Source organism: Vigna unguiculata, chromosome 5 (genome assembly GCF_037176805.1).
Source record: "Vigna unguiculata cultivar grain cowpea cultivar isolate G323 ecotype 2 chromosome 5, ASM3717680v1, whole genome shotgun sequence".
In the NCBI taxonomy this organism is placed as follows: Eukaryota; Viridiplantae; Streptophyta; class Magnoliopsida; order Fabales; family Fabaceae; genus Vigna; species Vigna unguiculata.
This window is the reverse complement of record NC_140796.1, coordinates 2,785,436-2,929,614: the sequence shown is the minus strand read 5'-3', so window position 1 is coordinate 2,929,614 and position 144,179 is coordinate 2,785,436. Positions and strand designations below refer to the sequence as shown.

General features: G+C 31.8%; 15 protein-coding genes, 1 long non-coding RNA gene and 2 pseudogenes across 22 annotated transcripts in view; 3 read left to right on the top strand and 15 right to left on the bottom strand.

Moving 5' to 3' along the window:
- Nucleotides 1-1,440, top strand: part of LOC114183467 (UDP-glycosyltransferase 83A1-like) — a 1,603-nt gene extending 163 nt beyond the window's left edge. The window contains exons 1-2 of the mRNA XM_028070492.2: nucleotides 1-420; nucleotides 519-1,440. The exon at nucleotides 1-420 is cut by the window's left edge and continues 163 nt beyond it. Of these exons, the coding sequence (XP_027926293.1) occupies nucleotides 1-420; nucleotides 519-1,366 (1,268 nt within the window). The 3' untranslated portion in view covers nucleotides 1,367-1,440. The remainder of the gene's footprint in view (nucleotides 421-518) is intronic.
- A 2,394-nt stretch (nucleotides 1,441-3,834) lies between these two features.
- Nucleotides 3,835-5,664, bottom strand: LOC146885985 (uncharacterized). The gene is made up of 3 exons (XR_014994933.1): nucleotides 5,569-5,664; nucleotides 5,397-5,467; nucleotides 3,835-4,038 (listed from the first exon to the last, which is right to left on the bottom strand). It is a non-coding gene; the product is annotated as an uncharacterized LOC146885985 (long non-coding RNA).
- Nucleotides 5,665-7,190: 1,526 nt separating this feature from the next.
- Nucleotides 7,191-8,836, bottom strand: LOC114183200 (UDP-glycosyltransferase 83A1-like). Its single transcript, XM_028070129.2, has 2 exons — nucleotides 8,276-8,836; nucleotides 7,191-8,175 (listed from the first exon to the last, which is right to left on the bottom strand). Exons 1-2 carry the CDS (start codon nucleotides 8,754-8,756, stop codon nucleotides 7,331-7,333), a joined length of 1,326 nt encoding a protein of 441 aa, XP_027925930.1. The 5' UTR covers nucleotides 8,757-8,836; the 3' UTR covers nucleotides 7,191-7,330.
- A 6,409-nt stretch (nucleotides 8,837-15,245) lies between these two features.
- LOC114186151 (transcription initiation factor IIB-2 pseudogene) lies at nucleotides 15,246-16,342 on the bottom strand (annotated as a pseudogene).
- An 871-nt stretch (nucleotides 16,343-17,213) lies between these two features.
- On the bottom strand, nucleotides 17,214-27,344 carry LOC114185003 (uncharacterized). The gene is made up of 16 exons (XM_028072471.2): nucleotides 27,205-27,344; nucleotides 26,898-26,957; nucleotides 26,664-26,783; nucleotides 26,518-26,578; nucleotides 24,004-25,510; nucleotides 23,861-23,892; nucleotides 23,107-23,239; nucleotides 22,028-22,125; nucleotides 21,193-21,237; nucleotides 20,169-20,274; nucleotides 19,617-19,743; nucleotides 19,292-19,407; nucleotides 18,674-18,750; nucleotides 18,223-18,357; nucleotides 17,904-17,972; nucleotides 17,214-17,692 (listed from the first exon to the last, which is right to left on the bottom strand). The coding sequence occupies exons 3-16, from the start codon at nucleotides 26,774-26,776 to the stop codon at nucleotides 17,420-17,422; spliced, it is 2,892 nt and encodes a 963-aa protein (XP_027928272.1). The 5' UTR covers nucleotides 26,777-26,783; nucleotides 26,898-26,957; nucleotides 27,205-27,344; the 3' UTR covers nucleotides 17,214-17,419.
- A 1,364-nt stretch (nucleotides 27,345-28,708) lies between these two features.
- On the bottom strand, nucleotides 28,709-29,386 carry LOC114183063 (histone H3.2). Its single transcript, XM_028069915.2, has one exon. The coding sequence runs from the start codon at nucleotides 29,288-29,290 to the stop codon at nucleotides 28,880-28,882; it is 411 nt and encodes a 136-aa protein (XP_027925716.1). The 5' UTR covers nucleotides 29,291-29,386; the 3' UTR covers nucleotides 28,709-28,879.
- A 6,644-nt stretch (nucleotides 29,387-36,030) lies between these two features.
- RIK (RS2-interacting KH protein) lies at nucleotides 36,031-45,685 on the top strand. Of its 5 annotated transcripts, XM_028072650.2 has the most exons (13): nucleotides 36,034-36,425; nucleotides 36,750-36,972; nucleotides 37,964-38,065; nucleotides 38,149-38,183; nucleotides 38,275-38,350; nucleotides 38,701-38,820; nucleotides 38,900-38,977; nucleotides 39,841-39,934; nucleotides 40,041-40,158; nucleotides 41,310-41,355; nucleotides 41,446-41,973; nucleotides 44,744-44,972; nucleotides 45,150-45,685. In XM_028072650.2, exons 1-13 carry the CDS (start codon nucleotides 36,346-36,348, stop codon nucleotides 45,272-45,274), a joined length of 1,854 nt encoding a protein of 617 aa, XP_027928451.1. In that variant the 5' UTR covers nucleotides 36,034-36,345; the 3' UTR covers nucleotides 45,275-45,685. The 5 variants fall into 5 exon arrangements, with proteins under 5 accessions (XP_027928453.2, XP_027928454.1, XP_027928451.1 ...); XM_085673966.1 differs by having other exon boundaries at nucleotides 36,754-36,972; nucleotides 38,019-38,065; nucleotides 41,310-41,973; XM_028072649.2 differs by having other exon boundaries at nucleotides 36,035-36,425; nucleotides 41,310-41,973.
- A 3,837-nt stretch (nucleotides 45,686-49,522) lies between these two features.
- LOC114185759 (uncharacterized) lies at nucleotides 49,523-52,188 on the bottom strand. The gene is made up of 4 exons (XM_028073663.2): nucleotides 51,252-52,188; nucleotides 50,199-51,174; nucleotides 49,919-50,110; nucleotides 49,523-49,798 (listed from the first exon to the last, which is right to left on the bottom strand). The coding sequence occupies exons 1-4, from the start codon at nucleotides 52,067-52,069 to the stop codon at nucleotides 49,634-49,636; spliced, it is 2,151 nt and encodes a 716-aa protein (XP_027929464.1). The 5' UTR covers nucleotides 52,070-52,188; the 3' UTR covers nucleotides 49,523-49,633.
- A 2,271-nt stretch (nucleotides 52,189-54,459) lies between these two features.
- Nucleotides 54,460-57,354, bottom strand: LOC114182964 (uncharacterized). Its single transcript, XM_028069775.2, has 5 exons — nucleotides 57,214-57,354; nucleotides 56,320-56,464; nucleotides 56,181-56,249; nucleotides 55,625-55,731; nucleotides 54,460-55,168 (listed from the first exon to the last, which is right to left on the bottom strand). The coding sequence occupies exons 2-5, from the start codon at nucleotides 56,453-56,455 to the stop codon at nucleotides 54,701-54,703; spliced, it is 780 nt and encodes a 259-aa protein (XP_027925576.1). The 5' UTR covers nucleotides 56,456-56,464; nucleotides 57,214-57,354; the 3' UTR covers nucleotides 54,460-54,700.
- Nucleotides 57,355-64,404: 7,050 nt separating this feature from the next.
- On the bottom strand, nucleotides 64,405-67,289 carry EXO70E1 (exocyst subunit exo70 family protein E1). 2 transcript variants are annotated; one of them, XM_028072323.2, is made up of 2 exons: nucleotides 66,990-67,289; nucleotides 64,405-66,850 (listed from the first exon to the last, which is right to left on the bottom strand). In XM_028072323.2, exon 2 carries the CDS (start codon nucleotides 66,645-66,647, stop codon nucleotides 64,596-64,598), a length of 2,052 nt encoding a protein of 683 aa, XP_027928124.2. In that variant the 5' UTR covers nucleotides 66,648-66,850; nucleotides 66,990-67,289; the 3' UTR covers nucleotides 64,405-64,595. The 2 variants fall into 2 exon arrangements, with proteins under 2 accessions (XP_027928124.2, XP_027928123.2); XM_028072322.2 differs by having other exon boundaries at nucleotides 64,405-66,827; nucleotides 66,990-67,288.
- Nucleotides 67,290-69,942: 2,653 nt separating this feature from the next.
- Nucleotides 69,943-75,482, bottom strand: SCPL25 (serine carboxypeptidase-like 25). The gene is made up of 8 exons (XM_028070302.2): nucleotides 75,121-75,482; nucleotides 73,303-73,506; nucleotides 72,501-72,676; nucleotides 72,134-72,418; nucleotides 71,642-71,772; nucleotides 71,449-71,544; nucleotides 71,065-71,170; nucleotides 69,943-70,283 (listed from the first exon to the last, which is right to left on the bottom strand). Exons 1-8 carry the CDS (start codon nucleotides 75,377-75,379, stop codon nucleotides 70,140-70,142), a joined length of 1,401 nt encoding a protein of 466 aa, XP_027926103.1. The 5' UTR covers nucleotides 75,380-75,482; the 3' UTR covers nucleotides 69,943-70,139.
- A 14,127-nt stretch (nucleotides 75,483-89,609) lies between these two features.
- LOC114186357 (glucan endo-1,3-beta-D-glucosidase-like) lies at nucleotides 89,610-91,865 on the bottom strand. Its single transcript, XM_028074425.2, has one exon. It carries the CDS (start codon nucleotides 91,775-91,777, stop codon nucleotides 89,804-89,806), a length of 1,974 nt encoding a protein of 657 aa, XP_027930226.1. The 5' UTR covers nucleotides 91,778-91,865; the 3' UTR covers nucleotides 89,610-89,803.
- Nucleotides 91,866-94,835: 2,970 nt separating this feature from the next.
- Nucleotides 94,836-97,039, bottom strand: LOC114186139 (glucan endo-1,3-beta-D-glucosidase-like). Its single transcript, XM_028074167.2, has one exon. It carries the CDS (start codon nucleotides 97,019-97,021, stop codon nucleotides 95,051-95,053), a length of 1,971 nt encoding a protein of 656 aa, XP_027929968.2. The 5' UTR covers nucleotides 97,022-97,039; the 3' UTR covers nucleotides 94,836-95,050.
- Nucleotides 97,040-111,475: 14,436 nt separating this feature from the next.
- Nucleotides 111,476-113,690, top strand: LOC114185129 (glucan endo-1,3-beta-D-glucosidase-like). Its single transcript, XM_028072662.2, has one exon. It carries the CDS (start codon nucleotides 111,546-111,548, stop codon nucleotides 113,514-113,516), a length of 1,971 nt encoding a protein of 656 aa, XP_027928463.1. The 5' UTR covers nucleotides 111,476-111,545; the 3' UTR covers nucleotides 113,517-113,690.
- A 2,596-nt stretch (nucleotides 113,691-116,286) lies between these two features.
- On the bottom strand, nucleotides 116,287-119,105 carry LOC114185130 (ninja-family protein AFP3). Its single transcript, XM_028072663.2, has 2 exons — nucleotides 118,153-119,105; nucleotides 116,287-116,871 (listed from the first exon to the last, which is right to left on the bottom strand). Exons 1-2 carry the CDS (start codon nucleotides 118,883-118,885, stop codon nucleotides 116,462-116,464), a joined length of 1,143 nt encoding a protein of 380 aa, XP_027928464.1. The 5' UTR covers nucleotides 118,886-119,105; the 3' UTR covers nucleotides 116,287-116,461.
- A 4,934-nt stretch (nucleotides 119,106-124,039) lies between these two features.
- On the bottom strand, nucleotides 124,040-130,650 carry LOC114183540 (nuclear transport factor 2-like). Of its 2 annotated transcripts, XM_028070594.2 has the most exons (9): nucleotides 130,491-130,650; nucleotides 128,862-129,047; nucleotides 128,171-128,465; nucleotides 127,848-128,086; nucleotides 127,597-127,774; nucleotides 127,289-127,410; nucleotides 127,128-127,193; nucleotides 124,739-124,802; nucleotides 124,040-124,621 (listed from the first exon to the last, which is right to left on the bottom strand). In XM_028070594.2, the coding sequence occupies exons 2-9, from the start codon at nucleotides 129,045-129,047 to the stop codon at nucleotides 124,377-124,379; spliced, it is 1,395 nt and encodes a 464-aa protein (XP_027926395.1). In that variant the 5' UTR covers nucleotides 130,491-130,650; the 3' UTR covers nucleotides 124,040-124,376. The 2 variants fall into 2 exon arrangements, with proteins under 2 accessions (XP_027926395.1, XP_085529173.1); XM_085673047.1 differs by having other exon boundaries at nucleotides 127,848-128,465.
- A 4,167-nt stretch (nucleotides 130,651-134,817) lies between these two features.
- LOC146885984 (isoflavone 7-O-methyltransferase pseudogene) lies at nucleotides 134,818-137,053 on the bottom strand (annotated as a pseudogene).
- Nucleotides 137,054-140,017: 2,964 nt separating this feature from the next.
- LOC114183378 (flavonoid 4'-O-methyltransferase-like) lies at nucleotides 140,018-141,483 on the bottom strand. The gene is made up of 2 exons (XM_028070387.2): nucleotides 140,651-141,483; nucleotides 140,018-140,537 (listed from the first exon to the last, which is right to left on the bottom strand). The coding sequence occupies exons 1-2, from the start codon at nucleotides 141,422-141,424 to the stop codon at nucleotides 140,235-140,237; spliced, it is 1,077 nt and encodes a 358-aa protein (XP_027926188.2). The 5' UTR covers nucleotides 141,425-141,483; the 3' UTR covers nucleotides 140,018-140,234.
- Nucleotides 141,484-144,179: the final 2,696 nt, after the last annotated feature.

Genomic DNA, 144,179 nt, shown 5'->3' with positions numbered 1-144,179 from the left:
TGCAGTTTTCTCTTCTTTTGGCCAAACATGGTTGCAAGGTCACTTTTGTGCACACAGAGTTCAGCCTCAAAAGAGCCAATACTGCTGGTGGTGACAACAAGGAGGAGGCTCTAGTAGAGATGGTGACTCTCCCTGATGGTTTGGAGCCTCAAGATGACAGAAGCGATGTGGCCAAACTTCTTTTTTCAATGAAAAACACCATGCCTGCTTTGCTTCCAAAGCTCATACAAGACATTGATGCCTCCGATGTTGGGAACAAGATAACATGTATAATTGTTACCATAAACATGGGTTGGGCTTTGGAAGTCGGCCTCAAATTGGGAATCAAAGGGGCTCTTCTCAGTCCACCGTCTGCAACTTCCTTGGCTTGTACTGCCTGCATCCCAAACCTTATTGAAGATGGCGTCATTGATTCTGAAGGTAAATAAATATCCCTTTCTTGGAAAATTTTTCATTTTTAGCTGTGTGTTGTAATTATTTCTCATAGTAGTGTATATGATTTCCTTTTGGAATTATAGGACTTCCCACCAAAAAACAACAAATTCAACTCTCTCCGGAAATGCCCATGATGGACACAGATTACCTTCCATGGCGTGGCTTTAAGAAGATGTTCTTTGATCATCTTGTGCAAGAGATGCAAACTCTGAAGTTAGGAGAGTGGTGGCTTTGCAACACTACTTATGATCTTGAGCCTGGAGCATTTTCCATATCACCAAAGTTCCTACCCATTGGGCCATTGATGGAAAACAGCAACAGAAGTTCATTCTGGGAAGAAGACAGAGCTTGTTTGGAGTGGTTAGATGAACAAGCACCTCAATCTGTTGTGTATGTTTCCTTTGGGAGTTTAGCAGTAATGGATCCAAAGCAGTTTAAAGAATTAGCTCTGGCACTCGATCTCCTTGACAGGCCTTTTATCTGGGTTGTGCGTCCGGGTAATGAGAAGAAGGAAAACGTGAATGAATACCCTAATGAATTCCATGGAAGCAAAGGTAAAATAGTTGGTTGGGCCCCTCAGAAGAAGATACTGAACCACCCTTCATTGGCTTGCTTCATTAGTCACTGTGGTTGGAATTCTACCCTCGAAGGCATATGTGCCGGTGTACCTTTCTTGTGTTGGCCATGTGCAACTGATCAATTTCTGAACAAGTCTTATATTTGTGATGTGTGGAAGATTGGAATTGGATTAGAAAAAGATGAAAGTGGAACAGTTTCAAGGGAAGAGATAAAGAAGAAGGTGGATGAAGTGGTTGCTGATGACGACATTAAAGCAAGGTCTTTGAAATTGAAGGATATGACTATAAATAACATACAAGAAGGAGGACAGTCATCAAAGAATCTCAGCTTCTTCATGGATTGGGCAAAGTAGTGATGCTTCGTTTGGATAACAATGTATTTTGGCCGTACTGAAAAATAACATGTATTTTTCTTTTGTTATCTTTATATTATTTTATTTTGAAAAGTATTCTTAGTTCTTTAAGTTAATTTTCATTTTATCATATTTTAATTATATATTTAATTTCTTTTGTGCAATTTTTTTAATAGTTTCTCAAATTATTTCTAAAACACATATTTGTTAGTTTTTAATATTTTTATTTATTGTTTATTTTTATAATGTAGAATAATATTTCGATATATTCTATTAATTATTTTTTATTTTATAACTCATTATTAATCATACTATAATTTTTTCACTTTAAATTATGTTTGAAGTAGTTAAAATTATATATATATATATATATATATATATATATATATATATAATGATATTTAGGAATAATATATGATAATTCACTACAAGAAAAACATAAAATAATGACTGATTTAGTCAATAACTCATATCAATCACTATTTTTCGTCATTGAATCGGTACTTCATTTTGTGACCAATTTAATTACTAATTTATTTGTAATTTAGTGACAAATTTTTTGGGCACTAATGATATTTCCATTTAATTTTAACCACTTCAAACATAATTTAATAATTTGTTCTCTAAGGTATTTTTCATCTTATCATACCTTAATTATACATTTGATTTCCTTTGTGTGATTTCTTTCGATAGTTTCTCAAATTATTTCTAAAACACACATTTGTTAGTTTTTTAATATTTTTATTTATTGTTTATTTTCATCATGTAGAATAATATTTTGATATATTCTATCTAATTTTTTTTATTTTATAACTCATTATTAATCATACTGTAATTTTTTCACTTTAAATTATGTTTGAAGTGGTTAAATTATATATATATATATATATATATATATATATATATATATATATATATATATAATGATATTTAGGAATAATATATGATAATTCACTACAAGAAAAACATGAAATAGTGACTGATTTAGTCATTAACCCATATCATTCACCATTTTTCGTCACTGGTGGTAGTAGTTGATTTATTGTCTGAATCAGTTATTAAATTAGTGACCGATTCAATGATTGAATCGGTACTTGATTTAGTGACCAATTTAATTACTAATTTATTTGTAATTTAGTGACAAATTTTTTGGGCACTAATGATATTTCTGTTTAATTTTATCCACTTCAAACATAATTTAATAATTTGTTCTCTAAGATATTTTTCATCTTATCATACCTTAATTGTACATTTGATTTCCTTTCTGCGATTTCTTTCGATAGTCTGTCAAGTTATTTCTAAAACACACATTTGTTAGTTTTTTAATATTTTTATTTATTATTTATTTTCATCATGTAGAATAATATTTTGATATATTCTATCTAATTTTTTTAATTTTATAACTCATTATTAAGCATACTGTAATTCTTTCACTTTAATTGTATGAACAACTTTTATTTACTACAATATAAAAATTTAATGTAATTGCTATGAATATTTTTTTGTCACTGTCCAACATATATTGAAGTTCAAAAGATGTATTATAACTTTTATTGAAGTTCAAAAGATGTATTTTTTTAATGTAATTCTTTGTGTCATTTTGATCAAATGATGTATTATAACTTTTATTATTTAAAAAAGAGATTCATTAGAATTTAAAAAATTGAACTAAACAAACATTTAAAATATATTTTAATTTGAATATTTATTTTCCTTTTATATTTTTTGAAATATTTTTTAATTTTATCAACTAAGTTTCATTAATGTTGTAGTTTGCAAATTTAGTAAATGTTTTGGTTTTCATGAAATTTTATTTGGTATTCAAATATAAAATGTAGACAATTATAATTTATTTCAAAGTATTTGATATGGAAAAAGCAATCATCCTCCTAATATTGAATATTTGATAATATTATGTTTTCTTTATCGTATTTTTTTTCTCTCATAAAAATTAATATTGAAGTTGTTAGAACACGGTACAAGATTATACCCGTTACCCGGTGGGGATGGGGATGGGACAAAAATTTGATACCCATTGAGTTTAGATATGAGAATGGGGATGAATTTTTTCTGTAAAAATAAGTATGGAATAGCGAAACCCGTCCCCGTCCCGCCCATTGCCATCCCTAGAAATAGGTGGCGTGTTGAAACACAAAACTATGCTCGGGAGAAATTTGATGTAGCTGTAATATGTCACGTACATTCAACAATACAAGATGTCCTCATCCAAAATTCAAACACCAAAAGTAAATTATTATTTGTAAACGTCAGCAATGTTGTAAAATAAAATATATTAAAACCACAAAAACTAAGTTGTAAGTTAATAGTTGACAATGTTGCTCTTAATTAACAAACTTTTAGTTTATAAATTTGTAATAAGCTAATTTGTTGTAACGTCCCATTTAATTATTAAACGAAATTAAAGGAAACGTCACGTGATAACAGCATGACAACGCAGTCCTGGGGTTCTCAACCTCACCCCTACAAAACTAGGCACACCACGATGCCAACAAAAGCAGGATAGCTGTTTAACTAAAAGTTTACAATCTAATAACCACGAATACAGGGGCCATAGCCCTAAAGAAACATGAAAGAAAGACGTTCGAGATCTAGCCCAGATGGCTAAGTAGCGGAGTCGTCATTCCCTGGTTGACCACGAGAGCCTCGCCCATCTGCTCCCATCAACCAAGTTGATGATCATCGCAAGAAAGAACAGCCACATACAATCACAACCATGCAACAAAACGGGTAAGCTAGAGCCAACAACATATTCAACATGCAATCAAATATATTTTCATCATCTCATCCACATAGCAACCAAACATGTTATGACTCTTCATTCAATACACTACGACTCGACTCGACTCATCCGGATACGTATAACTCGGTCGGATTCAGCGGATGCTTGCACTTGTTGTGGATACCTCTGCTCGACCCTGAGCTGCTCGATCCTGAGCTATGTTTTACCAGTGTTACGATGAATCAAAATCTCTCCCACCACAAGGTTAGCCCTTAATGAGTTTCAGGCCTCCTGCTACTCCCACCACAAGAGTCAGTCCGCTCTAAGTGAGACTAACTGGCTCCTCGGAGCGTCAGGATGCAACCTTACCTTGAATCCTTACCTAGTTATACAGATGGGGCACCACCATGAACACCCACTAGCAGGGGCCATGGAATTACGTCCCGACCACTGAAGCGCGACCCCGGAGGTCTCACCTAGGGACCCCAAGGAATTTACACGCTGACACGGACCAACATTCATAATTCAGCAATAAGAGAATATTAAAACCATATTTTACATTTCCATACCAACCCCTGAGATTAATTTCCTCATACGCGTCAGATTTCGAATCCATACCTCGGATCATCACCACCCCATGAATCTAGGGTCTCATCTCATATTAATCACGTATTTCTTTAGTTCCAATCCATTCATTCATTTCACATGTCAATATCATACCCAGCCCGTCATACGTCGTTCATAACTCATGCCAAACATGCAAAAGATTCTATTATATACATGTCCATCATCACACAATCATACCCAACCAAAATAGATCACTCAGGAAACATCAAACATCTAAATCACAACACTGTCTCGCCCAACATCTCGCTCAAGCTGAGGGGTCTCGCTCAGGCGAGACGTGCTCGCTCAGGCGAGCCTCCCCCTCGCCTAGGCGAGAGCACAAAGGCAGGAGCATGAGCAACGCGGGATCTCGCTTAAGCGAGATCCCTCTCGCCTGGGCGAGTTGCCTGCTCGCTCAAGAGTTGAGTGAGTCGCCTGGGCGACCTTTCGTGCAATAGCCCTAGGCGAGCTCCCTGTTTCATCTCGCCTAGGCGAGATTGACTCGCTTGGGCGAGATTAACAGGTCTCGCCACTGTTCTTCACTACAACAGTCATGTATATCGAACCAACCAAGCATACAAAGCATTTAATCACACCAAAACGAAGGATTTATCCATGCAATCAGTAACTCACTCCAGAACAGCCAAGACAACACCAAAAGACTGAAACCCTAACTTCCCGTACCTGGAAATGGGTTCGTACAGACCTCGGCACTAGACTCCGGAGCACAGCGGCTCGAGTGACGGACCTAAGAACTGGCGGAACAGCGGTGGACATGATTATTTTCGGACTTTAATCGGTGGAAAACGAATGTAAAGCTTTAGGAGGTAAGTACAATAGGTTTAGAGTTACTTACGTGGAGTAGAAACCCCTTAAGCTTACGTGACAGTCGAACGGAACCCTAGCGGAGGGGGGTGGCGGCTGCAGCTCAAGGCAAGGGCAAAGTTTTTTTTTTGAAAATGGTAGGGTACCTTAGGTTTAGGGCAGACCTAAGGACTTATACTGTGGGCCGGCCTTTAGGCCCAATACTGTAGGGCAGCCCACTAACTTTAGGACAGGAAAAAAATAAAGGGCCTTACATTTGTTATGTTAAAAGAAATTAGTAGAATTAACTAATAATCAGTTGCTAACTGTAAAATATCATAAAAAGATATAATTACATAGATTTTATTATATAAATATATATATATATATATATATTATAATTAAAGATTATATTTTTAAAAGCTTAATACTTCTATTTATTTTTTAAAAGTTCTATATTTTTTTATTTGAATAAGTCATTTGATCCAACCTAATTAATTATATTTAATTTTTATTTATTTTTAGGAATTAATTTTTTGTATTTACCAATTTAAACTACTATTATATTAAGTTTTTATTTTACATTTTTTATCATGTGTAATTTTCAAATATCATCAACACAATATTGGTGACTTCAATTTCTTGTGTTAAATATATTTTTTAATTTAAACTGCATAAATATTAAAAAGTAATCTAACAAATACTAAAAATAGTAAAATAATTAACTATCCTTATAAAATTGAAATACATCGTAATAATTAAAAGAAGTTAGTTATGATAAAAAAAATATTAAAATATAAAAGATGATCATGAAAAAAAAAAAGATACAAGTTATAAGTTAACTAAAATAGTTTATACTTTATAAGCTTAAAAACTCTTTAATATCTACTTTTAGTATTTTAAACTTTTTATGTTGATTGAACTAACTTCTAATCTAGTCAAATAACTAGAAATTTTGCTATTAAACTTATCAAATTCTTTTGAAATAAATTTTGCTTTGATGATATGCTTTAAAACAATTATGAATATGTTTTTGTTTTTATGTGTGAATGTATTTGAATCATTCATTAATATATGTTTTGTAAAGTTTATAATGATATATCCATTTCATTACTAAACCATCCCCTTTCTTATTAATACTCAGTTAAAATATTTTATAGATTATTACAATGATTGTTAAAATATAACTTTTGTGTTTGCTCATGAATTATTTACATATAACACTAAGAAAATATATAATTTTAGTTAGGTTTATTAGTTGATGTTATAATAATCTCTAGAAAGAAATAGAACAGTGAAGGTTTTGGAAATCTCCTTTTAAGTGTCAGCAGTTTTTATGAAAACCTAACAAAAAATTGGGTTTCACCTTAATTTTTTATTTTCCTATTTTTTTTTTTGTAATTTTTAAATTTTTTAGTTTGGTTATTTGATAAAGCTTTTTGTCGTGTAAAGATCTTAGTCAAAATCAATTTTTCTTAAGAATGAAATATAGGGCAACCTTAATATCATTATGTGGAAATGACAATATATAGATGCAAATGTTTGTAAACAAGTTGTGCTGGGAAAATTTGACTAACAAGAACACTAAAATCCTAAAACTACTATGCAATGCATGTTTTAAAGCTAGAAACTACAAAATCTAACTCAAAGTACTTATTCAATAAATGGAATGTGTTTGATAAAAATATTAATCTTTTAGAGAAATGAAAAATTTATTCTGCTATATCAACTACAATAACGATAACAAAAGAAAAATACATGTTCTTTTTTCAGTCCGGAGAAAAAGACATTGTTGTTATCCAAAGGAAGCATCACTACTTGGCCCAATCAATAAAGAAGCTTAGATTCTTTGATGACTGTCCACCTTCTTGTGTGTTGTTTATGGTCATCTCCTTCAATTTCAAAGACCTTGCTTTAATGTCTTCGTCAACAACCACTTCATCCACCTTCTTCTTTATCTCTTCCCTTGAAATTATTCCACTTTCATCTTTTTCTAATCCAACTCCAATCTTCCACACATCACAAATATAAGACTTGTCCAGAAATTGATCAGTTGTAAATGGCCAACACAAGAAAGGTACACCAGCACATATACCTTCGAGGGTAGAATTCCAACCACAGTGACTAATGAAGCAAGCAATTGAAGGGTGGTTCAGTATCTTCTTCTGAGGGGCCCAACCAACTATTTTACCTTTACTTCCATGAAAATCATTAGGGTATGCATTCACGTTTTCCTTCTCATTACTCGGACGCACAACCCAGATAAAAGGCCTGTCAAGGAGATCGAGTGCCAGAGCTAATTCTTTAAACTGCTTTGGATCCATTACTGCTAAACTCCCAAAGGAAACATACACAACAGATTGAGGTGCTTGTTCATCTAACCACTCCAAACAAGCTCTGTCTTCTTCCCAGAATGAACTTCTGTTGCTGTTTTCCATCAATGGCCCAATGGGTAGGAACTTTGGTGACATGGAAAATGCTCCTGGCTCAAGATCATAAGTAGTGTTACAAAGCCACCACTCTCCTAACTTCAGAGTTTGCATCTCTTGCACAAGATGATCAAAGAACATCTTCTTAAAGCCATGCCATGGAAGGTGATCTGTGTCCATCATGGGAATTTCCGGAGAGAGTTGAATTTGTTGGTTTTTGGTGGGAAGTCCTGTAATGCCAAAACCAAATCATATAAACTACTAGGAGACACAATTACAACAAACAGCTAAAAATGAAAATTTTTCCAAAAGAAAGGGATATTTATTTACCTTCAGAATCAATGATGCCATCTTCAATAAGGTTTGGGATGGAGGCAGCAGAAGCCAAGGAAGTTGCAGATGCTGGACAGAGAAGAGCCCCTTTGATTCCCAATTTGTGGCCGATTTCCAAAGCCCAACCCATGTTTATGGTAACAATTATACATGTTATCTTGTTCTCAACATCGGAGGCATCGATGTCTTGTATGAGCTTTGGAAGCAAAGCAGGCATGGTGTTTTTCATTGAAAAAAGAAATTTGGCCACATCGGTTCTGTCATCTTCAGGCTCCAAACCATCAGGGAGAGTCACCAACTTTACCAGTGCCTCCTCCTTGTTGTCTCCACCTGCAGTATTGGCTCTTTTGTAGCTGAACTCTGTGTGCACAAAAGTGACCTTGCAACCATGTTTGGCCAAAAGAAGAGAAAACTGCATGAGGGGGTTCACGTGTCCTTGAATAGGTAATGGTAAACAAAGAAAGTGAGGGATGCCCATTTTGGTGAACTCGTCGTTGAAGGGAAACAATAGAACAGTGTGGGAATGAAATGTTTGATGTTGTTGTTTGTATGTACGATGCTGTTTGTCTTATATAGTTATTGAAATGCATGCAAGCAACTGATGTACTTTGTACAAGTCAAAGTTGGTGGGTTTGAAGAGACATGGTCAACTTCTTTTCCAGGCAGACTAATCTTCGACAAAAGAAGAGAGAGAAAGAGAATAGAGAGTAAAATGCCTAATACAATTCAGGAAAATTGATTTAACATTTTCTTAATTTATAAGAAAAGGAACGTTAAAAAAATAAGAAGAAAGAATAACGAGGTTCAAATATAAATTATTTAAAATTTTCAATTGTTTTTCAAAATATTTTTAAATTAATAATTTTCATAACCTTGTTATTTTCAGATACACTGTAAGTTTTAAAATGAATTCATTGTGTATACTTTCTATGTATGTGCAGAAGAATACTAGTCTTGGACTCTCGTAATGCGTCACTTATGACGTTTGTCCATATAATTATTTTTTTTTTTTTAATTTTACCTGGTGTTATTTTTGATCGGTCAGTATCCACATAACATAATTTAGTAATTAATAAGGGACCCGACACTCCTCACATTCATCATGGCATAGGTAATAGATACGTGTTAAAACACAAAACTGGGTTGGGAGAAATTTCATGTAGCTGTAATATGTCATATTCAATCAACACTACAACAAAATGTCCACATCCAAAACTTAATCACCAAAGTAAATTATTATTTTTTAATAACCAAACGTCAGCAATTCGCAAAATATAATATATATATATATATATATATGACAATGTTAAATGGAATAAAATAAGTATAAAAATACTTCATACTATTTCTTAAAATATTATTTGTTTATTTCATTGGCACAGTATTACAGTATTATTTGTTAGTCGTTGAAATTTTAAGGTAACCACTGATGTTTAATTTACCAAAATTTAGTACAATATTCACCAGTTTTTTTTACTTGACTTTTATAAATTAATAACTAAAATAAGAGATAACTTAAAAATCATTTTTACATTGTATTATTTAAATACACACAAATATATATATAAATATATATATATATATATATATATATATTGTAATTTTAAAATTTAACTTTTACAGTTTAAAATTAAATAATTAAATATTTTAATATAATTTAGCATATAAAAAGTAACAAATATTCTAATTTATTCAATTAAATATATTAATTAATTAATTAAAAAATATTTATATAATTAAGTATATTTTTAATATATATATATATATATATATATTAAAAAAAATTAAAACAAAAACTTAAAAAGAAGAATAAGAAGATTAATGTATCATTCTATTTTAAGGACGACATATAATACTAATTTGTTGGTCATCTATATAACATCCTAATAAAAACTAATAAAATAGGATTGTTTCACTGTAGTAGTCAAAGCAGAAGATCTAATGTATAAAGTATATTAATACAATCCTAAAACAGATAAGACTATAAAAGTATAACGTTTATGCAAACCAATTAAAAGACCAATCCTAATTCTAAGCACAGACTACTCACTTACAACAACTCCCACTGAAACGTTATATCAACTTAAAAGATGACTCCTCAACCTCCTGAGGTTCCTCTGACATTGCAACTACATCTGCTTCCACCGAATAGGTGATCATCGCAAAAAAAGACAAATAACACAGAAACACAGAAGAATGATAAGCTAATGTAAACAAGGAAATATTCATATAAAAACTTAACTCAGTTTACCAACATAACACACATAGGCATACATATAATTAGAAATACAATTGACATTAAACTCAATTATCCAGATACATGCAAGTGACATCGGATCTCTTGGTGGCTTGCACTTGTGCATGGTTCCCAAACTTTGCAAAGTTTGGCTTCAATGGGTTATCACCCAACTACTCATAAGGTAAATCTCCTTCGCATCTAGGACTTGATCAAGTCCAGTGATTATGACCTCCTACTACTCCTCACAACATAACTCATTATGCTCTACGTGAGTCTTAATGATTATTAGAGCATCAGTATACCAACCAATACCAAGTCCTTGCATACACTAAAATACCATCATATAGAACTTCTCCTTGAAATTCCTTAAACATCATAACTTCGTATGCTCACACAAAATTTCATACCAATCATCATCTTATATACCCATGTTAGGTGAAAAACGGCAAGTGCACCAGTCGCACGTAGCAAATAATAAATATCGTTCTCTCCACAGGGACTTGTGCAACACATGACAACTCTCACAATTTATAACTCAAATAGACAACAAAGCTCACAAAAACACAAAGAAACTCTTTTTGGTATTTTATCAAACAGTTGGAGTGCAACATAAATTTAACATAGATTATATACAATTGTCAAGACTAGATTTCATTCACTTTATTCTCATGCATTCACAAACATCTCAATTCCAATTTCATGCCGAAATCAACACACAAAAATACTCAAATCCTATTCCTAGCGACTTTGAGTCTATGATAACTCATCAAATTTCAATTCCTTGAATCCTAAACAAGCGAAATCATGCATTAAGTTCAAGAGTCTTAAGATTACTAATGAATCATGTTCTATCCCTAGATACAAACTCCATTAGGCATTCAATTTCAGTTCTAGGTTCAAAAGACATTTTCCAACACCTCAAGAACCACAAATCATGCATGGGTGGCCAAACCAAAGCAAGCATTAAGCATGGAAATCAAATGCTAACATACAAATGGAAAAGCATATGGATTAACATCACAAAATACACAAGAATTTAGTTCATTACATCTAATCTCAACAAATAGGTTTAGCTCTCCATGGTGGAGAACCTAGGTTTTACAAATTAGAGAGATAGGGAAGAGATGGAAACCAAAGAGAAGATGCAAGCCCTCTCCCAAGGTTCTTAGCAACTGGTCCATGCTCCAATTGTGCCTCCCCTTCGCATCAACACCTTCAATTTGTAACCCATCTTCCTCTCCAACCCCAAAAGGGGGAAAAACCACCATGAATGGAGAAGACCCAAGGAGGAGTGGGAAAGTTTCCCAACACCCCTAGCAACCTCCAAGAGGCTCTCCAAGCACCCAAAAGTGTTTCTCTATTGTGCAAAATGAGGAATGGACCAAACCCTCGCGAGAAACAAGTTTAAAAACCCATTTTTTGACATGTCAGTGAGCCACCGCTCAGCCTTGTCTCAGCAGCACTCAACACCAGATTTTGCGAACTGAATGGCGCTCAGCCCCACTTTCCACCGCTCAGCCTTGTCCAGTTTGACAGCATTATGTATTTGAAGCACTAAGCGTGATTCTAGTGGCGCCTGACGTGGGTATTTGCTTCAAAATCAATATTTTCTTGTTCAATCATGCTCCCTTGAGTTCTTGCTTGTTTTCTTCCATCACAAATGCTTCCTATTAACTTATTTAACACACTTAAAAGAGAGATTAGAGGCAAAACAAACATAAAATAACTAAAACACAAAACAATACAAAACACACTAAACTTGAGGATATAACAAGATAAAAGGTAGGAAAGAGTTGATTTATTCTTGACAATAAACGCACAAAAAGATGTAAAAATGGACATTATCAACCCACAATAATAATTTTATCTCAATGCATAGTAATAGGGATTATAGAATCCAGTTTAAGTATACACAAAACATCCAAAGTAACCAAAACAACAAAAACATGCAATTGACACTATACATGAAATACATCCAAACAGTGAAAACCATTTCTCTAATCACATACTTTAAAACAAATATCCCACCGATCAAAATGAAGATTCACGTATCTATAATCAATTGTCAAAATTTCAGTTTAATCTGACGGTTAACGAAGTGAGAATCTTCATTTTATCAATAAGACGCAGTGTTGAAAACTAGGTAGCTCTGAGCACCAGAAAGTGACGCCTAACGTTGATCAATTCACAAAACCAACGCTCAGCGCCAATTGATTCGCAAAAACGAGCGTTCAGCGCTACCACGTGAGACTTAGCGTTGTATCAGATATCAGTAACATCAAATTAAGCTTTTTGAAAAATCTGGACCTGTTTCATTACTCTAATTGGTATTCCTACTATAGACAGTGGTCAAAAAGAGTGTTAAATTATAGTACGTCGCACCAATTAGGTTCATGATCCAACAACTCTATTTTTCTCAAATACCCTCAGTTCAAACAATACAATCAAATTCAATTCAATCGTTTAAAAGATCAACATACCACAATCACAAGCATTGGTAATTCATCATAACATATCAAATACTTCACAATCATACAAGATATGACTCATTAACTCTAAAAGCTATTAGCTTCTCTTACATGTTATCCTGCTTAGGTCGCTCTATAAACGTCAAACGCCTCTAACTCCACAGGATGCTCTATCTACATATAGAAACATCACAAGAACGATCAGAACATACCGTTATCATCACTGATCAACATAGACTGATACTTAGGGATGACAACGGGTCGGGTCGAGCACGGATAGTGCCTACCCGCAACTCGACCCGCCAAAAAAAATTCACCCACTACCCACCCGTTTACCCACCGGGTATCCGCTTAAAAAATACCCGCGAATATTTTTAAAACCCGCGAGTAACCGTAGATATCCGATACTCACAAATATTTAAAAAATATATATTTTATAAATTGTTTAATATAAAATTATAAAAATAAAATATAAATTTAATTAAATTTAACTTAATAAAATATAAATTAAATTTTAATTTTAATTTTTTTGCGGGTATCGAGTACCCGTGGGTACGAATAGTATGATACCACACCCGACCCATTTATAAACGGGTATTAAAACACCTGCTACCCGCGGATAATAAATACCCTTGGGTACTAACTATCCTCCGCAAATTTTATCTGCAAAAATCTGCAGACACGGATATTTTTGTCATCCCTACCTGTACTGATGATTAAAACGATGCTGCAAGCGGATATTTACAAGTACCAATTTTTTTATCATCGTTATTCATTCTATTAAAATTTTTAATTTGTTTACCAATCCGAACCGTTTTTTTCATAATAATAACAAAATTTATCTTCTCAATTCTATTATACACGATGTATAGTATATTTGTGCTCATGATTTTCTTTTTATTTATGACTAAAATGTGTTATCACCTTGAATTTTGATAAAAGAAAATTTAATGATTAAGGATATAAAAGATTGAAGTATTATTGCTATAAATGAGTGTGGGTCTTTAAAGGAGTGTGAGTCTTTTTCAGGTGACGTGGAGAGATTGAGAGTGAATTTGTGAATAGAATTGGAAAAAGATCCATCTCCCGAAGATTTCTCACGTGAGTAAGAGCAAAGAATATGAAAAAATAACTTTGATATGCTAAATGACTCTAACAATATGAAGTGTATTTTCAATTATATAACTATTTTACTTAATTCTAAAATATTTTTAGTATTTATTGATCAAAAGGAATAGTTATAGACATTTTAAATGGTTTAAAAATGCTTAAATAACATTTTTTTTATCTATCGTACAATAAAGTTTATTTTTTATTTTTAGTTTCTTTTTAAAAAATCAAATTTTATCCTTAATATTTTTAAACGTTTCATTTTTTAGGTTTTATTATTATTAATATGCTTACAAAGACATGAATGGTATTAAGTTATTAATTGATGGGTTTAGATGTTACTTCAATAAACTATTAAATATCACTTCATTTAGTCTGGCATCAAGATCACTTTATTTACTAACACGACACGAAAATCTTTAACATATGCTATTTTGGACATTTTACATTGATTTTAGAGTTGGCGTCCATGCAGCAGGACACGTAAATTTACGTCGAATCCTTAACATCCAACATTAATTTTTGCTGCTTAAAAACAAAAACTCAGAACAGCCATCACGAAACACTCGTGACAATCCTCAATGACCACAAAAACATCAATGCATCGAAGAAGATCTTATTAAAGCCACGCCATTGAAAGTATGCAGTGTCCATCATTGGCATATCCGGAGAGAATTGAATTTCTTGTTTTTTAGTGGGAAGTCCTGTAATGCCAAAACCAAATCTTAAAAACTCTGTTGGGTTTTACTTGCAATTATAATCAACAGAGTAAACGGCAAATATTAACTCTTAAAGTTTAATTCTGTGATTTGATTCTAAATCTTTGACATAGTAGCACAGTCTAGGTTTGTACTTAAAAATTACCCAAAGTTTTAAAATCCATTACTGATTATAGGGACACTTTGTCATGGTTAACAGCTTATAACGTGGTAAAACACAAAACTCACTGGGCACGAGAAATTTCGTTGAAGAAAATGTGATCATCCATTCAACATAAAAACAAATATGCCCTCATTCAAATACCAGAGTTATTATACATAATAGAATCTAACTCTTATTATAAGTACTATATTCTGGTTTATAATACAGCAAGAGAATTGGAGTATCGGTTTTTGTTGTTGTAGTGATCTCTAAAAGATGATGATGAGGTTCAAGGAGTGCGAAGTCGCTTTATGTCCTGAGCACTGGCGTACCAAATAGGAATCACATATGAAGCAAGGGGATGAAGATCTGCGTACGCCTTCTTCAATGTGCTAACACTCACTGTGCAAGCTTTAGCAACTTCTTCCACATCTAACCCTATCAAACAAATGCAAATTGGGTAATATTTTAGAATCCTTCAGTGTGATGAGTATCTAAATCTAAGAAAAGCCATATGATGATAAATTTACCTCGAAAGTTCAATTTATTATCTGAGAGCTGAGTAACCATATAAATAGTTGCTGCTAAAATGGAAGCAGGCTTTCTCCTCACATCAAACTGCTGCAATTTCTGAAGCACTTCCTTTACCGCATTCATAACGTGATTATCAAGGTTAAGATAGCAGCAGAAACGTTTAGCTACGTTATTGGCACGTGTAGCCGAATCATCATTACTTAAAATCTCGTAATGGTTCTTAAACATCTCTATAGTCCTGTGAATCTCCTTCACACTAACTCCACCTGCAACAGGATAAAATTCACGTAGGGTTCTTGCTGAACCCTCTTCTTGACATGCTAAATACAAACATGACACCACAGAGGCCTTTGGATCTCTCCCACACCCACTCCAAAATATCTTTCCACCTTTTGCCCTAATGTACAGTTCCTTAGCATGGTCTGTTATGGTGCAAACCAAGCCTAAGCTACTGGCCATATCTTCCATGGTTTTCAGACCAGCCACGATGTTGCACTCTCTTTTGTCCTTCGTCATTCTCCAATAGTTGTCACTAGCTTTCACTATATTTTTGTTCTCAACATTGGAGCTGGGGTGGCGTGCAATATAAGTACCAAGGCGTGCTCCACAAGCTAAAAGATCTTTCGCATGAAACCTGGTTCTGTAATGTTTATCATTATCATCAACATCAACATATTCATCATTATCCTCATCTTCAAGTTTACGGTGAAAGAATGTGGATGGTGGTGTTTGGTCCACCGATCGGGACTCAAGAACCAAGCCACATTCGGAGCAGATTGTGTCCCCAGCTCTGCGATCATACACTGATGGAGTGTAAGTTTTGCAGTCACTGCAATACTCGTCATCTGCCATATGTGTAGCTACCTATCTTTGCTTGATTTGCAGAAGCATATGAAAAAAATGGTTCTGTTGTGTGTGAATTTGGGAAGCTTGGTGTTATATATATATATATATATATATATATATATATATATATATATATAGAACTTGCGTTAGGGTGAGGATTTGGCAATCTTACTGAACATTTAATTCATTAATTTACCACCAACTTAAATGACACTGTTTGGTACATTTAATACTTATTTAGATTAATAGGTGCTTGTTTAATATTAAACGTATAAATAATATAAATAAATGAGCAGCATTAATTGATATAGATTATTTATAGAAAATAAACATATATATCTTTTCTTCTTTTTTTAGTTTTCTCTCAGATTTTTGTTTTCATTTACTCTTTTCATTTTTTTATAGTTTAAAGTTTTTATTTTTTTTACATAAACCGAGAAAATTATCTCTTTTTTATAGAGTGATGAGACAACATATTGTAAAGCAAAATTTAATATTTTATTTTAAAAAAAGGTATTTTGATCTTTTTAACAAACGTAGAGGGCATGTCGAAATTATGAAAGTATAAGAAACTTTTGGATTTGGCACACCATGTTAGATACAAAACTAAAAGTGTACTTGAGAGTTTTTTAAGGCTTTTCTATTGAAAAAATAACAGTACAATTGTAGTAAAAAAAAAAACTCTCAAAAATACTTATATTTCCTATACTTAGAATAAACCATGCTTCAACATCATTGTTTCTTTGCGAGCATTTATGCCTACAAAGTTGTAACTACATTCACTATGCATGGACACACAAATTTGCAGGACGCTTTGTAAGAACACTTGGTTGAATAGACACACACACGGCTATATGTAAAAAAATGCAACACAAAATGCAGATAAAAATTGTTGTTCTCATATGAAGGCATTTGACTCAAGCTGATATGAAGCAGACAAGAATTACCTTACCTGTTTTTTGGCTATATATTATTACATACAAAAAGATTCTTCTGTTTCTTCCATTGATGTGTGCTTTATTGAAGCTATTTCTAATTTCCATCACAGGAAAGAGAAATTTCTACAAACAGATTGGTATTAAACTATTGTCTCAACCACACTTGGTAATCTGGTCCTTTGTCAACAAACTTCTGCCAACTCCCTTCCAACTGGTTCTCCTTGGAGGGATTCCAATCAAACTGTCCCAGCTTCATTACTAGTGCATCACCAACCTGAGCAACATAACCTTCATTGTTTGCATGGTATATCTTGATCGAGCTCCGACAATGGATTCCGGCACGCCGCCGAGCTTCAATCAACTCCGTTATCACATCATGGATGCCAAAATCATAGAAATGGTCATAAAATATTACAGGCTGCACAAAAAAAACACAATAAGGGGCCTCAGATTTGTGTAAGCAAACACATTACCTGCATTCCTTAGTCCTTTCTAACAAGAAATTAAATTTAAGTGATCACAACTTCACAAGTACCATTCATTTTTTTTCAAGAAAACATTATTGAACTATCGTCAACAATGACAGGTATGTGATGAAAGTATTGGATGCTATTTTATTAAGGACTTACAGTTCCAGGATGAGTCAAAATATATGCATATCCTTGCATGAGTTTATCCCGTGGGAATGGCCAGTGGCCCTGAAAGTAAAAAGAAATGTTAAATCCATTTTTCTCATTATTTAGCATGGTTAGTTAGGTAGTAACTTGAGCTGAAAAGATATTAATATACATGCAACAATGTCGTAGTAGTAACTATTACAGAAAGGGAAAACCTTTGTAATTCAATAGTCACTGACAATACATTCTTTTCCAACGTTTCTGGGTTCCTTACAAAATTTTTATGTGTCATACTTCATCAGGGAGAGAGAGAGAAAGAGAGAGATAAAACCTGTGTGGACCCAGTATCATGATTCTCTAAGAATGTAACAGCACGAGAAGGCCACCATCCCATCACTCCTGTAGGTTTCCCTTGAGGATCAATCAGTCTCCAATATTCGTTATGCAGAGCAGAATGAAGTATGCCCTGAGAAAGGGTTACATACAGAAAGAATAACAATTTTGCAGCAAGATAATACAAAGTTATATCCTGAAACTTTTGCTTGTATCATTCACCTTCCTCCTCCAGTGACAAAAAGAAGTCAAAACTTGGTTAAGATATTTGCAAAACGAAAAAAGAAAACAAAAACCACAGCAGTCAAATCCAATCATGCTGCTAATTGCAATAACAAAGTTCGAGTTTGAAAACTCAATGTGAGATAAAAGTCTTTCTCTTCTAGACAACAAGATTTAAAAGGATGAGGTCACCAAGAAACCTCATTTACTTTTGTGGATAGGGATACCTTTGTCGTTATATCAAATGCAGATGAAGTACCACCAGTTGCATTGATCCAATTCACTATCCGTTGCCGATGAGGATCTAATCATTATAAGCACCATAAATAGCTTGTAAGACAATAATATAGAAATTGGGTATGTTGGAAATGTTTCACATATTCCAATAGGACCAACAGATGATAAATAAGCATACAAAAATATATATGGAAATATCCATATATAAAATATGATTTTATCAACACTACTAGATTATTTGGAAATATCCCAGAACTATCATATAATAGATTATATGCCAGGATTAGTTTCCCTATTTCCTTATTATCTCTTAATATTAGTTACTATATCTCCTTATCTAATCATGTTTGGTTTCACTAATTTGTTAAATTTACTACAAGTAGTATAAATAACAATTAGTACTTTAGGTTTTATGAACATATCAACTAGTCAATACATTGTAGCACATCTCCATTAACATCAATTCAGTGTTTCATTCTCTTTTATCTCTCTTCCTCCCCTGAATTGAAACCTAATAATTTCAACAAACACAATCTGAACTCAACTTTCTTTAATATACAATAAGGATAGACTAATATCAAATGAGTGTGAAAGCAGTGAACAATAACCTTGGTTGTAACACAAACTTCCGTGTTCATAGCCCAAGCTGTCCCAATATTCTCCAATGGCAAATACAGGATTTGACGCTTCAATATATTCTTTAACGTATGTGCCAGAGAAGCCTCTGCCGACAGAATGAAAAGTTATCAAATTTTACATGAGAATAAGCTGGTTAAGAAACAAAAAGAACCAGATCATCTTCTCAAGTTCCATGTGATAAAAGCTAAAGATCAATAATGTGGATAACACACATTTTCTCAGTAAAACCTACACACTTAATTAGTAAAGAATTTGTCATAAACCTTCAGTATGCTTCAGCAGACAAAAGAATACCTAACAAAGTCAAGACGCCATCCATCAAAACCTATATCATTGCGAAGCCAGTTCAACCAACCCTTGATATCTTTCCTTACAAAGTCCTGAGAATGGTCAATATTGGGTGCAGCATGGAAGATATCACCTACATAGAGCATTAAAAAGGTTTAGATAAGTAAAACCTCCTAATCATCAATATAGTCATTGGTAAAGCATTATGCCGTCTTATATAGTGGAAGTATCTGGTAAAGTTTTGTGCAGTCTTATTGAGGAAAACTTGCCATATTTTAGACTTTCATCTCAATAAGACACAAGTACAATGCACTGTTTTTAGGACCTTGTCAATCTTGATTTGAAAGTGGCAAACACTCAGATTAATTACAAAAAAATGATTTCATGAGATTCTTCTAGTTTTTTCCTCGTACTAATTTGATCAAGCTTTGTTTTATTTAGAATGAAAAGAAACAACTCCAAAAGGCTCGTGAAAATTGAGCTATTCTCATGAAAATTACATATCGAAAAGACAAAAATTGAACAACTGCATCATCTGCATAGGATGTACAAATATACCACTTGAAGGATTTCCACGCCCCTCAAAATTTGGATCATCACATACAATTGCTTCAGGTCCCCATGAAAGCTTGCCACCAAAAATGTTCCAAACACCATTTGGACTCTGAAAGAAATAAAAGTTGTTGATTTATATAATAGCCACTTGATGGTCTGCATTATGAACTGTGCCTTTAAAAAGATTGCCCCAAGTTTCATATGCTAGTGTTGGACATAATACTGAGTCAAAGATCAAAAACAATCATAGGCAACCTTGCATGTCCAGACTAAGACAACCCACAATTAATAAGTTTCTGCACATTTTAGATCAAAGTGGATTCAAAGACTAGTGCTTTCATAGAATTTTCTTGCCTTCGGTTTTAACATTGGTTTATTAGGTGTGAAATTGTGAATGAAAGTCAATGCATAGAGTTGGGTTAGATGGATAGATCCAGTAGCATCATATTCCAGAATCAAGAACCAGCTTTTCTAAAAGCTTAAGCTATTAGGTGGAATACTAGAATAGTTTTACATTTCTCTCACACCTTACATAAGAGTGACTTGAACTTAAAGCACGGACACTCGACTCACAGATCACTTTTCCTGAAATATAATTTTTCTACCAACAATTGAGGAGGCAGGGGAAGATCAGTTCATCATATTATATTGTGGGCTTACAGTATCAGAAAAATGACAAAATAAGCACTGACATAAAACCTCGTGCTTTAAAGCCAGGAAATATGAATCCCTTTCATGGCTCAAACTCACTCATCATGCAGTTTGGAGTGAAGACAAAAGGCATAAAATCACAACTATCTTATACTAAGACTAAACACTACTTTATTATACCAGAACCTTTCGTTGTAAACTTTTTTTTAAAGAAAAAAAAAAAAAAGGTAATTCTTTAGACCAGAAACTCTGTTTTTAAACACTTCAAACAACCAGAATATCTTCAAATTTTAAACTTCTAATCAGTGACCCAAACAGTGTACGATAACCTTTCTCAGCAAATATAAAAAGACCTCGGGCTCAACAATAAATTTACCTGTTTATGTGCACATCGATGGTTAAGTACAACATCTCCCAAGGCCTAATTACAAAGGAAAACCCTTTAAGAAATTATAAATATGAAATATAAGCATTACTACAATAGAAACACTTTAACTATATAAATTCATTTGAGCAACAGTGAAACACTCACAAGTTGAAATGAAACTCGATAAAAATCATCAAAATATTTCCTTACACATTCAGCAATAACTGATTTATGTTTGCATTTCTCTTGTTATCATCAAAAAGGCACTTAATTGTTTCCTTTCAGTCTCATAAAAAAAGGATGTCATTTAAAACAACCAAGTTTACTATCATTTTCACACAGTTTATCCTAAAAACTTAACTGTGATATCAATAAAATTACTTAACATTCTCCCTACCACTTAGAGTTAAGTGGTTGGATTCCGGTTGAGGATGGCTCTATAATCAGTTTGGACAATAAACTCAATTTTTTACATGTTTGGTTACCCTCAAAAGTATGTCCAAACACTCATATTTTGAATGAAAACTCAGTTCTATAAAAGCAAGACCAATGTTTATTTTGCAAAATTAATACTACAAAATTAAGTTTGACAACTTTAATCAGAATATGCATTTAAAAATTGGAAAAAAAAAACTAATTAATTCCAATAAAAGATTAGTTTCCTTTTTTTGTGATTTAAACTGAAAAATTTAGCCCCTAAAAGGTATGTAAATTTGGTTCAAATTTAAGGGGGGGACTTGAAGTTGTTACTTTCGGACACCTAGAACCATAAATATCTGAAGAGATTAGTTGCCTAGGATACATCTTCAGGTATTCGATGTTCAAAATTAGCAGCACAACTTACCAGCAGATCTTGAGAATGCATTTCCTCTATACAGTATTTAAGCTCTTCCACAGAACCATAGGATGAATTCAAGTTGTAAAGATCAGAAGGCATATAACCTGCATATAGTTTATTCGGTTTATGAATGCAATATCTATCACGGATTGATCATATTATTGCACAATAAGGATTAGAATAACATTAAAAATAAATAGAACGGGTTTTTGGGGAAAGAACTTACTTGTTTGTTTATGAAAAAAAGTTTAATATTTTTTATACCAATAAAGTTAAAAAGCTGTACTTGGTTCAGTTGAAAACAACAAGCAATGTGGAAGAAAATTTAGTCTTATACTTGATAGAGGTATATATTCGTTGTAAATACACTTAAGCTAAAGTAACAGCAGATGACTGTAACACCATCAGCAGTAACATAAATTAATCAGGACATAAACTAAATAAACAAACTAAATGCTTGTGATCATGAAATCATATTATGCAGATTGTTTGGCCCTGTATAATTAGATCTACAACCCAATAAAAAATGGAAAAAATGAAATATGGCCTTCTATTATGATCACAAGATGCCCCTTCCAAGTCTAGAGTCTTGGAATTTGGACTTAGAGTCTTGGTATTTGGACTTACAGTCAAACTCATCCTGACAAAACTGACTTATAAAATGAAGACTACCCACCCACAGCCTATTTTAGAAACCAAGCACTACTTAACTTTTATTTTAAGTTGAAGTGAGATGTCAACCTCCCAAGAGCCAGCGTTTAGGTGGCTTCAACTATGATTCTGCACTTAGCCTTTTCTGGTCAATCCCTCCACAGGTAGTTTTTCAAAGACAATGAAGCCTAGAGGTAACCACAACTAAGCTGGCTTCTAAGTTTCAACACACCATCTCACTCCCAAGACTATGGACCTGGAGCATGACAATGCAAGTTGCCCAATAATAGATCTAGCATAGACTTTGATTTCATCCTTTTTTTTCAGTTTCTTTATTAAAGAAGATAGACTTATCTAAAACATGAACTAAAATATGAATTTTCTATCCTAAATATCAATATTGATGAAATAATACAAAAGAAATCAAGTAGCACCTTGAGGAGAAACAGATTCTGTTGGAGGTGGCAGCCACACTGCTGTCACCCCACAATGAGATAAATCAGCTGATTTAGCTGCTAATTCCAGATACCAGCGCCTTCTCCAGCTCTCCCAGTTAAAACCTTGAAACTTGGTTAAAAAGAAAATTCATAGAAGTTAACTCTTTTACTTCTTCCCCTTTTATCTGTCACTATAATAGGTAAATACATACAACAGAAAATGCACACGAAGAATACATGAAATATCAAGAGTCGACGAACAACATCAGATAGAAACATACAAATAAAACAATGCATGCGATAAAACAAAATGAAAGGTACTTTGGTCAAATCATTGACCATCAGCACATAGTGCTCCAACATGTAAAGTACTGCATGATACTACACATTTTCAATTTACACAAGATAAAGTATCATGTAAAAGTAAGCTAGATGAAAGCTTACTTAAAATGGAATAACCGCAAGAGTTACATATTGTTAAAGATATGATTGGTTCTATTTAAATAGGGAAATACGAAATGATTGTATAGCTAGAAATTAGGGATCCCTTTTGCTTGTTGTATCTTTAATTATATCATTATTAAAATATAGACAATGCATTATTTGTGCGTGTAAACACAAAATTCAGCAAACTCTATAAAAACACATTTTATAATTATAATAACCAGTTGTTATTGGATCAAATTGCATTTGTGGCTAATACACATTTACGCAAAATCTGTGAAGTCATTAAGTAAGTAAATGTACTGACCACAATCTCACGTCCTGTTCCTGTTCCTGGCTCTGCATTGAAGTTATGTTAAAATTTAAATGCTATAAGTGGACCGCATAAACAAAATAAATCTTTGTGTAAGCAATTTTTATATTTAATTTCAAGAAATGTACTAAGACCACCTAGTTTTGTTTGGTCAGGAGCTCTTTGCCATTGTATAGTCTTCCGTTGAAGAGCACGCTCCAACGCCTTCCGCTTCTTCTCAATCGTTTCCCTTTCATAAACATGTTCAACTAGAACATCTCCTTCCTTTGGCTTTTCTCGAGCAATGGACCATACTTCATCTGCTGTAGGCAACTCCAAGGATCTGAATTTTGATGTGAATGCTTCAGCAACATCCAGTTTTTTTGGTGGAAATTTGGGAGAGACAGCGTTAATCCTCCTTGCCATCCATTGAGGTATCTCTCTACGTGGACCATCACTCAGTAGTTTCCATTTTTGAGAATCTACATCTGTCAAAAGATCTATCCGTCCCCCATTAACAACATAGATAGAATCGTCATCCCCTTCGTCTTGTAGCCTTCCCTTCAATAGCAATGATTCAGCCATTTCAGCTCTCTGCCTCCACGTTTTCAAGGCATCTTCCGATGCCTTTAATGATCTCTGCAGTGCTTCACATCTTCTTAGGTAGGCATAATCTTTACAATGAACAACTTCTTTGGCAGCTTCAACAGTAGCCTTGATGTTCTTCAAGTCAGCCTTAAAAGCCTTGGAAATAGCCTTCGTTCTTTCTGCCACATCTTTCTTCACTTTGTCCAACATTGACTTCATCTCTTCCTCCTGCTTGAGGCTATTTTTCCTGCTTGAATCCTGAAATTCAAGCAAAGCTTTCTCTGCATCATTAGCTTTTTTCTCAAATGCCTGTAACTGCTGTCTGGTATTCTCTAACTCCAAATTCAGTTTATCAGCCTCCTTTCTTGCAACCATCAACTGAGATTCTATATCACTTATTATTCCTTGTAACTTGATATTCTCTGCCTGGACATCGGCAACTTCAGTGAATGGAGATGTACCATCTATCAATGTCTCCACAGACCTCTTTGCAAGTTCACCTGCTTCCTCTGCCACAACTAAAGCCCTCTCTATAGCATGTCTTGATTTTTCCACAATGGATGATATTGTTCCCTCAGTTGCATCCTTAATCTGTTTTTCAATCAGATGTGCTGCTTCAGCAGCTGTAGTTTCAGCAGATGAAATTCTGAGTTGAGCATCTTCTAGTATATGAGAAGTTGCCTGCTGGAAAGCAACCTCCGCTAATTTTTCAACCTGCACAGCAAGATCAACAGCATCTTGTTTGGCAAGGACCAGTTTAGATTTCAAGGTGAACTTCTCTTCCACTGAGTCCTCCAGCTTTTTCTGGAAAAGAGATTTCGCAGCCTCAAGTTCTGCTATAGCTACTTCCTTGTCATGTAAAATGGTATTGATGTATTCCTGGTTTTTAGCCTCAGAACGAGCAAGTTCTTCAAGTAATTGATCTCTCTCTTTCTCGATAACCTCTTGTCTGTGTTGTGCCTCTGAGAGAGCTTTTCTGGCTATATCTAACTCATCTTCTATTCCTATAACATCACTTCTTACTGAAAGATCGTCTTGATCGACAACCACGTCTGTTAATGTGTCATCTGAATCATTCTGTCATGGAAATAAATAAATAAATATAGGTCAATCTCCCACTATCAAAACATGAGCCCTTGTCATTTGTGCCTACTAACTAGAGTATCATTAAAAGATATGTGAAACTTGGTCACCTTATTGAACCCTATTATTCAAAATGACCAACCTCCAAAACATACATTTCTGGTTTAAAAATTGCAATTTAGGAAAAACAAATTACAGATAAAGTTAACAGTTTACAAAGAGTAGTGTTAATCATTAAACACTCACTCAATGACTCAAGCAGCCAATTGTTCCTAAACTAAAACTACTTACACCAAGAATTAATTTTCTGCATTTTCCAGAGAAATGACACTGGTCATCTTTTTAAAATACCTTATTCTGTTACCCGTCTCTACTCTACCACCAACTCTTACTATTTGACACTAGGTATAATTCAACTGCGTAAGTGTAACAGAAAAATCACGTGCAATAAAAATGGCTCTTTTAAACCATGTGTAAGTGGTGTAGACAACTCTTAATAACGTGTGCGATATATGTAATTTACCAGGCAATATATCAACTTGGTAAAGCTAGTCAAGTTGTAGATTCAAGAAAAATGGTTTGAACTGTCAAAAGAGAAGTTGCAAAAAGGCATGTTGAAGAGAAAATAGACCAACTGATAAGTTCAAAAGCAACACGAAAGATGAAAAGGTGAATTCCAAGTGAAGAATTCCTATTCAAGATATTGGTTATTTTTATAACTTAGCAGCATTGCCTCTGACCGATTACTGCTACATCATGGTAAATATTTAATTCTGTTCTGGAATTCTACCAAATAATACTTCTTTGTTCAAAGAGTTTGCTAAAACTTGCAAGTATATAGCTGAAAAGCGAAACCCAATCTTTATGAGAAATGTCAGTGACTTTATTTAGCCAACTCCAAAAAAAGGCCATAACTTTACTAAACTTCCTATCTTATACTTTACTAAAACCTTGTTAGTTAATCTTCTCCCTTTTTAAACACCAACAACACAACTCCTTACCGAGTGTGAAAAAACAATGTGTGCTGATTTGGAGATCCTCTGGTCAGCAAAGAAATAATTTCTGCAAAAAGAAAGCAACAATAATAACATAAAGTGGAAAGTAACAGGAAAACATAACACAACACAGTTTAGTTATATAAGCCCACCTCCTTCTAATTGACCTAGCAGAAGTTATTCTACAGATCAAAGGGTGTCTGGGAACAATGGAACAGCGTGGAAATATTCCAAATGCTGCATCAGGCAACAGAGCAGCTCCCATTTTATTTCTGCATAATAGAATCATACAATCAATTCATGCACTGAACTTTCTATCATCGTTGAAGTTGAATACAGAAGGATGCATATCAGTAAATTAACTATAGCAGTACAACACAACATACCACTATTTCTTTTCTCCTTATCTCCTTAACCTCACATCTAGAGCCATCACGAACAATTATCTGAAAACAATATACACAAAAAGGAAAAAGAAAAATAACCCACGTGATATCAGTCGGTGACAGTAAAGATTACAGCTGAATCAAGAAGAAAGTTTGGAAATTGGAGAAATGCAATTTCAGTTTTTTAAAAAATGCTGATTTTTTTTTTTCATTTTTTCAGTGAAATGAAAAAAAAAAGTGAATTATTTATTTGTATGAGGAGATGAATGGTGAGTAGTGAATGTGACGTAGATAGCAGAGATGTGACCTGGGTAGTGTAGCAATGGCGCGGACAACGAGAGCTTTTCACGGCCACAAAGTTGAATAGAGAAAGTGAACGAAGTTCAGAATCACGTTGTCTCAGCCTCACAGAGTCAACCTTTAATTGTAAAGTTTAAAAACAAGTAAAAGCCTTAAAAGAAAGCCCTTATTTGTAGAAATCGTCATTATCTACTCTCTTTTTTCTAAAGCGATATATCACTTCAGGTATTTTACTTCTTCAAAAAAAAAATAATCATAGCAGACACTGTCAGAGAATCTAACATGTCAGTTAGATTAAGAAACTTGTCGTTTTTCTTAAATAATCTTCGAAAAAAATATAAGTAGTTCAGAAAAAATCAAATAGCTATTAGTTTACTTCCTATGTTTATATTTATTCACATTTAGAAACTAATTTAAAACATTTTTAAATATTCCAGGGAATGGTTATGATATTTTTTAATACTTGAAAAATTACTCGTACGATTTCTTTAGTTCAAAGATTTTGGAAATTATGGATTTGCTAGTCAATTTTAGCAATTAATAACGAAAGAATATCAGTTAAAAAATTACTCTTATTTTGTATGGAGATATCAAAATTTCTTGGTGATTTGTAATAAGCTAAATTGTTTTTTTATTCCTCTTTTTCATTTTATTTTTTGTGTTTTTAGCTTTTTTTTTTCAAGAAACTTTATTTCAATTTTTTTAGAAAAATCGTAAGTTTTAACCATGTGTTCAATTATACATATATTTCATTTTGTTTATCCAATTGAACCTTAAAAAAGATGCATGATGCGAGAACCATATGTTCAAAGATCCAACTCACGGATTATGACATGGGGTTACCTATAAAGCCAAAAACTTTATTAGATATCTAACTGCTCTTAAAGATAAATAGCATGCGCAACAGTAAAGTAACAAAAATATTTTTTTTTTTGAAGGTGAAAGAAGCAATCGTTTAATTTAACGTTCACCCTCGTTACTTTAGAAGGGTGTTCTTGTGTTCAGTGTTATTATGAACACAAACCCAATCAGTATCACTTCAGAAGTTTGAAGAATTGTGACCGCAGGCGACAAGTGGACTTAAAATCATCTCCACAATCAGTCAATCAAAAACTTTGACTGACTAATGAGAAAAACAAGAGATAGGGTTTTGAAATGACTCGATTATCAAAAAATTCCACGGAAATAAATCATTCTTTCATCTCAAATTTACTTTCAATTATCCCTTCCAATCTTCATCAATGCTCTGACAGAAAACACACATTTCTCTTACACAAACCACTGCAACTAGAGTTAAAACAGTAGACTGAGTAAGAAAACAGTGCTAGTCACAACAAATCCAGAAACATACCAGATTAACTTCAATCGCAATTGACCAATATTTCACTATCTTCGGACAATTCACACTCCAATGTCTAAACACATGTAAAATCTTAAATTACACATTTGATTTCAAAAACAGCATTTGGATTCAAGATCATGCCCAACTGAAAATAAAGAACACGAGCAGATATCAAGAAAGGGTAAACATTTTTATCATTCAAAAGAAATTAGATTCACATTTCATTCTCCACAGGAACAACAATTACACCATTCTTACAACCAAGACAAAGGTCAAACCCTAGCCATAACAATCAAAGACAGAACCCTAACTCTACTCACTAAGCATTTCAACAGCGTCTTTAAGCCCTCTCGCCTCTAATTCTACGAGCGAGTTGAATATCTTTGGGCATTATGGTAACCCTCTTGGCGTGAATGGCGCAGAGGTTGGTGTCCTCGAACAATCCCACAAGATAGGCTTCAGCGGCTTCTTGAAGCGCAGAAACAGCGCTACTCTGAAACCTCAAGTCAGTCTTGAAGTCCTGTGCAATTTCCCTCACAAGTCTCTGAAACGGAAGCTTTCGGATGAGAAGCTCTGTGCTCTTCTGGTACTTTCTAATTTCCCTCAGCGCCACCGTCCCTGGACGGAACCTGTGAGGCTTCTTCACACCGCCGGTCGCCGGAGCAGACTTACGGGCAGCCTTCGTAGCCAGCTGCTTACGTGGCGCCTTGCCACCAGTGGACTTGCGAGCGGTCTGCTTCGTACGTGCCATGTCGAAGAAACCCTAAACCAATAAAACGTAGAGAATTGGGAGTTTAAACCTCTTGATGAAAGAAATTGCAGTGGGTGAATGAATATGAGATTTGAGAGAATATATATACACAGGGAGAGGAAAAAGAGAATGGCGGGAAATTCTGAAAGCCTCTTCTGAAATTTGAGAAGGAGAAGGCAATCGCATAGCCGTTGATGAAGAGGGAAATCAACGGTTGCGAGTGTTTTAAAGTAAGGGCACTAGGATCGCGATCCGTGCCACAAAAAGTAACCAATGGGATTTTTGCTTCCCTTACATTTTAAGATTAGAGCAAAGTTTGCGGATTAGCTATGTTATGTATTAAAAAAATAAAAAAATTATGAAATAAATAATATTTTACATATTTTAATAAACAAACTTTAATTTCCGGATTAGTATTTGTTAAGTTATTAGATATGTTATGATATATTTTAAAACACTAATAAGCCTAAATTTATGACAGTTACACTGATTTCACTTTCCTTATTATAAAAACTAAAACACAATCATATTAAAAAATTAAAATAAAACTTTTGAAGTCGATGAACAATTAGTGACCTGTAATTTGACTTGATCAATTTGTCTCGAACAAAATTTAGAATTCATATAGAAAAAAAAAATGGAAAAAAAAAGTATCATTTATTTTGAAGCAAATAGCAAATATATTTTAATTAAAAAATTCCTCTAAATCTGCACTTATTCAGATTGGACAGTAAATATGTTAGCAACAAATCAAAACAGTTCTTGTGAAAATTCTAATTGATAGTTTAAAAAAATATAATAATATTAAAATATAGGTATAATTTTCAAATATCATTATATATGTTGTTTTTTAGAAGAAAAAATAAATAAGTAAAGATAGTATAACTCATTTTAAGAAAACAATTGAGCATTACATAAATGATTATGTCTCACATTATAATAAATTATACTTTTTGACGACTTGATTTTGTAAAATTTATTATATTCCTTTTTAATATCAATTATAATTTTATTTTGAAGTGGATATCTCTATTTTTCACATTAACTTTCTTATGAGAATTTTTCATTTCACCTCATCCAACACTATAAAATCAATAACTAATTATAATACAAATGTGTGCAAATTTGTTCTAGCTATTTTCTTTTATATTTGTTAATGGTTTCTATTTTGTAACATTTAGTCATTCACGTAGTGCATTTAGTAACATGTAGTGTTTTATTTTCGTGGAGAGCAGTTTGTATCTATTTGTATTTGAACTAGTTGAAAAACAAATCACAGTAGGCTTATGGTGCTGCATTACAAACATTTTCTGTTTTTTAACTTCGTATCCAAAGCACGTTTACTTTATGACAAGATTATAAATAATAACATAAACAAACTTTATAATTTTAATAAAAAAACATCCAAAAGGCAAGTTTAAATTAATTTATATTTATCTTTCACATAAATAACTATTTTATCAGACAGGAGAATATAGAGTTTTGAAATTGATAAAAACTTAAATATTTAAGAAAAATATTATAAGATGATGAAAAAAAAATATGAAATGGGAATAGTTAAGCATTGAGTATAAAAAAATGAGAAGAATGCAAAAGATATATAAAAGAACGATAAAATGTTATTTAGGATTAAGGTTAAAAAAAAAAAGACATACTTTTGGGGTGGGTTGAGGTGTTAAAATTACAATGAATGTGGTAAGGTGGCGGCCTTATATGGTAGTGAGGGGAAAGAGAAGCTCACGATCATTGTCTCAGTGATGGTGACTGAATTAAAAAATAGAGTGTCCGCAGTGTTTAAGATAAAAGGTCACTAAAGAAAAATAAGAAGATAAAATACATAATATTAGTGAGCAGTTAACCGATAGAAGTTCAATTTTTTAAAAATAAACGATAAACTTTTATTATTTTTTTGACTTTAATATTTATTTATTTTTATAAATAGTTTAGTTTTTTTTTTGTTACTTTAATATAATACAGATAATCATAGTTAAATTTAGTTAGATTAATTTTGTTCATTTATAACAATATATAAAAATGATACTCTCTTTTGTGTCCATATTTCATTATTCTAATTTTACCGTTAATTATATTTTAAAAACTAATAAATTTATAAATAGTTTACTTTTAACCATTAGTCTGAAAATCTTTTTTGTCTTCAACCGTTGTTTTAAAAATTTCTCTTATGTACATATTTTATTTTTCTAATTTTACATTTAACAACTATTTTAAAAATTCATTATATATTCTTGATTGAACTGAACTGAACTGAATCGGATCAAATTGATTTGAGTCGAACCAAACCAGGTCGAATCGAACCGAACCGGACCTAACCGAACTGCAATGAACCGAACCGAACCGCAATGAACTGAATCGAATCGTGTTAAACCGAACCAAACCGAACCGCACTGAACCAAACTAAAATGAACCGAACTGAGCCGCATTGAACCGAACCGGACCAGACCGAACCGAACCGAACCACACTAAACTGAACAGAACCAAACCACATTGAACCGAACTGAATCAAACCGAACCGAACTGAACCAAATTGAACCGAAATGAACCGAACCGAACCATTAAAACACCTTCAAACAAAAGAGGAGAAAATTTAAAGGCAGATTTTACACTTTCATAATTAATTAATATAGAGAGCAAAAGGGAGACGCTTTGTAATGTGCGTAAAAAATGTCACACCCAAAAGTTTTTACCATAATGATGAAGTCTCTCTTAAACAATTGAAAAATAATGTTTTCTTCAAATTAAATAGAGTAAGTGTATAAACAATAACATAAACAAACAATATACTTTCAATAGAAAAACATTAAAAGGACAAACTTATATTGGTTTGTTTTCATTTTTCACACAAATAACTATTTTGTCAAAGTAGAGAACATAGAGTTTCGAAATTGGTAAAAGCCTAAATATTTAAGAAAAATATTATAAGACGATGAAAAAAATTGTGAAATGGAAGTAGTTAAGCATTGAGTATAAAAAAATGGGAAGAATGCAAAAGACATATAAGAGAATGATAAAATGTTACTTAGATTTAAGGTTCAAAAAAAGACATGCCAGTTAGGTGGGTTTAGGTGTTAGAATTGCAATGAAGGTGGTAAGGTCGGACGACGAGAGCAAGGCAGCATGGCCTTATATAATAGTGAGGGGAAAGAGAAGCTCAAGATCATTGTCTCAATGAAGAAAAATGCGAAGATAAAATACATAATATTAGTGAGCAGTTAACCGACAGAAGTTCAGTTTTTTAAAAATAAACAATAAAACAATATTGTTTAATTTTTATTATTTTTTTCCTTTAATATTTAATTTTTATTATAAATAGTTTAGTTTTATTTTTGTTACTTTAATATAATACAAATAATCATAGTTAAATTTATTTAGATTAATTTTGTTTATTTATAACAATATATAAAGAGATACTCTCTTTTGTATTCATATTTCATTATTCCAATTTTACGGTTAACTACTATTTTAAAAACTCATAATTTTATAAATAGTTTTTTTTTAACCATTAGTCTGAAAACATTTCCTGTCTTCAATCGTTGTTTTAAAAACTTCTCTTATGTACATATTTTATTTTTCTAATTTTACATTTAACAACTATTTTAAAAACTCATTATATATTCTTTATTGAACTGAACTGAACTGAACCGAACCAGATCAAATTGATTTGAGTCGAACCGGACCAGACCCAACCAAACCGCACTGAACCGAACCGGACCAAACCTAAACAAACCACAATGAACCGAACCGAACTGTACTAAACCGAATCGAACCACACTAAACTGAACCAAACCGAACCGCTCTGAACTGAACCGAACCGAGCCACATTGAACAGAACCGGACCAGACCGAACCAAACCGAACCGAATCAAACCGAACCGAATCAAACCGAACTGAATCGGACCGAATCGAACCGAACCGAATCAAACTAAACTGAACCTAACCGAACTAAACTGAACCGAACTTAAATACTTTTTAGTTGTGCTGAATTTTAGAACACCTTAAAAAAAAGAGGAAAAAATTTAAAGGAAATTTTTACACTTTCATATTTAATTAATATAGAGCAAAAGGAGAGTTGCTTTGTAATATGCGTAAAAAATGTCACACCCAAAAGTTTTTTACCATAATGGTGAAGTTTCTCTTAAACAATTGAAACATAATGTTTTCCCGAAATTAAATATAGCAAGTGTATAAACAATAACATAAACAAACAATATACTTTCAATACAAACAAAACATTCAAAGGACAAGCTTAAATTGGTTTGTATTCACCTTTCACAGAAATAACTATTGTGTCAAAGTGGAGAACATAAAGTTTCAAAATTGGTAAAAACCTAAATATTTAAGAAAATTATTATAAGAAGATGAAAAAAATTGTGAAATGAAAGTAGTTAAGCATTGAGTATAAAAAAATGAGAAGAATGCAAAAGACATATAGGAGAATGACAAAATGTTACTTAGGGTTAATGTTCGAAAAAAGACATACCAGTTTGGTGGGTTTAGATGTTATAATTGCAATGAAGGTGGTAAGGTGGGACGACGAGAGCAAAACGACATGGCCTTATATAGTAGTGAGGGGGAAGAGAAGCTCATGATCATTGTCTCAATGATGGTGACTGAATTAAAAAAATAGAGTGTGTGTGGTGTTTAGGATAAAAGGCTATTGAAGAAAAATGAGAAGATAAAATACATAATATTAGTGAGCAGTTAACCAATAGAAGTTCAATTTTTTAAAAATAAATGATAAAACAATAATGTTTAATTTTTATTATTTTTTTACTTTAATATTTAATTTTTATTATAAATAGTTTAGTTTTTTTTTGTTACTTTAATATAATACACATAATCATAGTTAAATTTAGTTAGATTAATTTTGTTCATTTATAACAATATATAAAGAGAATACTCTCTTTTGTGTCCATATTTCATTATTTCAATTTTACCTTTAATTATTATTTTAAAAACTAATAATTTTATAAATAGTTTATTTTTAACCATTAGTCTAGAAACCTTTTTCGTCTTCAACCGTTGTTTTAAAAATTTCTCTTGTGTACATATTTTATTTTTCTAATTTTACATTTAACAACTATTTTAAAAATTCATTATATATTCTTTGTTGAACTGAAGTGAACTAAACCGAACCAGATCAAATTGAACTGAATCGAACCGGACCAGACCGAACAACACTGAACCGAACCGCACTAAACTGATCTGAATCGCGTTTAACTGAACCGAACCGAACTGAACCACACTAAATCGAACCGAATTGCACTGAACCAAATCAGATCGAATCGAACTAGACCAGACTGAACCGCACTGAACCAAACCGAACTGCAATGAACTGAACCGAAGCACACTAAACCAAATCGAACTGCACTAAACTGAAGCAAACCGAATCGCACTGAACCGAACCGAACCAAACTGAAACGAACCGCACTAAACCGAACCGAATCGCGTTGAACCGCACCGGACCGAATCGAACCGAACCGAACTGAACTGAACTGAACTGACCCAAACTGAACCGAACTGACCGAAACTAGATTACTCTTTAGTAGTGTTGAATTTTAAAACACCTTCAAAACAAAAGGAGAAAATTTAAAGGAAAATTTTACACTTTCATACTTAATTATTATAGAGCAAAAGGACAGGCGCTTTGTAATGTATGTAAAAAATGTCACACCCAAAAGTTTTTTCAGCAATAACACCATAATCGTGAAGTCCCTCTTAAACAAATGAAACATAATTTTTTTTTCCAAATTAAATATAACAAGTCCATAAACAATAACATAAACAAATTGTATACTTTCAATAAAAAAAACATTCAAAGGACAAGCTTAAATTGATATGTATTCACCTTTCACACAAATAACTATTTTGTCAAAGTGAAGAACATAGAGTTTTGAAATTGGTAAAAGCCTAAATATTTAAGAAAACTATTATAAGACGATGAAAAAAAAAGTGAAATGGGAGTAATGAAGCATTGAGTACAAAAAAATGAGAAGAATGCAAAAGACATATAAGAGAAGAATAAAATGTTAGTTGGGGTTAAGGTTCAAAAAATACATACTAGTTGGGTGGGGTGTGAGGTGTTAGAATCGCAATTAAGGTGGTAAGGTGGGACGACGAGAGCAAGACAACATGACTTTATATAGTAGTGATGTGGAAGAAAAACTTACAATCATTGTCTCAATGATGGTGACCGAATTAAGAAATAGAGTGTGCGCAGTGTTTAGGATAAAAGGTCATTGAAAAAAAATGAGAAAACAAAATACATAATATTAGTGAGCAGTTAACCGATAGAAATTCAGTTTTTTAAAAATAAATGATAAAACAATAATGTTTAATTTTTATTATTTTTTTACTTTAATATTTAATTTTTATTATAAATAGTTTAGTTTTTTTTTACTTTAATATAATAAAGATAATCATAGTTAAATTTAGTTAGATTAATTTTGTTCATTTATAACAATATATATAAAAAATATACTCTCTTTTGTGTCCATATTTCATTATTCTAAGTTTTCTGTTAATTATTATTTAAAAAACTAATAATTTTATAAATAGTTTATTTTTAACCATTAATTAAAAACCTTTTTTTATTTAATAATGAAGAATTGTTTTAAAAACTTCTCTTTCCTCTTATTGTTTTTGTTATTGAATAATATTTTCGATTGTTTATTTCTATCAAATTCCATCGCAAATAAATATTATATTACACACGACTCTACTAGTAGTACGTACGAAACAGGCGACGATCTCTGGTCTTGTGAAACCCCGTCATCCTTTAATACCTTTAGTTGTCGTTTAAGTTCTGCATCGTGTCGTTTAATCCTATTCCGCGTCACGGAACCGTACGACGTTAGGCGAGAGGCACAAAACCCCGTTTCGCCGACCAGTTGCGTTCGTTCCTACCCAATACCGCCTGAGTCTTCTTTCGTTTCCTGGTATCAGAAACAAAGAAGAAGCGAAAAGAGAAACAAACGCGACAAAATTGCACTTCTTCGTCGTCGTCTTCTTGTTTCGCAATCTCGAATTGGTTAAACAATGACAGAGGATAGCAGCGTTAGGGTTTCTTTTTCCAACGAAACCTCCGTGTCCAACGATGCTTCGCAAACGCGGCGGAGGTAAAACCTCTTTAACTCCAATGCCTTATTTTCCGTGTTTTGCGAATTATGTGAAATTCGTTTGGATTTCGTGCGCTGTTGATTCTATCGTTTTGTTAGTCTTTCTGCTTTGTTTTATTTGGTTATTACAATTGTGATTATTTAGCTTAGTGTTTGGAATTTTAGAATTAGAGTCTCATCGACACCCGAAAATGGTGTGATGTGATATCGGGTAGCCAATAGTGGGTTGTTGACGCATCGACATGTGATGGAAATGCTAAACAAATTTTATTTTGTTGCAAGTCTTTTGGGATTTCATTTTTGAGTGTTGCGGTTTTTGTTTAGAAAGAAAAGAAAGTGGGATCAACCAGCGGATTCGTTGATGCCAGTTGGTATGGCAGTCCCTGGAGCACTCCCTTTGAGCAATGCTATTTCACTTGGAGGGATTCCATTTCCTGGCATGGTTCCGGTGATCTCCGGTGCCCTTTTGACGAATCCTCTGGCAGCTTCTGCTCAGGTTCAGCAACAATCTGCTGCAGCTGCTGTTGCCGCCCAAAAAATGAATCAAGTGAGTGTAGATTTCTAATCTCTTATGATGTTTATCATATTTGCTGGTGCCCTTTCTTGATTAAGTTGCTGCCTCAACATTTAATTCTTTAGCTTTTGGAGAAGGGAGTTTTTAGTTGTTAAATAAAATGTCATCTTAGGATTTGTAATTTGGGAATGATCGGGAGGTCTTTGAAGCTGCGGTAAACATGATAAGGGGGATGAGTTGTGCTTCACCAGTTCTTCAATTTGAAAGACCAAATCCTTGGCTCAATAAGAAGTAATATTGCTGCATACATGTATATAATGAAAAGTTCAAGTATACAGAAACAAATATCCGTCCCTTGTTGAATTTTGCTGTTACACTCTATTTGGTTACACTTGGAGTGACCTTCTCTAGATTTAGTGTATTGGGAACTTCCTCCATCATAACATCTTGATATCGAAACTTTAGAAATTCTGGAAATTTGATTTTTCAGTTTGTCAGTGACATGATTTATAAATTTTGTTTCTCTATCTCTTTATACCTTTTTAGGCTGGTTCTATTTAAGATGAAGTATATTTTCACATTATATTTTTTTAGCCTTTAAACATTATATTGAAATTTGACTCAGAGTCAATAATAGGTTTTCATAATGTGTTTTGATTGAGATGGAGTGAAATAATGACTATACTTTTTGACTTTGATATAATCAATACTGTGTCTGTGTTTATATTAACTTTTATCATTTCATTTTGTGTAATGTGATGGTACGTGTTTTGAGACATCAGTGTTCTTTGTATACATTGTTTTCCTTATACATTCCTCAGAACAATTGCTCAAGTGTTTGATGAATGCTGTATAATCTGTCTAATTAATAACATATCTACATAGATATTTTGCAGCATGCTTCTGAAGCCTCTTTTCCCCACTTTTTTCATTTTTAATTTATTTATTATGAATTTCTTTTTTATATTTCAAATAGTATTCAAGTTTCTTATCTATCTTAACTGTGAGATGAATGTTCCTGTAGCAAAAGATCCAAGATGAATTAATAATTGCTCGGGAAATTGTCATAAATGATGCAGAGTCTTCTGTTCGCTACAAGTTGACAAAACGCCAGACACAAGAGGAGGTGACATATATAATCAATTTTACATTTTTAGCTCCAAACACCTCTTAATTAATCTTTAATGATTGATCTTCTTCTTCTTGCAGATCCAGAGGTGTACTGGTGCCATAGTAATAACTAGGTTTGTAGGTCATTTAAGGAATTTCTAAAATCCTGTTAGTGTTTTATATTATATGCTGTTAATGTAACATATATCTGGAATTTTCCCACAGGGGAAAGTATCGGCCTCCTACTGCACCACTTGATGGAGAGAAACCGCTGTATCTTCACATATCTGCAGGAGCTCATGTAAAAGCTGCTACTTGATTTCATATAGCATGATGATCGAGTTAGATTATCAGATTTTTTTTTTTTTATATTTCTTTGTTTTGACATGAAAGCAAACATTTATAACTTTATGGATTGGAAAGATTATAGAAGTGAAAAGAAAAATAATATATAATCACAGCAATGAATGAAATGTCATATGAAAGGAATTGATGTATTTGTAACTTAAAATGTTTTCTTATTCTTGAAAAAGGAACCACAGCCTTGTTTGTATCTGCACTTTGTTTGTTTTGATGTTCACTAATGGTAGGGTTACACAGTAGAGAATTACCTAAGATGGTTTGCTTTTGGTGACATCAAATGTATTGCAGATAAAAGAGACAGCGGAAAGGATTTTAGCCGTTGATCGTGCTGCTGCAATGATTGAAGAAATGCTCAAGCTAGGGCAAAATTCACAGTCAATTTCTTCTGCCTCACCTAATGGACCGAAGGTAGACATACATTTATTACTAGCATGTGCACATAGTTCTGACGTGATGTGTTAACAACCGAAATGTCTTACTGAATCAGGTGCTGACTACTTGTGTGTTTTTGGGTTTTGATGCTGATCCTTCATTGAACATTGTGGCTCGGATACGTGGACCAAATGTAAGCCCTTCCCTACTCAATTGACTTGTCTAGTCACTCTTCAAGGTCTGGGTTCATGCATGACCTTATCTGGATAATCCTTAAAGAAACTATATTAGATGCTTTCTAAAGCCTACAAGTTTATTTGGTCTCATTTGATATCTGATGTGACCACTTACTCATCTGATGTTTTTGTTTTCATACTATTCTAGCCTTTCACTCACTAGGAGTACCCGTGTCTTTGTTCTTAACATCTGATTTGATGGTGTGAAAATACTGGGTATTACTAGGAGTATTGTTTTTCCATGAGTTGATTAGGCAAGAAAAGGGTGGATGGACTGTTGTTGCCCTCTATGGTTACATATGCCACTGTAATACTTGTTAGTTGCTGAAAGTAATGTTCAAAAAGATGAAAAATGGTTTGTCTGATTACTATAGAAGCACCTTTTTCCAATGAATATTTAACTTGTCCGAGAGTCTGTCTGATATGTAAGTTTGTGTACACACTCAGAAGTCAGAAGAACAACGGATGCTTGCCAAATATCTACTAGTAAGAAAGTTAATTACCAGGATAAAATATATAGGCTGGACATTTTGTATTTACCAATCAATATGTATAATTATATTTACCAAAAACAGATCTGGAACTACGTCAACTAGTAACCTTGACCTATAGAAATAGTTAGCATGTCTATTTTTTTATCCAATGCCATTGCTTTATTTTTATTTCCATTTGCTGGATATAATTCTTTTAATGTTTTCTGAATTTTAAATCGTGTACAATGAAGTCGAGATAATCTAATGTTTCAAGCTTTCTCTGACATCTCCATACGATTGGGAGAAATTGTTTTGGTGTTGGTGGTGGTTTGGATTTGAACGTGCAGGACCAGTATATAAATCACATTATGAATGAAACAGGAGCAACAGTTATACTGAGAGGACATGGTTCAGGAAACAATGAATGCCTGAATGCAGAAGGTGCCTTCTCATTTCTGTGATCTCGACTTCTGAAGGGCATGGTATTTCAGCATAGTTGATTTATTCATTGTATATATTTTTAATTTAATTACTTTTCTGGTTGCAGATGGACAGCAGCCTCTGCATCTGTTGTTGTCCAGCAACAATGCAAAAAGCCTTGAAGATGCTAAGCTTTTGGCTGAAAATCTTTTGGATACCATCTGTACTGAATGTGGTGCTTCAAGGTATTTAGTTTTGTACTGTAATAGGGTATGGGATCTGTGGGCAAGATGTTTTCTCCTCCCAAGTGGAAATTTCTGAAATTTGTGTCCTCTTTAGATTTTAGTTCTTGCCATGAAGAAACATAATTTTTTCGAGACATTCCCAATTTCTTACATGGGATAGTTCATGTTAAAGGACACATACCTTTTGATAATTCAAATTTATGGATTTTCAACATGACAAGTTTAAAACTCATTTTTCACGTTGGATTATTTTTATTACTTGTTTATTTTCAGTGAACTTTTGGTATATTACTTTAGTACCATTGAGGAAAAGGGGATGCTGTACTATAAATAGTAAATTTCTCTCCATCCATCAATCCTGGAAAAACATGAATACCCTTTTTATTTAAGGGTGTTCTCATTTAAATCTATGCAATACAGATATCAATCAGAGGACTCAAGTGCCTGGCTATGCACCTGGTACTGATGTCTCACCTCCGTAAATGCCATGCTTTAAGGCACTATCTGTAAAACAACAAAGCCTTGTCCCACTAGGTGCTCTCAGTAATATAAAAAAAATGTGCCATTCATTAGGATGAGATGAGTGGAAAATGAACACTCCAGGTTTTTCTGTTAGTCCTTACTAAGAGGGCTACCCTAGAATTAAGTATCATGTTGATGACTAAGTGCTTCTGCCTTCTCCATTCACTTCAATGACAGCAGCTCATTGGTTTACACAGTATTTTCATGAATGTATGTTTCCCTTCCAGCGCTGTCTAGTCCACTAACATCATTATACGGTTGTCACAATTTATTATTTATTATTTGTTTACAATTGCTTACTTTCGGGTTTCAGGTGCAGTTATTTATTAAGGGCTAATTTGCCAATTATAACTTTGAATTGCTGGATGGTTCAAATATGAAATTTAGATTGGTTTGCATCAAAGTTAAATATGGTTTTAGTTTCTGTGGAACTGAGATTGAGTTTAGGGCAGTGTTCGGTGGGGTCTAGATCTGGTAAATCTTAGTAGAGAAAAATTCCTCTGCCTTGTACCATTTCAATGCTTTTAACTTGTGTTATTTGATTATATTTATTGTTGGTGCTATGATATGGTACTTCATGTTGTTTTTATATAAGTTATAGGGAATAACTTATGATTTAACTGTCATAGGGTTTCATCATGTAAGGTTTATAGTGCTGTTCCACCTCCACAGCAGGTATACACTGCTGTTCCACCTCCCCAGCAGGTATATAGTGCTGTTCCACCACCTCAGCAGGTTTATGATGGCCTTTCATTGTCAAAGCAGATTCCTACAGTCATTTCACCACCACAAGTTTACAGTGCTGTTCCACCCCCACAGAAGTTGACTGGAGTTCAGAGCCCTGCAGTTGAGCAAGAGGCAGTTACCAGCGTAACCAGTAGTTCTATGTCAGCAGCAGTGGTCTTGAAACCAGTTCCTCCAGCTTCCTCGGTTGGAGTGATTAGTGATACCGCTGCCCTCACTTTGGGAACTACATTACAACTTACTGGACATTTAAGCTCTGGGCATCAAGCAAACGTGATTGGTTATACTCCTCCCCCTTTAGTATCAGGTGGCACTAGCTATATTGGATATGGTGGAATATATCCTCAAGCTACCCCTTTGCAACAAGTTGCCCTTGCTTTGAGACACTCACCTCCTCTCGCTTCAACAGTTGATCCCACAATATTAGCATCAAATGGAGAGTCCAAGCCAACCTCATGCTTCGATCTTCAAAAGGAGAAGCGGCCACCCCAAAAAAGAAAGTTTCAAGAATTACCAGTTGGTTCTAAAGGCACAGCAAAACTCAATCAGGTCATTGGATTGTCATTAATAAAATCTTTAAATACATTCATTGCATGCATTGAGGGAATTCTTCAATTCCCTTAATTTAATTGTAGTTTATGGTAAGCTTGGAAAAGAATGAAGAGCTTTGTTTATGGAAATTTAGATTTATTTCTACCTTAAGCGTCAGATCTAGATTTACTTGCCATCACCAGAGTTGAAACTAGGAGCACCATGAAGCAAGGAAAAAAAGGTTTTGTCTTCTCAATGGGCAGAATAACTTTTAAGAATCTCAGTTCACTAAAGTTACATATTTTGTAAACAAGACAACACCAGCTTGGAATTCCATTTTCTTTCAAAGCCCCTTAGGTTACCAACTCCTGACATTTTTCTCGAAGGATTCACATAATCTCATACAAGAATGCTGGTTCTTTTGATAAAAGATTCTGTACACACATGCTATTGAAAAATCTTTACATTACTCATTGAATTTCTTAGATGTTGGTTGTCCTTATGGTATTTTTTTTTCCATAATGAGTGGAAGCCTGCTTAAGATTCTAATTCAATAACTGAAATGATATTGAATTTCAAATGCTTTGGAAAGGGAGGTCAGTCACTTACATGTAGACAGGTTTGTCGTGAGGTTAATGGCTTCAAATTGGCCGATATGATATAAAATAAGTCCCCAGTGCTGCAGGATAGAAGTAATATTTTCTAGATTTTCCCTTTAACTATTCCCATTCTGCCTGCAACATAGGGTTCTTATGCGTACATGATGCATACATTTTGCATGTTTACACATTTAGATGAACTTTTGCCATTTGGCAAAGAAAAAATAAAATAAATTAAAGGTTTAATGAATTAGTGGTCTTTGTAATAGTTTACAAAAATTTTACCTTTTAGTTCCAATACTTAAATAAATTCCACCTTGGCCTCTACATACTATTTTTAATCCCTTTTATTTACAGAAAGGATTAACATGATGTACAGGTAAGAACTATAAGAGATTAAAAGAAATTGTGTATTACTAAAATGAGATGTTTAATGTTCTGTTTGTTAGAGAGGAAAGAAATAGAGGTAGTGGAAGGGAAAAGAAAAGGAAGAGAAAGATTGAGAAATGAGTGGAAATAGGGATGATTTGGTAGGAAAGAAATAGGTGAGAAAGAGAACGAATATATATATATATATATATATATATATATTTTTTTTTTTTATTGAAAAACAACTGTAATCGATTATGTTGGCAGCAGAATTGATCATGTGCTCTTATTTTTTAGCACAGTCCCTCTACCTTTTACAGCATATTCGATTAAGTGTCTCTATATTTTCAAACACAATCCTTCTGTTATTGACAACATGGTTAATTGTATGGCCAAGATATAAGTATTGTGTTAAAAAATATAAGCATATAATCGGTTATGTTGACATCATAGTGTCTTTATTTTTAAACACAATCATTTTATAATCAGTAACACAATTGATTATGTTTTGTCTCTTAACTTTTTTTTCCACTTCTAATTCTTATGCAGAAAGTTTCCGTATTACTCAATTTGGATTTTTGCACTTTTACTTCACTCAATCAAACCACCATAGTTCGTTTTTCTTTCCTAGGTCCTCTAATCCCCTTCTTCATTCTCATCCAAACTTAGCATAAAAGACGTTTTGTGCAATTGTAGGAACTAAATAAGTAATTAAACCTAAATTAAGTCGCATGTGGATGCATATCAGGAACAAAGAGCCATGTTATGGTATTTATTTCTTGCTGTAGCAAAGAGATCATAAAAGTATCAGTGCAGGACTTTTTTCTCAAATACTGTTCATCTTTAGATCTGTTCCGATTTAAACATGTATTTTTGTGCTGACTGTAATGCTTAATATTCCAGGTATTTTCTCTGACCTTCTATGAAGCTAAAAGCCTGACTCTGGACCTGTCTGTTGGGCCATTGGTTTGTATGTTTGACAGGGTTTTCAATTTTGGAGGAGTAGGAGCGTGCTTGTGTCTTCACAGCATACGTCCTTCCTAATCCAAGATGTTATTGTGACTTTTTCCTTCATTGGTAAAATTGCTGCAAAAGATTTGGCGTGCTTTTTGGCGACCATGCCCTCCTCTAGTCCTGCATACATGGACTGTCAATTTCTTGAAGGGAAGGGTTTACCATACCGGTGCCAAATTGATGCAATCTTTTAAAGGGAAGAAGACAATTTGGGATAGTAGAAAATATAAAACTAGGGAATGAGATATAATAAGGAAAGAATATATCAGAGTAGATTAAAATTGTGGGCGAAGTAAATTAAAATAAAAAAGCTCTTTCCCTTAGTTATCGGCACACTTTTAGAATATCTTACACCACCGTTATTCGTTGTGCAAATAATTTTTATCTGAATATTTGACATCAATGCTACATTTGGTATAGGGACTCCAACCCTTTTATCGAGCTGCAGATTTACAGTTATAACATTTTTTTATTCAGAGAATGGCAATAAATTACTATATACCTGTCTTAATATTACTTAACCATTTACATAATCTGGCTAGCTCTTGTACTTTCTGGCTTCCTGCTATTGTTTGTCGCAGTAGATAAATTGTGGATGGTACGGTACACCAGTAACAAATCGTTACCTGTTTATCCTACCATGTAGTCTTTTACCTTGCTTTTTGTGTTTTGTTTTTGTTTTTCTCGTTTGCAGTTCAGTGTCTTAATTTGACTTTCAAGTCTGGCGTGTTGGAACGATTAGTAAAGTACCTGATTCCAAAGTTGTATTTGGGTTTTTGTTTTCTCCCACTCTATCTTGATTGCAGGGTTTGCAACCTCCCAAACCTAATGAACAACTTGATGGTCTTGTTGTGAGGAATATATCAACTATGCCTGCCCCTAAGAAGTTGGTCCGGCCATCATCCAACGGAATGCCAGCACCTCTACCAATAACTATGCCACCACCACCTCCACCTAAATTTTCTGGTCCATCTGAAGTTAAAGTACAAGACAAGAACAAGAATTTGTTTAAGACAAATTCTGATGCAGTTCCTGGTTAGAATCAAGCGTGCTTGTACTCTATTTGGGTCATTAGTGCTTTGAAGCTTCATTCTTATTTTTTTTATGGCATATCTGGTTTTTGTTGTCTGATCCTGAAATTTTAACTTTACAATGTCTTCGTTTTATTAGCCATCTTTAGACTGTTTTTTATGTATCGTTTACGTATTTCAGATACTTTGGTCAAGCTAATGGAATACGGAGAGGAGGATGACGATGATGTAGATGATTCTAAAGAGGAATCATTTCCTCATGGCAGCCGAGCAAATGGGGGTCAAAAGCCTTTCTGGGCTTTATGAGCTACAAAGTGTAAATTGGACATAAGATGTGTAAATATTAATTGTCTTGATTGGGACTACTTCTTCCGGGTGGAAATGAAGCCCCCAGCATGGTTTTTGGAGCGAAATAGTTGGCTGTTGAGAAGAATTTAAAAGGTTTTAATTTCTCATTCTCATGCTTCGTTAGAGCCAATCGTATGTTGTAATTTTTTGTCCCTGTTCGGGTATGCAAGTACACCGGTAGTCTCTTTACTAGTTTGGTGGGCCACTTAAGTAACTATGCAGTGATAAGGCACAGTTTTTACTCACCCTAAATTTTCTAGTTAGAATCCTTTAATTATTCATCCTGACTGATAATGAAACTGTGCTTACCAGGTTCATTGAACAAGCAATTGAAAAGGCCTTTTTTTTTCATGGCTTACCATTTTCATACATATCAGTGTGCTGATCTTGATGATGTGTTATATTAATACCCTAATTATTGAAATGTCACGTTTTATTTATTTATTTTGGGTCACCGATTTTAAATCCTAACTTCTTTTAGCTGTAGATATAAATTGCACAACATCCTGTGTACATCTAAGTAATCAAAACTAATTCATTTTCACACCAATTCAAACTATTTTGAAGTTAGTTTTAATGGATTAGATTCACCTTTAAATCCATTTTTGTAGGAGTGGTAATGCAGGTTAGTCTCATAAGTTTTGGTTTGCTAAAAGTGAGTGGAGCTGGCTAACTTTTAATAGCTACGTGTTAATAAGCGTGATATGTTACATAAATTAAAAGAAAATTAAAATAAATTTAGAAAATCTTTCACAATTTTTAATCTCAAAATTGAATCTCTTACTAAATCAAGGTTTTCTTTAAGTATGACAATTACCAAAAAAACAAAACTCTTCAAACTAATGATTTATTATTTACTATAACTAAGCATATCATAGAATAAAAAAATATTAAAATAAAATCTAGATTTGTATGATAAATATAAAAATGTTTAATCGCATTAAACAAACAAACTACACTGCACAACAGTAAAATACAAAAAATTTATCAATGAAGTGTTAACAAAAGATATGGGGGCTTCTCCCTGCACCTCCAAAGAAATCTCCTGTACCCCCAAAACCTACTTTATTTCCAACGTTGCTTCTGGTTAAAAAAAAATTTACTGTGTCTTTTCTAAATTTCACCGCATTGCACCCCCAAATACACCTGCACCCCTCACAGCCCTCAGTACACTGCACCCCCAAAACCCCTCCACCGCACCCCAATAAAAAGCAGATTCCCTCTCTCTGCACGCTGCACGCACTGCACCACCTTTTTGGAATCTTTGACCTAGCCTCCCACAAAGCATTCTTCTCCCCTTCTCCCCCACTGCAGCGCACTCATTCTTCTCCCCTTCTCCCCCACAGCAGCGCACTCATTCTTCTCCCCTTCTCCCCCACTACAGCGCACTCATTCTCCCTCTTCTCCCACAAACCATTCTTCCCACGCCATCCTTTTCTCCTTTTCTCCTCCACACACAATTCTTCTCCCCACCGTGGGCAACCATCTTTCATCCTTTCCCGCGGCTTCTCAATTTTTGCAGGTAAGTAATACTGCTTTTTTAATATTAGACATTGTATATTTTTATTTTAATGCATGTGTATATTTTTATTTTAATTGATTTTATATGTAGGTTTTTATATGTAGGTTTTTGTTAAACCTGGAAAGGTGGGTTGTATTGATGAGTGGTGTGCGTTAGAGAGGTGTTTTTATTTTTTTTAAGGAAACGGATTATGGAATCCGTTTCCCGTATAATTTTTTTTTTTAGGAAACGGAATGTGGAATCCGTTTCCTTTTTTTTTTTTCTGAAACAGATTGTGTAATCCGTTTCTGTAATTTTTTTTTCTTGAAACGGATTGTGTAATCCGTTTCTGAAATTTTTTTTTTGAAACGGATTGTGTAATCCGTTTCTTTATTTTAAATTTTTTTTTTGAAACGGATTGTGTAATCCGTTTCTGTAATTTTTTTTTGAAACGGACTGTGTAATCCGTTTCTTTATTTTAATTTTTTTTTGAAACGGATTGTGTAATCCGTTTCTGTATTTTTTTTTTTCAAACGGATTGTGTAATCCGTTTGACGTTTAAATTTTTTTTCCACAACGGAATGTGGGATCCGTTTCCCCTTTTTATTTATTATTTATTATGTATTAATTTGTCTTTTATTTAATTATAGATATGGTGAGGACACGAGGAAATATATCTAGACGTGGTTCAAATGATGCACCCGAGAGTTCCAGACAGGGTGCTGCACGAAAGAGACCGACAGCATCGGCTCGTAGAAGGGGTCAGCATGAGGCTAATGTCGTTGAGGATGACATTGTTGAGAATGAGGTTCCTGACGTTCATCGGGAGGACGAGCAGGTCATTGATAACGATGGTGGAGGATTTCCTGGTGGGCCGTATGATACATCTTTATTGACGCAATACCAGGATCATGTTGCACGCATGATATGGGATGGTCAGGTCAGTAAGAAGTTTTTATATAGGTTTAATTTTATTGTTGTTAAGTATTTTTATTGTTGTTTGTTTCTTCTGGTAGGATCGAGCTGTGAAAGTGGTCTCCCATATTAAGAAAGTTAAGAAATTAGGACGTCCTCACCCTGCTGTTGCACCTTTTGTGTTAGCTTCTGGATTATCGCCTTTGTGCGATATTTTATATGAATATATCGATCTTGGGTTAGTATTGGGTTTCGTGGAGAGATGGCATCCCGAGACTAATACTTTTCATTTACCCATTGGGGAGATGACCATCACTTTGGATGACGTATGGTCACTTCTCCATCTTTCCATCAGTGGAAACTTTTGCTCCACTGAAAATCTGGAATATGAAGATTCTGTTCAGATTTTGACAACACTTCTTGGTGTTGACCGGGCCATGGCATGTGTGGAGCTGAATCAAAGTCGGGGTGCACAGGTCCGACTGAGCTGGTTGAGAGACTTGTATCACAACTGTTGTGAAAACGAGCTATGGGAGTTTGCTGCACGTGCATATCTTTTGCACCTTGTAGGGTGCACGATATTTGCTAACAAAAGCGCCACCTATGTTCGTACACATTATCTCGAGCTATTTAGAGATCTCTCCACATGTCGTACATATGGTTGGGGAGTTGCTGCTCTTGTCCACTTATATGAGCAGCTAGGAGATGCCAGCTTTGCAAATACAAAGCAATTAGCTGGATATCTACCTCTTCTGCAGGTACCCATTTATATAACATTTTATTCTTTATTTCACTTGTTTTTAGTTTTATATGACAATGGTTAAATGAAATATTATTTGATACAGGCTTGGATATACGAGCACTTCCCTACATTGGGAAGGAAGCAAGTACGGGATACATATGTGGAGACCGAACCCCGTGCTCTACGTTATGTCACTGGACGCGCCATTTCCGCTATAGCTGATGTTAGAGTCCAGTTGGATGGCTTGACATATGATGGGATGATTTGGAACCCATATGTAGCACACAGAGCTGCACGACAACTGGTAACACATAGCATGTTTTCTGGCTTCCTGAGGGTTGGGACCGTCGTACAACGTCATTTGCCGGAGCGTGTGTTGCGACAATTTGGCTTCATCCAGCCTATTCCACGACCGCCTAGTTCGGTTCCCATGATGGACTTTGAGGCTATTGATGATCGGTGGAAAAAGCACGAGCAGTTTGTTGTACATCAAGTGGTCCAAGCACCAGCTCCCTTTTCATGTTCAGATGGATATTTGCAGTGGTTTAGGAGAGTCTCCCATCCATACATTTTACGTGGAGCTGAGGCCGACCGACCTAGCCTTGTGCTTGTGCCCCGACTTCGTCGGAATTTGCCAGATGACATAACAGTTCAGAGGACGTCACCGTCATCATCTTCCAGTGGTTTATTGGTATGTCACACATTTAGTTGTTCATATTATTAGTAACTATTAATATTTGACATTAACTTGTTATTATGACAGGGTCTCGTGAAACGCATTGTAGGTGGTCTTCAGCGGATGATAGACTGTAGAGATGTTACTGAGGGCACAGTTGTCTGGGATCGCACTCATGAGTTATTGCAGATGGCTCAAGATGGACTTGAAGAGGAAGAGACTAGAGGAGGACGTAGAGTTCGAGGTCGACGACCATCTACGTCTGGATAGTCGATTTATTTGTATTTGATGTTAGAATTGACATTTGTATTGGATTTTATGTTAAGATATTTCATCTATATATGGTATTTTATATTAAGTTATTTAATGTTAGCAATGAGGCCAAAATATATCCGTCCCTTGGCCAAAGGAGTTAGAATTTTATATATTGGTAAAATAATTACAAACTACAACAGTGAAATACTTAAATACAATCAACAAATATCAGTCTTCCATGAGATCTACATAACTGCGATCCACTATGTGTAAATCTAGGAATGCTTGCATCCTATCTCTATAAAATGATGCCCACCCTTTTGCCTTTGGGTAACAATTGCTAGATGATATGATATCCACTGTCGGTAATGGACAACCTTCTTGTAGACGAACCTGTAAATACGCAATTAGTCAATAGAGAAATAAAGTTATTTATAAAAATAATATATATATATATATATATATATATATATATATATATATATATATATATATATATATAAACATATATACCTGAACAAAATGAGAATTGTAAACATGTCCGATACAAATTAGTCGATGTTGACTTTGCGAAGTAGGTGGGGATGTACGAAGTGGGAATATAGTCAAATTCTGAACTGATGACAAGCACACGAGGATTACATTATACCGATTAGCAATCGCATACCCCATGTCTGGTATAGTCATCCACTTGTCTCGATTAGCCTGTATATAATTAATTAGATTATAATAAAACAAAATCATAAAAAACTTGTAATACATAAATTTCAATAGTGGTGTATAGAAGTTATACCCCTGATGGTGATTGAACTAGCAAAGACTTTCTCAGTTCTTCCAGACGATCATAGCCTCCAACTAACGTTGCATATTCATCTCGCCATTGGCTAAGTTCTTTGTATAGATCATGTCTGATTAGAGGCCACGACTCCTCACCCATACCCAACAATGCAGCAATGCATCTATATCCACAATGACCGTCCGCCACAACATCGACAACATCGAGTATATATGGATGAAAAACAGGATTGAACTGTTCTAGCATGGGTATTACTTTCTCTTCAATTACACGTTTGCTCTTCACCTTGTTTTCTGTTTTTGCAACAAATGTGTCTTGTCTTGAGGACTCTATGAAGGCGTCCACATGCTCAAAATAGGAGGGATCACGTTTGGTTGACTTCTTTGATCTATGACTCTTAGCTGCACCTTTCGTCTTAACTTTACTCGGTGGTGGTAACATCGATGTCATGGAAGGGCTAACTATGTCAAGTAATTTATGTTTTATGGTCACTTTTCCTGCAATATCAACTTCTTTGAAAAGATTAAGCAGTAGATCAACCTCCCTCTGAATAGATAATTGCCCTTCAGATTGTGAAGATGAGACATTGGAGAAGCTCAACCTAGTCCACATGACATGAATTTCTTGGAGAGGAATAATCCCAGGATCATATCGTGCTAATTCACACGCACATGGTAGACCATATGTTTGTCTGAGAATGCAGCCACACCGACTACTATCGAATCCAATCTTCTTTACTCTTTCCAACTCTGGAGCAAGGAGTTCTAAGGCACATCTAGAAATATTACCCACTAATCTTCTATAACTCAATGCCTTGTAAGAGTCACTGATCAGATTTATACTTCTTTCAAAAGACGCCTTAATTTCGTTGTGTTGCAAGATAATAACGTTGTGAATTCCATCCCAACACGAACAAAGGTCTCCCATACTACTTCCAAGAACTTTCTTCAGACTCCAGTGAGCAGACTCAACCCTAGTACAATTTATACAAGGAAATCATATAAACCATTAATAAAAAAAAATTTAATTAATAGCAAAATACAAACATACCTGTTTGATGTTGTATTCCCCAAATGCATAACTTTGTTCGTCCAAGCCTTCACAAAGAATTTCTTATAAGGAATGATCCACGAGTTGTTAACATATTCAAAGAATACAGGCCATGGTTGGCAAACAAGCTCAAGACGATGAACACACTCGTTGAACTTTAATTCATCTTCACAGTCCATGACATTCTCCCAGGCTTGAAGTACAACATCCCATGCGTCAACAGAATTTACTAACATTTTGCACTTTGCCTGCACATTTTTTTGAATGTGGAAACGGCATAGAAAACGATAACACTGAGGGAACACCATGCCAACAACATTCATTAGAGCAAGATCCCTATCAGTTACAATGACTTGTGGACCACCCTCGGACGTCATAAATAGACCTCTTAGCCTTTCAAGAGCCCAAATGAAATTATTTTGCTTTTCAGTAGATAAAAATGCAAAAGCGGCCGAGAAAGTTAATCCTGTTGAGGTCACACCAACAATCTCAAGTAATGGCAACCGATATTTGTTGGTTTTATAGGTACTATCCATTAAGAACACAATGTTGAATGAATTTAACAACTTCACAGCATCAGGATGGGTCCAGAACAAATCGCTTACCACATCAGATTCATCAAGACATCTACTAAAATGGATGTAGTGATCACGTTCCAACATCAACATTAACTGTTGTAACTCAGTTCTTGAACCTCTTATTGAACGTTTGTACCTATATCTCGCATTATACACTTGCTTCAGAGTTGTAACATTACAATCATCTTTTTCTTTCAAAGTGAGAAGTATATTTGCAGGTTTGACTTGACTTTTGGTCATATCAACAAGCAACGACTGTTCAGTAGACTTCAACCTACCCGCATAGGGGTGACCAACTAGAGTAGAAGAGACATCGTGATTATGGTAACCACATTTTACGTTCAACACCCATCCCTCCCCTTGAGAGATGGGTCTCCCTCTCAATCTAAAGGGACAATCACATTTTCTTGTCCCAGATAAACTGGGTTCTGCATCACACTTGTATTTTCTATATTTTCCACCTCTTTCACAACCTAATAATACATGGGTCTTTCTTCCTGGTTGTCCATTGTATTTATCCGATCTTAGAATAATAACGACAAACCCAAGATTATAAGCAACCCCTCTAACCCATTTAATTAAATCTTCACGTGTTGAGAAAATATCATCGGTTGTAAAATGAGATGTATAATCTTGTTCGCAAATATCATGAACAAAATCAGAAAACTCTGACATGAGACTACAATTTTGTTGAGAATCCGCTTGAGAATCCAAGAAACTCAAATAACTAAAATGATGCTCTTCCATAATGAACTATAATAAAAAAAGAAATTTTAATAAGTAAATAACCCATCTAATAAGTAAAAATTCACCAATAACACAATATACACACCAACACACAAAATCAAATTATGAAACGGAATACCATGAAACGGAATAGCTATTCCGTTTCACATCTTTAACACACGGATTATGTAATCCGTTTAGAAAAACAAAATTTTGGTTTCTATTTCATGTTCAAGTGTTTGGACTTCAAGTGTTTGATGTGTTGGACAAAACATCCATACAAATAAGGAGCGGAAATTTCAACCAAATAAGTTATTCAATTCTGATACATATGCCGAAAATCATAATTTATACGAAACGGAATACAGAATCCGTTTCAAAACTGTATGAAACGGATTCTGTACTCCGTTTCAAAAAAAATTTGCAAATTTTTTTATGAAACGGAACACAGAATCCGTTTCATACTGTATGAAACGGAATACATAATCCGTTTCATACAGTTTTGAAACGGATTCTGTATTCCGTTTCCCATACATTTTGAATTCCAAACAATCCCTTCAAACAAATTCAATTTACAAACTTATGGTGGTGGTATGAAGGCTAACCTGACGGAAATATCACTTGGAGGAGGTAAAGCAGTTACTCAGAAGAACTTCCTTCAAAGAATCAACCTTCAATCACAATAATAATCACAATAATGCAAACAAAACAATAATCAAATGCATGAATAAACAAATGAGGATACAAACCTCTTCCAGGGACCACCACAGATAGAATGAACCAACAAAGATACGAGGGACCACTGCAGAGAATGAAGGGCTGAAGCACGAGTGAGAGGGACCACTGCACAGAATGAAGGACTGAAGAAGGACGAATGACCAAATGAAGGGCTGAAGCACGAGTGAGAGGGACCACTCCACAGAATGAAGGACTGAAGAAGCAGGAATGAATGGATGATGGAGAACAGAGGGAGTACATTAGTAATGTATAGTAACGTTTTGGGGGTGCAGGGAGGTTGACGCAGTAAATGAAATTTACTGCGTCCGTAACCACTTTCAACCATTCTCACAAGATATTAAATAAGAGCAGAAATGTAAATTTTGGAGGTACAGAAAATTTCTTGGAGGTGCAGGGAGAAGGCCCCAAAGATATTCGCTCTCCACCTTTTTACAGTGTGCTGCGTGCGGGGCAATCCACATGGCCTATCTTGTATTTCTTCATAAATTTTTTAAAAGTTTCCATCTAAATATGTTTAAATTTTAATTTGACAAAATCTTAGATGGAAAATTTTGGGCTCAATCAAGAAATTTTTTTATTGTCTTCGGTAGTTTCATTCGAGACATCTTTAGTGAAAATATAACTAGATAATCTTTTGATCCATTCAGTTCGGAGACCTTCAATTTAACGTAGGCATAGTGTCTTAGATATTAATACTGTAACTTTGCCTAAAATATTAACACTTTAATGTACCTTCAGTTTAACTTTATCCATGTGATTTCATCTTTGGCCCCATTTTTTCAAACCGTTCATGTGTTGATACAAATTTTTAAATTGGTTTATAATTTAAAACCAATAATGGACTTGTTAAAATCTGGCTTCAAAACCAAATTCAAATCACAACCAAAAAACATCTGAACTAGTTTTGCCCAATTAAATGAATATGAATTGAAATCTAATTAACCTAATTGAACATTTAAAAATCAAATGAATTAACTTCCGATCGCCAACAGAAGAACCTAAAAAGCCATTTCCCATTGAACAATAAACTAAGAATGTCCTTTGATGAGGAGTTTGAAAAAGTAAAGAAACAACTTCAATAAATGTCCTTGCATCCTGTGTTTCCCTGGAATAGGTTGTTGTTGTCTTAACTCCAGCCATTCTTAAAATCATTTGATATCATGAACTATGTAAATTTTGCATATTCGTTTATCATTCCAGATACTGAATGTAGATCAACAGTAAAATTATTCTATATGAAGTTCAACTCCTACAAAAATATTATTTTACATCAGTCCTTGAGCTGACAAAATATCATGTTCAAACCAAGCAATGAACTGCTGAAAATCAAGAAGTGAAACAAGAAAATTGGAGACGCATTTGTTTATCAACAAGCACCGGTTACTTGCTCTAGGCAAGGTGAAAATCTCACCTACGGGTCTGAGCATAGTCATCAGGTTGTTCATCACTGTTCCCCCTCACATTGTCTTCAAGTGGATTGAATTCATCATTGTCTGCTGCGCCTGTTCCTTCATTTTGGCTGCTTCCGAATTCACCACTAGCTGAGCCAAGATCCCCACCAGAATTTCCACCAAATTGGTAATTACTAGCATCACCACCACTAGTGTAACTAGTTTCAGCATTGCCACCACCATAGCTTCCTTGAACACCATAACCACCACTTCCATAGCTTCCACCCCTGCTGTTGTTTCCTCCATAACTATCTCTACCATAGCCACCTCCACCTCCACCACCACCATAACCACCACCGCCACCATAGCCACCTCCACCACCACCATAACCACCACCTCCACCATAGCCACCTCCACCACCTCCAAACCCTGGGCGTGACCTTTCTGTAGCATAATTCACCCGAATTCTCCGACCATGAAGATCCTGTAACACAACTATTAGAGATACCAAAGCAACATTGCACTCTTATAACGTAGGCAGACATTAGCTTGATTTATCGACTGAAGCTAACAGTAACAATTACTCGATGCTAAATTCTAATTGAACCCTCATGTGAAGAATTCAATCCTTGTTCCTTCTTTATTTTAAATAGACAAGATTAATTGGTTAATTTACTAAAACATGTATCTTTCAAAGTCTTGATCATGGTTTTCAAATCTAACTCCATATTATAAGAATTTGTTGGTTTCTCAAATATTCTTATTTTTAAACCGAGTCATACTAGGTTTTTGACTAGCTCATAAATAATGTAAAAACAACTTTATAATTTCTTCATACATACAGATAAAATTACAGAAGTATTTAACAACATGCTTGCTTCCAATGTGAAATGTCACGACGAATGACATTTTTAAAAGTTAGCACGGACAAGAGATATACCTGACCATCCAAGGCCTGAATGGCAGAAGATGCATCCTCACTTGTTGCAAAGGTTATGAAGGCAAAACCTCTTGATCTGCCAGTTTCACGATCCATAATAACCCTGACTGGAAGAATATCGAAAACAAACAGTTTAAGAGCTAATATCAATAAGCATCATATTTTGAAATGAAACATGTTTGCTCGACAAAGACATTTTTAAATGCATGTTATATAAACATTGGATTGTTACCCGCCAGTTTGTAACACAATACAAATGGTGGCTGTTACAACACTCTATCATCGCTAACAACTACAATTGTGAAATTCATTCTTAGACAGACGAACAGGCTAAAGTATTTCCACTATGTACATAACAATCAATGAGCAGCCTTTATTTTTATAAAAAAAAAATGGTAGCCTCTCTATCAAAGCATATTCATAATGTATGTCATTGGATTCTTCAGAACACTGAAAAAGTATTCACAAATGACTTTTTCCTTTTCATGAGTGTGATATTTATTACCTCTACCTTAAATAATGAAAAACTAGTGGACTATGTATGTCAGAAAAATACCATCAAGAACTTCTCCATAGCGAGCAAATGCTTCCCGAAGGCTCATATCATCAGTGCTGTAAGAAATACCTGCAACGAAAGTTTAAGAGCTTTAGCTGAGTTCCATTCTGAAAATATACATCACGCTAAACTACAGTACCTCCGACAAAAAGCTTTGCAGATGACATGGATCTAATTGCTTGGAAAAGTGAGGGGGTAGACGCAGAAAAATCTTGATTGATGTGCTTGACAGCAGAATTCTTGAGTAGATTTCCAATTTTATTTAAAAACGCCATTGTTCAAACCTACAAAAGTATCACAAGCCAACAATGTTATACAGTATATTAATTGATCAATGTAACTTAACCTCATTGGCACACAAAAGTTCCAAACCCCAGATCACATTCTTTCATATTAAAATAATCACCAATCAGTTGCAATATATTTTCTCACTAGCCACAGCTCAAAAATTAAAAGTGACCACCAAAGGTTGTGGACATGTGATTGAACTCCACACTCCACATCATCAAGTCTGAGGCGTACCTTGTTCAATCCAATCGGAAAACAGCGTATTCCCCACGTAAACACGAACTCATAGTAGGTATGGATTCGTGAATGGATGTTTTCAGTATCATTTTAGAAGCAAATCATTCCCAGATAAAATTACAAACATATAATAGCCTTTCACACCAAAAAATTTGCCCCACTAGAAAGACACTGAATCAACAATAACTCTTATATATGCTGAATACATGTTCATATGTGCAATAGGTCTGAGGGAAAAAGAAAAAAAAAAAAAAAACACCAGCCAAAGTACAAATAAAAAAATGAGAATACCCACTTGTGTTTTAAACAAAAAGACTAGCGATCGAAAAAAAATTAATCTTGCAGAGTGTAAGGCATAACCAAAGAGAAAAATAAGAAACTGCTACGAATCCAATAACAAGGGCATGCGGGGGAAAAAGAAACCAGCAAGTTATCGAAGAACAAGAGCAAAATTTTAATATACAGAAAAGAAATTGGTCGAAAGAAAGTTGTGAACTTTAGATCTTACCAGCCTTGTAAAACAGAACGGAGGTTCTGTTCTCTCCTTCGGAGGTGCGTGAAGCTGTTAAAACCTAAAACCCTAGAATCTCCACCCTGAACTAAATAGGGCTTTGGCTCTGGAACTTGACACGTGTTGACTCTAGCACAAGTAACACAGTTTCATATTAATAATAACATCTTTTTATAGGTGACAACATTTTATAAAATTAGATCTTCAATCGTGTCATATAAAATTCTCTAAACGAAATAATAAAATGTTATTTTATTAAAAACTATAATTAATTATTTAAATGATATATTAAAATTTATTGAATTGTATAGTAAAGGAAATGTGTTTAAGTTATACTTTTGGATATTAAGTAAGCATCTGTCCTAACCTAGTTGTCCAATTAGTGGTGTCTAATTATCTTATTTAAGGGGTAATGATTTCAAACTTTCGGTGAACAAGAATGTTATTAATTTTATTTTCAGGTCAAACCAAGTTTCACAGTAGAGAATTAAACCATGGAATTTTCTGTTCAACATATTATTTTTAAATAACCAGTAGTTTACCCTTAGATTAACTCCAACAAACAAATAAAATAGAAAGTAAGTAGTATTTTAGAACTTTAGTGTAAGCATATATTTATACTTCCAATCAATTACAAATCGTGTATATATATATATATATATATATATATATATATATATATATATATATATATATATATAATATTTATTACAAAGTTTAACGATCATATCATATAAAATAATTACATTTAGATGTAATGTAAAAAACACACTATGTATTTAAATTAAATTTTCAGTACACAAATAAAAGTTCATTTTGAAGTATATCAAGCAAAAATAAATTTTCGTGTTAGAAATTAAGATATAGTATATATAGAGTCTAATATTATTTTATATTTTTATACATTTATTGGTTACTATGGTAAATTGTTTAACTTCTGTTATAATTAATTGAAAGATTAGCGTTAAACAAATTCAAAATATAAGAATTATTAAATGTTTAATATTACATACATATGCATATTTTTATATAAATTAAATTAAATTAAAATTTTAATATATATATATATATATATAATTATTGTAGTTCATATAAACAATTAATAGAGCAAGAATAATAAAAAATAAGTAGTTTAATGTAATTTTAATCTCAAATATCAACAACACTCAAAAAATAAATCTTTTTACGTATGTTATTTTGGATTTTTTCTATGTCCAACAATGGTTTGATGTTATAATGAATGATGTAATTTTACGTTGATTCCTCCAAATGATAGACGTAAATTTACGTCAAACATTATGAATGATCAATGTTAATTTATACGGTATTTTAACACTCATACAAAAAAGACTTTAATATATGTTATGTTAAGTCTTGTACGTGATAAAGGTCAAATAGTATAGCAAGAAACAAATTAACGTATGTTGTCCTAGTATTATATGTATGTTGTCCTTGCATTATATGCAAATTAACATTTGTTGTATTTATAACATTTATACATTAATTTATGTTCATGAATTTGTGATCTTTTTTAAATTTTAAACTAATATTTATGTTCTCTAAAAGCATTGTAAATCAATATATAATACAAAAATACATTGCAAAACTTTTTAAAATTTTCTAAAAATGGGAGAAAAATTACTAAAAGAATAAAAGATATACCATAAATCATGAAATATTTAAATTTTAGATCCCCAATCGTCTTTGGGATTGACCGGCGCATTCATCACCGTATTTCCATCTTAATAGAAGTTATCATACAAAAAATTGAGTTAAAAATAATTTTCTAACTAACTTTAATGAATTTTACAAATCAGGATCAAATGGGTTAAGGTAAAACAATAAAGAAAATGAGAAAATTCAACCTCAATGACAGAAAAAAACACAATCTTTAGGCATACAATAATGACACGAGACAAACCTTAATGCAAAATGCAATAGAAGAGAATTAAAGTTTAAGCCCAAACTAGCATCACAGGGACAAAATGAAACAAAATAGGTTAAAGAATTTGTTTGTACGAGTTTGACACTGTCGTTGCATTTTGGTAAAAGGTTTCACGCAAATGAGAAAGAGAAAGGTGAGGATTATCCATTTAACATTAATCTCAGGATAATTCAATGTTATTTAACATTTGATTGACCTGTGACTGATGTTAAACAGAGGATTAACGTCAGGTAGAACAATGTTAATTTGTACAAAATATTATAAAAATATTACTGCATATTTTTGACTTGGAATTTTACTGTACTTGATGTGAAATTGGTGATTTGAAAGCTATTTTTATGTTAGTGTTACGAAAACCGTCGTAAAAGTCTTGCGTCCAATAAAAGACTATGAAAAAGTTTTAGGGTGTGTTCCTTTGTGTAGATAGATATGGGGGAGAGTGTGAAGATAGATTTGTGTAGATTTAGGTGGATGAATATTTGTGTTTTTTTGAGTAGATTTAGAGGATAAAGTGAGTGGATTTGGAGATAATTTTTATGAAAGTTAGTGAAAGATTTGATTGATGTGATAGATAAAATTATATGTTAAAATAGATATATTTATTAAGTTACCATAATACCCTTGTATAAAAAAAGATGAATTTTTGAATTGATGTTATTGAAATAATTTGTAAATTAGTTATTTTTAGTCATAAAAATTAAATTAAATTTTTTTTAAACTTAAAAAAAATGAATTTTGATTAATGTAAAAAAATAGTACAAGAAAATGTATAAAATATTAAATATTAAAAGTTTGCATAAAAAGTCTTGATTTTACTTGCCAAAAAAATTATAGGCCTGAAATACCAATTTCTTAATCCCAAGTCCTTCACTCTCATCACCAAACTATCCAATTCATTTATCTGTACATTTAGAAGGCCTGCAATTAATATGATCCACGATGCCATGCCCTGATACTCAAAATGGAAACATAAAGGTGTTTGTTCCCATGTCAAATACTGATACTTCTCCATTCAAATCAATTTTTTAAATTAAATTGCGATCATCATAATCATGAATTAATGAGAAATTACCACTCTTTTTTTCTTCACCGATATTATGCATCTATACCTGCAAAGTTTGAGTTTATGACCAGACGCAGAGGGCATGAAAAAGTTATGAATTCAATTAATGCTGCCATAGACCTTGGATTTAATCTAGTTAAAGTATTTCTTGGTTACATATCATTACTTTTTGCCAGTGTTTCTCATTGATCACCTTCCCATGTGCAGCTACCCTTTTGCTCAAATTCATTAAGTTAATCAAATGAATTTTTTAACAAGGGTGCATAACCTCAGCTCCTCCGGCAGCCGGCAGCTCCAACCAATTCCTCCACGTCCAGGTCCACCTGCACAAAACAAACAAATGCGTGAAAATAAAAATATAAGCATGATACCGGTGTCGTAACCGGTGTCGCTATTTCAAAACATGGCACCGGTTACGTAACCGGTGCCGTCCCACTCCCATCACAGCCTGCAACACCTCTTATACGGCACCACCATCCCAGTCCTGCAACACCTCCTACACGCCACCACCGCAACACCTCACGACCACCACCACACCCCCAAAGAACCTCATCTTCCCCAAATGACACACCGTAACTCACCTTTCAATGAGCTTCTGCTTCACAACAGCAAACAACCAAACACCAGTGTTGCACCATTTTAAAATGAGTGAGAGCTGTGGTGGAGAAGAATCTGGTCAGAGGAATCTTTCACGAATCTTTGCAGAGACACGTATGGCAAAGGACGAATATTGCCGGTCCAAGTACTGCATCGGAAAATAAAAACGAGGGCTTTTTAGTAAAATGTCCATTGATACTCGCTAATCTTCTGCGTATACCGTGGATGAAAAAATCGGTGTATCCCTCAAATCAGTCGTCCCATATCGGCTCATATCACTGCAATGGAACACAATGTTAAATTGAATCTGCGTTCCCTTATTTCCTTCAACAGTAAATTCCATCCAAGAGAACAGGTCCTTAAAGTTCATTTTCAACAAGTTGCAAATAGTATGACAATTTTTTTTTTTTTTATATATGTATTGCAGTATTTTTCATATTTTATTCATATGAATAAAATATGAATAAAATAGTTATGATAATATTCTCAACTTTATTTTTGTTGAAAGAAGAATTAATGTCATGACGAAGTGGGGACTGAAGCCATCTCCACCTCGAATGAATGTCCGCCACTAGTGTTGAGAAACTTTTTCTTTAAGAGCCAAAACAAATTTCATTTAAGAGATAAATATTATCCATACTATTCTCATTCTTCTCACCAACCAACCCATGGTGCTGCCACTGGTGGGTCCCAAAATTATGAGGCAACACTTCTGTAACCCAACTCATTTGTAATAGGTTTGACATGTTCTATGATAACAATTAATATTACTAATATTTTTCATGTCACAGTGTTTGATGACACAGTTAATGGTTCAAGTAAGATCATACAACTATATCTAATTAATCTAATTTAAGAATACCACAAATATATATGTAAAGTTGGTCCATGATTCATGAATTATTAGTCATAATCCACTTCTGAATAAGTTCTTTTTCTGTAGAACATTAAATAAATGAGGGTAAAAAAAAGTTGTCTCGACTTGAAGACCAAATTCTACCTAAACTTAAATTTGAGTCAAGTTAACTTCAATCATAGATTGAATTAAATGGAAAAATTACAAAGAAATAGTAAAATAAACAAAAATATTTTGTGACTCGTTCAATTATATTTTATTAAATTAAATTTTAAATTAGATCAAAATCAACCAAATGAGAACACTAAATATCAACACACATTTGCTTGTCTATTACGTTTATTTTAAGCTTGACCTGTCCCATTTTCAATTCGCAATAATGGTATTCCACGTAGAAACTCCTAAAAATCAGTGATGTATTATTTTTATCTGTTACAAGTGAAATTCATTACACCAGAATAGAGGCTGTAGATGGTAGATGGTAGATGTTGAAGTTTGTTTTGACTCATTCCATATCAGAACAATACATTATTTCTTTTGTTAGAAATTTAAGTGAGTTTAAGTCCAACATTAGATAAAAATGAGAAAATAAAGTATTATAAAAGAATAAAGATTCATAAATCTATTGTCTTAATATTTTAGATTAAAAGTGGTGTTAATGTCTTATGTGATTGGACTCAGATCTCATTGATATTTATTCTTTTATGTGAAACGTCCTCTGTAAAACCTAACAATTTTACCCTAGAGCGAGTAAATACTATTAAGATGGTTCATGTGTACCAGTAGCTCCTGAAAATGAAATTGAGACTCAAATCCCTAGAGTTTGGACAATTTCTGACCCAATATTGATTGTTGCCACTTGATGATATAGAATTAACCAATTGAATTTGAAGATTGGTTTTCAATTCAACAAACTCTGATGAAGTGATCCAATGAAGGATACCACGTGGCATTATTTTGTCAAGCATTAGAAATTGTTGAAGATTCAATGTACTCTGGACAACCATATTACTTAATTGTTCCATGTGTTTCATTTCTCAGTGATTTTACTTCAGGTCTTTGTCTATAAAGTTCTATTTTGTTTGGTTGAATTCATCACATCCTTATTCTGGTCCCAATTCAGCTTACTGTTGAAGTACTTTTCTTTTTTCTTATTAAATTTTCTGTTGAGCTGATGAATTCTGAAAAATCTTTGGTTTCTGATGATTTAGTAGTAGTAACCCTTACAATTTAGGACAACTTTTATTCATTTCTTTAAATATACATAATTTGAAGTAATTATTAAATGAATAAGCTGATTGAATTATCTTAATCATAGTTTTTACTAACACTTTCTTTTTGCATAATAATTTACACCTAAAAAAAGATATAACTGTGAAAAATAGGACTTTTCTACTTAGAAATTACAAGAACAGGAGGCCATAAATTTGCCGACTGTGAATGCTCAAGATTCAGCCACAAACAAGTATAAATTATTTGGGGTGAAGGATCATGGTTGGGATTGTAGTAACTACTAAGAATTTCTTGAAGCTTTAAAAAATACTTTGAATCATAGCTCAGATCACAAAACATTCAATGTCTACGTAATGCATATTTTTCAAAAAAGGGATTCCTTGGCATAGTGTTTGGTCAAAGGGAGAGGATATTTCGTTACTCAAAAGAACAACTAAATTTCTAGTCTTCAAACAATAAAATAAGGCCAGCAAAAAAGACCCTTTAACATTTTCTCATTTGTTCATTCTCATTCAAAACCCCTTTTTCTTTGAAGATTTTCCACAAGAGAAGAAAGATTGGTTGTTGCTTGTGGTAAGCCCTTGGTGGGTGCTTCCTCTCTGTGCATTAATTTATTCCCTTTAAGTTTTGGAGGGCATGAAGGGAACTTATTATCTTCATGATTCACATGGCATGATAAAAAAGAGTTAGGTCCAAATTCAATTTTCCATTTAAAATATTGACCAATGATGTGACTATTGGCCATTCAGGACCCTCCCAAGATTTCAAGTTGCTCAAGTAAGTGTCTCTTTCAGTTAATAGGGTTACACTTCCAGGGGAAAAGACCAAGTGCTCTTCACCAATTTCTTAAATACCAGTTTTTGACTCTTTGAACTCTTCTTAAACAATAAAGTCCATCTAATTACTTTTATGCAAAATTTCTCATTTTAGAATTCATTAAAAAATAATTTTTAAGTTTTTTTTTTCCCTAGAACTGTCTGCTTCATCTCCTTGAGAAGAAATCCACAATATCTTACACCTGATAATGATGGCACTGCAATTAGTAACTAATTGTTTTTGCAGGCCGTCTGGTGAATGCATCTGGCATGAAAATCGCAAGTTGACTTCAAATGTCTTCATTCCATATAATGACACCAGCTACAGGTCAGATTTATAATATATCTTTATTCTTATCAAGAGCCATTTCAAATGCTATTTCTAGATTTTGACCACAAAAGATTTCTTTGATGACCATTCACTGGAGTCAAAGTGCTTACCAAGTATCTCAATTGGTTTATGGTCTTGTATGCCTCAATAAACATAACCTAAAATTCTATGCAAGTTATAACCGTGCTAAGGTGTGGTGGGAATTGAATTACCAGAGAATTTCAATATTATAGAACCATGTTCTTCATTATAGCCAGATATTACTCCATCCTTTTAGATTTATTGCATGTGTTGAACACATAGATGAACTTCAGGAGAAAGAAAACATGAGGATATGGTATTACTCTATTTTGGAATCAAATCAAATTTAAGTAAATCAAAAGAATAATACATTGCAAAATGGCCAATGAAGCTCTTACAATCATTAAATATAATACACACTAAGTGGGACAATAAGGTTTTGACATGGACCCTAAACTGTTTATGAACACATACAAGCCTGTAAAGAGAACAGGATTATTCTTGCCTATCTGCTATCACTACCTTCTATGAGGATTTTGCAACCACTTTTGAGATCCTTCAAAGAAATCCAAAAGGAAGTTTTCTAAATCATCAGCACTGTACTTAATGATTTTGTCACTTATGTGAGTGTTATGCCTTCCAACAAAAGTTCTATAAGCTTGGATTACTTTGAGAGATATAGAAATCCTTAAATCTTCGCGAAGCTGAATATCTGGGATAAGCCAAGCTGTCTGGATCCTGTAAACATCCTCAAAGCCAAGGTAGAAGCTTCGTAGCCTCTCTTTAAGAAGACTTTTTGAGACCGAACTTGTACCCGGAACAAAAATCCCTTCATCCTTTAGTAAGAAAAGAATGGAACTCCAACTAGCCCTCTCATACTTCATTGCATGCTGCTGAAACTTCCAATTGCGCTTTCGAATCCATTCATCTCCAAATACCAGCCTGAGTTCAGACCCCTTCACCTTTTCAGCCATATAATGCAGGTTGTTCATCAAGAACAAGTGCTGCAAGGAGACTTCTTTGTACAACTTAGACTTCTCTTCGAGGTTGCTTTCCAAGATAGATGCGAGTGATCGAAAGTGAAGGGCCATTGAGGAAACTCTACATGGAGATCCCTGGCTTCTGCTATCTTCTTCTGTACCAGGGCTCATGTCAGGTGACAGCGAAATGGATTTCTCCTCTTCCTGGTCCTTCAGAAGTAGATTGAGTATGTCACTGTAGTCTGTAAGGGTTCTGAGATAATTCATAACATATTTGGTTAAAGGATGTATCCCACCACCAACAAAAGGGGTTGATGATACATTTGTTGCAATGGCATTTTCAAATTCAAAAAATGTTGCCCTCACACAATCGCCTAGTCTCTTCAGAACTTCATGACATTCAATTTTAACCGAGGAACCAACCTCATCTGTGTACAAAGCATCAATGTCTGGCATAAGGTCTTGCAGAACCTCGTACATGTCAAGAACACGGAACAATTTCTCAGGTTGGTGAGGGCCAATGGACATGGCTTCACCGAAATTCAGAAGCTGCAATATCGAAGCCTTAGATGCATCAACAAAACAAGATAGACCAACAGGCTCACCCTCCCCAAAAATCTGGTCACTAAGCCACCTCTCACTTGCAAGATACACCCTAACAAAGATTTTGACAGCCCAAATCCATCTTTTGATTTTGGAATTCAAAGTACCCCACTCCATTTTCAGAACGTCCTCGATGCTGAGCCTTTCCATTTCAAGAATGAAGAGGCACTCATCTAGGGCATCCCTCCGGACAATGATATAAGCATTGGAACATTCCTGGCAATAATTTGAAGCAAAAAGTAAGTTTGCAATACACCTGAGATCCGGGATCACGGCCGGATGAACCAAATCAATGATATGCTCCTCTGACGCTCTGCTGACACTATCTCTTTGAAGTGATTCCTCAACTGATTCATCACCTATAGAGATTATGGAGTTCTCATCAACAGCATCTTCCTCACTGGAACGAAAAGAAACATATTCAGGCTCAAAAGGTTGCCTGTTCTGGATAAGCAAGTTCCTGAATTCTTCTTCAAGGCGTGCCATAGCAGTTTGAAGAACACTATAGGCCCTCTGCATAAACTCGTACTCTTGATCCTCTTTCCTCAAATGCAAACTTTCCAACTTCTCAATCAACCTGCGGGCCTCGTTAGCAGCATTCAGATACTCAGATGCTTCTTCAGTTCCCAAATCCCAAATCATGGACTGATCCTCTTCCCATCTCATAATTTTCTCCTGAATCACATTAAGTCTTTCTTCAATAGCACTAAGACCCTCATCATCATCATCATCATCATCATCATCATCATCAGCACCACCATCATGATCATCACCGCCCTCCCCTCCTTGTCCTTGTTTTCCCTCCTCCTTCTCACTAGGTACGGACATGGAGGACAATCTAGTCCCAAGATCTGCCAGAATTTTCTTGGCATCACTGGTAAGGGTCTTATTCGGCCCTAGTGCCTTCACAATATGCCTTACTGCAGCAATCAAGTTCTCCTCTCTTTCTAGCTCCCCAATCACAGACTCAGACTCCTCTACAGCCATTGAAAAACCCCACTTCAACAAACAACAATCACCAAAACCACTTCCAACCTTTTTGAACCCCAAAATCAAGCTCAACACTTCCTTCTCCACAATCCTCCAATACACCCACTTCAACGATTTCTCACCAACCAAATTCAACACCAAAAGTTCATGTGGCCAAGATGAAAATCCTCCTTCTGCCTGCAGAAACCCCCAAAACAAAACTAACTTTTATCATAAATACAGAACAAAACCCATAACAAAACCAGAAAAATAAAGATATTGCAACCCCCAGATGAACCAGGAAGCATAACAACAGGATAATTATAAAACAAGAAAATGGAACACACAAAAAAAAATTACCTTTATTTCCCTCCTTGATATGAGGAACACCCAACAAAAATCTGAGTGAAGAAGAAGCAGGAGAATTGAACGGTGAGCAAGATCTGGAAGGACAGAAGAAGTATCAAAAGCACTGAACGCTCTATTTTGACTTTTATGAAGGCAAACACAGTTGTGTTAATATGGAGAAAGTGAAGGAGAAGAAAGAGCTCTTTTAGGAGCTTTAAAAAGATAAAATAAATATAATAATAATAGTAATGACAATGATAATATGAAAAATATTGGCGTGGCTGCGATTTCTATGACCAATCTCGAATTCGTTTTCTTTCTACTGCTTGTTACTACCAATTACGATCTATCCTTAAAATATTGAAATTTTTCGTACTGGTCCTTGTTCTGGTTGGTATGTACGACTCGCACCTTTTTTTTTAAAAATATTTTTCTTTTCTTAATTATTTGAGCTCCCTTAATTTTTTTATATGGTGTGGATTTTGACGTATAAAAAGCTGAGATCTATAAATATTCTTTTAATCCATCCAAATACCTTTTGAAAAAGACAAAATTACACGGAACTATAAAACAATAAAACAGACAATAACTAAAATTGATGTCAGAAGAACAGATATACTTTGGAAAAGCGTATATGATTTAGATATGTGTTCTATTGTGTATACAAGTGACAATTAGTGAATTTATTTTTAAAATAAGCAAATAAATAAAAAGTGATTTTCATCTTGAAATATTATTATGATGAGACACCTTCTTTTCATTAAGAAAACAGAATGTAGTTATAAATTCAATAAATATTTTGAAATAAAATAACCCGTTGAAAGAAACATATTTGGAGGAGCTATTTTAGAACTTATATAAACTTTGTTCACATGATGATGTATTCTAAATTAATTAGGTTCATGCAAGAGTTTCTTCTTCTACTGTTATGCTTTTGACTTGTTGGACCCTTGTCTTTTTCCTTTGGTGGAGTTTTTCTTCCTTTTTCTGGTGCCAACTTTGTTTACTACAAACTTTTTATTAGATTTGGACAAATTTCTTAATAATACGAAAAAAAACTGTGTATTTTTGTTATTATATTGAAGCAAATACTGAGACGTACACATTCATGTCTCCAGATAGTGTTTTCTTTTTGAAAAAAAGAGAAAAGTTATAAACATAATAATATTTAAAATCGTTGAGAAAGGGAATTTGGTAGTGATAACAACAGTGTTAGAGATGTGATGGTGAATAATTTGGACGGCAGAAACTTAATTAAGAATAGACAGACAATAAAAAAGGTGGTATTATTTTAGTTTGATATATAAAGTGTAAACCATGACTCACATCATCACAAAATTAGTTCACATCTGGGCTCCATTGCTGCTTTTTCAGGTTCTTTCACGACAATTTCCTTCTCCACTGTTCTCTAAATCGAATGAAAATAAGCACAAAATGGCCTTTGATTCACACCAAAAGTAGAAAGAAAGTTATTTGGTCAATACGTGGTTTTCATAAAGTCCTGCAATTACAACAAAGAAGCATATTTGTGGTGTTGTTGTAGAGCAATAATAACACTTCCTTGATTCCACACTTCAATTTTAGCAGCAAATAGAAAGAAGAGAGTTAGAGATGATAGTGTTAACTTACTTTATTTTATTTGAAGTCATTTATGGAGAAAGTTATATGTTATCACTTACAATGGTTTTTGTATTGCATTGTAGAGTTTTTCACCGAATAGCACATATTGATTACAAAGTTACTTATATAGCATATCATGCTAAATATTTACATACATAGTTTACTTTTCAAAAATTGAATTCTAAATTACGATTGGAAAGAAACTCATTATTTTATATTTTGTATTGGAAATAATATTAATTTCTGACGTAAAATTATAGTTTTAGTATAAATTTTTAATTTTATTAATTTTGTTTGGATTTTCTTAATATCTTTATTAACTATAGAAGGAAAATTAATAATTATCATATATATAATGCGTGTTTGTGGTGTGGGTTAACAAAAAGCTAATATCGTCAAAGAAACTTGTAGACATTTAGAATCGATTAACCCTAAACCCTTGAAATGCAAGCAAATTGTCAGTGTTAGAAAATTCTTGAAACAAATATCTATTTTTGTTTCTCATTCCAATCATGTTTTAACAATCAACCATGATTAATTGACTAATATTTTCTTCCATTACATGCGTGTTTGTTTTGATGTGTTTTGTAGTTTGATGCGTGGAAAACAAGTTACGATGATAATCATTGTAATTTGACATAACTTTTTTTTATCACACATGCTTATTAGATGTAATTTTCAAACACCCACAAAGACCCTAGACAAAGAGACCAATTATTTGTAAGAATAAATGTACAATAATCACACAATTTAGGAAATGAAAAGAACATGATTTAATTAGTGACGACAACATACAAAGAATCATCATTAAACGATACGTGAAGAGTTTTAGAAGCACCTTCTAGACCCTTCACAAAATTTCTATACAAGGAGCAATAAAATTCGAAAGTTGACCCGACATCTATGGTAAACATTTTACTTCATTATCTTTTATATAGTCAAAATGTATAGTTAATAAAAAACGTGGCACTTGTCTCCAACATTAGGTACCTTAATTTTGCAGAAAAACGAAAATGATGCAAGGAATGAAGGAAAGTCTCTCTTGTGTCAAACATGGTATGCCATAACATATTGTTTAATTATCTAATTCAAATTGTAGGACCATATTAATGTGCTTGCCAATAAGAGAATATGGTACCAATTCTTAAATCTTTGGATAACATTCCCACCATGTCTTTTGTATTTTTTAACATTTTCCTTGACCTATTAATACGTAAACTAGACATGCCCTGTTTTTAACTTCTTTGTTTCGGTTTACTTAATAAGCCTTGTTTGGATACAAATTAGATAAGTTTTGAAGAAATTTTCTGTTAAAAATATAGAAGTTATTTCACTACAAAAAAAAAAAAATACAAATTTCAGTTAATTTGTTGACAACGAAAAATGTCACATTTGTTCAGAACGATAACAAGACAATAGAAATTAGCATCTCTGACTTTTACACTTGTTTTTTTCTCTCTCTCTCTCTCTTTTTTTTTTACCTTTGTCATTCTTTTCTTTTTGTCACCCCATTTTCCCTTAATAACATTATATTTTGCTGGTTTATGACTTGGGAAGAGGCTTTCCTGCAAGGAATGATGTGAATAATTGAAGTGCTGCTCTTGGCTTGAATAGAGGCACTTCATGCCCTGCTCCTCTCACTGTTGCAAATGTTACTCCTTCGTACACCTCTGTCCACCCTCCAACCTTCACATAGACACCACAAAATTTCCCTCACTTTCTAAATTCCACAGTTTACATGTCAATTGAATTTTCCATTTTCATTCAAAACAAAAAAAATACACCCATATATTATATACAGAAAAACTTGCATTCACTTCGTACTGTATCCTCTTAAATGACACTCATAATTTAAATGTGGATATATACATATCAAAGTATCCACATGCATCCTTTAAGGATTCACCTGTGCATCACATGTGATGAGAAATTGCAGTGAACATGATAGTTTGAGAACTCTATTTACTGTGTATATATAATATAGCAGTAGCTCTTGCCTCAACATAATTGCTGCTTTTTTAGTTTTGGGCCAAAGTGTAGGTTTGCTCAACAATGGAGGATGAAACTTAAGTAGGGGCTAGAAGCTGTAGGTAAATGTTGGTAAAGGAACATTTTCAAATAATGATTGAAGGTAGGACAAGGACCTTCACACTTTAAAGTTCACCGTTTGGCCTCAGGTGAAGGTTGATTTTGAAACAACACACACCAGAAATGTTTAATTAACTACCCTAGGGTGCAAGAGCATTAATCTATAGTTGACTATTTCTTTGTCATAATTAAGCTTCATTATCCACTCTAATAAAGTTTCGTTTTCATGTGCAGAAGTGTCCCATTGGAGACTCATTATAAACCCTAGCTAGATAGGTAATAGCAGTAAAACAGCGTAACACATATGGCAATAACTGCTAAGTAGTAATTACTCATAAATGTATATGAGAGAGGAAGAACAGTTTTGAAACACACTTACCTGATTCTTGACATACCAAGGATACCATGGTATTTTAGTTGACAACTTAAGCTGTGCAAGGGCATATCTTGTTGCTGTGACAGGCACCACTGAGTCCACGTCCCCACTGTATTAGCAAAAAGTGTCAAACATAATTCATAATCATCTAACCATTAATCTTTCACTTGATCATTTCTTGCCAACTGCACTATCTCGTGTGAGAGAAAAACTTAGGCACGGTTCTTTAGATGTTCTTGATCCTGTTCTCTAGTCAAAACTTCAAAATTAATGTTTCAATCTAATAACTTATTTTAACTTTTAATATAAACTTTAGTTCAATAGAAGTGAAACTCCGGTTCTAAGATAAAAACGATATACTTGAACTATATGCATTTCAAAACCAACCTGAACACCCAAACTCTTATTCCGTGAGCTATCAACTCTCTATAAATGGGAAGAACAGATACCTCTGTATCATTCCAGTTCCGATTCAAAACCTCACTGCACCAAATAAAAACCAACACAATCATCAATTTAAACCCTTTTTATATAATTGCGATAACTTCAACCTTTCATAAAGTCTACAGCACAAACTTACCTGCAAGCAGTCCACTTATAAGGGATTCTAGTTGTGTTAGCGTGGAGGGCTTTCTGAACATCAGGCCTGTTGTAGTAAATCTCTGCATACTTTTCTGTACATGGATCATAGCCAGACCAATGCCTAAAAGCCTGTGAATACATAAATTTTCCATAAGCTCCTATGAACAAGATTATGTGTCATATATACAGAAAGAAACAATATCATACGATAAAGTTAATGTCAACTATTCAAAGACTAATTCTATCAGTGCATAAAACTCATTTAAGATAATGACATCTTTATCTGCTCTTCACACAAACAGAGTTGAAAATCAAATCTCTAATCAAATATTTAAAGGGGATAGTTAGTTATTTATCAGGGTATGTTGATCTCATGTATTGAACACTAAGATGTTTCTTCTAAAAAGATGTGATGTGACTAGACAGAATTATGAAGAAAATGATTACACTGGGAGGGAGAATATTGTAGTAGTGAAAATTAAAGTGATACCTTATGGGGTCGGTGAGGTAAGCGCATGGTGTGGCGGGTGGGAGAGGTACTACCATCAGAGTTGTTGCATGGAGGAGCATAGATGTTGTACTGATCAATGTTACAGAATTCTTGATCCATGGCATAGCTATACACTGATTCACACTCATCAGATTCCTTCTGCCGGTGAAAATCACATGTACTCATCAATTGCCGGTAAGTCTGGTCCGAGATCATAGCATGGCTCCACCAATATGTCACTGTCCCCAAGTTATCATAGTAGTTGTCTGTCACTGCATTTCCTACCTGCATTGCATTTTTTCATATATATCATTAACCATACCTCATTCAATATACTAAATTTCATTTCAAGTTTCAACTCACTAACCATTATGCCTTTCAGATTGATGGGGTGCTTGCTTTTTGCGTTATAGTTCATGATTTCCTTAGCCAATTGAGGAACATAATGGCCCGCATAGCTCTCTCCGGTGATATAAAGTTCCCGGTGTTTGTAACGGGGGAACCGTTCCAGCCACTGGAGGACAAATTCCAGAGAGTCTTGAGCTGAACAGTGAATTCAACACACATAACAGAATTCATTAGTCATTGATTAGAGAAATGATTAATCACTATATATTTATGAAGAGACGTTTAAGGGGAAACAAAGAAAATGAGTTGGTAGATATCATCATAACTTCGTATATGATTCGTTTTCGAGAGACCAACATTTTGTTGCTAATAAAGTCATCAAATGGATGTGAAAAGTGGTAAAGCTGAACTCTAGTCTCTAGGTGTTGTTTTCAGCTGAATCACGTTTTGGAAGTTTCAACTACGATGATGAGAAATTTTTGTACTGGAGCGAGTGGTGCAAGTACAATGTGGCTATGTTGATGAGGTACGTGGTTGGTCAATACATAAATTATTATATGTGATAAACGTGGACCACCAAAATTGGTCCATCATTATCAACTGGCAATTATGTTCGGGGACACACATATCAACTCATAATAATAATAACAAATAATAATAATGTTATAGAAGCAGTAATTAACATTTTCTCACCAGTTATATGACATGTACATCTTTATTATTTTCCATGGCCTACCAAGAAAATCATCACACTATAGGAAAAATATATGAAGCGTGAACGGTGGTGGCAATTAATGTGGATGGAGGGTTGTGGGACCTACCGGTGCGGTGGTCGCCGGTGTCAAGGAGGTCGGAGGAGCGGTTGGTGTAGGAAAAGCCGACGCCGGCCGGAGCTTCCAAGAACAAGAGGTTGGCCACAGTGTTCCATGAAAACTTGTTAGTGTATAGCCCAGAAGCTGTTTTGTTTATTCTAAATGGTCCAATTTCTTCAGATGCTCCATATGCCACTGATGAACATCCTGGACCTAATATACAACAAAATTGCAGTGTTAGAAAATGGATTTAGCAGAAAAAGAAAATTCCAAGATAAATAAATTGAGTTTACTGTAATATTTCTTTATCATGATGTTCAAACATTTCCTTATTCATTGATTATTTTGACCTTTATCTTTAACAAATCTGATTTCGATTATCATGTCTCAGAAAATTATGATAGAGTAATAATACATCCTCCTAAAATCTCCCTACTACTTGAGAAAAAAAATCTCTTCACTACTCTCTTTCTTTAAGATTTTTACAGATATAGATTTTGACCAAATTACCCTTATTTATGGTTTTACAGTTGTTTATATTATTTGTCCAACTACTTCATTTACACTCAATTTTCTATAAAATAGCATAGATGTTGGAGAAATATAAGATGCATCTAAAATTACTATAACATGTAAAAAGAAGTGCAGAATTAATAAAAGAGTTAGAAGGTATTGATTCTAAGTAGTAGTAGTAAAAGAAAAGGTTGATATTAGAAAGTGTTATGCATATGTTTCCTTATAAAGATGTGAGCATGAGTTGCTTAATGAGTTAGAAATTGAGTATGTTTTGGTGAGAAAGGATTTAATGAGATTAATTAAAGCTGAATTAAATGGTTAGATAGATATAAATGTGCATTACAGGGAGAGAAAGGTGTAGGCATTGTGCTAAACATAGGGTTGCATTGATGGTGTGGCAATGGCAGCTGACAAGTTGCATAACAGAACCTTAAATAATGGCTCAGAACCTATTTAATCATTAATGAGTCTGGTTTTTAGTTGCTTTCAAGCATTAAGTGCCATGCGTGTGTAAGTGTGCGTCTGTGTATGTATCTGTGATTCATACACAGAAAAAAGAAATAGAGAGAGAGAGAGAGAAAAAAAAGAGTGCAGAAGTTCACTGTGTGTACCATTCATCGTTAGTTAGGTCATCATTCCAAGCTATCCATTGCCATTTGCCAACCCACTCATGTGGGCTCTACCTACACTTTCTTTTGTTTCTTTCACGGTACAAAAATTCAATGCATTTCCACATCCAAATTTCATTTTTAAATTTTTCATTTTTTTCGTTTTCTCCCTCCGATTCAACACCCCAGAAATGCAATAAAAAGTGAGTAGTAACACGGAAAAAGAATAAATGTTTTCATTGAATTTCAAGTCAAACCAAGCTTACCCATCATAAGCGGTATTTAAGGAAAAGAAGTAAAACATCTCATTAATTAATGATGCACAGAAAAATATTTAAAGGGTTCAAAAAAATACAGTGGTATTTTGTACATTTCGTTGACTGGTATGTCGGTAGCAAAATAGTATTAGCTGTATTTTTGAACCCTTTGATAGCATTACCAAAAGCAAAAGATTGAAAATACCAAATGAGGAAAAGAAAACCAAAACCATTCTCTAATCAAGAGCCGATATAACAGTGACTTCAGCTATGTACAGAGCGTTACAGAACACAAAATTTGCATGCAATTGTTGTTCCTTAATCAAAGCGTGTTCTGGTGTGTAAGAAAGGATAGTAATTTTGGATCATCAAAATCACAGTGGTTGAGTGGTTTTTGTGGTAAGAAAGAGAAGAGGTTTGAATGGTTGGAAGATGTAACTTCTAACCTCCATTGAGCCAAATGACCAAAGGTTTGGTGAGAGGATTTTGTGCAGCTTCAGTGAGCCAGTAAAAGAGAGCTCTACCAGCAACCTTGTTGACAGTAACATAGCCAGAAAACTGCTGAAATGACACCTTAGGTTGTCCAGGAAGTGCCAAAATCCTATCAGCAGCTTCTCCTTCTTCTTCTGCTTTAGCACAAGAGGCTCCAACTGAGAGCATTACAACCCAAATGAAAACATGAGCAAAGATCTGTTTTTTCGCCATGGCGAGTGAAAATGAAGAAAAGGGTGTGAGGAAGAAGGAGCAAAAGAGCAAAAGAGAAAGGAAAAATGGTGGTTGTGTATGAGAGTGAGAGTGAAAAGAGTTAAGGGAAGGGGTGGATTAAATAGGAGAGAGAGAGGGGGAAGAGTGTCATGAGTGTCATAAACACTTTTGGCACTTTAGTTTTCGTTCAAAATACTATTTTGACCCTATTTTGTGTAGCTACTATACTAATTTTGGTTTATCTTATAACTAAAGAATGTCGATATAGAAACTGTAGAGGAAGAAAAAAATGTGTAAAGGTGTCAGTTGTTACACCTAGTTCATGTTAGGTAGGACTTAGGACTTTCAATAAAATCATTATATAGGATATATGGATCCACTGCCGTTGAAAATTGTTTAAAAAAAATAATTACAGGGACTGCAATTTCATCAAACACACAATTGATTCTTCCTTCATTAATTATACTTTTGGATCATGTTAATCAATGTCTTAAAGAGGATTAGTTAAGAATTTAATAAAATATTAAAAAAACATGTATTTTGTAATTGGTGCTGAGCTGAAGACACTGGTTAGCCTTAATTTTTTAAATTTTAATAAATATTTTTATACAAATAAGAATAATACGAGTGAAGATTACTAAAAATTCTTATATTACATAATTTTTTTTTTGCAAATTTATTAAAAAAATTTACAAGAAAATATTTTTTTTCTACCATTTTTTTAAAAATTTTAATTGACAGATAATTTCTTCGTGAGTAATCATATCCTACAAAATTATAAAATTTACAAGTATTTTTTATAAAATTTGTTATGAAAAGTGTTTTATACAAAATATTTTGTAAAAAAATCGGTAGAAATTTATTGTAATTTTTTTTCACAACAAAATTTGTAAGTATTTCTTATGAAAAAAATTTTAAAACAAAATTGGTAGGAAATATGAGTTTTTTTAGTAGAGGAAGTACCTAAAATTACTTTTAAATTGTAGGAGATGTTTATCAAACTCTATGTTAAAGTGACATTGATGCTGTGTTATTACTTCTGAATTTCTATTAAGTTTTTACATGTTGAGGAAATAAATAAATCAAATTTATCCAATTAAAATAAATATTAGATCAGACTTGTGAAAAAAAAAAGTAAGTGAATTAAACTTGTTAGGTATAACAGTGGCAAGAAAAAGAACCATAATTATTTTATGTAATCATGTTATTCTTTTTTCAACTATAATTTTTCATATACAACATTTCAATTTAAAGCTTTAATGAACAAATTGAAGTTCAATTTCATTCAAACTATTATCTTTTGTGTGATTAAGTGATGACTTAAATACTGTTTTGTTATGAATCTAAGAAAGGGGCCACCTTTTTGTTTTTTTATTAAAAAAAGATTGTATTTTAAGCATGAGATTGATGATTAGGAAAAGATTGAAAGGTGGGGTTGGTATTAATGGCATAAAAATGAAGCTAGGGATGAATGATTTTGATGGGTTTCTTGAATCTTATATATGTGAGTGGCTCACGCATGGTGTTTGGAAGAGACATTGAAAGTGCCCCTTTGAACCTCCATTAATTAAGCACAATAACTTTGACTACACCACCTTTGCCTCTATCTAATACTTACTATTCAATCTATTTTCTTCAATCTGGGTATTGTATACAAAAGTTAGAAAATATCTATTTTGTCTTCTACAGTACCCATAATTGAACAAATTATTGTATTTTATCTTGACATGTGGTATGAAGCCCGGATACATACACGTACTCGATACAACACGGACACAGAAATTAGGTTAAATTAAATAAACATAGAACACGAGACACGACATATATATACATATTAGTTTCAAACTTTTAACTAATACAAAAATCAATCTAATCTATCTATCTAATATTCAAAAAAAGTGAAAAATAGTAATCATATAATATTTTTTTCTTATTTTTATAATCATAATAGAAATTTATGTGATAAGTTTACAAATTTATGGGTTTTTTAGAAAATCATTGAATCTGTTGTTATTAACATTGTGTTTGAGTCGTGTCAAAAATAAAAAAAATGTCTTTCAAATTAAACACTTTACTGATAAGTGTGTCTTACAAGTATGTACATGTGTCGGTATCCAATACGTATCGGACACAGGACACACCGTTAATATGGTGTGTCCGGACTTCATAGCTTGTGGTACGTAGTTCATAATTAGAGTTTTTTAGGCTAATGATTTTGGAGTTCTCCATTGTAAAAGAAGAAATTGACAGAAGACGAAGAAGAAGAAGCATTTGCAAGGTTTAAAAGAAAATGAGAAATGGTGAGTGATAAGATTAAATGCTCTTACACTGTTCTGCCAATTAACTATGGATGCTCAGAGAGCAGAGGTGCTGTAAATGAACATGAGATGTCATTTACATTTTCTGAATCGAAAAGTGACTTCTCATTTTACCAAATTCATTCAACATTCACATGGGGAAACAGATTATAAAATAAGTGTTAGATAATTTCATAGGAGTGCTTAAATACAAGGGAAAGAATCCAATAAATCATTCAATGCAAGTATCACATTAAATTTTGGTTTTAATATATTTTTTTATTAGCAAGGTTTAATTAAGTTTTAGTTCTTGTAAATTTAAATATTTTTAGTTAGATTTTGATTAAATATTTTTTATTGTATTAAAATGTCCAAAAATTTAATATTTTTTAATTGAGTTATTAAAGGATGACACAATTATTTTATTTTGGAGTTAAGTAAAAAAAAATCACAAATTTAGACAATAGAGAAAAAAATCTTTTGAAACTAATTATTTTTATCAAAGTTCAAAGTTTCGTATCTTCACGTAGTTAGTTTGATTTTTATTTTAATATTTAATTTATAAAATAAAATAATAAACTTTTTATAAAAGTGATTTGGATTCTAGAACTTGGTTTGTTTTATTGTTCAAATTCATTTTTTCATATTGTAAAATCATATTGTCATGTCTACGTCAATAAACAGTGAGTTTTAATTAAAAAATATAAAAATTTTAGATACTTTATACAACATATTATTTTAACATAAATTTGATTGAAAGTTATGAAAAACTATAACTTAATTTTAAATCTTTATATATATATATATATATATATATATATATATATATATATATTCAATTAAAATATCAAGATGATTATATTCATTTTCCTCTTTCTCGATAAGTTTTAAATTAATTTGGAATTGGTAATGGTTTTTTTTTTTTTGTGACTTTTTGTGATGAGATGGAAGTTATGACGAGGTTTGTGAATGGTTGTAGTTCTGATTGATGGTGGTGAGTTCGATTCTACTAAGATGAAGGATTGATGATGTGTTTTTCATGTGGGAAGTGGAAGTTGTGATGGTTAAAACTGTGATTAAATATGAAGTGTCTTGAATTATTTGAGGAACTAGGAGATGAAATCTTCTAATTGTTTTTTGTGTTCGAAACAGGATGAATGAAAATTTTCCATTTTCAAATTTCTTTTAATTTAGTAACTAAAAAACAATCAAGTGACATGTCATGTCCAAACATATTTTTTATTTTTATTTTAATTTTTGTCATCAAATGCGTTACCTTATCCATGGCCTTGCTTATTTATGTTTGTGTTACAAAAAATGTAAAAGTTTACGATTAATATAAAAAAAAATTATTATTGATATAAGACAAGAAATGATTTTTACAAAAGGTGTGGTAATTGATATTTTCCATGATATGACTCGAATGAAAAAAAAAATGTTTTAATAAATTTCATATGAATTTCATTTATTGAAAGAATATATGTCAGAGCATAAAAAGAATAATAATTTAAATGAGTGAATAATACAGTTTTCTTCAACGTCCGCACAGTATATATGAGGACAATATCCTATTATTGCTCATAAAAACCTAATTTTAACGTCACAATTCCGTTGTTCATTGGGTAAAGGTATAAAGAAAATGTGTAGAGTGTAGTACAAATCTTGTATTAAACACCTCGAGTACTTGAGTAAATACGAATTTGTTTTAATATGAGATAATGCAAAAAATAAAAAAAAATGATTAAATTTTAGCATAGTTTATGGTGATGAGAAGAAGAAGGTGAAAAATGCAGAGTCACATGGTCCATATTGAATTAGGGGTTAAACTAGAAAAGATGGTGAAATAAGAAGAAACAGATATTCCATTTTGGTGAAAGTGAAGAATGATGGGCAACGAACGGAAATTGTCCTTTTATCTAATTAGAGGAGAGGCAAGAAAGATGAGAGAAAAAGGAAGAATTATTATGAACAGTTCTCTTGACGTGCACGCGAGGTATGGTGTGGGAATGAATCAGAGGTGCCATTCAACAATTTCTCAAAATAGAATGCTCCCACTGTCTCTCTTCCATCACAAGAACAAATCTATCAATCTTTCATAACTCCAAAATCTCTTCTCAGATGAAAAAAAAAAGATCCATTCACAGACTTAGAACCTCGTATAAAAATTATAAACAGATTCACCAACATTCCTGGATTTTACCTTCAACTCACCATTTAGTGGAAGAATCACCTTGTTATAGGTTGTTCCTTATTTTGAGCAAGAACTTTTTCCACACTCTCTCGTTATCAAGTGAGTTAAAATGCTATGTATTTGAATGTGTTGGGTTCTTTGATTTTACTAAGAGGATGAGATTTAAATCTAGCAGTCATGAACCAATCATATCAAAGAATTGATGTGATCTTTAACTTTAAACATTAGAATCTGTGAGTCTTTCTTTTTATAGATTATTTATTTTATAATTCCATTCAACGTCTATTACATTATATAAAATTTTCGTAATTATTCTAGTATTTTTATCAATAAATATAAATTTGTTGTTAAATTAGATTTTGTATTATTGATTGATTCTTATTATTGATGATTATTTTTGTTGGTAAATTTGTCTCTAAAATAAGTGGTAAATTTTCTATCAAAGTTTTATGAGATTATTTTGTACATTAAAAATACTTGTTGATCTCCTACCAAACATACAAAAAGTTAACTATAGTATAATGATTTTTAAGCAAGATTGTCCATTCCATGAAGAACAAATTCAATTAAAATAAATAACTATCTCAAATAGCATATATAGATAAATATTTATTTGATTTATCATTGATTGTTCTACTAAGTTTGCATAAAAGTAATGCATTAAAGGCGGAAAGTTTAGAAAAATTTAGTAAAAGAAACTGGGATTAAATTTCATCTATCTCACTTAATCTGGATAAATATGAATATACAACATCTGAATTTATCAATATTGATGCAACACCCAAAAATCATTTATACTGATTTCTCACGTCTAAAATTCATAAGATTAATCTCCTGAATATTGATTCCTCACATATTTAACAGATTAATCCAACATTATGATCAAAGGTTATAAGCAATTGATATATTGAAATTTATTCCTAACATCACAATACATCAAATATCATTATTCAAATCAAATTTTAAGAAATACTTTCCAATCAAATCTAAAATTCACAACCAAGAATCTATTGATCAGATATAATCAAACATTAATAACATAACAATAATACCAATATTGAGCAAAAATAGAAATGCATGCTATATATAAATATCACCATATTACATCCAAGTTTGATTTGATCACATTCAGTCCCAAGAGGGAAGAGATTTGCTACTCATGGCAGCCATTGAAATCCTAAGAGCTAAGAAGGAAACTCAAGAAAATAAAGACTCAGTGTTGTTCATCCTTCCAAAGCTCGTCCCAGATGATTTTTTCAAGTTCCCTTCCAACCTCCTTCCCTTCTGAACTCAGGGAATATATATACTGCACGAGGTCTCACTTAAGCTAGCTGAATCTCGCTTGGGTGAGATGTACTGCATGTTGAAGAAAGGTACTCTCGCTTAAGCGAAAATAGTCTCGCTTAAGTGAGAATGATGCATACTTCACTGTCTTATGCTTGAACTCTCGCTTGGACGAGAGTACTTTCCATGCATACTTCTATATTGTGACCTTAATGAAAGGTCACACATAAATTTATATAGATTCACACGTTATGGCCATAATAAAATATTTGTCATATAATTGAATGCATACATAATTTCTTAAAAACATGTAATAGTTCAAACAATCACATAATTTCACAGTGCACATCCAAAATCTCTTATAATTATCATACATTAGACACAATACTTTGGATGTCTTAGTGTATTTATTTAAATTTGAGACCATGCACATGTTATATCCACCCACACTTTTCAAGGGTTTTTGTTATATCCTGGCCACATCTCATACCACAGAGTATAATAGGATGAATCACTCATATATTCATTTAACCATGAATGTCACATATACCAATAAGGATCTCCTTTAACTCTCACCCTAAGTATATTTTTCTATGTGAATCCAATACTTAGTAGAGTTAGGATGGTCTCACTTTAATTCTCACGTCAAACATTACACACAACAAATCAAGAGTAGAGTTTCCACCTTTGGAACTACTACATTCTCAAATCAAATTATTCATATCAAACCACATTAAAAATACAACTACTTGAAAACACATACAACATTCACACCTCGTCATACACTACATTCTCATATAAAACTTAAATTATGACGCCATTTTATACATATATTTCCTATTTTCATCCAAACTCATCACATATCATCTAATTCAAGCTAAACATTTATAATATATCATTTATTTTCTATTGAATTAGCATAATAAGTACATCGAAGTGGTAAAAAATATTATTCTAACTATAGACCTCTAATCAAAGATTCCAACAATCAACATAAAATCATGTATCTATGTAATTGTTAAAATTTTAATTTGATGATTAACAAAACAAAAATCGTAATTTTCCGAGATAACTCAAAATTGAAAACAAAGCAACACTCAAACTAAGTAAATGGCACATGATGCTATAATACCTTAAAAAGACACTAATTTAGGGTGTGTTTGGATTGCGGTTAAAAAAATTAAGTTTATTTGAATAAAACCGAAAATCTCATTCAACGAACAAATTTTATAGATTTATTTTAAAAGCAATCTACATTTGAAACATCATTTATGACTTCAAAGTAAACTTATATCTGAATTTTCAAACTAAAAATCAAACATACAATCAAAAGTACATTATTATATATATATATATATATATATATATATATATATATATATATATATATATATATATATATATATATATATATATATTTTAATATTTTAAATAAAGCAGCTGAAAAATGTTGAAAGGACATAGAGAGGGCAGAAAAGGATGAAAAGCAAGTGGATAGATAGAGGTACTGGAATTGGAACTTGAGCTTTGCATAGCATAGGGACATAGTTAGGTCCATAATTAACCTCTTTCCTACCTAAATTCAAACCCATTCATTCAACACAATCCCATTTCTCACTGTCACATCTCTTCTCCCATAATTAATGCTCTCTTCTCTCTTCAAACTTCAAATTCCAAACTCCAATTTTTAATTCTCATCTCAAATTATTCATTCATCATCCAACATAAATCACTTTTCTCACATCTTATCACATCTTCTCAAATTTATACTACCATGCCAACTCTTGTTCAATCAAACTCATCATAACCTAATTATCATACATCTTATCACAACTCATTCACCACAAAAGCTGTTGAATACAAAACTACAAATGTTGGTTTGTGTGTGTGTGTTGGAATTTTCCTAGTAATCACAAACTGGTTTTAACCTAGTTCAAATTGGTTTATTAAATGTCATGTTGAGAATTCGTTGTCTTTAGCACAAAACTGGACATTAAAATGATCAAAATTGAAGTTGTTGCTGAATTTCATTTGACATATTTTTGGACACGTTTGCAGTGTGTTCTCACTGAAATTGTTCTGCGTTGTTTTGTGTATCTCTTGCTTCATAATAAGTTTTCTTCCAGAATTTGATATCTTATTTCTTTCTGAGTGACCAAACTCTGAAAATAGTACTATCACATGCTCAGATATCAATAAATGTACTACTAATGATTCTGCACACGTGTCCTTTCAACTGTCTCTCCTCACGCCAAGTATAAGATTCAACTACTATTATTCCATATTTTTCTAGCTGGGCTATTTCATTTCAGATTTTTTTTTTAAAAAATCACTTTATTTTAGTTTGCTTTTAAATAATAGTAAAATATAAAAAAAACGTATAAAAAAAAATCATCTTTACGAGAAAAAGTTATTTTGAAAGTCTCAAAATTAAAATACACGATCCTACAGTTTTAGGATTAGTGTGTAAATTTACCTAACACTATAACAATTTATAGTTTAGACCACACTAAAATAGACAACGGCTAAATAAATGTAGTCTAAACATATAATAAACAACATTTTTATAAATGATGTATAAATATCATGAAAGTCCATGATTATATAATTGTTGCTTTAAACTATGTGGACAAAACTAGTAAAAATGTGGTCTAAAAACATATGTAAGATATAAAATCAACATGTAAAATTGTTGTTTATTGTGAGAATTTTAAGCAACGGTTTTAAAAATATTGTCATACTAAAAACTGTTGTCTATTACCTATAGCTACACTCACCTATACCACGCTTAAAAAATTGTAATATAATCTTTAGATCACGGTTTTTATAATTTATATCATAATTTTATGTTGTTGTCTAAAGTGATTTTTGTTGTAGTGTAATACCATGTGGATCATTAATTAATTAGTTTGTGTTGTTCCCTCTCTAACCTGCGATATTTAAAACTTGTTTTGACTACACGTGGGTTTTCTTTCAAGAATCACTTTAACTTTAAAATAGGAAATGTTACAAGATTTTTTAAAAAACACCTATTAATATAGAAGTAATACTGGTCAAATAACTTTTTAAAAAGTAACTTCACTAATACTCACTCGAGAAATGTTTTACTCGTTTTTATTTTTAACAACATCCTTAATTCCTGGTTAATATACATCAAGAATTAAAAATGAATTATTTTGACTAAAATGTGTAAAAGTGCATTTTCTTTTTGATTTTTAAAAAATATTTTAACCTTTTTAATATACGGTTTTTGGTTTGCCGCAAGACCCTTTTAAAATTCTTAAATTAATACTTTAAGCTATAAAAGATTAAATATAGAAACTAAAAAAGTTGCAATAATAAAACTTTTTAAAACCGTATCTTGATAGTAGTAGTAGGTGTTGAGTATTTATGAGTTTCTGAGTGATTATGTGCTCCTTGAAATTCTAACCTTTTTTTTTATTGTGTTGACTATTGATGTTGAAATCACTGCAGAAGAACGGAAAAAGTAAAAGAAGCAAATATAAGCGCGTTTGTTGAAGCTTTGTCTGAACGTAGCACACAGCACATGCAAGGTCGCAGAAAGCTTTTGCAGCTGAGATTAACATGACATGCATGAATCCCAAGCACGACAGACAGCACACAATTTTTTTCTACGTTCTCCTCATCGTTCATTCGCCATGGGAAAGTTATTTTGTCATTACACAAAAAAAAAAACAAAAAACAATGATGAATAATAATATTAACTTGTCTCAGTCACCTCGTCAAACGCATAACGGTAGAGAAAGGTTTGAATGGTTTTTCTAAGATGTTACTCTCTTTCATTGATTAGATGCAAAAAGCATGTACAAGTTCTTTGTATATTGGTAAGTTTTAGCTTGATCAAAGAAAACAAATCAAGAATAGAAGCGAAGTTAGATCTATTTATACGAATTTTTTCATAATAATTTGTGGGAAATATATAAAGTTAATTTTTTTATATAAGTTTAAATTAACTATATATAAGTGAAAAATAAATATTTTAAAAAATCATATAAAAGTCTATTTAAACTAACTTATGTATATAAGGTAATTTTAACCTTTATTTTTATTTTTCTTTTCTGAAAACTCTTTACTCTCTAATATATCATTGATTCCTTTAATCAAATTTTGAAATTCAATCAGAGCCAACGCAGGGTGAGTAAAAATATAGGTTAAGTGTAAAATATCTCCTTGAACACACTTTTATGAAGGAGTACTATTTTCCGAATTAAACCCTAAATACCTTATTATTTTCTTTTGAAAATTAAACAGTTTTAGTATCCATTAAAAACATTAATTAGAAGGAAAGTTATCTTTTTAAAACTAAACTTTTGCTAACTATATGATAACCTCATTTTAATTATAAAATATTTATTTTTAATGAGTAATCAAGTATTTCAACAAAGAAAGTGCTATTTAAAATTTAAATTATTTGTATAATGGTTCTATCAAATAAATTGGTTATCATATATAGCTCTAATTATAACTATGAATACATGTTGGTCCAAAATACATGTGTAATAATTTCTACGAGGACCATTTGTTTTACAGTGCAAAAATGTCAAAGATATATATGAACGGTGTCCTCGGCTATAACAAACTATAGTTAATGCAACCACGGACTCTCTTTTTGAATAATTAAGTTTATATATATAGTAAACAAGTTTAATTACATATTTAATTTTAAATTTTTTAGAATTAAACAATTTTAATCTATTTTTATCATATTAATAATAATAAAAGTCACGTGGATTCGTTTATAAAACGTAAATTTATCATATTATTAGGATCATAGCGAATAATTTTTATTAAGATAGACTTTAATTATATTAAAAATTAAATTTTAAATCTAATTTAATATTACGAAATCAACTTATAAAATTTATAATTACATATACATATATTATATATTTATCTTATATCTAATCGAGCTTGGATTTGAAAAAGAATGAATTCCAAAAACTAAAGAAAGACTAGGGAATAAAATTATAATATTAAAGAAAGTAGGAGAATATTGAAGAAAGGTGGATTAACAGAGAGTAAAATATGAATTTTTGAAAAGAATAGTAGTTTTGAAATGTTTGTTGGAGAGGTATATGGGAACTACATTGTGATACATTAATGGAGTACATAATGATGTTCGGCGACATAATAGTAATTCGTACAGAAACCACAGAGAAGAGTCCAAAGTGTGGAACCGAGCGACGGGACAAACAGTCCACACTCACTCACACTCCATTAACCTACGAAATTAGAGTTGGAGGTGGTAGTGGTGACAGACATGGCTGTTTGGTCAATTTTAAGGTAGCACAAGGCTTTGATTCTTTAGGGTTAAACAATAATATCTATGAATTATTTGGATGTGAAGAGAGAGTTTGAGTGCATGTGGTTAGGGAAGAACATGTGGTATGAAGTGTTGCGATACAATACAACAGTGGAAAGTGTGGAGTGACGTTGGTGCAATGCAGTGAAGTGGAAGACAAACAGTGCTGTCTCTGATGGGGCCTCTGCCCTGCAACATTACTGTTGTGTGCGATAGTTAGGTCAATAAAAACACTTTTTTTTTTCTTTCTCTATTCTATAATTCTAAGTGTCGAGAATAGTTGAAGTGTGAGTCAAAAAGTCTTACATTGGATAGAATAGATAAAGTTAAACACTATATAAGAATAAAAATCCATAACAACATTGCCTTAAGGTTTTTGTGTAAAAGTGGTGTCTAACATCTTATATGTGTAAGGTTAATGTCATATAATTATATATATGCTGACCACAATCTCTCAATGACCATAAACCATAGGTGAAAAAACAAATATAACCTATCACTATGCACACATGAAAACAAATTTTATTATTTATAATATTCAGAGGGTGTTTCATAAATTATTTGAATTAGTTTATGTTTATCCCTTGATTAATTTAAACAGACACCTATTCATTTTTCTTTATGCTGTTTTGTGGCTCATCTTTCTACTCAGGAGTTTCTTCTAAACTATTCGAACTCAAATTTGAGTCCTTTTACACTGAGAAAAAAACTCAGTCAATCATGCGATACAGTTTTTTGTATTTCAGCCTGCAGTTGCAATTGAATACGTGTGAAGCTCTCTACCACCGGTTGTGTTCTTTAGACAACTATGTACGAGATTCATGAGTGTCCCAAAGTTTCTAAAAATAGTTATTTTCTTTCGATTATTATATACTCTTGTATTGCAATAAGCATATGGTAACTTCAACTTAACAAGTATTGAGCCCAATGGAAGATAACAACAAATGTCCCACACATTTCTCTTGGGTTTGGGGTTGTAATTATGTCTGGCACTCGACAATCTTCGATGTGTCCAAATAATGCTTCAACTCGTTAGTGCCGATTGTCCTGTTTACACATTAGGTGGTCTTAAGTGTTAATATTTTCTAAGTTATTTCTGACTAAATTTCTATCATAATGCAACTTGACTTCGTTCTTCTTTAGTGCCATCTTCTCTACTTCAGTTGTTCACTTACTGCACAATTGATTTCTAATAAATTGGCCTAACTTAGAGACGTGTTCGACCTTCAATCATCCAAACTACCAACTCTTGTGGAAATTTAAATATTGTAAAAATACTTTTAGTCAAACATTGATTATATATTCAGACATTTCTTATACTATGTGGACTGTGTTGAAAATCTAAGTATGAGTCTAAGTATCACATTAAGTAAAAACGAGAAAGTTAAATAAATGTCTATAAACCTATTACCTTAAGGTTAAATAAATGCCTATAAACCTATCACCTTAAGGTTTTGGGTTAAGAGTGGTGTCAATTCCTTATATGCGGATTTAAGATTTTGGGTTAAGAGTGGTGTCAATTTCTTATATGCAGGTTTAAGGTTTTGGGTTAAGAATAGTGTCAATCCCTTATATGTGGGTTCGGCTCATATACTCATTAGTGTAGTAGAAACCATAGCAATACCATAGCATTTGCATTGGCATAAGAATGACACGGAGTCCACTTTTACATTTACATGTCTTTGGACACTTTTCCAGAGTTTGATTGGGGATTGAACGTAGATCACAGAAGGTGATCAAGCCAGTATAAAAAAAAAACCCACTTTGTCTTGTGCTCTCTGTCCCCCTCACTTATATATTTTATTCACCAATTGTTGATATTGACTCTTGTTCATGAATTAACCCTATTAGCATTAAAAATTCAATTGACAAAAATATTTAATTAATCTCTTACAGAAAAAAAGGATCGAATCAATAAAAACTCAAATCTTCATTTTAAAATGTTTTATCAATTTGTGATGGGCCTGAATTTTTTGAAGATCCAATCACCACCCTTCTTACATCCTACCATTTTTATTAACATGCACAACAATATCTCTATTGATGTTTCAATTTTTCTTTTAATGTATTCTTTTATTTGAATGTTTTAATAAACTCACAATTATAGCCCTTTTTTAATTAATAATTTTCTTTGGCAATATACAATAAAAAGAATTTAATACAGAAGAAATAGAGTCTTGTTTATGAGAGCGCAATGCACATTAATTAAAAAAATAATTGTTTTTCATTAAGTTTTTTAAAAATATGATGAAAATATATAAATTATACTTTTTCACGATAAGTTTCCTCTTTAATTACTTGTTGGCACTTTCCAACCAAACATTTTGTTTTAGTTACGTAGGTACTATTTTTTTCTATAAATGGTTTGTAAAGGGCGTTGCTTTTTGAGAATATAGCCTATTTATTTTAAGTAGCGTTTATAATTATTGTTATTATTATTATTATCATCGGAATTTTAGATCTTTTATTGAGTAAAAACATGTTAAAATCAAACTATTAAATCAGTTTGGACTCTTTTTAATTTGGGTATTTTCGGTACAAAAACTAATTTCAGTTCGTGAACCTTTTTTGTTTTGTTCACCTAAGTTTTAATGGAGAACCGCCAAGGGCCTAAAGCTAAGGTCATCCATACTTTTCGAAGGTCCAAATGAAGTGATTAAGGAGGAGTCAAAACACTTGCTTCTAAGATCCACTTTACGCATTTTTCTTTTAATAAAAAAAATATATAGAAAAACGGGTTTGTGCTCCTTAAAATTTAAATTTTATAACTAAAGTTTGGATTTTGCCTTTCTGGTTTATCCCTTTTTAAGTTGACATTGTACCAAACACTGCTATTTACATAAAGAGTTGTTGTGCGGTTCATAGAGCATTCATTTCTGCATATTAAAAATTCAGCCTTGAAAACTCTGTATTGCCAAAATAACACTCTTTTAAAGCACCAAAAGGTACGAAAATGAAATCATATCTACAGGGGAATTTTGCTACCTTTGTAGATTCGATGAATTTCAGTATCATTCCTTTGACTTGATTCCCAAAGCTCAGACAAACGTACACAAAAATAGTGAGTTGAGTTATGTTATGTTAGAATCACCTAAAATTATAGGAATCTGAACTTGTACAGCCCTAGAATACCTCTCTGTAAACTGCAAATTTTATTACATTCTTGAAAAATCACAAAACTCAATTTCACACGAGATACAGAATTTCATAAATTACTACAAATGAAAACACTGATAAATAGTCAAATTGAAGCATCACAATTCCTTGGACTTTTGCTGATCAATTTATCTAGTCAAGAAATTAACTCGTGTGCAACTTTGCATCATCCCTCATCTGCTGTGAATCCACCACAAGAGATTACTGTAAGAGTTTCCATCATCAAAACCTGTCAACGTTCTTATGTTCTGCAACGCTGTTTCCTTATCATAAATTCCCTGCAATGCGTAGGTCATTCCCTTCCACCCCTCACTACTTAAAGATGGCAATGTCCATTCCACAAGCTCCTTCACATAATCAGCATCAGAGAACAATGTCTCAGTGATAGGCAACAAGGGTAGCACTTGGATTCCGAGTCTGCATTCTCTACATTCAGCACTCGCCCACCATAACTTACTATCCCTCTTATTAGCCCACAAAATTCCCACTATCCTATTGTCTTTTGCAAATTCTTCATTGTACAAGTTGTCTTCCACTTTAACATGCCACCAAGTTTGTGCAGCTAGAATTTCCAACGCCACTAACGTTGACCCAGTTTCAACAAGATTTGAATCACCATATGCCAGACCCACCAACGCTGCTGAATAGTACGCATTCACAGCTTCACTTGTACTTTCTTGGTTCCTACCATCTTCAAATTCAGTCACTCCTGCGGCCCAAGAATGTAACATGTAAAGGTCAAAACACCTTAGACGTGGATAAATTCTGCTATACCTTTGACCCAAGTTCATAAAATCTGTCACTAGTGAATATACTTGTGGCTTGTATTTTTGTCCCCACTCGGGATCAATCTTTGCAAGAACCGCAATTCCATATAGAAAGTACCCCAAATGATAATGGTGATCATTGTAAACTCCAAACCCGAAATCAGCGGTTGAATCCGTTGACCCTAGTTTGGTTACAAGTCCACTCCATTTGTTTTCATATAGAAAACCATTCCCTACGAAAGTTCCATCTAACCAAGGCTCGATGGCTTCTTTAAGAAAATCCATAATGGTGGGAACAACCTTTGAAAAAGACACTTCTTCCGCTATCAGTGCCAATCTTGCAGCTCTCCCAACTCGCTTTCCATAAAAATAAGATGAACTTGTTCCTATTGCGGAAGAGTTAAGCTTCTCCACATCCTTAACAAGCGCTGACACAATCTCATCGTACGAATCTTTTTCCACTCCTTTGCTAGAATACCATGTCACAGGAATACGATCCGTTTCCAGAACCCATGAATCTCCAACAACACCAACAAGATCGCCATCAATGCTTCTATACTTAAAATCACTCAGCACAGTAACCTGCCCGTTACTTTTATTTGATAAAAGTTTAACATGAAGAGGGTGAGCCAGCATTAGCAAATCCCCAGAACCTTCCTTTTCCCATTGATACACCAAACGGAAAGACTCCTTCAGTGTTGCATCACCCGACAAAGGGTAACAAGAGCTGAACTTGTCAAGAGTTGTCGCATAGTTAGGATCAGGCAACACTGCTACACGAATGATGCCAGAAAATGGCTTCGATGTAACCTCGGAAGCACCGTCACGGTTCAGATAGATTGGGTCGGAGGCGTATATGAGCCATGTCTGGGTGTTGTTAAGCTTAAGGGTGTACTTGGTGTTGTTGTCATTACTGGGAGACAAAGAGAGTATGGTGTGCAGTGTTGTGATAGAAAGAGATGTTGAAGATGTGACGGAAGCAGTTATAAAAGGGCTTCCTCTTGAGAGAAAGAAGCTGAGGTTGGAGGAGGGAATGTCCAAAGTGATGCCAAGGTCACTGAATGATGAGATTACACGGTTTCGTTGATCGTGTGACTGTGTTTGAGTGGAAGAGATGGTGAGATCCGGCACAAAAGCTTGGTACAAGAGTGCTGTGGTGAAGAGGAGAAAAGGGTATGAGGCTGATAGAGAGGAGTTTGAAGTTGTGATGAGGTAAGGGTGAATGTACTCAGGTTGTGACCCGTTTGGGATAACATAGTTTTGGAAGAAAGAGTTTGTGGGGAGTGGAGATGAAAGAAGGTTGGAGGAGAAGTAGGTTGAAGGGTCTGGGAGAACTGTGGATTGAGTTTGAGGGAACAGAAAAGAAGATGAAGAAGACATTGTTGTTTGTGATTGCTTCTTGCAGCGTTGTGTGGTGCCGCGGCCTCAGCCACTTTATAAGCAAAGATAAGAGTTTTCTTGGCTTAATGGTTGACTTTTAGAACCAAGAGATTCTAATCTATAAATTTATAATTTTGCCCGGCTGCCACTGTACACTGTTTATTATTAAATTAGTTTCATTAAAAAAAAAAACACTTGTGTTACTATTTTTTCTTATTCTTTTAATCATTATGAAAAAAAATGTTGATATTTATAGCTAAATTTTTGTGTTTTTTTTCCTTTTAATTTGAGACAATGATACAACGTGTACAAGAACGTGTATGTTTAAGTTTAAGTACAACTACTTCATAACTTGTTGTAAGAATATATAATAATATAATTATTATACTATTATAAAAAAATCACTAAGTAGTTGTAACGAAATCCAAAAATGTCAAAATATCAGTTTCCATATAATAAAGGCATTATTGGGCTTAATAGAACAGATTATGATTTTGGTTTACTTTTTAGTCTGACATAGTTTATATTTTCCATAACTCGTATCATTTGTTATTTGCATAATTTTTCTTTCAAGGTACGTACGTACGAAGCGTATTTTGTTTTTCTTTGAATAATATTGCTTCTTGCATATTATATGTTCCCCCCACACGTTTGGTTAACGAACTTATATTTCTTTTTAGACTCTCTTTTTATTTATTAAATCACAAGTTACATCTTTTTTATTTCCATTCCTTGATAAGTACACCCTAACTAATTAATTATGAATTAATTAAGTAATGCATAATTCTTCCTGTGTAATAGTGAAGGAACACTCTTCTAATTTATATATACTTGTTGTCATATTCTCTTGGTAATTATCTTCCATTAAAAAATATACAAACGACATAAAAACTTTGTTTTGTTAAATAAATAGATTGTAAGCATTAAATTTGTTTTTTTAAATATAGGATAAGCATTATCACATTTGTTTACACGATTAAATATTTACAAAGTTTGCAAAGACTAAAATTTTGTAGGCAGATTGTTGATAATTCAATAAAGAGGTCTATTAAATTAATAAGATAAAATATAGCATCATCTTAGAATTCACTTTTGAACCTAATTTAATCCATTGGTTTGTTAAATAATTATTATCTCTCTCTTAAAAGCATTATGTTTCTCGTATACTAGTCAAAGTTGATCTCAAACACCCACGAGAGTTAAGAGATTGCAAAATTAAACATTTGCAAATGGATAAATAACATTTTAATATTCAATTTGGAACTAGTAAAAAGTAATTTAATAGACCCAACAACAAATAATTTATAAAAGATATTCTAACATTATCAATGTAATCTAATTTTACAAAATTCGTAAGATGAAGATTGTTTATTAATCTTATTCGATCCTAAATACAAATTTTCGTGTGGACATGTAAAGTGTTAAACATTTACAAGCTATAATTAGTGTGGAGATAAACTACACTCAATCTCAAATTTTAAAAATAACTTTACAAGAATGAAAAACAGAGGAAAAAATAAAGTACAATAGGCAACACATGACTGGAAATTGACATATGTGGTGAAGCCAAAGTACTACACAAACGATCCAATTTATATTTTTGGAACACAAGAAAATTAAATAGACGATCCATTGATATAAAACGAAAAATATTACTACTTCGGAAGTAGTACTTCCATTCTCATTTATACGCATAAAAAACTAATGTGATAATGTAATCTTTTAATATTTAAAAGAAATAGCCTGCTCGTAAAATTAAACATTATATGATAATGTAACCAAAGATCAAAGATCAATTGAATTCAATTTTTTTTAAATATTAAACGATGTAAGATAATTAAAAAGTATATTTAATAAAAAATATTGTTTATTTCTTTTGAATAATAATTGAGGTTTACCTAGCTTTATTAATTTTGGATTTCTTTGGTGTTGAGTAAGTTGGAGAGTGTGAATGATTGATTATATTTTATAGCATGAGCTTCCTACTCTTACGAGGCAGAGCATGTGTCCAATTCTTACGGTGGAACCAAAATTCTTCATTAATGTCTTTTGTTTTTCTTCCCTTTTTTGAATGCCTTTGATTAATGTTTAAACGTGCCATGTTCTAAGAATTTCTGTTAATTGATTGAGCCACATAAATTACCATCCAACTCTACTTTCATAAAACATAACACATGAGAACACATATGTTATCGTGTTAGTTTTAAACTATTACATAATCGAATTTAAGTTATATTTAATCTCTTGACAATACTTTTATATAAGTATTTTTCAAACTGTATAAACTAAAACAACTTTAAATTTTTTTAATTGTTTAATTTCATGAATTTAAATATAAATTATTTTTTCAGAAAAACATAGACATTAAGATTCTTTTTTCACATAAAATATTTTTTTCACGAAGTAATTAGAAATTATTTTATTTATGTTGATACTGAAGAAATATTCAAACATATTTGGCCATTAAAAAATATATTAAATGAATTAATTAATCAAGTGATTTAAAAAAGTAAAACATATTATTGAAAATATTTTATGAAGAGGACCTACCTATTTTATAACTAAAAGTTATGTATTAAAAAAAAGAAAATATTGATGATATATTTGTGACGACAACGAATTGCGACTTAACTTTACTTATAATAGTAATAGTTCCAGAATTTTAATTATAAAAATGGATATATTATACCATCTTTCCTAACTCGAGAAATAACTTCTTAACAATGTCATCAAATATAGAAAAAAAATTCAAAAATTTTCCTACAATATACACAATCCTTTCTCATCTTATCCCCGTAACATATTACCTTAATCTTAAAATTCGAAACTGGTTCAAACTTTTTGATACAAAAAAATTCTTTACATTGTTAATAAAAAAATTCAAATAATCTTTTAAATTTCTCTAAAGATGCCTTCATATAAATCGTAAAATTAAAGTAAATATTTTTATTTTTTTAGTCTTCAACATAATCTCTTTTCTCTTGTGTGATAGCTCAATAATCTAAGATAAAATTGTGACTGGAATCGTTGTTATAGACCATATATTAAAAGCCTTAGATATGATAAAAACACTCGAAAATAATTCAACTTCACTGCAACAAGGAGCAAAGTCTGAATACAATATTTTATTTTCCAGAACAACAAATTGAAATCCATAATCACAAACTAACAATAACTGATATGAGATTGAAGTTTGCATATGCTGCTGCAACATAGATTATTGAGTTGAAACATTATTTGTTCAAAGTTGGGTGCATCACGACGACTCCTTAATTATCTGCTGTGAATCCACCACAAGAGATTAGTGAATGAGTTCCCATCATCAAAACCTTTCAACCTTCTTATGTTCTGCAATGCTGTTTGCTTATCATAAACTCCCTGCAATGCATAGGTCATTCCCTTCCAAGCCTCACTACTTAAAGAGGGCAATGTCCATTCCACAAGCCCCTTCACATAACCAGCATCAGAGAACAATGTCTCAGTGATCGGCGACAAGGGTAGCACTTGGATTCCAAGCCTGCACTCTCTGCATGTAGCAGGGGCCCACCATAATCCACTGTCCCTCTTGTTAGACCACAGAACACCAACTATCTTATTGTTTTTTGCAAACTCTTCATTGTACAACTTGTCTTCTGCTTTCACATGCCACCATGTTTGTGTACCAAGAATTTCCATCGCCAATAGCGTTGATCCGGCGCTAACAAGACTTTTGTCTCCGTATGCTACACCCACCAAAGCTGCTGAATAGTATGCATTCACAGCTTCACTTGTACTTTCTTGGTTCCTTCCATCTGCAAATTCTGTCACCCCTGAAGCCCAAGAGTGTAACCTGTAGAGGTCAAAACACCTTAGACGTGGATAATGAGCGTTTTGTTGCTCCAAGTTCATGAAATCTGACAAAAGTGCATAAACTTGTGGCTTGTATTTTTGTCCCCACTCGTTGTCTATCTTTGCTAGAACCGCAATTCCGTAAAGAAAGTACCCCAAATGGTAATGGTGATCGTTGTACACTCCGAACCCAAAATCAGCGCTTGAATCAGTTGACCCCATTTTCGTTACAAGTCCACCCCATTTTTTTTCATATAGAAAGCCATTCCCTTGGACTGTTCCATCCAACCATGGCTGAATATTCCGCTTCAGAAACTCCTTGATGGTGGGAACCACGTTTGGAAAAGACACTTCTTCCGCTATCAACGCCAACCTTGCAGCCCTTCCAATAAGTTTCCCAATTGCGTAGGAGGATGGCGTTGATATTGGAGAGTTTAGGGTTTGAACATCCTTGGAAAGTGCTGAGACAATTTCGTTGTATGACTCTTTTCCCACGCCTTTGTTAGAATGCCATGTCACGGGAATAGGATTCATTTCCAACTTCCATGAATCTCCAACAACACCAACAAGGTCACCATCAATGCTTCTATACTTAAAATCACGCAAAATATTGACATTACCGGTGTTATTATGTGATAAAAGTTTAGCATGAAGAGGGTGAGCCAGCATGAGCAAATCCCCAGAACCTTCCTTCTGCCATTGATACACCAAACGGAAAGGATCGTGTAGCGTTGCATTACCCGATGAAGGGTAGCTAGAGCTGAACTTGTCGAGAATTGCGACATTGTTGGGGTTGTCATCAGGCAACGCTGCTACACGAATGATGCCGGAGAATGGTTTCGATGTAACCTGGGAAGCACCATCACGATTCAAATAGATTGGGGAGGAGGCGTATATGAGCCATGTCTGAGTGTTGTTGAGCTTAAGGGTGTACTTGGTGTTTTTGTCATTACTGGGAGACAAAGAGAGTATGGTGTGCAGTGTTGTGATGGAAAGAGATGTTGAAGATGTGACAGAAGCAGTTATAAAAGGGCTTCCTCTTGAGAGAAAGAACCTGAGGTTGGAGGAGGGAATGTCAACAGTGACACCAAGGTCACTGAATGATGAGACTACATGGTTTTGTTGAGTTGGAAGTGTTTGACTGGAAGAGATTGTGAGATCCGGCACAAAAGTTTGGTACAACACTGCTGCAGTGAAGAAGAGAAGAGGGTATGAGGCAGAAAGTGAGGACTTTGAGGTTTGAATGAGGTATGGGTGAATATACTCAGGTTGTGATCCTTTTGAAAGAACAAAGTTTTGGAAGAAAGAGTTTGTGGGGAGTGGAGATGAAAGAAGGTTTGAGGAGAAGTAGGTTGAAGGGTCTGGGAGAACTGTGGATTGAGTTTGAGGGAACATAAAAGAAGATGAAGAAGACATTGTGTATGGAAGAGCAAGGGATTGATCGTTCCTTATGCAATATTGAGTGTTGCCTCCTACATATATATAGAGCATGAAGATTGACTTTAGAATCTCAATAAAAAATTGTAACGTACAATGTTTATTATTGGCTTAAAATGTTTCTCATATCTCTAAATTTTTAATGAAAATTTGAATCAGTTCATTTTAAAAATTTTGACTTAATTTAGTCATTTATCTTTAAAAATACATGAATTTAGTCATTTTAACCAAATTTTGTTAATTTTATTTCATGTTTTAAATACATTTGTAATAGTATTTAAATTGTTTATACCGTTTGACATATCCTCATACCTCAATGTTAGTTGAAATAATATCATGAAACATATTTGAAACCTTAAATAAACTTAATAAAATGTGGTTAAAATAACTAAATTTATACACTTCTACAGTTAGAAGACTAAATTAGTCCAAAATTTACTAATTTCAAATTTTATTAAAAGTTAAGAGATAAAAAACATATTTAACATTTTATTATTAAATAAAAATTTTCAAAAAGAGAACAAACTGTGGTTAATAGAAAATGTAATGTGCAATGTTTATTATTAAATGAAACCTTTCAAAAAGGAAAAGGAAAACAAATTGTGGTCAGTAAAATTTAATGTGCAATGTTTATTATTAAATCAAACCTTTAGAAAAGAAAACAAATTGTGGTTAATAAAAAAAATGTAATGTGCAATGTTTATTATTAAATCATACCTTTCAAAAAGAAAAGAAAATGTGGTTAATAAAAAAATGTAATGTGCAATGTTTATTATTAAATGAAACCTTTTGAAAAGAAAACAAATTGTGGTTAATAGAAAATGTATTGTGAAATGTTTATTATTAAATCAAATCTTTCAAAAAGAAAATAAATTGTGGTTAATAAAAAATGTAATGTGCAATGTTTATTATTAAATCAAACCTTTCAAAAAGAAAATAAATTGTGGTTAATTAATAAAAAATGTAATGTGCAATGTTTATTATTAAATCAAATCTTTAAAAAAGAAAACAAATTGGGATTAATAGAAAATGTAATGTGCAATGTTTATACAATCATTTATTGGTATAAAGGTCAACAAAAAAAGAGAGTGAAGGAATGGACAGGAACAAATTAATAAATGTGATTTATTGAGATGAACAGAAATGAACTGTATGATAAGATTAAACTTGATTGATTTATTAAACTTTTACTCTTAAATATAAATGAGATTCCTTTACATAGATTATTTTTCTAATGTGAATTATTTTGGATCAGAGAGATCCAAATCCACACAATAATTTGTTTTGAAAACAAATTTAATTTAGAATTATTGTTTTACATATCAATTTACGATTATGTATATCATAAAAATTTAATATTACCGATAGGATAATATTTATTTCAACCTTTTTATGTGTTATAATTGATACATTGGTTTACAAATGAATTTAACAAAAAAAATCTACTATTTTAACTAAAACATTATACCTGTTCAATCAAAAGTTTGTGTTATTAAAAAAAAAACTTGTTTAGAAATTGTATCTCACATATATTCACTTTAGACCTCCAAATAAATAAGGTTTCAATTTTTTTTTTCTATTAATACTTTTTATTAAATTAATTATAAAATTATATTTAAGAAAAAACGCCTCACAATTTTTATTGTAATAATATACTACTATTAAATTAATTATAAAATTATATTTTTTCTTTCTATTTGTTAGTTAGTGTTGTTTTTAGTCAGTTTTGGATTTATATTAAAATTATAAATGTGTTCCTTTTGTCCAGTTTTATTTTTCAATACTTTTTTGTTTTACGAGTTTGAGAGTTTTTTTTTTCTTGTATGTATCGTGACGAGAAATTAAAATTTTTCAACAAAACTATTATTTAGATTACGGGTTAGTATTTTGGTGGATAGTATATTAATTAAATCATAATTCAAAGTTGGGTTTTTTTTAGAAAGATATTTTAAGTTTAGGGAAAAAAACTTACTGTTGAGTTGAAAAGATAAAACAATTACCTTTTGAATATTGAAGATAAAACAATTACCGCACTTCAAAGTAGATTTGAACAATTTAAAACATATCAAAATATTTATGTTTTTTATTTAGTGCTAAAAAATTAAAGTCACTAGATTGTACATTTTTTAAATAAAAATGATTAAACCTTAAAAAAATCTTTAAAACATGATAATTTATTGGATATTGATTAATTTGATTTATTTTCAGAATTAAATATCTTAAGAGAAATTATAGGTTTAGAAAATGATAAACTAATTGACATTCTTAACTATATAAAAATAATAGATTCTTTTTCAAATGTATATATAGCTTATAAAATAATGTTCACAAGTACAATGTTAAAAGTTTCTCAAAGCTAAAAATATAAGAGCTTATTTAAGATCAATAATGTCGTCAAATTACTTATTGAAGAAGAGATGTTAAATGAAATTAAATATGACAATTTAATAAATAATTTTGCATAATAAAACTTTAAAAATTAAATTTTAAATGAAAGATCTCATTTTTTTTTTAAGTTTGCTTTAAAACTTATAAACTCTTGAACCATCCATGAGCACAATGCCTTAATTGAGACTCCTAACAAGAAAATTTAAAAATTATCATTAAAATAACAGGAAAATTATAAGAAGTAAAAATAAACTTTAACTCTATAGATGGTATAATCAGATTTAGAAAATTGAAAAATCATAACATACTTGTCACACATATAAATTTTGATAATAAATACGCGTATTCTACATTTTCTTCTTTTATTCACTTATCATTTAATTTAATTAATACCATAGTACACGGATTTAAAAAAAGAAAAAAGCCAACGTATTACCGTATATTAAACTTATTTATTAGCATATTCAATTTGTTCATAGACTTTATTTATATTCTTCCTCATTTGCTTTTACTTTACAATTTTGCAATCACAAATTTTAGTTTATTTCATTTTTTGAATGTATAGGCATATCATTGACTTTTTTTAATTAAAGGTATTTTTATAATTTTTAAATCACAAATAGTATTTCTTTAATGATTGATAAAAACAGAAAAGTTATTAATTTTATGTATTAATTTTGGATATATTTGAAGTTTACTTGAAGGAAGTCAATGGTTGATTAGATGTAATTAATTGCAAAAGCCTCTACATCTAAGAAGTAAAGCATGCATGTGTCCACAAGGCTAAGAAAATTCCAAAGTTGCAACAAAAGATAATGGGAATATTTTTCTTTATTTATAGTTTTAATACTTTAATAATAAAATATTTAAACTTTAGTTATAAAAAAAATATTCGTAATTATTTTCTAAATCCTTGCTCAAATATATATATATATATATATATATATATATATATATATATATAAAAGCTATTATAATATATTTAAACATCATTTGTTAACTTAAATAACAAACTTATTTGATTTAATAATAATTATTTTTAATTATTTGATAATATAAAAAAATTTAAGTTGGTAACATGTTAGATTAAAGTAAAAAATGTATATCTTCGACGATATATAGACATGATTGTCAAATAGTATGGATAAATAACATTAAAATAATTTACGTACTCGTTTTGCTTCCTAGCCACTATTTTACTAAACTACAAAACAAATTATGTTACGGCAATGAGCAGAAAGGAAAAAATAAAAAAGGCAATTCAAGCAGTTAACTGAACTGTAAACACAACAAGTTTAGTTTTTTTTAATTCAATTATACAACTGTCCAATTTAGTTTTTGTTAAAAGTAGTTCAATTTTTCTAGTGTAGAATAGTATGGATAATCCACAATTTAGTACAATTTGGTAAATTATGCCCAGTCCTTCGAATGGGTGCCACTGGGATCACGCCCAATGCTTCATTTAAAGAATGTTGTTAAACTGTCTGGGGCTGAGCGCCACCAGCCCTTGCACAGGCAGTTGAGCGGTGGAAAACGCTAAACCCCAATTTAACATAGGCCACTGATTTGCATGTGTACTGATAACGCTCAGTGGTGCTGAGCAGTGGCGTCACTAACTTGTCAAAATTGAGTGTGTATTAATGTTTTCCTTGTGGTTTTGGGAAATTCTATCCTCCCACACTTCATTCTTCACCTAGAGTGCATGAGAGAGGCCCTTAAAAGTTATTTGGGGTGCTAGGAAGCTCTCTCTTCTCCTCCTTGGACTTCAATCTTCATTAGTGGTGATTTTGCCCCGTTTTGGTTAAGGAGGACGATGAGTCGCGAATTAGAGATGGAAATACGAAGAGGAAGTGTGATTAGAGCATGGAGTAGAGGCAAAGAACCATGGGGAATGGCATGCATCTCTCTTTTGTTTCAATTTCTTCCTTATCTCTTTAATTTGTAAACACTAAGTTCTCCACCATGGAAAATTAACCCTATTTGTTGATATTAGATGTAACAAACTAAATCTTGTGCATTTTATGATGTTTATATATGTTTTTTTTTTCTATTTCAATGTTAATATTTGATTTTTATGCTTGTTGTGGCTTGATTGGTGGTTCTTGAGGTGTTGGAAAATGTCTTTTGAACTTATAACTAAAATTGAATAACAAATGGAACTTGTATCTAGGGATTAAACATGATTCATTATTGGTAATCGTAAAATTCTTGAACTTAATGCATAATTACTTGTTGAGGATTAAAGGAATTAGAAATTGATGAGTTATTACAGGCATAAAGTCACTATGAATAAGATTTGGGTATTCATGTGAGTTGACTTTAACATAAAATTGGAATTGAGATATTTGTGAATGCATAATAATGAAATGGGTGAAATCTAATCGTGACAATTGTAGTTGATTTTAACATAAAATTAAAATTGAGATATTTTTCAATGCATGATAATGAAATGCATGAAATCTAATATTGACAATAGTAAATATTCTATATTAAATTTTGGTTGCACAACAACTGTTTGATAAAATACAAAAATGAGTTTCTTAATGTTTTTATGAACTTTGTTGTCTAATTGAGTTGCGAATTGCGAGTTGTTATGTGTTTTACAAGTCAATTTGGAGAGAACGATATTTATTATTTGTTATATGTAATTGATGCACTTATCATTTTCCACTAACAACCTCTTTTGTGTATATAATTAGTGTTTCTCTTTTTCTTTTAAGTAATATTTTTGTAAATTAAAATAATTATTTTACTAATGACAAATCTTTCAAATTTAACAATTTTTTTCTACTTTGACGTTTTTTCTTTTCTTCAGAACTTACTGATTTTCATAAACTAAAATAACTATTCCATGAGTTACCTACAAAATAAATAAAAATTATTTACAACAAAGTTATAAAATTTATAATTATAATATTGATAAATAATAATTTTACTACGTGTGTTTCAACTAATTAATATATATATATATATATATATATATATATATATATATATATATATATATATATATAATTCAAATTTCATCGGTCTGTTTTCATGGATATACATACAATTAATTAATCAAGCCTATGTTAGAATCGTTATGAGCCACTTGACTACACTACACCACATGTCATAATACAAAAACATCAACATTACAAACACTTAGACTTAATTTTCAAAATACATTTGCTTACTTAAATTTATATATTTGCATGTAGTTCACTGTATTGTGTAAAATAAATTAGTAAAAGTTGGGTGACATGCAAATCTATGAATTTAAGTAAATCTATGAATTTATTAGTCCAATATCAGTAAATTTAGGATTCCTCATGCAAAATTTCAAATTCTATAAATTATAATTCACATATGTCTATATTTCTCATGTTATTATTATTCACATGTCTATAACGTAAAAAAAGTGACTCTCACTAATACACTAATAGAGAGATAACAAATCTATTAAATGAATTTTGAATATTTTTTTTTATTTTTAACATTTTTAACCTAAATAATAAAATATATATAATTTATCTCATTTGAACTATTTGTACGTTCGGACAATTTTACTGATTTCTCAAAGTGTATTTATTTTATTTTCAATTTTCTTAAACAAAATTGTAATAAAATACTTAAAAAAATCAAAGTAGAATTAATAAAAACAATAACACTTATAATAATAATATGCTCTTTTTTATTAAAAAAAATGATATTTTTTATCATTTTTAAAAACATTTATTTAAAAGCTATTATAATATTGTGTCCATGTTATTTATAGTAACGTTTATTTTAAAAATTATTACCGTAGATATCAAATTTATCTATGCTAACATTTTGAATAAATGTGACTAAGGAAATATTACTGAAAATGTGAAATACTATAGTGATATCAATTAAGAGGAAAGGAAAAATATGTAATGAACTTCATTCACTTATCATATGTTTGATACGAAAGTAAAGCAAGTAGGAGAGAGAAAAAATGAAAATAATATATATTGGATTGAAAAAATAACTTCAAAAGTTTACTTATTTTTTATATAATATTAATTTTTAAAAAGTATTATTAATCTTATATTGAAGAAAAGGAGAGGAGAGGGTCAATTTCAATTTACCATAATCAATAATGTCATTTTAATCGATTATTCACAACATTTTCAGTTTTTTTAAATAGGTGCTTTCATCCTTTCAAATCATTTTTTTTCTTCCCCTTTCCTTTCCTCTACTAATCCTATGCCAATCAAACGTTTAGCTGGGCATGTGATTTAGGATTTATAAATAGCAATCTCTTATTGGACCCTAAAGGCCCATTCTCTAAAAATTAATTTCTTTTAACTTAAGTCCATTATAAATAATTAACTAAACGTTCCCTAATCATTAAAATAATTATTAAATCTAACTTTGCGATGTTACACCGTGACAATGACAGAAAAAAATAAAATAAAATAGGGATAGGAGCATATAAAGAACTTTCCCATATGCATGAACATAACATCACGGATACAACATTTACACACTTTTGTAACTTTCTTCTCAATAATTGGTGTGCAACATTCAAGTGTGTATTTTTAATGAAAGTTTTTCATCAACATTTACACAGTTTCCATGAATTCAAAATGAACCACTTGACCCCCCTAAATAAAATAGTTATTTTTCATGTGAACTCTAAGGTGACAACATGTTCTGGATTGATAATGATGCTAGATGATTATTCAGTGTGTCAATATTTGATGCTATTCTTTTCACTTCACAAAAATAGTGTACTTGCTCCACTTGCATTTTTTTCCCTTTTCCCATTCTAAGATGCAAGAGATATAAATTTAACAAATGAAATCACTTTGGACTTATCTTATTAGCCATCATTCAAAAGACAACTATAACTCACTAACCCAATAATTAACTATAAGCACGAGGCAAAATGCATCAAATCATTAGTGTAAGCGAACAAAAAGAAAAAAGAGTTAACTAATAACCATAGATCTGAACACATAATTCATTTATCAACAAGGGCAATAAAAGAATTTAATTAGGTACACAATGCTTTTCGATCTTAATATTATAATGATTTTTTTTTTTAAATTTGGTTTTACTATTTTAAGTATTTTTAATCTTCATTTTTTTTTTAAGAAATATAATCTCTTTTGTCAAACTCATTAGTTATTAAATATTATCTGATATTTGTTATTTATTGGTTAGTAAGTTAATTTGGATGTTTCAATCATTATGGTATCAGGTGGAGTTCAGATTTTTTTATTAATTTTTTGAGATTATCCTATTCTAAACATTAAAAAGCACTATATTTAAATTTTAAATATTATTAAAACGTTAAAACTAATGGTAATTAATATATTATAAAGACACAATAAAAAAATAAAAAAAATTTAACAAAGAATCAAATTCTGTTAGGTGTGATGATTGTAATAATGTTAATAAAAGAAGATTGTATAAAGTTACTATTGAGAAAAATAAGACTAATTTGAAAACATTTGAAAGAACATAATAAAATTAAGAGTAAGATAAAAAAAAAAATTTAACCAATTTAATTAATAAACTAGAATAGATCCAGAACACACAAAGTTTCTGACAGAAAAAATGAGTAATTTTTGAGTGTGCTCCAAAAGAAAGTTATTCAAGTTGCTCACCAAACACATGGCCTGAATATTTGTGACATAAGTGCTTGTTGTAGGTATTTATTATTTATGAAGTATTTATTATTTTAGGGTTTTGGGTCATACATGGCTGCTCAAATTATTGCAAATCTTGACCTATGTGCCAATTCCTGGATCTGGACACTTTACACACAACTTGAACCACTTTTTCTGATTTTCATTTCTCTCTCTTTCATTTCAGTTCATTTTTATTGTGTTTAATATAAGCTGGATGTTTAGAATATATTTTTAAATTTAGTAAAAAGAAAATTCATTAAAGTAGAACATATATTTTTTTTCTCGCAAATAAATAAAATAAAAAATTGACATGTGTTATTTTACGATGAATTGATTGATTCGAGATGACAATTGAATTGATAGCGTGTTGTTCTCCATTTGAAACGTACTGAAAGGAAATAATACGGTCTTTTTTCAACATTAATTTCGACATATTTTAAATAATTAAAAAAATTATGTTAAATCAAGGAGTTAAAACTATTTAAGTCTTCATAATTTAACAATTTATAACATGATTATTGAAAGAAAATATCTTTTTGCTAATAATACCAAACAAAAGAACAGTCTTTGCAATTACAAAGCACGTCTGAGGAAAAAGCAAGACTTTGATGCCTTTATTGAAACGTCAATATAGACTAAAATCAAATATATATTGAAGGGAATTGCACGGAACTTAAGAAAAACTATTTTTTAATTTAAAATAGTAATTTATTTCATTTTTATTTAAAAAATATTGCTTATTCTATTTTGTAAGTGTCAATTCATTTGATTTTTTTTCTTACTTTAATAAAATATATGTGAAATCATTTCTTTATTTATTTTTACATGACAATATACTAAAAATTATAATTGACTAGAAACAAAAATCTTTTAAAAAATCAACTAAGATTAATTTCTTTACATTTTAAAACTTTTTAAAACTTTTTTAAATTTATATTAATTTAAAAATTATCATCTATAACAATATATAGAAAGATTCATTCTTTTGTGTCCATATTTCAAAATACCAATTTTACCTTTTAAAATATAATTATTTTATTACATTTTTGAAAATTGACAATTACTTTTACAAGTTTTTTTTTTTTTTTAAATTGTCTATCTCTTTCTTTATTTTTGTTTATCAACGGTTATTCTCTCATTTTTCTGATACATTAACTCAAAAATATTCCATTATCATCACATACTAATATAATATCACGCATATTTAAAAAATACATACACACAAGTGCAACAGTCCCTGTGTGTATACTAGTTTAAAATAAAGGGAATGTCTTTCTATTTTTATTTTTTTTACAATATAAATTATCTATTGTTTTAAATGTATATTGTTCCCATTAATAAAAAAAATATATATTATACACTGCTGTATAGAACGATTTTGCATTACAATTCAATCACTATTCACACCGTATTAGGTCATTAAACTTATTTTGATAGAAGTTTCACATCATTACATTAACTAAAATATATATATTATTATTCAATAGTTGATAATAGTGATAATATTAATTATTTTGTAAAATTAATTAGTGAATCAATTCATGGATTTTGGTTAATAAATAATAATAAAGAAAGTCCAAGGGTGGTTTTTTGTTTTTTAATTTGCTTTAGAATATGCGAAAGCATTTTTGTTTGTTCTTTAACTGGTCTTATACCCTGGTTATGTATTTTTTTCGTTAACTTTGTCAATTTATTTGTATAGGTGACAACTGAATTTATTATGATCGTATTATCAAAATTTTGTAGTTGTATTTTTCACAATAATAATATTTTTTATAATATTAATATTCGCTTTCATGTTTATGAAATATTTATTATATGTTTGATAATAATATTGAATTGGTTTTCTGTTTTATGAAATCTTTATTATATTATATATTTGATTTAAGAATATGCGAAAGCACTTTTGTTTGTTCTTTAACGGTCACCTGCTACCTTGTCTATGAGGGAGCGTTGTAACGTAAACCATCGATATTTGATTTCGTACAGACTACGATTTTGATTTTTTACTTTTAATAATATTCAGAAAAGATATTTTCTACATTCCTTCTGATTTTTTCTTAATTTCTTAACGAGTGTTTAAGCCATTACTCAACCAGTTTCATAATATTATATTATATTTTAACAATCAGTGAAGCGTTGAAGATTATCAGAATTAATTTACATTATATTTTTTTCAACGGTCATCTACTCTGACAACACAGTTCAATATAATCAAATCAAATCATACACGTTTCTAATCTAATTTTTCTTAAAAAATTGTTTATAGATTTTCAAAACAAGAATACATTTAAATATATATATATATATATATATATATATATATATATATTTTTTTTTTTTTTGTTACTTTTATTTTTTTATTTTCATCTAGAATTTTCTCTTCTAGTCCTTGCATTCAATAAAATTATTGGGTTTTTACATCCCTCCATATACCCTCAACTCCATCTAAATATACACCATTTTTTGCAATTTCGAAGCACTAGAAACAAAATAAAAAAACTAAAATTAGCAACATTAAATCTACAAAAACAGAAAAATAAAATACTTAAAACAAGCAAATGAACATAATTTTGATAAGAAAAAAAGTAATTCAATGAAAGTTTTAGCTGACATCAGAATAGTTGATGATGAGTAAATATCATAGACGTATAAAATTTAGATTAATCTCTAATTAAAATTAAATTTTCACTTTAATAACCATATTAACTTGTATTAATGTTTAATGAAAACTTGTACTATATATATGGAATATCAAAGTAAAATTATAGTTCCAACTAGGAAATACTTCAAAAACACGGAAGACGTGTTATCTAACTTACGGTCATGCTAAATTTGTTAGTGTTTAAAATAATTACTTTAAAAAGCATATAAATAATATATTTTGTTATTTTATATATTTTTACATTCACTGTACATAAAAATTAATATCCTACTGTATTTCATTTTATTTTTGTTTTGTAGATTAAATATAGTTTTAATTTTTAAATTTAAATTTAAAATTAAAATTCATATATATCTCGAATTTTGATATAAATTAGTCTCAGATTTTAAAAATAAATATATATAATTATTATAACTCAATGGCATAATTTCTTTTATATGTTTAACTCCATTTCAATTTTTGACTGTTTGTATAATTTGATACGTTTTCATTTTCGTTCAAATGCAAACTAGTTTAGAATACTGTTTAATACAAATGTTAATGTCGTTGGTTGTGAATTAAATAATAATACCTATTTTTTTAAAGTTTAAAAATTTAAATATATTAAAATTTTGGACAATAACAACTTTCAATTGCACATTTACGTGATTTACGTGGAGGGAATAAAAACGTGTTTAAATCTTATTTTTTTCAGTTTATTTAATTTTAAATGTATTTAAATTTCCTTCCACCCATTTCTTATATTAATTTTCTTTGCAAATTACTTTCTTATATTATATAATTTTGTCCATCAAAATCACACGTTTAATTGAAAAAATAGTGGTAGAAATAATTCAAATTTATAGCTTCTTTCATGATATATTTTTTCATCAAATGATAGTTTTACTGCTACAAGTGAATATAAATTTCTTACTCTAATACCTCTAATAATATTAAACTTTAATCATTATATGTATTTCAGGTATTATTTATTTTGAGTTTAAAAATGGAATTAAAATATATCTAAACTATTTTTATCTTTATTTTTAACTAATATGACACTATTTAGAATATCAGAACAATTTTTTTCCAATCAAATGTTAAAGGAATTTTTATACATATAGCCTTGATATTTTAACTTTGAGTTTATTGTTGCATATGAGTATTATCCACTTTAAAATTTAGAACTCCTGATACAATTTTCTTTTTAAGGAAGGTTTTAGAAAAGTAAAGAAAAATATATATTTAAATTTTCTTTAACATTATTACTAAAATGAGAGATATCTATAAAATTAATTGGTAAACAAAATTTATTGGAGGTAGGAGTTTAAAAATAAGTCTTGTATTCTTAAAATTTCATAAAAATTATATAAAATATGTAGAAATATTAAATATTGTTTCCCTAATTTGCAGGGAGTTTTGCAAGATCATGCTCTGATTCACTCTTTTTAAAATATTGCTCTTCTATGGAGACCAATTCCTTCAATAAAACCTATTCATATATCAGCCTTTCAATTTTTATTATTTTTTTTGCACACGTACTCTTGTTTAAAATAACAAAATTCAATCTTGAGTGACACTAACTACAAATAAAGAACACTTCCTCAAAAAACACTTAATCAAACAACAAAATCCATTCACACTTTACATTAAATAATGGTATTTTAAGAAAATTATAATTTTACACTTATTACATGCTCCTCAATTTATTTTTTATTTTTGTCTAGATCACAAGTATAATTTATTCAATATGGTTAAGGTCCCAACAAGTAGTAAATATCTGCTGAATAAAATGCAATCATATATTCAAACTTAATTTCACTTAGTAAGTTGCATAGTAACTAAGTACTTTTTAATGTATAATAACCTTAAATATATTTATTAGAAATCTAAGATAAATTAGAAGTATCGCATTAAGTACAATATAAGTACTGTGAATAAAACATAAGTAAAACACCTACAAACTTATTATCCATGTAATGTATTTTTAGAAACTCAAACATTATGAGAATTTGAAAAGAAAGATATAAATTATAATTATAAATATAAAACACTACACACAAGAAGAATCAAATTGTAAAGTACATAGGTTTTGGCTTTCACTTTGAAAAAGACAAAACAATGAATGGTATTTTGCTTTCAGCATATGGCCACTGTGCTACACATGGATTCGACATTCAAACACTACAAAGCCAAACATAGATGTCCAACGGCAATATTCTCAATAATTGCTAAACTTCTAATACTATTTTTAACTTAACACGATAATCAATTATGTGATGTGTTATACTTAGAATAGTTATGTAAGAATGAGTCATTCTGAATCCGCTAAAATTTTCTTCCTGCTACTTTTCTTAATTAGTATAGTTCACAAATAAATATATTAAACATTTTATGTTTTCAAGATATTAAATATCTTTTATAGATATCAAGACAATTTATACAAGAATATAACATTATTCCACTATAAGAGTTTGTCGTGCGATCCATAAACAAAAACTCTTAAAATATGCCATATTTGAATATTAAAGAATAATGCATTGAAAAGTGGAGAAAGAGAGAGAAGTTTAACAAAGCAAAGAAAAAGTTTCCGTTCGGCTTGGAACTTGTACAATCCTTGGAATCGATCTTCCATGTCGTCCAACTAAACTGCCAGCAAACACAAACCAACAAATGAAAACTATTATAAGTTTCAGAATTAAATAACTTTTTTACACTTCATAACTTTACTAACTTTGCTTCTTGTTTTTTCGCACAACCATTTAACAACAACCCTTATTTGACGATTTTTATATTAAGTGACACAAGAATCTCATTAACATGTTAACTTTTTTCCTGTGGTTCAATGAACGTCTTAATTAATTAATAACTAATTAATTAATTAATTAATGTAATATGTCCGTTAGTTATTTTTTAGATTAAATATATTTATGGTCCTTTAATTTTTAGTTAAAATGAAATTAGTTATTTTTAAAAATTTTGTCAATTTAAAAAAATGTGTAAAGTTGATTATTTTAATCAAATGTTAAAGAAATATTTAAGTTTCAAACATGTTTCAACTGATATTTAAATTATTTCAAATACATTTAAATTTATATGACATTTCTAAATTAACATTAATTCAGAAATGGTAGCACTAACCGCGTTTGAAATATTTTCATAAAAGTTGAAGTTGATTAAATAAGATTAAATACACTCATTTTTAGAAATTGAAAAATTAAATTAGACAAAAATTTCGAGAAAGACTAATTTTAATTTAAAAAAAAACATATTTAATTCAATAAAATAACAAAAAATTCATCACTTAATTGTTTTAAGAAATACTAGAAATCAAAACAAAAGTAAAAGTTATATATGAAAACAAAAACAGAACAAAAATCATAAAAAAAAAAGATAGAAAAAAGTTATTGGAAAAATATGTCTTATTCAATCATTAACACATCACTTAATTATTAGAAAGCGATATAAATGAAAATAAAAATAAGTTTTTTTGTTATAGCACAAAATGATAATTTATTTTATCGAAGTCATATACAAATTCTGCATTTTTGTAAGAGAGAAAGAGTAATTTAAGCTTGAATTATAACGTATAATTTACCCAGTCAACAGCTTCCAATTACGTCACATCTGGGCTGGGAGTATACGAAGAGTGTGAGAAGGTAAATGTTGTTTTCCCATTACAAAACCAAACACAAGGATTGTGAGGCAATAAGTGTAATAATTATTCTAAAGTCAACATGGCAGGTCAAAGAAACTCTTAGCTTGGTTCATATAAGAGAGCACAAACATTGCAGCAAGCAAACACATCTCTTCCTCATCACAAACAATGTCTCCTTCTTTTCTATTCCCTCAAACTCAATCCACAGTTCTCCCAGACCCTTCAACCTACTTCTCACCAAACCTTCTTTCTTCTCCATTCCCCACAAACTCTTTCTTCCAGAACTTCGTTATTCCAAATGGTACACAGCCTGAGTATTTTCACCCCTATCACATTCAGGCCTCAAACTCCTCACTCTCTGCCTCCTACCCTTTTCTCTTCTTCACAGCAGCAGTGTTGTACCAAGTTTTTGTCCCAGATCTCACCATTTCAGCCTCTCAAACAACCTCCTATGGACAAAACCGTGTTATCTCATCCTACAGTGACCTCGGTGTCACTTTGGACATCCCAAGTTCCAACCTCAGGTTCTTTCTTGTCAGAGGAAGCCCTTTCATAACTGCTTCTGTCACAAAACCAACCTCTCTTTCCATCAAAACAGTGCACACCATACTCTCTTTGTCTTCCTATGATGGCAATACCAAGTTTATCATTCAGCTTAACAACACTCAGACATGGCTCATATACACCTCGTCCCCTATCTATTTGAACCATGTTCCTTCCGAGGTTACATCCAAGCCGTTTTCTGGCATCATTCGTATAGCAGCGTTGCCTGATTCCAACCCCAGTAATGTCGCAACTCTTGACAAGTTCAGTTCTTGTTACCCCGTGTCGGGTGATGCAACACTCGGCAAGCCTTTCCGTTTGGAGTATAAATGGCAAAAGAAAAGGTCAGGGGACTTGCTCATGCTAGCTCACCCTCTTCATGCTAAGCTTCTATCACGTGACTGTAACGTTACCGTTCTGCACGATTTTAAGTATCGAAGTGTTGACGGTGATCTTGTTGGTGTTGTTGGAGATTCGTGGGTGTTGGAGACGGATCCTATTCCTGTCACATGGCATTCTAAGAAAGGGATCAGTAAAGAGTCGTTTGGTGAGATTGTTTCTGCACTTTATAAGGATGTCAAGGGGCTGAATTCTTCTGCAATAACAACAAATTCATCTTATTTCTATGGGAAGCTTGTTGGAAGGGCTGCAAGGTTAGCCTTGATCGCAGAAGAAGTGTCTTATTACAAGGTGATTCCCAAGATTAGAAAGTTTCTGAAGGAAACCATTGAGCCCTGGTTGGATGGAACTTTCAAAGGGAATGGTTTTCTATACGAAAGAAAATGGCGTGGACTTGTTACTGAACAAGGCTCCACAGATTCAACTGCTGATTTTGGTTTTGGAATATATAACGATCACCATTTTCATTTGGGGTACTTCCTTTATGGAATTGCAGTTCTTGCAAAGATTGACCCTGCCTGGGGCAAAAAATTCAAACCGCAAGCTTATTCACTTGCGACAGATTTTATGAACTTGGGCCAAAGATATAACTCAGATTATCCACGCCTAAGGTGTTTTGACCTTTACAAGTTACACTCTTGGGCTTCAGGGCTGACTGAATTTGAAGATGGAAGGAATCAGGAGAGTACAAGCGAAGCTGTAAATGCATACTATGCAGCAGCTTTGATGGGTCTGGCTTATGGTGATAGCCGTCTTGTTGATACTGGATCGACACTGTTAGCATTGGAAATTCGTGCTACACAAACATGGTGGCATGTAAAAGCAGAAGACAACTTGTATGAAGAAGAATTTGCAAAAGATAACAGGATCGTGGGTATTCTGTGGGCTAACAAGAGGGACAGTAAGCTATGGTGGGCTACTGCGGAATGTAGAGAGTGCAGGCTTAGTATCCAAGTTCTACCCTTGTTACCTGTCACAGAGACCTTGTTCTCTGATACTGTTTATACGAAGGAGCTTGTGGAATGGACACTACCTTCTTTGAAGAATAAAACGAATGTAGAAGGCTGGAAGGGATTCACCTATGCCTTGCAAGGAATTTATGATAAAAGTACAGCATTAAAGCAAATAAGAAGGTTGACAGGTTTTGATGATGGAAACTCATTCAGTAACCTCCTCTGGTGGATTCACAGCAGATGAGGAGTAATGCAAATAAGTTTTTGGACAAGTTCTTGCAATCTTACTTTTCAATTTGATCCTTGTCAACATTTTTTGTATACTGTAATTTATGAAGTTCTACATCTCATATCAGTTGTTGTTAATGTGGTGAGGTAAATTTAATATTTAATAATTTTCAAGAATCTTTTATTTAAACTTTGCAGTTTAGCAGATTTTTCCTACTGTAATTAGAGGTTCAGTTCCCTGTAACTTTTAACAGAGTTTCTGGAGTTGACAAAACTCTGTTTATGCTTGTCATCTATTGATGTAGGAGCCTGGTGAACCTTAATTAGCAAATGATGTTCAAGCTTATTGAAACAACGAAGCTGTAAAAGCACCAGGGTTAATTTAATGATAATCCTAGAATAGAGAACACTTCAAACAAAGAATTATGTCAATCATTCATCAACAAGTCCAAACTGATTAAACATTTTGTTGCACAAAAAAATCTGAAGCTGTGATAGTGTTGAGAAAAGTAACATCAGACTCGAACAATCCATAAAAAAATCTTCTCACACTCACTTTCTGTAGTTCACTGGACATCGCCTTGAGTCGGTATTGTGAAAATAGCCGTTGAAACAAAACTATTAACAATTTGTTATCCACTCATGTATCCAAAGAAATCTCTATATGGAACATAATTAGAAGAAAAAAAAGTCCTGTTCTTGTTTGTGTGCATACTTCAAAACTGCAGCATTCAACACACTATTTGCGGAGCACAGCATTGACAAATACCACCATTTGCATTGCATTTCATTGCACCAACAACAGCCCCCACCACTCCGCAACACACGTTCCCACCAAAGCACCACAAAGCACGCCACATTGAAAATTTTCCTTCCCCAATCACACGTTTCTTCAGTCATACAAATTGTGTTAAAATACTCTCCTTACTATTATCTTACTATTATGCCTTCTGTGTACCACATTATCTGATAATGACTAATTCTAATCAAGCACTTCCGTTTTTTTTTTCCCTATCATTCTCTTTGTAATACAGAAAACTAAGAAGCTTTACAAATGTAATTTCTCTTCATCATGCTACATGGCATCTCAAAGCACTGGGCCACAAACTCCCATGCTACTGAACTCAGAAACTCTCAAATCATAATCCCAACGTTCGTCAACACATAGGCATTTCCTAACTAACACTTCCATTGCCAAACCAAAGCCTTAAAATCAACCATACCAGCAAATCAAAATTAAAATGAATTGAAATTCATTGTCATTCAATAAATTACAAAAAGCATATCAACTAATCAAAATTAGAATGAATTGAAATTCATTGTCATTCTATAAAATTACAAAAAGCATATCAACTGAAAAAAAAAAAAAAAACGCAATATACGGCAAGTTTGATTTGAAGCTTTTTTTGAATCCATGGAGAAAGTAGTGGAAATATTAAGTTTGGGTGCTGTTGGTGGATAATTAAGGAAGATGTAAAAAATTTAAATTTTGGATTCATCAAAAATAAATTAAATTAAAATTTTCATTTTTAAAAAAGTTATATTTTGCTTTTTACTTTCTAATTAAAGAAAAATATATCATTTGTGTTAATTTGACCCTAAATTTAAGTCCTGAAATCTGTTTTCTCTACCTTGACTAAACTGAGACCTCCAGAAGAATGTTTTGAGATGATTGATGCTAACACACTTTATCATTTCTTCTTGCACCATACATTTTACCTGTATTTCTATAAAAATCATTTTAGAATGTAAAATTTAAAGTACAAAAATTTACGCAAATATAGGAAAAAATATACGAAAGTGCCCCAAAACTTTTATCCATATTCTCATTAAAAAACACATTCATAAAAAACGTATTTTAGATTGCAAAATTTGAAATACAAAAATTATGAAGATGCAGAAAGAAATACATGAAGAAACTGTCCACATTTTAAGGCATTTATAAGCATCTACATCATTTTTAAGAAGCATCCATGGAGCAAAATAAACATTCATAAATTCTTAATCAATTCTAACAAGCATTCCATGGGAGCAAAATAAACATTCATAAATTCTTAATCAACTTTCAGTTTCTTATTAAGATACTTCAACAAGACACGTATGTATGTAGTAATAATGCATGTGATAAACAGTAAGTTCACTACGTTTTGTAATAATTGTCTTAACATAATTATCTTCACATTGGTTTCAATAATAACTTCTAATGGATTTAAAGTGTAAAAATTATACTAGTAAAGCATGCTTAATTCGTGAAATAAAATAATATGAAGTATGATGCAACATGTATTTGGACAAGTTTTTCTTAATTCCTTCATTAATAGCAAGGCTTTAACATACGAGAAAAAAAAACAAACACAAAACACAAAAGAGTCGATTATGTAAGTATAGACACAAAAAACAGACATTTGATGCTTAATATTTATTTTTCTGTCGGGTGGGGAATGGATGAAAAAAAAGAAATAAATATAAACAGAGAAAAATATTTCTTCTCAATAAAAAAACTAAATAATTTTTGGGTCTTTAGTTTAAAGAGGTTCACGCATCAGACCATACAAAGTTACATATCATATCAAATATATAAAATAATACAACAAAAAAATGATTCTAACTTAATTTTTATGAAGTTAGAATCCTTTTTCAAAGATAGAATTTTTAATGTTTTTTCATTTGTAAAATATCGAAACCATATGAAACTTTTCTTTTTCTACTTGGCAGATATCAGAAAAATTAAAACTAGCCAGCCAATAAATCCATTCTAAGGCATAAAAAGAAAAGGGAAGAATACCTGAATAAGAAACAAGATTCTTTCATAATAATATATTATCTATGATTTGAAAGGATGAAAAGAACTTGAACATAACATGCAGATCAGAAGTCAAAGTGAGTTCAAGAGTGAACATAGAAATCAATTGAGTAAAAATTTGATGACTCATGATGATTGGTTGGTTCTTTCTCTTGGCCTCACAAAATGCTTGGACTAACAACAATATGCTTCAATGGATTTGCCACGTCACCGCCACCAGCATGCTTAACAAACTCTGAAGGGGTGAGAAAACTGCCATGGCAAACACACACTATCCTCACTTCCTCACCTTTCCCATACCGGTAAAGAAAACCTTCTACCCTTCTTCCATTAGGACCATCACCTTTTGTGGAGACACAGGGCATGTCTTCCAACAAGTTCCTCACAATGTCTTTGGTTCTGTTCTGGGGTACTGAATGCTTGTTAGATTCACTTCTCACACCCACTGCACCAGCATTCTTGCTACCATTCTCTGCAACACTTGCTTGGGCTGCAATTGCTGATTTCAGCTCACTATCTGGCTGCAAGTTGCCACTAGTAGGGCTTCTAACATCTATTGGTGTTGGTCCTGAAGTGGAGAAAAAATGGGTTGCAAAATAATTTAAGATACCAAAAATGGGTTTGCAGACAGACTAGAAGTGTTGAATGATCAACTAGTCAAGTGATAGAGCACGATCAAGGGAGAACAAAGCATTTCATAAATTACGATTTAGCTTGCTATTGCCAACCCTTATATACAAGAAGCTGAAAATGGATTCTGATAACATGAACTTCATAAATATTTGAATAGATTAAGTGAATTTTTCAGTGGAATTCCAAGTTCAAAATATAGATCCGTTGGAACACACCTTTCTGAATTCTTGGCACTTAGAAGATATTAATGTGTTGTTCTAAAGAACTCTGCAACAGTGATTACACACAACCATTTCTTAAAACTTACATGTACTACAGAGTCGCCATCATTAGATTTTTCAAAAGGGAATTCACAATCAACAGGGTTCTGTTTCGAGGTCAGAATCCAAGGGAAGTAAAGGGTAATAGTATTTGCTCTACACAAGAAAAATGACTACTAATTTTTCAACATTCATGTTCTCCCACTTTCTATGACACACAAGGATACAACCTCTGGTTTATGCTTATCTTTTTTGGAGACATTCTCAACCTAAACAAGTGTCAACCAAAGGTATGAACGAAAGATCACGGTGAAATGCTGCATACTAGCCACTTTGGATGAGGCTAAGAGTGCAAACAATAACCAATCCCGGGTTATCATTTCAAATCAAAGGCCAAATTCAGCTTAAACATTGTTACAAAAATTACTTAGCAAATGCAAAATTGAACTAAGACAAAACTTTGACTAATTTTTTCTGGCGCAGACATGATCTGACATCTGCAAAAAAACCTCACTCATCTTGATCATCAGATCATTCAACAAATTGACATCGGTTAAGAAAACAGTAATTTCGATTTTGATTTAAGAGTTGAAAAGTTAAACCCAAGCAGAGGCTGACTTCTCCCAATTTCTCTTTTTTGGTAAAAAATGACAAACCCGATATCATAACCTAGGACAATCATGCCACTATGGGGGACCCTAGTAGGTCTCACCCTCCCTAATTTAATTCCTGACTAGAGGTGAAAAGTTAAAAAATAAAAAACAGCAAAAAAAATTTCAACTTTTTTCCTGCTTGATTGATGACCAATATCCCAAAGGGAAAAAAACACAACAGGAAAAGAAATTAAAAGGAATAAAACCAGAACAGTCAAAGAAAGCAAGCAAATGTAAAAACAGATAAACCAAAAGTCCTTGAAGAAAAGTGTAAAATAAAAAATATCAATTAATAATTATTACCTTGACCTTGTCGAGACTCAACTTCTGAGGTTCCCGAAGAACCAATGGAACCCTGCGAAGGCGATGGAGGCGCCAACACCACTCCACCCTTTTCCTTCTTCTCTTTCTCGCTGTCCCCATTCAAACCGAGTCCACAAACGCGTGTGGTCAACGACACGGTTCTCCCCAGGGGGGCACCCTCAGCGTAAGCCCCTGCACTTTGTTCCACAGGATTATTCCCTTCAGACCCAACCCTTGGTTGCTGTTGTTGCTGTTGCTCTCTGAGAGCCTTCAAATTCCTCTGCTTCTCGGAGCGCTTCCTCCTCGCCTCCATGCGGCGCAGCGTCTGCAACTCCTTCCTTTTCCGCCACTCCTCCTCCGTCTCCGTCGGCAGCGAGCACGTCCTCACCAGAGGCGCCGTGCACTGCACAACAGCGTACCCCATCTCGTCCCTCACGAACTCCGGAATCGACGTAGTTCTCTTTATCTTCTTGGCGGTGGGGTCCACCCCAAATCGACCATTCATCGAAAGCCCGAGACTTAGTTCCAACTCCTCTTCTTCCTCTAACTTCACCACCGGTACAGGCAAATTCTGATGATTACCATGGTGGCCGTGATGATTGTTCACTCCCATGAAGCTCCTCAACAGATCTCGGGGCAAATTGTTCATTGGAGATTGTGCTGTTGTTGTGGGTGCTGAAGAAATGTAATGATGGTTGTTGCGGGTGTTGTCTCTGTCTTGAACTTGTGCCATTGAAAGAAACTAAGAGACAGAAACAGAGAAAGAGACAGAGAGGGTAAAACCTGGCAAAAAAGATGTAAAATTGGAGGTGGTGATTATGTGGGTAAGGGAAGATGATTCATTGCTAAACCGACCAATTCATACGTTTTTGTTTGGAAGAAAATTTTGTTGCATTTCTACATTTTCTGAGTGTGTTGTGGTGGGAGGGGGTAGAGAGAGAGAGAAAGGAAATAAGAGAATTAATGAGATAAAGGAAAAAGAGCAGAGTGAAAAGATGTGAAATGACGAGAATGGGGCTAAGGGATAAGGAGGCGACACGTGGGGAGAGGAGGGGAGTTTGGAGGGACACGTGGCAATGAGAGAGAGTGGTGAGGTGGCACGTACGAGGCAATTGTGTTGTTGGGTTGTGTTTGTCTTGTGAGAAAGGAAAGGTGGAAGGGGAGAAGCAGATTGGGATAGATGGTTGCAATTTTCGATGCACACGTGTCGCCACAATGGTGAGAGTGAGAGCAATAAACTACACGTGATGGAATAAGAAGGTGACACATATATTGGTTAGTATGAATACTGCAATACAAGATAACGATCATACCCACACAACACCCAGCTTGCACTCACTCACTTTTTATTTTTTTCAAAAAGAAAAAAAAAATATTTTATTTTATCTATTCACATGACTGAATCAATCCCAGATTTTATGTCATGTATAGTCTACAATAATATAACACATCCCTTTCTGGATCCTATCTTTTAATTACTGCATTTTACATCTGAGTAACTGATTTTTTTATATAGTGTTAAATTTGATAAAATTTAGTTACAGTTACAGTTAGAAAATTAATTATTATTTTCAGAATTTTAAGTTGAAGTATGAATAATATGAACAAGCTTGAACGTGGAGCCTACATGGACAGACAGTGAACAACGAAAGATCAACACATGTGCTTCTGTCATTCATGTTACAATATATTTATGAACCTTTTCTCATTTATAATTTTTCTTTAAAATATGTTTCCTATTTTCTTCGTTGTAACACATCATTTGATGAGTATTCTGAATCGGTCCCCACCGGTTTATTGGATTGTTTGAAGTTAATTTTGTGTCTAAGTGAAACTAATAACAGCAAATTGATTGAGGTGAAAGGGTGAGGGAGGGAGGGTTACCCAGTTGCACTCGTTCCTTTTTCCTGTACACGACCAACTAGTTCGATTGAATGATGAATCATCACACACTTTCATCGGTTATGACGACACCTCTCATTGCAAATGCATGTTCTGGGTCCTTGTTTTTTTCGGAGTACTTTTTCGACGCTCTCTTACAACGTAAAAACCCCTCTGCAGAATATACGACAATGTTTTCTTACAATTTCTTTTGGCTTTTACGCACCCACTTCGATCACCTGAGCACCGAATTTATCTCCAATAACTTAAGGACGTGTTTGCCTTCTAGTTAATAAACACGCGTTCGTCTAACCAAAAAGTAATTCTTTACTTTTATTCAGTTTGTTTATGAGTCTTTGCGTAGATCAATAAAATCAATCATGTTTATATCCAAAGTACATAATATAAAACTAATCTGAGTGTTCAGATAACCACCATTTCATCTCTTTAATAAGTACATTCAATTTTTAAAAATTTTAAAAATATGTTTGGCACACCAATCTATGTTTAAAATATTATCTATACACTTATTTAAAAGAAATTAATATTTTGATAACACTAAATGTATAAATTGATCATAAACATGTGTAATAAATAATAAAACTTACAATGTTTTATATATATTTTACTATCTTCAAGAAAAACAATCAAATTGAAATAAATACACTTTTCGTAAATTCAAAATTTACCCAAATTTTCTATTTTGAAACTTCAATATTGAATACAGATAATTCAAGTTCAAAACCTTTGAAATCCTTCAGTTTTAATTTATTTGTTTACTAACTTGCATATTTAATATTTTGGCATCTAGATTATTATGTATACATTTTAGCAATGGCAAAAACCTTGAGAACTTAAGAGTAAATGAGAAACGAAAACCAAACTTCAATTATATTTTACCATTGTTTGTTTTTTTAAAAAAAGCAGTTATCGAAATTTTTATTCAAGCAATTACTTTTTTAAAAACAACCAATTAATAATAAACACCTTTTCATTTTTTTATTATTTTCTTTCTTACCCAATTCTTAATTATTTCTCTCAACCAAACCATTTTAAAAATGACTTTATTTTTCATAAACGTGTCTCTTAATATATTTATTTTTTATTGTATCAGACAGAGGATTAGTGGTTTTTTAAACCAATTACTATAAATTTAATCAATCCTTTATCTTACATTTGCTTGCTCATCATGGTTTTGTTCTATTACTATTATTCTGTATGATTAGAAGGAGCAGAGAGTATATATAATTCTATCCAAGGTTCTATTTCAGTGAAATATATGAATTCAAGTAATGTTTAAAGGAATAATTTTTAGTACGATAGAGCATCGTTCACATCGAATAAGAAAATATAACAAGGAGTGGTCCATTTAGGGTTTGAGCGATGTAAAAAAATTGTGTTTACATTTTTGTCCTCCTAAATTAGCTACGAGGATGACAGAAACGTGTGTAGTTTGCAGAGCTATCAAAATGAATAATTTTGTCTGATTTGACTCGACCCATTATAAATTGATTATTTAGAGAGTCAATCTAATCCAACTCATTTATTAGTGAATTAACAAAATTTGAATCCAATCCGACCTAGTACGGAATTGGTTCATGGGTTCATTTAATTACAAAAAATACATTTTTATTTTTATTTTTTTTAATCAAAACTAAGTTATAATTGTAATTAAAATTAAAATAAACTTTAATACAATTCAAATACAAACCACAATCACAAAAATATAAATTATTTATATATTGGCTAAGAAAAAATAACCTAACATGATCCAAATGCAAAACTCAACTTAACAAGGAACATGTGTGTGATTCTTTATTTGCAGGTTGGTAAACCAATTCGGCTCTCCACGAATCGAATCCGAATCGATCGAATTCTAAGTAAATCGAATCAAAATTAACCTATTAAAATTTATAAAAATATTTTAATTCAACTCAAACTCAGAATAAACCAGATTAAGAGGAAGATTTGCAACCTTTTAACAGCTATATAGTTTGAATGATTTTGTCAATAAGAGAAGAAATTAAAAAAATTGAAATAGCAAGTTGTGTGAGGGAGAATCGTGAATCGTACGTAAGAAAACGATGATTGGGATCCGACGGTAGAGAATGGTTGGGGAGAGACAGAAACCCAAGGAATCTCCGGACAACACGGCAGCAGATGAGATATTGAGATCCGGCTGTGGGGCCCAGCGCAGAGGCCAACTTGCGCTTTTGCTTTTCTGCGTTGAGCGGGTGAGTGCCACGCGTCCCTGCACGGTTGGAGAGAGAGCAAGTTGCAGAGAGAGGGTGACGTGGCTAACGTGAATGTGGTGAAAAAAAGCGTAGGTTGTGTGTCAGACTGAGGTGACTGGTGGAACAGAGTTATTAGTCTCTGCAACGTAACCACCCATCTCTCTTTGACACGTGTCTCTTTCTGCTTCTCCTTCTTTTTAAACCCACCCTTCTCTCTCTCTCTCTCCCACATTTTTTTTTCCTATTATTGCTACTGCTGCTGCAACACTCAACATTCAATCAAACAACAATTTTCATTTTCTTTCTTTAATGTCTTTTCTACGGTATCCAATACGTAGTTCAACAGACAAACATGTACACTTATCACTAAACAAAATACCTTTACAAAAGCATTCATTCGCACCTTCTTTTTCTTCTTTCAAAACAAAATACTAGCTTTCAAAATTATTTTTCAGTGTGAAGGCAATCAAAATATACTCTATTTTTTTTTGTCACTTTTTCTTCTTTTTAATCATTGTATTATTTGTCGAATTTGTTATATGCTTTTTTTTTTTTTAAAAAGATTACGACATAAGACATTGTTCATAGAATTCAAAGTCAGTTCAGCCCAAATGAACATGGGACTCACATTTTCTATATTAAGCGTGTGAAAATGGTTTTGAAAGCTTTATCCAACAATCTTGTTTATTCAATAAACACTATTAAATATTTTATATTTTTTGTGTGGTCGCGTCCTTTAAATAACTGATTTTGAAAGTAAAAAGGGGGAGATATTATCCATTTAGTCCTTAAAAATGAAATATTAATTTTAGTTTCTAAATATGTATAATAGTTATTAGAGTATAATTTTGAAAACCAAATTAAATGTAAATCGAGGTCTATTTTATTACAAAATTGATATTATGTACCAATTCAACATTTTTACAATTTGAGTCCCTAAAATAGATTTTTAACCATTTTAAAGATTAGATTGGACGTGTGCCACGTATTTAAGGATCAGATTAAGAAATAAATAGCATTCCAAAGATATAAAATGCAAAAAATTATTATAGTACCATGTTACCATTTTATTGCCTTCATCCTTAGAATGTGAGAATACTCGTACCATAAATATATGTAGATAAAATTCACAAGTAAAAGATATATATTTGTAAATAAATATTCAAGAATAATACTTACAACGGAATGAATATGTGTACCATAATTTTCATAAACATGAATATCCATACTCGTTATATTATAATTTAAATTAAAAAAATAAATATAATTAAAATATTAACATATTAATTTTGAATGAATTATATTTTATTAATTAATTTTAAAAATTTTTCATTTTTAGAAACAGTTGATCAACACTATTTATTTAAAATCTATGAATATTATCTCTTGTATTTTATTTAGATTTATAATCAAAATATGTTATGAAAAGAAATTTGTAAATAATTACAAATATCTATGAATATTAAAAAACATGTAAATACACGCAAAACGAATATACACACAATTACATAAAAATGGATATAAAATGATATTTATCCGAGAAATAGAACACTTAAAAAATATTACTCATACCGTACCCCCCTCCGGATGACATCCCTATTCATCCTTTACCAATACAATATTTAACCGTTCTTACTTTTTCCTTATTCAACCATTCCATGTATATCTTCTATAGAATCTTCCAAACAGATAGCAGAACATATAAAACAGTAGTTAACCCAGGTTCATTTTAAATTTTACGAATAATCTTAAACAAAATTTGGAACCAATAATAATAATAATAATAAGCCTTTTTAAATTAAAATGTGAAATTGGATGTAAAATTGTTGCATGATAGCAACGAATAAAAAAAGGAGTGATGGTTAACCTAATGTGAATTCCAGTCATAGCATCTGTTAAATTTTTAAAAAGAAAAGAGTATACCTATTCCTGATGACTACTAACTCACTAGGATGAAAGCAATAACAACTAGAGATACTACAACTGTGCAAATGCAGTGAAAGAAAGATTCGAAGGTTGAGGGTGGGAAGATAATTCCAAGAATATGCATGCTTGTAACTGACCAAAAAAACGGGTCACAGAACAATCTCCCAAAAATCATTCAGTACTTCAGTTCAAAACAGCAGCATCCTGTTTTGGTCCGCTTGACCTGCCACCTCTCCCTCTTCCTTGGTGATACCCTTCACCATGACCACGACCTCTACCAGAAAAGTCACCACCACGGCTTACATAATCACTCCGACCGTATCCACGACCGCCACCGTAGTTCCCACGGCCCCTGAAAGAGTCATTTCGTAACCCACCCCTACCGGGTGGGATCCTAGGTCTTCCAGCATTGCTAATGCCACTGCCAACTGAAACAGAACAAACACAATTAGCATTTTGTGAACTATTATGAAATCATCACTATTTCTCTTCTTTGTGGAATGAATGATAACAATTTTATTCATGATAGTTAAGCTTCATATTACCTCGAGTAGTGGTTCTCTTTATCTCAACTACAGCTTGACGCCCCCCAATAGGAATAGGTGAAGCCTGACAAAATGAACTGACTGTCTTAAATAATGCTCAAAGATCTTAAGTTTTTTGCATTAAATTTGAAATAACAAATGGAGAAATCATTTAGAAAGCACAGATAACTTCAAACATTATATAAAATTACGAGAGAAAGTAAAAATTCTAGGTTAGTTGGTCTAATCTCCTTTTCAAAATGCCGTGTTTGGATGGCTCAGTATCTGGTAGTGCCAGGTCTTTTTCTTTTATCTTCTTTTAATATAGTTTCAACATGTTGCTATTTCTTCTCCTACCTCTTGTTACTAGTTAAAGCTTAGAAAACACAAGTTTGAAGGAGTGCTAGAAAATATTAAAGATATATTTAGTTTCTCTATCATTCTTTCTTGGTGTATTTCCTTATTGTAACAGGTTACAGTTTTACTGTTAGTGGGTTTGTCACAGTTGTAGTATCTCTAGTTGTTATTGCTTTCATCCTAGTGAGTTTGTATGGTAATACTTGTTCTTGTATTGACCTAATCAGTAATATAAATAGGAGTTTTGTTGAACACATTACATTCAATCAATCATACACTCTGCATTACTTTTGCTGTCTCTCTGTTACTTCTTTCCAAACCCACAACCTATAATCTTCAAGTGACTTTCTGTAATGCTTAGACAGGATTAGGTCAAATTACAGTGTAGTGGAGTTATAATCTTGCTTTCTTCTGTCCCCACTTTAACGTACATCAGCAAGGCTAACAAGGTTGTCTGTCTATAGGATATGGTTCTACGATGCACTAAAGTCAAGTGCAGCCATTGAGTGAAGGGGTCTAAGGATAAGATGAATTGTTTGGCTTTAAATTGGGAGACCTTCAGTTTGGACAACATTTAAACCCCTTCTTCAGAATAACAAGGTGAATGGAAAATTCAATTTGCACCGAGGTGAATTTCAACATACAGCAGCATGCTCGTACACTTTAGGAAATAAACTAAAACATTTAAGACTTCAAGAATTTTATTGTAATAGTATGATTGATTTTGTTTTAATTTCTAATTTGGTGGATCCACAAATTGAGTGTACCATAGCTCTTCCCTAGACATGCACAGTCCAACAATTGTCTAAGTTATATGATACATTTTTGCAAATTTAACTCTTCCACAAGATATAAAATTTGTTTCAGGTTTTATTTGCTATACACATATGGTTCTTAACACACTCGAGAAATATTCATCTCCCATGATATTTAGTTAAACAATCATTCATGATGTTTTATGCACATACTAAATCTAAAAATAAAATGGAAGACAATTAATTCGATGCCATATCAAAATACAGGAAGATGGAAAGAAACCCAAGGATACTAAACCAGGATATTACTAATACTAGCATAGCACAGATTAAAGAGCTGTCATTGTTTTAAAGAATATGTTCAATAGAGCAGCACAGCAGCAGGAAACTGCCCTTGCCCACTACAGGTGCTGCTATAGCCGAGCAGTTTAGTGTAGCAGCCATAGAACAAATAGTGGAATGTAAGGCCACACTGTGTTGATTCTAAAAAATAAGTTAGATCAGAAACATTAGGGCTTTTCTGGAGGTTGGGATTTTAATTTTCCAAAATTGAAACCTATAGATGTAATAGTAGTAAAAATGATAAAGGCTTGGATTTTGAAGATGATATTCATAATTTCAATCTAAGAAATGAGTATTTGACTTTTGTATGTTCTGTTTACTTGTATGTTTGTTGAAGACACCTATGACTTTTTATTGTTAATTATGGATATTGTTATTTTTGAGTAATTTTATCAGTTTTGAGAGTTTATATATATACATAATATATATATATATATATATATATATATATATATATATATATATCTATCTGTGTGTGTGTGTGTGTACAAAATACCGGCTGTCTATATGATATCTCCGGACAGCGTTTTTAGAGCTGGCCGCTATCCAAGATTGCCTCAAACTCAAAAAAGTGCATTGCAGAAACTACCACCAGCTAAATGTAGAACTAATGCGCTACCAAGAATGAGTCAGCTATAAAGGAGATGAACTATAGGCTTCCAGCTTGATGCAGAGATGGTTGAGGCTTGTGTCAATAGAAGACTTATGTAAACAAGAGAATAAGCTTAAGTTTGAACGAAGAATTTTTTTTTATAATTTTCAACATATAAGTCATTATTCCAAATTGTTATCATCTAATGCAGCAGTGATATTATATGTACAACTGCATCCAAGTTCCAACTTGAAATCAGTCCCATTTTCAAGCATCTTCAACACAATAAATATAATTAGCTAGCATGATTAAAAGCCAAAATTCTAGAAATCTAAGCTACCACGTGATGTAATGAGGACAATACCTGAATTGCACTATTCATCGAATTTAGAGATAGGAACTCAACAAAGCCAAAACAGTATCCCTGTTGCTGTAAAGACAAATAAAGTGTTTCCAACAAAACTGCATTAGGGTTGAAGAAAATGCAAAAAGACAATTTGAAAAGCCTCTTAACCCAATAATCACCTTGTTATTTCTGACTTGGATGCCTTCCGGCTTGATGGGGCCAAATTTCTTAAATTCCGCTTCCAACTGACCAACCGTCACATTTAAAGGTAAATTTCGAATGTAAATGGAGTGTCCTTCAACTGTTGGCAGAATTTGTTTATCAGAAAGAAGCACAAATATGTTCAAGAAAAATATATGGCTGTGTTGCAATCAGTGAACTTAATGACTTGACAAAAATAAATGATGTGTTTAAAATTCATTTTCTCCAAAACTTTGAAAGACAACACAGCATGACGTATGTGAAAATTGAAACAAATAACATGTACCTTCCTCATGAGCATCACTACTTTCAGGGTCGTTAACAATATCCAAAGCTGCTTCAGGCACTTCATCGGATTCTACTGACTCAACTACCAGGTTCTCAGTTTTGTTAGGCCCTGACTTTAGCGTATTAGTAGGCACATAAATTTTAGTTGGTCCTGAACTCCCTTTTTGGACTTTCACCTAACAACAAATCAATAAGCTTCAAAAGAATAATGACAGCGGTTGTAAGTGAACTATTTGTAGCAATACTTACAATTGATGCATAAGACTGCTTTGGAGCATCCTCCTGAGCTAAAGAAGCCACTTCTGTGGCCTGAGAATCGTCATTGCCATTTGACCGAAAATGGGATTCTACATTGTCTTCGTTTTCAGCAGGTATCTGTCTCTCGTGGTGATTAGGTGGAGCATAAGCATTCTCCGCAACAACTTGACCTTTGATCACAGGAGAATTAGTGGAGTCTGGGGCAGGAGAATCAGCAACATGAATGGATTCTGTAAAGAAATAAGAACAGCATGAATACAACTCTTGAATAAACTTTGCACCAGAAAATACAATTTTTTTAATTATAATCTTGCCTGGTTCTGGGGTTATTTTAACAGTAGCTGCATCCTCATCTCCATTAACTGGAGGTAGTTCTGATGGTTCATCGTCTTCTACATACCTAAAAACATCATTAAGAACAAAATAGCCATTGTCTTGTGGAGCAAGAAAGAACGACTGTGCAAATTTTCTTCTCATGTTATCCTTGCCAGTCAAACATCCAGTGACCAGCACAGTCACTCCCTCCTTGTACGACTTTTGAGCATCTGCAGTCTTTATTTCTGCTTTAAATTCCTTGAAATTTAGTGAAAGAATCTTCTCATTAATGCCCTGCACCACAAACCCATACACTTAGAGATTGGCAGAAAGCCTGCGATATATCCACTAAACATTTAAAGAAGCAGCATAAAATTTAAATGAACGATGTTTCATCCTTCTAAACATAGTAAAACACAAGAAAATAGAAGTACAACCCATCAGATTCTCAAAAAATAGTATGAAAATGAACGGGGTAAAAAATGAATTAGCAATACATTAGTAGATAGTATGAACATATAGCAGTTTATTTAACTAGCAATTCGTTAGCAATGAATGATAATGGATATCAAAACGTAGAATTACATCATATTTACAATGTTTCTTATCTTTCAACAAGGCATCAGAGGAAACATTTTTAGGAACTAAAAGAGGTGGTAGAGGCACCAGTTTTGTATCAAAAAAACTTACTTTCATGGTTGTAACTGATGTCATCACACCATTGGAATCAGGACGGCTAATCACACTAGAGTCCTGGTAAAACCGATAGACCAAATCTGGTGAATGGTGAAGAATGTGGTAATATTGTTCAACAAATGCATTACCCACAACTTGGGCACTGGGAGCAGTTGGAGGAGTAGCTGTTTGCAAGGCCATCTGTCCAAAACACGTTGGTCAGTATTGAAACTCAAGAAAATCTAGATACACAAAAATTGGAAAAACAAAGAATGTTATTCTATTTGAATCTAAATGGTCACTCCAAAATAATAGTTTTTGGACAAAACACAGTGGTATCATTTGATCCAAGTAATTGATCTCACCTAGAGAGAGAGGGAATTCATTGTTTTTGTATAGAACAGATATGAGTTCTTTTAGAGAAACATAATCCATATGTTCAAAGTTTAATATGTGTTAATGATGAAATAAACCAACAAATCTCTGCTAGACATAATATCTCTTAGATCAACATGTCAATATATTCAATACCACAAAGAGAGGCAAAACAGAAATATGAACCGTATAGTTGCTGTGTACGTGCATATAATATTCATACGTTGTTTTTGGGTGTCATGTAGGAGCAAGTAGATGAGGCAAATTGAGACAAAATGGAAAGCATGGGTAACATTAGAAGATGAAGCCTGATTTATAAGACACCGGTTAGCTAGATTAAAGCTGAGGGGATTTGAATACTAGAAGCAGTCCTTGAGTTTAGCTTCTTGATGTTACCAAGTTGGAGGCATCAACAATTGCACTTAGTTAAACTAGCCGCTAATCCAAGATGGCTACGCTTCAATAACTGACTCTGATTATTAACCTTCAATTTTATTACCACTTAAAAAACTAATAGTAGTAAGTAACAAGCAGTGTACATATCTATAAGCAGTCTTCCCAACAAGACTGAATGCATAAAAAGGAACACAGTTAATGCAGACGCATAACACTGATAGAAATTGGTGTTGACTAATCAATCGAGAATAAAACAGGTTCAGATAAAATAAACTAGCTAGTGTCCACTCCCTCACAAGAGACAATTGTGAGAAACTAATAAAAACAATATAACTAAGAAAAGGCACAATATAAAACGACAACAAAACACCCACATTCTCTCGAAATGAAGTGAGACCACCTTAATTTATCATGTAACCAAATATTACATCCCAAAGAAAAATAATAATCAAATACCTAGTCGTATTACCGTACTTGCCTCAGCAGATTACCCCAGATCCAACGAGAAACAAAAACCTCAAATCTAAACCCTAAACCGAACTCACAACACGAAACAAACTAGACCCATTTGAACTGCCAAACGAATCAATCGTTACCCACAACGAAAAAATCCAAACTTGGACGAAAAGAACAAAACTTCACACAGGAACACATCTCACTTCAGCCAACAATAACATCCCATAATCACTAACCCGGCAACAATGTCTGATCAAAATTAAGAGAGAAAAAAAGATGTCATTGTTGGAACGCTAACGTAGGAATCACCCATTTGCCTATATTAGGAATCGGTAGGAGGGAATGAGGAAAAAAAAAAGTATGAAAAATGACGGAGACCCAATTGCGAGGAGAATGAGAAGAGAGAATGTAGAATACCTGCGAATGTGATGGTCGCGGAGAAGGGCGTGATTGTGAAGATGATGGCACAGTGAGAGTGTGATGGAAGTGGAGAAGAAAGGGAACAACAGGAAGAGTTTGCGCACGAAATAAGGGAGTGTGCGAAAGCTACCTGTGACTGTGATCAGTGAAACAAACTAAACTCTTAACTCACTGCAAAGTTATCATTTGGGTCAGGTTATTTTCCATACGGTTCGTAAGGTTCACCACTATAATTAACAACCGTCAGAATCGAATACAAAAAATAAAATTATATATATATATATATATATATATATATATATATATATATCTATAACAATATATAAAGGGGATTCCCCTTTTTGTGTCCACTTTTTAAAATACCGATTTTACCCTTTAAATATAACAATTTTTTAAATTTTTTAAAATTGACCGTTACTTTTACAAAAATTTTATAAAATCAGATGTCTCTACTTCTTCTTTATTTATTAATGGTTATTCTTTTATCTGTTCTGATATATTTCACTTTATTTTTAATAAATATAATTCTAATATATATATATATATATTAACTTAATAACATTATCATATTATCACCTACTAATATAATATCACGTATATTTAAAAAATATATACACACAGGCGCGATAGCGCCTGTGTTACGCTAGTGTATATATATATATATATATATATAAATATAAGTAGTTTTGATATTATTGTTTTATCTAACTCAACAGCATAGTTAATAATTTAACAATAATTGTTAAATTGATTTTTTTTAATATTCTTTCTATCTTTTATTTTTTCTACCATTCTAATTATCCAAAATCACCAACTTCTTTATTCTTATCAAAACTTTACGATCACAAAACTATATCTATACACAACCATCTTAATTAAAATTAAATAAATGACCTAAATTATATACTATCCCCACAGTATTAATTATTGAAAAATACAATAAAAAATGTTAAAAAATTAATCTTGAGATTCTTGTTCCAAAATTGGAAATGAATGTGTTATTATATATATATATATATATATATATATATATATATATATATATATATATATATTTGTTTTAAATTCAATATATATTCGATGAAATCATATTATTTGTTTGTTTATAGATGAAGATATTTTAATAAATATACGTCAATAACAACTTTTTATCGATAAATTATAAAGAAAAAATATTTTATTAAAACATATCGGGAATATTTATTATTTTAGATAAAAGGAAGTTTTCAAAATTATAAATTAATTTTCTTTAGTTCATTATTTTCTAAGTATAAATTATTACAAAATATAAAATTATTTATATTTATTTATAATTTAATTATGTTTTAAATTTATAATAAATTTGAAAATTTAGAATCGAGTCTCTAATACATTTTTATGGTGAGTGAATACTAAAAAAATTTATTTTTTTCAATTAAGTATTAATTTTTTCTGTTAAGGTATGCGTAGCTGTTGTGAGTTCTTTATTATATATAATCTTATTATTTTATTATTTTAAAATTGTGTATATTACAATTTTATATTATTGAAATTTTATGATTTTAAAATTTTATAATTTTAAAATTCTATGATTTTATAAGACATTAATAATAAGTATTATTTAATTTTATTACCATCCACATTATATATTTGTATGAATTAAATTTTGTACAAATAGATTTGTATGCATAAATTTTGTATGCCAAAATTTTGTACTCTTAAATTTGGTTAAATTTAAATTGCATTTCACTTCATAATTTTAACTATCGAAATATATTTTTATATTTTTATATTCTTATTGGATTATGTATGATTCATGAACATTATTTCAATAACCAATAACATCAAAATTTAAAAAATACAAAAATTAAACATAAATTTTTTTTGAATTAAAATCAAATCACAAATCATAATTTAACATCCCATCAATTACTTAACATGTGACTCATTCAATAAAAAAATTTAACAGTAGAAACTTAATTGAAAAAATAATCTTTTTTAGTATAAAATAAAACATAAAAAACTATTAAAAAAAGTTCACATATTTAGTGAGAATCCACAACATAACTAATCGTTTAAATCATTGTTTATTATTTAGTGAACATTATTTCTCAACTTTAATTATGCATTATAATTATATTTAAGAATGTTTTCCTGTTTTCCTTTATAAAACGATGGCATTTGTTCCGAGATATTATTAATGAATAAAGGTGTGTTGGTATTTTCAGACATGTTTTCTACATTGGAATAAGAAATAAAAATTAACATTGCTTGGAAAATCAAATTTCATATTCAATCATATGAATTTATATAATTTACATGTCAGCTTAAAACTATTATGTATTCTGCTAAGTACCAAAAATTTAAAAAGTCGGTTATATATCTAAAACATATGTAATATAATAATTTCAAACCATCTGATTAGTTTTTATTCTATACAATTGAAAACAATATAAAGCTTTTATTCCATACAAATAAAAACAGGATAAAAAATACTATTCCTTTAATTCTGTCAGAAATACTTATAAAAAAATCATTTTTTAAATTTGATAACTAAGATCAAGATATCATATTCTTAACTGATTAGGTGTGGACACGAATTTTTCAAACATCTTTTTAGATATTTTGTTATCACTTACTTAAGTTCTAACCTAAATGTGTATAACTTAAACTTCATAAAATTTATGAGAAATTTAAATTAACTCAAAAATATTTTTTTTAAGATGGTTTAAAAGCTCACAACAAAATCATTGGATAAAAAATGATTTTGGCTATAATAGAATGTAATCTAATTTAAATCCAAGTTGCATTAATCTATAAATAATTTTTACACTTTTACACGATAGTGCCTTAGTGCAGTTTATACTTTTTCGATCAGAACATATCTAAATCTGTTCCAAAATTAACCTTAATTAAGCATTGTTTCGTGATAAACCATTATATTTACATATACTCAGAGAGATAGAAGTCTGGATATAAAGTAAGAGAAATATATAACTTTTTAAATACATTTTTCCTACCTTTCTTAACAAACTAACTTATCTTCTTAGATACTTGTTTGACGCTGACGTAAAACTACACCTTATATACAACTTTTATAAACCTCCAAATTTTTTAATTTACACATAAGAAATCACAACAGTATACATACATTAAATTAAATGAATTGGAGACATTTTTAATATATTTATAGACAATTTTATGTGGACATTTTAATGAATATTTATAGACATTTTTTAATGCTGTAATTTGTCTGAGGACAGTAATGGTATCAAGAGTTATAAAAAAAATTTAGGAAGAATTAAAATGTAATTTTTTTTCCCAAAATTGTAAGAAATTATTACGGCAAACAATAGTTGGTAGTCTCATGTTTATCATGCTTATCTCGATATTTTGAATGTTCTCAAATCTAAGATAGTCTTGATGATCAAAATAATTTTTTCATATATCATGTGATAGAAATTTTATCTTCTTTGATGAAAAGGATTAAAACATATTGGTGAAATTATGGAATGGAAAATATGTCGAAGGAGGACCATGTGACTTTGAATAGTGGTTTGTAGCTTGACTATGTAATTTTTTTTTGTCTTAATTAACTTGTAACTTAATTTATCACAATTAATTGATTTAATTGTATCATTCAATTTAATAATGCATTGGGTGTAATACAAGACATGAAGATCAGGCGTTGACCGAAGTAAGTGAATGGACAAATGAATTTTTTTTTTCTAGTATTCTAAAGGTGCATGCATTAACGTTTGAGTTATGTTAGTCAAGGAGTTAAAGTTCATCCCTCATGTGAGTTAGTTTATTCGAAGAAAAAATAATAAAACATATAATGTTTGTCATTGTGTTGGACAACATGTAATGTATTAGTTTTTTTGTGATTTATAGGGAACCCGCAATCTTTCATCACGTGAACACAATACTACTTAACAATTGTTTGTTATACACTAAAATTAAGGTTAAGTTTATATTTATGAATTTTGTTGTCTTTGTCGATGGACAAATTGATATAAAAATAAAGAAAGTACAAAGTGACAAAGACATCAAATTTAAATATGTATGATTTTTTTTTTTTTAAATGAGATTGTGTTCGAAAGATCTTGAATGATTACTCCAGGATAAGATGGGAGAGTGAAAAGAAAAATTAACATAATATAAATGTGGCATTAACACTTAGATTTCAACATCATTTATTAATGCAATTTTGTGGTGAGTGTGTATTAATGACATGTTATTTAATTAATCACATATAGTTCAATATGCTTAATTATCTGTCACTTTATAAAAAATTATTTGGTAAACCACCTAAATTTGATGTGAAAGTTTTTGGTTGCTTATATTAAAGACATTGGGAATAAATTTGCAAGTAGAATTTAAAAGTAATATCTATTCCAGCATATGTCAAATTGTTGGTTCTTGACAAGTTTTCAACAACACATGGACGTTCCAACAATACATTTGATGTCAGGAAATGCCTCGCAGATTGTCTTGGTTGTGATTCTAATTCCACCGCCGACATCCACAAGTCCACTCCTTCAAACACCTAGTTGCAACCTTTTCAATGTCATGTTCATCATTTGAGAATCAGTGGTCAAAGTCTCATTGAATAGCTTGTTACATGCAGGATTTTTATCAAGAAATTCCCATAGATTTGATCATATCAAGACAATGTGAGATCATCCTCGTTCAGGTGAGACCATACACTTGCTACACTTGGGTTAGTAAAACACTTGACCATTGGTGCAAGACAAAGGTCATTACCTTTAACAAGAGGATGTGATGTAATAGTTAGAACATATGTTTCATTTTCTTCCATGTTCTCATGGACGCTAACTATGTTCAATGTGTACTAGGTAGCGTATGAGACTTTGCACTCCTGTAACTTTAGTAAGTGGAATTTATAGAGTGTGTTATGATTATGAGAGAGAGAAAGAAATAAAACGTTGCATGATATTGAATTGTGTTGATAGAGAGAGAAAATCTTAATATAGACAAGCCTAAAATTAACTATACTAGCGTAACAGAAGATGTATAACAAACTACAGTAACTAACCATAACAGAATTATATATACTCTTAACAGAGTGGACACCAACTTTTGAAGTATAATGGGTTGACCATGGTTGTGGATTATGTGTATGTCAAGCTCAACGATCCATTTAAGACTCATACCATCTATTATATGGGTTTGCACAAACGAACTTGACCTTCAAATATTTCACTTGTCTTGTGACCATTGTTTGAAGCCGTAAATGCATGTGATTTGGTTGTGTTTCGGAATTTGGTGTCTCTTATATAAAGTTTCAACAAGCTATATAATTGATATCTTAGAAACTCTAGTTTTCAACTTTTGACCAATTCAAAATGCAGCGAGTTTAAAAAAAACGTTGATTAGGGCTTGAATGCAAACTTTTTTGTTAAGAGTACAAATAAATTACAGAGCTTAACTACATGACTTTCTGACTTGAGTCTTTTTTTTTTTTAAGAAAACGTTTGGACGGGGCAAGTGTTATTTTAATATTATGGAATCTTCATTAATATTTATTGGAAAGTTCTTAAAAATAAAATAGTATAAGAAATCGAATTTGGAATTGGAGAGTTTGCGTTCAGGAAATACCTTCCTCAGCACGATTACATTTAACTAATAAAGTCAATTATTAACATAATAACTTATGGTTTTGTGCTTCCCGGTGTTTCCGAAACTGATGCCATTGGCATTTTATATATTTTGTGACAGCAAAAGTACTACTACTTGCATGATTCATAACTCCAATAGATCTTTAAATATACTAGTCCAATTTTCATTTCAATTTACTGAAATTCGTAAATGGTTGAATCATGCTTTAAAAATTCCATTTTAAAAATAAGAAGTGTTGCTTCCCTAAGACTTTTAATTCTTCTATTCACAGATAATATTTTATTATTTTTTAAACTCAGCAAAATATATATCACATAATAAAAATTAATATTTTCAAGGAAAACAAACTCACATATAAGAGTATAAATTTAAATAGAACCACATAAGAAATTTTACGTGATTAGGTACTTCAAGGTTTACATCTAAAAATAATCAACAAAATATTATTATTGAACAAGTAATTTTCCTGGCAAAAAAGGTAAACCTTAGTACAATTTTTTCAAGATAAAATTGCAAATCTTTCTCGTTTTGTGAACAAAATTGCAAATCATTCTCGTGCAAATTTTTAAGTGAAAACTACATTTCTTTTAATGCAATTTTTCTAGACAAAATTGCAAACTCTCCAATGATACACAAATGTTTAAGTTTCTGATACACCCAAGAGACCTATTGAGTTGTAGTAATCTCTCTTAGATCAACCATTCAATTTTATAATAGTTTTATTCTGCTCCCTTCTTCATATTACTCATGGGACTTTGGTTAATACCAACTAAAGAACCAACATATTCTCCCTTCACCAACCATTTCACATGCTCTAAAACAAACATATAATAACACTCAAATAGACCTGTTTGAAGCGTTCTCGACGCTAGTAATGTGCACAGACTCATTGACAGTGACAATCTTTCTCCGTCATTAGCCCTCACCACCTTGCACATCATAAACTCGTTATCGACAACTCACTGATATTGAAGGTGAAATTCATCACCAACATCAACTTGGCCAAGCCAAACCCAATCACACATGTATCAACGAAGTCATTACACAAAAAAATGATCAAGTTGAAGGTTCCAGTTTGAAAGTGGAATAACAGTGTTATGGACTATGTTACCCACTAATGGAGTCAATAAATGGGGCTTGATGTTATGGGGTAGTTGTGGATAGGTTGATCAAGGATGTTTGATTCTTGTTAGTTAGTTAGATGTTATGTATGATCAAGGTGGTCACGTTGTACATCAAGGAAAAAATAAGGCGGTATGAAGTGCTAACTAGCTTGTTTTAGATTGAAACCCAATGTTATCTTTAGATTTCGGTAAAGCCCAAAAAAAAGGTAATGAAAAACATATGGAAAATGAGTTTAGTGTATCAACTATAAATAGTCGAGCAAGAGTAAATGATGAATCAAGCTGTAGATTTGAGGTTGAGAGTTGCCTTTGGGAGTAATGGCTAGACCAATCTACACTGTTTACACTATATCACTTATCATAGAGGCAAGGTTTTCAATTAGTTAAGGTGTTAGGATGGTAAGTCGTGCAAGTCTAGGTGGTTATTTTAAGAGAAAATGAGGATATCATGTTCATATCTTTTACCTAATGAGTGAATTTTCGAGGATGAAAATTTTTCTTACTGGGAAGGATGTGAGGACCTAGAAAATGGTATTTTGTAATAATGGTTTAAAAATAGCAAGACTCAGTTATTTTATATTGTCAAACTAATATTTTACTATTAAGTGAGGTAAGAGAGATTTTTTTTTTCAAGAATGAAACAAAATAAATTAGTAATGAATAGAAATAATAAGTTTATGCTTAGTTTTTTTGTTGTTTAATTACTCTTCTAGTCCTTGTTTTTGTTAAAAAATGTCAAGTTGGTTCTTCAACTTTTTTAGTCTCAACTTGGTCCTGATTTTTGAAATTGATACAATTTGGTCATTTTCGTTAAATTTCTTGAAACGAATCAAGAATTTTTCATCAAAATTGACAAATGATTATATTAATTACACCAACGAAACAAACCATACTTATTAAGAATTTCAATTTTGATGAAAAATCTTTGATCTGTTAAGAAAATCAAATTGTATTATTTTTTCAAAAATCGGCACCAAATTAAAATTAAACAAAACTGGATGACAAATTTGATATTTTTAAAGGAAATCAGAAAAAAAAAATCTTTTTTCTTTTTAAAGAGAGAACGTGTGAGAAATAGAAAAACACATAAATATTGAGTAACTTAAAAGGTAAGGAGAGAAAAACTAAAAATATTTCCATAAGATTTTGTATTCTTTATAATTTTTAATGGTATGTTTTACTATTTATTAATATTAAATAACATGTTTTATAAAAAAAAATTAAAAATATGCCTATTTTAATTTTTATAAATTTCATTATATAAACACAATTTAAAAAAAAAAAAATAGAGGATAAGATATCCTTCGCTCCCAAATTCTCCGCCACTAAAACTTGAGAAATGGTTCCCTTTTCACTATGATGATAAGGTTGAAAATTTAATTAAAACTTCAGAACACCTTTCCTATAGATATTGATTGTATCAATGATTCATATAATTCAAATTATATCTTAATTATATCAGATGGTTTATGTAAAGTTAAAAATTCAACAAACACTGAAAAGTGCTTCAGATTTCTTATCCTAGTGTTATTGTAAGTGTTGAGAATTTATCTAACTATTTGGGCGGGAAATTTCCCGTTTCTTTTACCGACGGAAAAATTCGTCGGTAATTTTGTTGGTAAAAAAAATTTGAACTATCGACGGATTTTATCGACAAATTTTTCTATCGGTAAATAAAATTTTTTTTACCGACAGATTTTTCCGTCGGTAATTAAAATTTAAGAATTCGTCGATAAAATCCGTCGATAATTTAAATTTACCGACAGAAATATATCCGTCGATAATTTTAATTTTTTTTGTAGTGTCTTTTACCTATAAATAAATTATTATAACATAATTTCACTGACAATCCTTTCATGTATCACTTTATTCTTATGTTTTAGCAATTTCTCAAACTTCAATTTACAATTTCATAAGTTATAACAGTGAAGTATATTTGAGTGTAAGCACCTACCGTTAAAATAGATTTTGTCTCTACACTGCAAATGTTCTAAGTGTATTTATTTTGGTTAATATTAGTTAGATAATTTATAGTTTTCTGCTTTCATAAGCTACGCAGGGCATTTGACATTTACATCATCAGAACACGTATGAGAATCAAAACGAAAAAAACCTCATTACCCTAAATATTTTTTTGATTACATGGTGCTTTCGAACTCAGTTAAAACAAAGCTCTCGTACATTCATAACGAGTTTTCATTTTTAATAAAAAGTGACAAAAAAATACAAATTTTGAGGTATAATATATAACAATTCAAATTTATATAGCTTTAAATCCATTTAAATGGATTTATCCTAAATTCAAATACGTACTTTTGGATTTTAAATCCAATCCACGTAGTTGAACTTAGATTGGATTATTAATTTTTGAATTTTGAAAAAATAAAAATCAAAGTGCATCTAAGTCAAGTAAAAATGAATAAAGGTTAGGTCGAATCAAATCAAGAGTTTAAAGTTGAGCAAAGTTCGTTTGGAGTAAACGATGAGTAGAGTTGACCTAAGACAAATGTCAAGTTAAATCAGTCTAGTTAGATCCAAGTCGGTCTAAGCCGAAGTTTGAAATAAGTCAATTTGAGTCGAAAAATCGATTCAAGTCGGTCTGAGTTAAAGATCGACTCGAGTTAGCCTGATCCATAATAATTAATCTAATAGTTAGGTAAATTAAACTAATTAACAAAATGAATTCAATTAAGATTTAATCCAATTATAAAAAAATCAAAATCAAAATCAAAATCAAATTAATCTATTTAAATTAATTTTAATTATAAATCCAATACATTTAAGAAAAATATAGTCCATGCCATTTATTAATAAAGCAAAACACTTTGACACATTCCATCAGATTTTGTATCTCTGAATCTTGGTTCTTATCAATTCTTCTTTTTATTCTTGTTGCATTTTCTTACCAATCATTTATTGAAATGGGAAATGAGCATTGTGACCTTGTTTGTTTCATAACACGCATTGAAGAAATGCACCAGCATAACTTCAATATTCAAGGATAGATTTGAATAAGAGACAAATATCCCGTTAAAGGAGATATTTTGTAGCTTTGGAATCCTGCTTCCACGAACAGTTTCTTCCATTCTTCTTCACTTCTTTCTTTCCCATTAACAAGACATGACATTTTCACATCCATGAGGAGCTTTAGACTAGTAATTCCATGCTCATCTTGACCTTCGTTTATCACAGTTTCTATCACAATTATTTTTCCTCTCTTACCTTTACCAGAAATAGCTTCTTTGCAATTTTCTAATATCTTCTTACAATCCATGTCACTCCAATTATGCAAAATCCACTACGGAAATATTTACAAATTTGTTAATAACATGAATCCAATATTCTAATTTATAAAAGAAAAAGTTGCAGTAGTGAAAGAAGTTTAGGAAACATTCGTTTAGAGATGCCTACCTTGAGTAGAATTGCATCAGCCTTGGGAATAGATTTGAACATGTCACCACCAACATATTTCAAATGGTTGGTACCCAACAAGTTCTCCACAACTTGTGGACGGTCTAACACAGTGCACTTCACGTTTGGAAATGCATCAGAGATAGCCTTGGCTGTGGTTCCGTTTCCACCTCCAACATCAACAATGGACTCCACTCCTTCGAACACCCAATTGCAACCTCTTAATGCCACGTTCATCATCTGAGAATCACTAGCCATTGCCTTATTGAACAACTTGTTTTTTTCTGTGTTTTTACCAAGAAAATCCCATATATTTGATCCTAGGGAGACATCACACAGTGTAAGATCATCCTCATAAGTCCACTTCTTCAAGTGAGACCATACGGGTGATCCACTTGGGTTAATTAAATACTCCACCATTGGCGTAAGACTAAGGTTAGTGCCTTTGACAAGAAGCTGTGATGCAGCAGTTAGAGCATATGCTTCCTTTTCTTCTGTGTTGTGATGGACTCTTACAATCTGAAGGAATCCATTGTGTGCCAGATAGCGTAGGAGACTGTGCACGCCTCTAACTTTAGTTGGCGGAATTTGTAGAATGGATACCAACTCTGATAGTGTAATGGGTTGATCATGGTTGTGGATTATGTCAGGTATGCCAAGCTCAATCATCCATCTAATACTCATACCATCTACTGCATGAGCATGCAAGTGTTTGTATAAGTGAACTTGACCTTCAAACATCTCACTTGCTTTAAGGCCATTATTTGAAGCCATAGTTTGATGTGAATCTGTATTTTGTGTGGTGGTGTTTCAGACTTTGTTGTCCTTTATATAAAGATTCAAAAACCTAAATTTGAATTTTCGCTTTCCGTCTATTCGGATTTGAATCCCATGGTAAGTTGAATTGATTATTTTCAGAAGATATGACATCGTTGTTTATTTCATTAAATTCTCAACGTTATGTATTTTCAGAAATAAAATATACCACGAGTTTTACGTGCTACTCGCCGTCCACATGTTTTGTTAAAATAATCAGAAAGCCCGTCAATTCAGTCTTTTTTCGATTACTTAAAGAGAATAGCTCTTGAAAGTTATACAACAAAACTAGTTAAGAAAAACAATGTAAAAATAATAATTAATATGTCTTTCGTTACTAAGTAAACTTATTACTTGAATTTATACTTTATTTATATCTTATTTTATTCTCTTTTTTTAATTGTCCATTTTACAATTATCACGTTAGTCACAATAAATATTTTTGATGAACTTAGTTTATAAAGATCTATCTCTATCTATATATATCTGTAATCAAGCTCAACGATATTAGAGACCTAAAACAACCTTAAAAAATGAGATTTTTTATTTAAAATTTATTTTTTGAGTTTTGATATAAAATTATTTATTAAATTATCATAATTAATTTCATTTAATATTTATTTCTCAATAGATGATAGGACTAGCCCGTTTAATCTTTATTGAGACGTTGATCTTAAATAAGTAATAAATTTTTATTATCTTTATATTTGAGAAACTTTTTTCGGCTGAAACTGAAACAATTGACATTAAAATTGTTAACATTATTTTATAAGTTATATATACATTTGGAGAAAAAATTATTCTTTTTATATAATTAAGGATTTTAGTTGGTTTATCATTTTCCATACCTATAATTTCTCTTAAGATATTTAATTATGAAATTAAATCAAATCCATCAATATCTAACAAATTATCATGTTTTAAAGATTTTTCAAGGTTTAAGCATTCTTCTTTCAAAAATGAAATATCTACACACGGTAATACATAAGAGATTTGCTCCTTTTTGTTCATAGCTCTTTTTTGTTATGCAATTAAAGTCTCAAATCTTCTTTTTTTTTTTGAATTTTTGAATAACCTAATTCAAATTTTCTAGTTGACATATCTATATATTTCTATATTAAATAAAAAATGATAATATATATAAAACACTACTGAAGATAAATATATAAAACAAATGAATTAAAACAATAAAACTTGGTTCTGATTGTCAAGAAAATAAACTCGATGGTAGACTTGCAATATCTTGAACTCTCAAGTTTCTTTTTTCGTTCTTAAATTTCAACTTGTTCACAAACTTGCAAAGTTATTTATTTTAAGATTAATCATTAATAAAAATAATTAAAAAAATATTGTTATTCTGAACTCGATAATAAGTTTTTTTTCCTAAACTTGAATTATCTTTCTACAGAAAACTCAACTTAATCTATTATCTACCAAAAGATTAAACCATAATCTAATTAATAATTTTGTAAAAAAAATCAGTTTCTCCTCAAGATATATGCAAAAAAAAAAAAACTCTCGAAACCCGTAAATCAAGTACCGAAAAACAAAACTAAGTAAAAGAATCACATCTCTAATTCTAATACAAATCCTAAAGAGAATAAAAATAATAACAACACAAATAAAAAGAAAAAACATACTAACCAGAAATGAGGATGAAAAAATTGGTACACACGGACAACATGAGATTTAAGAGATGTAAATGTAATCTGCCAAAACCCTAGAAATAAGACAATTAGAAGAAAATAAAATAAGGAGACGTAAGAGAAGTCATAGAGAGATTAAAGAAGAAAATAGAATCCATATTGATGATAAGAGAGTAAATATAACTAATCATTCTCTTTCTTGTAAACAAAATTATAATTTACTAAAAAAATGTTTTAACTCAATAATTATCATTTTACTACAAAAAATAATTTAACATACACTAATAATAATTTAATTAAATTTTATTTCCAAACATAAACTTATAATTAATTTAATAAAATTATATTAGTAATAAAATATTTTTGTGAGGTCTTTTTTATCTTATTGATAATTTTATAATTAGTTTATTAGAAGTATATTAATTAGTACTAAAAATCATTTTAAAGCTTTTTTTTAAACATAATTTTATAATTAATTTAATAAAAAAATATTAGGAGTACAATTTTTTTTTAAGTCTTGAAACCTAAAATGACTGCTTGCTTTATTATTAATTTATGTACTTGGAGAGAAGTATACGGAATATAAAAAAATCCACGTGGTTTCATATATCTAACAGTTTAAAGTCATTGGTTTGAAGAAAAAAAGTATACCCCGAAAATATGCAAGAAAATTAAAAGAAAAATAGGAGATTGTCTAAAAAATTATCTAAAAATTTATAAGATCATGCACCGGCTGTGTGCTATTATTTTATGTACTTGGGGAGAAGTATACGGAATAAAAAAAAAATCCACGTGGTTTCATACATATAACAGTTTAAAGTCATTGGTTTGAAGAAAAAAAGGATACCCCGAAAATATACAAGAAAATTAAAAGAAAAATAGGAGATTGTATAAAAAGTTATCTAAAAATTTATAAGAAGATCATGCAGAGAATTGGATAGATAAATTTATAGTATATAAATAAATAAGTTATTTTATAGATCAATTTTGTAAAATCAAATAAAACGAGTTAAACATAAAATCTAATTTTTAAAAGAAATCTATATTTATTTTACTTAATTCAATTT

Excerpts from the sequence above, each read along its gene's own strand:
- LOC114185759 (XM_028073663.2), bottom strand. The coding sequence starts at position 52,069 with ATGACCAAAAGTCAAGTCAAACCTGCAAATATACTTCTCACTTTGAAA. Across the intron at positions 51,175-51,251 it reads GGGAATACAACATCAAACAG|GGTTGAGTCTGCTCACTGGA; the intron begins GTATGTTTGTAT and ends AAATTGTACTAG. Across the intron at positions 50,111-50,198 it reads TAGTTCAATCACCATCAGGG|GCTAATCGAGACAAGTGGAT; the intron begins GTATAACTTCTA and ends AATTATATACAG.
- LOC114186139 (XM_028074167.2), bottom strand. The coding sequence starts at position 97,021 with ATGTCTTCTTCATCTTCTTTTATGTTCCCTCAAACTCAATCCACAGTT.
- LOC114185003 (XM_028072471.2), bottom strand. The coding sequence starts at position 26,776 with ATGGGAGCTGCTCTGTTGCCTGATGCAGCATTTGGAATATTTCCACGC. Across the intron at positions 23,240-23,860 it reads GAACAGGACGTGAGATTGTG|TTTCAAGGTTTTAACTGGGA; the intron begins GTCAGTACATTT and ends TTTTTAACCAAG. Across the intron at positions 17,693-17,903 it reads TTTTGACTCATCCTGGAACT|CCTGTAATATTTTATGACCA; the intron begins GTAAGTCCTTAA and ends TTTTTTGTGCAG.
- LOC114183378 (XM_028070387.2), bottom strand. The coding sequence starts at position 141,424 with ATGGCTTCAAATAATGGCCTTAAAGCAAGTGAGATGTTTGAAGGTCAA. Across the intron at positions 140,538-140,650 it reads CTGATGCAATTCTACTCAAG|TGGATTTTGCATAATTGGAG; the intron begins GTAGGCATCTCT and ends ATATTTCCGTAG.
- LOC114183200 (XM_028070129.2), bottom strand. The coding sequence starts at position 8,756 with ATGGGCATCCCTCACTTTCTTTGTTTACCATTACCTATTCAAGGACAC. Across the intron at positions 8,176-8,275 it reads TGGCATCATTGATTCTGAAG|GACTTCCCACCAAAAACCAA; the intron begins GTAAATAAATAT and ends TTGGCATTACAG.
- LOC114183540 (XM_085673047.1), bottom strand. The coding sequence starts at position 129,047 with ATGGCCTTGCAAACAGCTACTCCTCCAACTGCTCCCAGTGCCCAAGTT. Across the intron at positions 128,466-128,861 it reads CATCAGTTACAACCATGAAA|GGCATTAATGAGAAGATTCT; the intron begins GTAAGTTTTTTT and ends TTTGTGGTGCAG. Across the intron at positions 124,622-124,738 it reads AAAGAGAACCACTACTCGAG|TTGGCAGTGGCATTAGCAAT; the intron begins GTAATATGAAGC and ends GTTCTGTTTCAG.
- LOC114186357 (XM_028074425.2), bottom strand. The coding sequence starts at position 91,777 with ATGTCTTCTTCATCTTCTTTTCTGTTCCCTCAAACTCAATCCACAGTT.
- LOC114183063 (XM_028069915.2), bottom strand. The coding sequence starts at position 29,290 with ATGGCACGTACGAAGCAGACCGCTCGCAAGTCCACTGGTGGCAAGGCG.
- LOC114185129 (XM_028072662.2), top strand. The coding sequence starts at position 111,546 with ATGTCTCCTTCTTTTCTATTCCCTCAAACTCAATCCACAGTTCTCCCA.
- LOC114182964 (XM_028069775.2), bottom strand. The coding sequence starts at position 56,455 with ATGGCGTTTTTAAATAAAATTGGAAATCTACTCAAGAATTCTGCTGTC. Across the intron at positions 55,732-56,180 it reads CTATGGAGAAGTTCTTGATG|TCAGGGTTATTATGGATCGT; the intron begins GTATTTTTCTGA and ends ATATTCTTCCAG. Across the intron at positions 55,169-55,624 it reads TTCAGGCCTTGGATGGTCAG|GATCTTCATGGTCGGAGAAT; the intron begins GTATATCTCTTG and ends GTTGTGTTACAG.
- LOC114185130 (XM_028072663.2), bottom strand. The coding sequence starts at position 118,885 with ATGGCACAAGTTCAAGACAGAGACAACACCCGCAACAACCATCATTAC. Across the intron at positions 116,872-118,152 it reads TGAGTCTCGACAAGGTCAAG|GACCAACACCAATAGATGTT; the intron begins GTAATAATTATT and ends TCTCCACTTCAG.
- RIK (XM_028072649.2), top strand. The coding sequence starts at position 36,346 with ATGACAGAGGATAGCAGCGTTAGGGTTTCTTTTTCCAACGAAACCTCC. Across the intron at positions 40,159-41,309 it reads ACTGAATGTGGTGCTTCAAG|GGTTTCATCATGTAAGGTTT; the intron begins GTATTTAGTTTT and ends TAACTGTCATAG. Across the intron at positions 41,974-44,743 it reads GCACAGCAAAACTCAATCAG|GGTTTGCAACCTCCCAAACC; the intron begins GTCATTGGATTG and ends TCTTGATTGCAG.
- SCPL25 (XM_028070302.2), bottom strand. The coding sequence starts at position 75,379 with ATGGCGAAAAAACAGATCTTTGCTCATGTTTTCATTTGGGTTGTAATG. Across the intron at positions 72,419-72,500 it reads TCAATCTGAAAGGCATAATG|GTAGGAAATGCAGTGACAGA; the intron begins GTTAGTGAGTTG and ends AATGCAATGCAG. Across the intron at positions 71,773-72,133 it reads TACCTCACCGACCCCATAAG|GCTTTTAGGCATTGGTCTGG; the intron begins GTATCACTTTAA and ends ATGTATTCACAG.
- EXO70E1 (XM_028072323.2), bottom strand. The coding sequence starts at position 66,647 with ATGGCTGTAGAGGAGTCTGAGTCTGTGATTGGGGAGCTAGAAAGAGAG.